Source organism: Phocoena sinus, chromosome 21 (assembly GCF_008692025.1).
Source record: "Phocoena sinus isolate mPhoSin1 chromosome 21, mPhoSin1.pri, whole genome shotgun sequence".
In the NCBI taxonomy this organism is placed as follows: domain Eukaryota; kingdom Metazoa; phylum Chordata; class Mammalia; order Artiodactyla; family Phocoenidae; genus Phocoena; species Phocoena sinus.
In genome coordinates this window covers 12429825-12563367 of record NC_045783.1, presented here as the reverse complement: position 1 = coordinate 12563367, position 133543 = coordinate 12429825, and the positions used below count along the sequence as shown (strand labels likewise).

Sequence of the window (133543 nt, the reverse complement as noted above, 5' to 3'; positions counted from 1 at the left end):
TCTGTGATCTGTGGCCTTCCCTTTGTTCAAGGCTCCCTTTCGGGTCCTGTGTATTTTCACACCCCCTCTTCCTCCCATGTGACCATCTGCTCAGAAACAGCCTCCCATTTCCATGTTGCCTTCACTGTCAACATGTTTATGCTACCTTCTCACCTTTTCAAAGAGCATTCACGGTTTATCTCCCACTGTGGCGGAAAGGTTCTGTGACTTCCTTCATGGATTTCAGGATGGACACGTAAGAGAGGAAGAGGGGGTGGCGAGGGGGATGTCTTCCCAGAGCCCAGAAGGCATATCACAGAGGCCAGGTCCACCTGTCTACACCCAGGTTGGCACAGAAGTGTCCCTGCTTAAGCCACGTGTCTCAAAGTGGGTTCTGCTTTAAACTGGCTGCTGTTCTGAGCTCTGTCCCCTCTCTGCACCACCCACTGCTCCTTTGGGAAGTAAGGCCATTGCACCAGCTGGGGACGGGGCTGACCCCCCTGGGTGTGGATTCCTGCGCCCCACGCCCTGGTGCACATGGTCTGCAAGGCCAGAAACACCGGACTGGGTGACCTCCAGCACTCCCTTGACCCGTAATACACCGTAAGTTCATGACAAAGCAGAGTGGGTCGTGTCCTCATAGAAGCATCTTTCCCTCTTCTCCCCCGACCCCGCTCCCTCATCCCCAGTTCATTATTCACAGTGTGGACGCAATCCCGAGCCTATCATCCCAAAGGGCTGTCTCTCCTGGACCCCGCCGATGTGTGAGCCTAAAGCAGGGAAGTTCAGAAGAAAAGTGGAATCAAGGCAGAGAGCCTAAAATCCAGAAGCATTTTTTTTTTCTTTTTTGGTCATCCTTGAAAATAAAACAAAATTCCTCATCTCTCTCTCTCATGACATTAAAATATAGTTTATAAGCCAAACTGCCTTAACTATGGTTTAAGAGGTATTTTCCTTTGTTCAGAACTCTCTTTTTTATGTATTTTTTGAGACAAGCTTTGTCAAAGCACATTTCAGTCTAAAAGTATGAATACTTTCCTTTAGGAAGTCACCGCTCCCTTCCCCTCACATATTTGAGGAAATACTGCAGATCTAGTCATGATTCTTTTTTTTAAAAAAAGGAAACCCAACCACAAAACAAATCCCTTTCCAGCATTTTCATGGGAGCCTATAACAGTTAAAGCCAAAATGATGGGAGATGGGTGGCGGCCTCTTTCCCCTCCAGGTCAACCCCCCCACCCCCGCCACCTTCCGTTTTCTTTGGGCTGAATGTTAAATAAATCTAAACGAGAGACAACAAAGGTCCTTTTCATTCTGGGGACAAAGGAAAACGCAGGATTTAGACCTGGCGTTTTTGTCTCTTCCATCGGCTGAATGAGCTACAGGAATCTGTGTAATAATCCTTCGCAATAATCCTTCTTCAGAGCAGATGTAAACGCTGGGCACCATCTGACCAGCTCCAGCTCTGACCCCTCTTTCTTCCCTGACTGCTCCCCTGCCCTGACTTGTCTGGATTATGCGGTTATCATGAGACCAGCCCCCTGGGGAGTCTTTGAAGGCACCCTGACGGCCTTCTCTTTGCTTCAGCACATTTCCAAGAAAGGACGCAAGCAATTTAGAAAAGCTTTCTTTCCAATTGAGTGCTGCTTGGGCCCCAGGTCCACACACCTTGCTCTGACGGAGGCGTTAAGTCAGTACAACGAGAGGTTCCAAGGGGCCAGCTCACTATTAGCAGTGGAGGCAAGCCTGCCAAAAGAAAATGCGTATCAGCTATCAGAGAGTTTTATATTCAACTGGAGGAGATAATTATCAATAAGTATGACAGTTAAAAGAATGTGAGTGCCATGAACTGCTAAAATCTGTGATATCACCCGAAAGAGTGTTCAGTTTGAGGTGAGTGTTTGGGGAAGGCTTTATGCAAAATAAACAAAGCAGAGGAGCAGTTAATGCTGTGGGCTCCTCAGGAGCTTGGGTTTGGCACTTACTAGCTGTGGGAACCAGCGAAAAATACTTAACCTATTTCTACCTTAGTTTCTTCATCTGTAAAATGGAGATAATAAAGTACTTTTCTCAGAAGATTGTAATAAATAATGCACACACATATTTATACTATCTATGTATATATATTTATGTTTAAATCTATTTTCTTACTAGAATGGAAGCTCCATGACCACAGGGAATACTGATCATTTGTTGTTTGAGTGACTGAACCGTGTCAGCTTAGCTAGGCTGGAATGGCTTTCCCAGCATCCTCTTCCCCGCATATTTCTGGGGTGGGTTTGACCACAAGAGAAATTTGCATGATATCTGGAAGTCAAAAACGAATCCTCTGCCATATTTTCAGGCTCTGAAGGTCAGGTGCAGGGCCCAGGCGTCAAGTCAGCTCACACGTGTTGTCACTGGCACGCCTGGTGCAGGGGGCAGTAGCCAGCCTCGTGCTTGTCCATTTCCCCACAGACCTCTCTGCTCACCTTCTCTGAGTCCCGGGCCAGGCACGGCTCCGTGGTGAAGACCACCGGCTTCTCCAGCAGGTTACCTGTGCTAGCAGGGCTGCACGCAGTAGAGATACAGAGATTCTGGTTTGTTCTTGTGGGTCGCAATCCGCCTGTGCTGATCCCATTTCCTGTCTAGCTTTCCTGACTCACTGTTGGTAACCTAGGTTACCTAGGTAACCTGTGAAGGCTTCAGGCTCATCACTAGATGCAGAGGCAACAGCCTTGCATGGACTCTCTCCAGCAGCTTGGGGAAGCTCTAGTTCCTAAAAAAATTCCATTATTCTGCATCACTTACAGTGATCCTTCTTCTCTAACCGAATCCAGATTATGTGGAAATTAGTACCAGAAATGGTTCCAGAGAATGTGTTCTCAGGTCCAGTTCTAGGCTACCTGAAATTAGTCCTCTGATCTGATTCAATTTAAAGGTATTAATGATCCAGAATTATTAATAATAACCAATAACGGTAGTCCATGAGATGCAGTGGCAAAAATTACTTTAATTATTACCTGCAATCAAATGTCCATAGAAAGCAAGACTTTGGGTGACTAAGTAGTTTCTTCAATAAAAAACACTTTATAGACAATGAAGAAGTTGGGGAAAGGAAATGATGAGCTCAGGGCTTTAAATCCCCAGCTGAAGGTCTGGGCAAAGGATGAGAAATATTCTATGATTGCCCTAAAAATAAATAACTTTTTTCTGTAGTTGCAGGGCCAAGATTTCTGGAAACCAAGCCCAAAGTCCAATTCAATTGAATTCCCAATCTTATCTCTTTTGCTAAAGTTAAGGCAATGATTGGAAAGGAGTGGGACCCTCAAATTTGAGGAGACATATAGGCATAGTCAGTATGGCTGGGGACCTTGAGTTCCCAGATTCTGTCAAGTCTTCTATGCCAGTAGAAGAAATTCTTTCTCCCATGTCTAAGGAAGTGATTGTCCTTATGCCAGAAGATCTGCAATGGTCTCTTCCAAGGCCTCACAAAAGACTGGTCACCCTCTGCAGGGTGAACTCATTGATTCTAGACCAGACTCAAATTCCAGCAAGTCCCAACAGATACAAAATATGACCTATGAGGTTGCAATGCACACCAGACAAACTGCAAGATTTTACCAATTTATATCAATAAAAATTGGGGGGGACATGTGTGGGAATCCAATAAGGGTGTTGGATCATAGCGGAAGGAGTACAGTATTGAACTGGATGGAATTTTTTAATAACAATACATTAAAATGTGTGTTATGTTATATAGATTAAAACAGAGACCAAGTGTTCTTGATTCAGTGTGTTAGCTCAAGTGGCTGGGAGTGGCCCTAACAGTTCCCTTCTCTGATTGACGAGTGCCTGGACCCAAAGGTAATGACACTAAAATTTTAAAGAAATAGCAAACAGAAGCTTCTGGTACAGAATGAATGGAAGATGGGAAAAAGTAATACCAGTTTCAGACACATTTAGTCTTTAAGAACGAATGAAAAGAAACGGGTATCATCTTAACCATGTCTAAGAGATTCAACCCTTGTGAAGTTAGTCTCTGCTTTTTACACTAATTCCAAGTCTGAACATCATGGATCATTTTTGCCAAGCCTAGTGAACCATTTGCAATTTGCAAATATTCTTGCCAGCTAAAGTCTGGGAGATGTGGTTAATTTTAATGAGAGATTCTAATTAAACCATTTAGCCATTAAAGCACAAAACCCTTCTTCTCTTTTCTGTTGTCCTTTCTCCCATGGAGTTGGTCCTTTTGTTGAGTCCAGTAAGCATTCTCCCAGCCCTAAGAGCTACGGATTCCACCGGTTCTGTGACTTTCAGTTATGACCCCAAATTTCCTCTCTGTGTGTTAGGGAAATGTGAACTTCTTCATGTCTTTGTTGGCTTTAATTAATATGTCTGGGCCAGAATCCAACAGACCGCATGAGCCATCTCTAAACAAGGAGGAAAATAGAGGAGCCAGTGCCAGCTCTGGGGGCTTCAGCACTCTCCCGGCTCCTGTCCCCAGAAACACTCCAGTCCTCATGAGTTTCAGCAGAAAAAGCCCTCATGGGTCTAAGGAATAAAAACAAAAACAGGGGTTTGGTCGTTCTGTAAAGATGAGCATTATGCAAGGGCAGACATAAAGAATTCTGCTCACCAGAATTTTTTTTTTTTTTTTTTTTTGCGGTACGCAGGCCTCTCACTGTTGTGGCCTCTCCCGTTGCGGAGCACAGGCTCCGGATGCGCAGGCTCAGCGGCCATGGCTCACGGGCCCAGCCGCTCCACGGCATGTGAGATCCTCCCGGACCGGGGCACAAACCTGTGTCCCCTGCATCGACAGGCGGACTCTCAACCACTGTGCCACCAGGGAAGTCCTGCTCACCAGAATTTGCAAACTGAGACATCGCCTTAAAACAAATACAAGAACTTTACTTGAAGGAGCCCTCATTTTCTTCCATAAAGCATGACAATTGTATAACAATCTTACAGTCTTTGCTTTATGGTAAATCTCATTGTGTAATAATCGTTATGTAGTAAATATTTTATAATAATTTCTCATCTACTTGAACAAGTCAAAATTTTTAAGCTCCACACTCATGAACTTCCCCCAGAATGTTTCTAATTCAAATGGCAAGATTTATAAAATGTAGAGATTAGAAGGCTCTTATAAAATATCCAATTCTTCTCTCTTCTAAACATTTTCTATAATTTGGGGAAATTTTTAATAATACCATTTAAAGTTATTTCTTCTCTTCCTGGATCTCTCTGCTTTGGCAGCTACAGTTAGATTTTTTTTTTTAAACGATTATCATTAAATCAAGAAGTTCTTGATCTTAGTTAATTGTTAAACATTTTGATGCCCGAAGTATATAGGGGTCCCCTTAAATCTCATTTAAATGGCATCTCATGAACTATTTCTTCTTACTTTTGCTGTGGATTAGTGGTTTCTGAGACATCGAATTAAAATGTAAGTAAGGTTGCCAAATAAAATACAAGACATACAGTTAAATTTTAAACAGTGAAGATATTTTTATTATACGTCCCAAATATTGTGTAGGATATACTAAATTTTTTCATTTATCGGAAATTCAAATTTAACTTGCCTTCCTATATTTTTTCAAACAGCTTTATTAAGATATTCATGTATCATAGAATTCCACTCCTTTGTGTACAATTCAATGGTTTTTAGTTTTTCACAGAGATGTACAACCACAATCATAATCTACTTTTAAAATATTTTATCACCTAAAAAGAAAAGCTGTAGCCATTTTCAGTCGCTGCCCTCCCTACCCCCTTATTCCACAGCCCTAGGCAACCAGTGATTTACTTTCTCTCTTTATAGATTTGCCCATTTTGGACATTTCACATGTAAGGATTCATATAATATGTGGTCTTTTGTGACTGGTTTCTTTCACTTAGCATGGTTTCAAGGTTTATCCATGTTGTTGTGTGTATCAGTGAATGTGTTTTTTGTTTTTTTGCGGTACGTGGGCCTCTCACTGTTGTGGCCTCTCCCATTGCGGAGCACAGGCTCCAGACGCGCAGGCTCAGCGGCCATGGCTCACGGGCCCAGCCGCTCCGTGGCATGTGGGATCTTCCCGGACCGGGCACGAACCCGCGTCCCCTGCATCGGCAGGCGGACTCTCAACCACTGCACCACCAGGGAAGCCCGAATGTGTTTTTTGTTTGCTAAATCGGGCAACCCTAATCATACGGCAACATAAAATAAAACCACTTTGCCTGGTGTAAGGCCAACAACTGTCCTTTACTACCAGACTCAGATCCGAACTGATCCCTGTAGATATTCTTTCAAATTCCTTTGTATGTACTCTCAGAATTTGTTCTTCTGCATTTGGAGACCTGGGATCAGAACTACCCTCAAGGCAACAGGATTGGGGCAGTTAGTGAAGAAGTTGCCGGGAGTCAGAGGTAAAGGATGGAGAAAGAGGTGGTGCCCCAGTTGGTAGTAAAAAGGACCTGAAATAACCTGAAATACACAAAAGACACAAATACAAGGTGGGAGTGGTCAGAGCTGGATGTCTGCACTCCATACTCCCTGGGGCTTTTCTCTTTCCCTTGAGATCTCCTCTTGATGTTGGTTGTCACCAGATTTTCCCTCTATGAAATGTTAGAAATAACACAGTGGGGTTAACCCATGACCTAAAGCTTGGACTAGCCTTGTCTGTGACAGTGGTCCTCAGGTAGAGGATGTGATTTAAAGAAACAAAAACAATTTTGCTGTACAATCAGAAGATCTTGATTTCACATCCGATTTCTCGGTTCTAGAGAAACTCTTACCAAAAGTCAGCTTTAATGCAATGCATATCAGATGCATTTCAAGGAATCCAGGGCTTGGCTAACTTGTTCCCAAACTTTAGTTCGTTTTTTAATTTTTTTTTTTTTTTAGTTTCCCAATCCACTTCAAATTCCAAATATTTATGCTTCCCTGAGAGTGAGCCACTGTACTTTGCAGCACGGCAAACCTGAGGCAGCATTTTTCCCTGCCAGGATTCTAGAGGGAGACGAAAGAATGATATAGAATTCACTGTGGGTGCGTTTGGTCTAAAGAAGTGTCGTTCCTTCCGTGTTGGGGGACCGGTATCCGGGAGCCACGGGGCATCCAGGACCAGAGACGCCTCAAAACCTCAGGAAAGTGCAGCCGCCCAGCCCTCAGCTCCACGCAGCCCCTGCACCCCTCTGCTCACCCCTCACTCTTGACCAGGTCAGTGAGGAAAGTACTAGCATTTCTCAAATCAGATTTCCTCATGCTCACTAATTAACAACAGCAAGACATAATGCGACCAAGTGCATATTGTATGTGTAAAAACTAAATAAGAATACCCTACAAATGAGAAATGCATAAGAAACGAACACTCACAAAGCCACTGAATAACCTAGGAAATTGACATCCTATCCCTGGGCCTAGTAATTTTCAAACCTACCTCCCTCAAGAGACCATTTGTAAGGTTCCAATGATAGTTATTTTATCAATCTATCCACCAAGTATTATACACTGAACATACCCCACAGTGTGTAAGGCACTATGAAATGATTACCTGAATTTAAAGTACTACATGCATTTCTTTCAAATGCACGGGAATATCTCATTATTTCAGAATAAAAATTCTGATTACAAAAAAATTCTGAATTCCAAGATTTTATAGAAACTGTGGCCTTGTAAACAATGAGTGAACCCTCACAGCAAAAATTCCTTAGGAAGATAATGGTTCACTAATCCCTCCTGGCTGGCATAATATCTTGGGTTTGGCTCATTGAACCAAAGAGATAATTTCAGCTGTGCATCATTTACTGGACAGGTCTTTTGAGGGAGTAAACCTTTGATAAGGAGTAATTGGGAGGACTCCTCCCATAGCACCCCTGTGCTACTTTATACCTATATTGTATCTGTGTGTATGTGTGAGTGTGTGTGTATTATACACACACACACACAGGCATACTTCAGAGATACTGTGGGTTCGATTCCAGACCACTGCAGTAAAGTGAACATTGCAATAAAACAGGTCACACAAATTCTTTTGGTTTCCAAGTACATATAAAAGTTACGTTTACACTACGTTCCAGTCTACTAATGGCGCAGTAGCATTATGTCTAAAAGAAACAATGCACTCCCTTAACTAAAGAATACTGTACAGCTAAAAAGGGCTAACCATCACCTGAGCCTTTAGCAAGGTATAATCTTTTTGCAGTAGCAACGTCCAAGATCACCGATCACAGATTACAATAACAAATTTTAATGATGAAACATTTGAAATATTTCGAGAATTACCAAAACGTGACACAGGGACATGACGTGAGCAAATGCTGTTGGGAAAATGGTGCCGATAGACTTGCTTAGTGAAGGGGTTGCCACAAATCTTCAATTGTAAAAAAAAGGGAAAAAAAACCAGTATCTGCAAAGCACAATAAAATGAGATACGCTTGTCTGTCCCCTATCCTGCGCTTAACTAAAATTAACCCACCTAAGTTATCTCTAGACTTCTTTCAGCTTGAAGTTTCCTGGACCCTGTGTTGTGTCAGTGTCTAGCTCAGACCTGAGGGAACAGAACCCAGGCCAGCCCTATGCGCTGAGAAATGGGGGGATATGGAGCAGGAGGTGCTGGCTAAGGGAGCGAGAGCCAGTTGGGGTCCCAGGGCAGAGAAGAGACCGGCAAATAGGTGGAGGAATCAGAGGCGAGCTGTGCTGGCAGCAAAGTAAAACTTGGCCATGATCATAGTTTTACCCAGAGCTAGACCTACACCTGCAAAACTGGATTTAACGGCAAAGTGCCTAAATATACGCTCAATGCAAACAGTCTACTGTCCCTCTTCTCAGAAGAAATGACTGCAGGACACAATGGGGTCAGTCAGCGTCTGAGCCTTCGTTTGTTTTGGTTTTTTTTAACATCTTTATTGGAGTATAATTGCTTTACAATGGTGTGTTAGTTTCTGCTTTACAACACAGTGAATCAGCTATACATAAACATACATCCCCATATCTCCTCCCTCTTGTGTCTCCCTCCCACCCTCCCTATCCCACCCCTCTAGGTGGTCCCAAAGCACCGAGCTGATCTCCCTGTGCTATGTGGCTTCTTCCCACTAGCTATCTATTTTACATTTGGTAGTGTATATATGTCCATGCCACTCTCTCACTTCGTCCCAGCTTACCCCTCCCACTCTCCGTGTCCTCAAGTCCATTCTCTACATCTGTGTCTTTATTCCTGTCCTGCCCCTAGGTTTTTCAGAACCTTTTTCTTTTTTGTTTAGATTCCATACATATGTGTTAGCACACGGTATTTGTTTTTCTCTTTCTGACTTACTTCACTCTGTATGACAGACTCTAAGTCTATCCACCTCACTACAAATAACTCAATTTTGTTTCTGTTTATGGCTGAGTCATATTCCATTGTATATATGTGCCACATCTTCTTTAGCCATTCATCTGTCGATGGACACTTAGGTGGCTTCCATGTCCTGGCTATTGTAAATAGAGCTGCAATGAACATTGTGGTACATGACTTTTTGAATTATGGTTTTCTCAGGGTATATGCCCAGTAGTGGGATTGCTGGGTCGTATGGTAGTTCTATTTTTAGTTTTTTAAGGAACCTCCGTACTGCTCTCCATAGTGACTGTATCAATTTACATTCCCACCAACAATGCAACAGGGCTCCCTTTTCACCACACCCTCTCCAGCATTTATTGTTTGTAGATTTTTTGATGATGAGCCTTTGTTTTAATGCCTAGAAGAACTGCATTTACACAGTCAATTTCCTCCTACTCCCGAGTGAAACTTTTGAATTCTCTTTTGTTGAATCCTGGCATAAAAGGGGCCGGAGGTTAATGGACTTGAGAATCCAAGGCTCAGTAATATAAGAACTGTACATTCCATTGTCACTTAAGCTTCTACACGTTATCAGACTAAATAAAAGCAGCAAAGCCTCACTCATCTACCATCCAACTGTATGGCAAGTGCATAAGTGGGAATCGGGAAAGCAGAAGAGGGCCCTCGTGATGGGATGGAGATTTCAGGCATTGGAAAGACAGTGCTTGGGTTAAAGAGAGAAGGACAGAGAGAAAGATGGACAGACAGAGCATTGCGTAGCCATTCCTGTTAACCTGCAATGCAGGCAGCCCACATTTTGTAGAGTATATTGGAGGGAAGCAAAGTCCGCTAAAGAAATCAAACTTGTATGCTTCAAGGCCTTGATTTGAACAAGCACATAGAGCTGTGATTAGTGATACAAGCCTTAAAGAAAAAGGAAGAATTTGCTGCAGAAGAGAAGAGCCAGCAGCCCAGGGACAGCGCAAAAATGTCAGGCGCTCTGGGTGGCTGGGACGTGGACCATGCCCTTAGCTAGGGCTGAATTGTTATTAGCGGATCCCTAATTACAAGGAATAGGAAATCAATATCAGTACCCAGAATTGTTTATAGCCCTATCCAAATAAGCTATGATATTGTCTCATTATGTTCAAGCTGTCTCCACAAGTTCGAAGACAGTAAACTTTTAGAATATCGGCTTACTTCTGTGTGCACTGCATACAGTATAATTTCAAGAGAAGCCCCTTGGTCTGTTATCAAGGCTGTAAGGCTAAATCCTACACTTACAGCAAACTCACAGAAGTAGAAGTGAAAGAGCGTTTACGCAAACATAAACGCTAACAGCAGCGAGAAGTGACAGATAGTAACAGTAAAGAGAAAGAAAACAGGTAAACTCTAAACTGTCAGCCCAAGTATCAGAGAATGCAGCAACACTGCAAACCCCGTCACACGTCTTTGTGACAGATGGTTAACGGCCTAAGTCTACCAAAAAAGTACAATTGGAATTAGTATATTTGATTTTTTTTTTTTTTTTTATAAACCCTTGTGTCGAGGGCTGACTTTCAATAGATCGCAGCGAGGGAGCTGCTCTGCTACGTACGAAACCCCGACCCAGAAGCAGGTCATCTACGAATGGTTTAGCACCAGGTTCCCCACGAACGTGCGGTGCGTGACGGGCGAGGGGGCGGAGTATATTTGATTGTTAAATGTCAAAAAGTAAGCAAGGAAGTTTGGAAATATTTTGTGCAAAGGGGTTATAGAAAAACAGAAACTTGGCTACCTAGAGCAAGTGGTCAAGAGATGTGGACAAGTTGAGATCTACCCTGTGTTAAATAATGTCTCCCTGAAACATGTATCACCCAGAATCTGTACACGTGACCTCATTTTGCAATAGGGTATTCACCGATGTACCCAGGTTAAGATGAGATCCTGCTGGATTAGGGTGGCTCAATGACTGCCATCCTTATAAGAAGGGCAGCATTTGGAAACAAAGGCTTGGAGGAGAGAAGACCGCATGAAGACAAAGGTTGAGATTGGAGTTATGCCATCCCAAGCCAAGGAGCCCCGAGAATTGCCAGCAACCAGCGGAAGCTCAGGCGGCAAGGCAGGATTCTCCTTTAGAGCCTTCAGAGAGAGCATGACCCTGCCAACACCTTGATCACACAGTTGCAGCTTCCAGAGCTATGGGAGAATAAATTTCTGTTGTTTAAAGCCACCCAGTTCTGGCAGCCCCAGGAAACTAAAACAGGGATCCTATTCTCCCTGGTTCATTCCATTAATTGAGACAGTTGCTTTTGAAATACATAAGTGTCATTTGTTGAGTGATTACCATTTTCCAGACACCATTCGAAGCATCTCGCACCTGATCCTTACGATAAACCTCTAAAGTGGATATTGTTATTATAATGTAAGAAAATTTTGTGTATTTTGAAGCTCTGTTGTCACAGATGAGAAAATGAGGTAGAAAAAGCATCAGAGGACTTGCTCAAGTCCACTCAGCTAGTGAATGTTGAAATAAGAAATTGCAGTCAAGTAGACTGGTTCCAAAATCATGCTCTACCGCCCATATGACACACTTTGGAGGCTAAATCATCCAAACCAATTGTTTTCATAGAGTAAATGGTCCAGATAATTCACTCAGCTTCACTGTGGTGAATTCAGGTCAAAAGTTGGCAAAATGAAATATAGTGAATTTTCTGGCTCATTTGGTGATCTCTGCCATCCATCTTCTACTCTATCAATATGGTGCTTGCCATTTATACACTGACCATGTCATGCTATGCACTGGTGCCTTTGCCATACTTAGTCCTATTTCCTGGAATGTTCTTCCTGGCTTTGGCATATTTTAAATCGCATCTTATATTTCAAGTCATAGCTCACATGCAACAATAAATGAATATGCATCTAACAACAGAGCTTCAAAATACACAAAGCAAAAACTGATAGAACTTAAAGGCTTCTTGAACAGATGTGTAATTTTCATTGGAGACTTTAACACTCATTAAAAGGGGAAGTGGGGCAAAAGAGGTGTTCCCTCCGTGCGTAATTCAGGAATGCCAGAACATTGTATTCTCTTTTCCTCATATCCTCCATACATATTACTCCTGGTTCACTGGTGCCTGAAATTCCATAACTTATTGCTTTGGCTTAAAGCCAGGAGAAGGGAAGGGACATAAATTTCTTCTTTTCTAGAGCTATGTGCCAGGTACATTCTTACTTATTCTCCACATCAATCTTACGCATTGCACTCTTTTATAAAAGAAGGAACTGAGGCTCAGAGAAGTTAAGTAATTTTTTCAGGGTCACAAAGCAAGTAAATAGAAGAGATTATAACTGAGCCCGAGGTGGGTTAACTCTAAAATCTACTACTCTAGGCTAACATTTATGTTGGCCTAGCGCTTTATTGTCTCTGTCTTATTTAATATTTATGCTCAGAGTAAATAAGCTTATCAGGGCAAGACCATTATAAATATTTTCAAATCCCCATCACAATAGGAGAGCAACATTTAAACAACCCTCCGACAATATTTTCAATAAAATTAGGTGACACGGTTTGCTCTGCTCTGGTGGTCTGGGTAGGACGAAACCTACTCACAATCTTTATGGGTTAGGAAATGTGTGAGGATCTAAGGGAAGATGAGAGGGAGTTCTGATGGTTTAGGAGCCGGTGGTGTGCTCGTAAGTTAGCTCTCAAAAACATTTAAAAACCACCAAAACAAATAAACAACAAAACTCAGAAACCAACTTGACCTGTAGTGTTTGCTGATCTTCAGGGTATAAATACTCCACCATAGTTAATGTCACTGGCTGCAGATCTGGGGAGAGCTGACACAGTCAAGTTTGGCAAGAATCTCAGCTTTAGAATGAGCCTTAGAGCCACTGCTGATAGCCTTAGAACATAGACCTTGCAACAAAAGCTCACCCTCACGAGAGAGGACCCTTCAAGGACCCCAGAAATACTCCATAAAAACTCTCTCCTAGGGACTTCCCTGGTGGTGCAGTGGTTAAGAATCTGCCTGCCAATGCAGGGGACACAGGTTCGAGCCCTGGTCCCGGAAGATCCCACATGCCACGGAGCAACTAAGCCCGTGTGCCACAACTACTGAGCCTGCGCTCTAGAGCCCACGAGCCACAACTACTGAGCCCCCGTGCCTACAGCCCGTGCTCCGCAACAAGAGAAGCCACCGCAATGAGAAGCCCATGCACCACAAAGAAGAGTAGCCGCTGCTCGCCACAACCAGAGAAAGCCTGCGTGTAACAACTAAGACCCAATGCAGCCAAATATTAGTTAATTAATTAATTTTTAAAAAAACCCAAAACAAAAAAACCCAAAAACTCTATCCTAGGAGGAAAAACTCTCTCCTACCCTGAGTAAAAATCTTCTAGTAGCAGAATGAATTGATCAGGTCCGAGCACTGGATATAAAGAAGGTACAAAGGAATAAGATCTTATAACTGTGGAGGTGAATCCATGGAATGAAGTACTTTGAAGTGACAATAGGGAGGGAGCCTTCAAGACAGAAGGCACCTTGGTCTAGCCCCTACTCCTTGCATGACAATATTGCTTTCAAATTATAAGAAAACCCATCTTATAGAAGTATAAACACTAGAAAAGAAATGTAAATCAAATATGAAGATATTTTAAGGAAAATGAGAAAAAATGAACTAAATACTGCATTGGCAGATAAAGAGGCATACCAGAGAAACATGGCCACAAAGCAGATTGAGAAATGTTTCCTAATGGAAAATGAACTAACAATAATTTTTAAAACTGTAATAAGTTACAGAAACATGACATAAATATGACATATGAAAGTTCAAAAATTAGACAGTAACACAAGAGGGATGTGTCAAATAAGAGTCAAGCGAGCTCAGGAAAAAATTAAAACATAATATTTTATGAACTAAGCCTAAGCTAGAAGTTACACAAGAAAAATTAGACGTCACAGAAAGCATAACAAGGGAGATTGAGGTTATGAAGGAGGAAATTAAACAGAAATAAAGAAAAAGATCGTTTATAAAGGTAGATGTAGAAAACAGGCAAAGAAAAATCCAACAGCGTACAACTGAAGTTTCTGAAGAAGGAAACTAAATCAATAGATCAGAGCAAACACTATCTTAAGAAATCTGTGATGAGATAAAAAGACACTTGAGTCTGTATTTTGAATGGGGTCAGTATGTACCTGGGAAACGCAACCAGAATCATCCACAGTGAGATACATTCTAATTAAGCTACTGGAATTGAAAGATAAATTCTTTTCGGTCTCCAGACACAACCCACCACCACCAAATATCAATTTTTTGATGGAAAAGAGGACAAATTTGAAATGAAACTCTGCACAAGAATGTTCATAAAGACTTCATTCACAGTAGTCAAAACCGGAAACAACTAAATGCCCTTCCCCAGCGAGTGGTTAAACAACCAGGTACATCTGTACCATGGAAATTTACTCAAGGGTAAAAAGATATGAACTATCGATACAGGCAATAGCTTGGATGAGTTTCCAGAGAATTTCCGGAGAATTATTGTGAGTGAGAAATGCCAGTCCCCAGTGGTTACAAATTCTATGGCTTCATTTATATAACACTCTTGAAATAGAAATGAAGAACAGATTAGTGGTTGCCAGAGTTTAGGAACCACATGGTGGGTAGGAGGTAGACAAGGTTATAAAAAGTCAACATGAGGAATCCTTGTGGATATGTGTCTTGAGTGTGGTGGTGAAGATACGAGAAAATTGCATAGAACTGAATACACACACACATATATATGCAAAACACAGTTAAAACTGGGGAAATCCGAATGAGATTGGTAGATTGAACCAATGTCAAAATCCTGGTGTGACATTGTACTCTAGCTTTATAAGATGTTACCTTTGGGGACACTGGTAAAGGGTACACAAGATCTTTCTGTACTATTTCTTACAAATGCATGTGAATCTATAATGATCTCAAAATAAAAAGTTTAATTTAAAAAGTGCACTGCTCTGAGCTAAACAATGTTTCAAAATCAGTCAACACAGAGGAAATTTCGATGACGAGGATGCTGGTAGTCATGGTGACAGTGGTGATTATGAGACTAATTATCATTTACTGAGCTGTCAGTGCAGGTTCCAAGAGAACTGAGGCTTCCTCTTAGTCGCCACTGCACCCCAAAGACTAGCACAGTATTTAATAAATATTCATTGAATCGCTGGTATTGAGCAAATACTGGTGGAATAAATGAACAATTCTGCAGGATACCTATTATTATTCTCATGCTTCAGATAAGAAAGCTGGGACTTAAAAAGGTTAAGTAATACCCAAGCATCACACAGCTTATAAAGAGAAATGCTAGGATCGGCTGATCACAAAGTCTGCTATTAATAACGACGTCAGTCTCCCAAAACGCTAGGGTAAGTTCCAATAAACCAACATGAATGCTCTTCATTTTGGTATCACCACTTTAACTGCCTAGCATCTCTCTGCTGAATCTCATGACTATTCTTATTTATAGTGATGCATCCTCAGCCCTCCTCCCTGTCTTCTTGTTCTCTGAGCATCCTTGTGAGAGATTATTATTAGTGCCACTGCATGTGAAGGGAAAAGGAGACTAGTTTACGTGTGTTCAGAAAATCTACCGATGACTAGAGCATTGTTTAAAGCATGTTAGATGCTTTAGGAATTTCCACTAATTTCTGAGAATACACTTAGGAATCACCTTATGAATTTATCTTATTCCAATTTAAGCTGCCCACATAAAAATCTGCGAAAGGATCCGCTGTCAGGCATGAGAAATAGTCTGAAAATAATAGGTCTGGCTGCTTCGGGGAAAGACTATTTAGGAAACAAACTCCCCTGATGTAAAGAATAAACACTGGAAGTAAATTCTCCAAGATGTGCAAAGTCTTTATCATTAGGTAACGAGATTATGAGTTCCTTTTGTTTTTCTGCATTTTTCAAGTCTTCTGCTCTGCATGTATATTACTCTTAAAAATAATATAGTAAAAATAAGAAAATGAATAGTCTAGGTAAAAATTTTACAAATTTTTTAATTAAAAAAAAAGATATTCTGGTATAAACCTATCTTAGCCCAGGTTGTCTAGAAATCAGAATGAAGGACAATGCATTTGTGCTAACATTTCATCGGGGAGAGCGATCACGGGAAGGAGAGAGAACAAATATTAGAAGAACAGTACTGAGCCGTTCAGAAGCACAGCTGATTCTCCATCTTATGGAAGGTCTTCAGAGGGGCTGAATAAACTAACAGATGTCTTGAAACAGTCCATGGGGGGAGGAAGAGAGAAGAATTTGCTCATCACTGCCATCTCTCACCTGCCAAAGTTTACCCTGCAGGATGTTAAGTCCTCATCTCCTGGGGGAGCGCGGGGGCGGTATCTCCAAGCAACCAGTGGGAAAGCAGACCTTTAAACACTTGTGGCAGACTTCTCCCACCAACCCCATCCCCCGCCACCTGCAGCCATCAGCCTCAGGGGCCTGTTCAGGGTGACAGTGAGTGTGGGCTCCATGAGGTTCCCAGGGGTCCCCTGGCTCTGCGGCAGGAGGCCAGGGCGCAACAGGAACCCCCAGAGCACCACCATGGCGCCCTGGCCCAGTGAGCAGGTAGACGCCCACTTGCCATTGCTGTCAGCGCGAGATGCTGGCGAAGCTAGACAAGCTGCCTCCAGAAAAGATGGAGCTTCCTCTCTGGGAAGGCAGGCTGATTAGGACTCAGAGAACAGGCCGGCTCCTCATGAAGGGCGCCCAGAATAGGCTGTCAATATGTGCTGTCTGGGCTTCCCTGGTGGCGCAGCGGTTGAGAGTCCGCCTGCCGATGCAGGGCACGTGGGTTCGTGCCCCGGTCCGGCAAAATCCCACATGCCGCGGAGCGGCTGGGCCCGTGAGCCATGGCCGCTGAGCCTGAGCGTCTGGAGCCTGTGCTCCGCAACGGGAGAGGCCACAGCAGTGAGAGGCCCGCGTACAGCAAAAAAAAAAGAAAAAGAAAAAAAAGTGCTGTCAACAACAGTGCCTCTTTGGGCCTTCAAGGGGGAAACATCAGAGAGTGAAAAGTTCTAGGTTCTATGTATCCGTGACTCACATCCTGATGCCTTCATTTTGATGAGAAAAAATTTTAAATCACCCTATCTTTTACTGCAGAGAAAATAACATATAGCAAATCTTGCAGGGAGCTTTCACTGGGATACGGAAATGACACGACCCAGCTGGATGTCTCAGGGTAATGCTCTGATTCACTGGTCCCAGCATCTCTCCTTCTAGGGCATTCTGGGGACCACCAGTCACAAAATTCAATGTGGATGGAGCTGGGCAGCACAGCAGTCCGACCACGCCTCTTCCCCTTCCTTGTATCCATAGGGAGGCGACCTGGACTCCAAGTTCAGGAAATACAATTTTCTTACAAATTGGGGTCCCGAAGACACAAGAAAAAGAAAAACAGGACGCAGGAGGGAGAGTGACGTCTGCAAGGGCCTCTGTCCAGCTCCTCCTAGGACTGTCCTGCTTTCAGGACGCGGGAGGGAGAGTGACGTCTGCAAGGGCCTCTGTCCAGCTCCTCCTAGGACTGTCCTGCTTTACTGAGGCCTGGGGCTGGTGACTCCGTTCTTCATTTTGTGGTGATGAAAATGCCATACAGAGTTTTGGAAGAAACATCCAAAAAAACAAAATATCATTACAATTGCATCGTATTTTACCTTTCTAGAAGAGTCCCCCCTTCCCCAAACATAGCATTTTCTACTGTCTAGAGCTTTCACTGGGGCACAGGACACAGAAGCAGAGCTTGTGGAAAGACAAGAGGACTTTGCAAAGGGAAACAGAGGCCGGTGCCTCTGGTGTCTGAATTACACAAATTACATCGGTCCCTCGGCCTGCAGTGTCTCATAAATCTTTTCTCACTTTTTGACAGAGATCGCTGGCATCCTTAGTGTGGGTTATCGATGTTCCGGTCACTCTCACACTTACCGGGAGCTGGAAATGAGAATAATGGGCACAGCTGGAATCATCTGGGTTTGGGTTTCGGCTCTTCCGTGCCTCAAGACTTTGTTGGGATGGGACTTGGAAGCTTCTAGGGATCAGGCGTGGCTGTGGTCTGTGGGTTTCGTTGTCATTCAGACGGGCCCATCTTTTTAGTGAATGCCTGGATCCGTAGTGGGCAAATGACAAATGGGCATGGGGTGGGTGAGGAAGATGTTCTCCTGTATAGATGTAAAAGTGAGGGAAAAAAAAGAAGAGGGAGAGGGAGAGAGGGCAAGAAGTAAGAAAGAGCAGGAAAGAGAAATCTCAAAAGCTGGGAGATTGCCAAAGAGTAGGTCTGTAGTTTACCAACATATGTCATAAATATTTACCAGTCCCTTCTAATGCGTCAGGAATGGTTCTAGGAGCTAGAGCCAGATCAGCGAAGGAGACATATCTTTGGGGCACTTACAATCTCGTGGTTCCCCTGGAAGGCCCACTTAGGACTCTGTGGCAAGAAGGAAGCTATTAGGTCTTGTTTAGTTAAGACTTTGAAGCTCTTCGGGTCCCTTTGACATCATCCCCTAGTCGGAGATCTAAATCAAGACCTGCTTCCTACAATCTAAAAGCTGAGACACGACAGAGAATTCCCCCAGCCATAGAGGACTGGCCACTGGAAGAGAGCCAGGTCAATGAACATGGTGCCAAGCAACAGATCAGAGTCACCAACAACCTGAGGAACCTTCTGGGAAAGAGAAAAGCATCATGGTTATAACTACAGCGGCGGCTCATCTGCTGCTTCCTTGAGTGGCCGCAAAACAGAATCTTCAGAATCTCTCCAGGAATCCACACGGGGGCTTCTGGGGGGTATATTGGTATCGTATCACCAGGTGTGCCCATCCATGGACTCTCTTCCCACTGGTGCTGTGATACTGTGGGTTTTTTTTTTTTAATAACATTTGTCATTTTTTCTTGTTAGAAAAAACCCCATTTACTGCTGAAAACACTTTAGAACAGATAAGTAAAATGAAGAAAATTAAAATCATCTATAATCCAATAATCCAAAAATAGAATTTGGTGCATATACTTCCAGTCCTTTTTCTTTGAGTATGTATTTGTGTTTTTGTAGTGTTTGTTTTGTTTTGTCTTACAAGATTGTATCACACACACTGTTTTGTACCTTGCTTTTTCTGCAACAGTATAGAGCAACCATTTTTGTTTGTTTGTTTGTTTTGTTTTTTTGCAGTACCCCGGCCTCTTACTGTTGTGGCCTCTCCTGTTGCGGGTCACAGGCTCCGGACGCGCAGGCTCAGCGGCCATGGCTCACGGGCCCAGCCGCTCCACGGCATGTGGGATCTTCCCAGACCGGGGCACGAACCCATGTCCCCTGCATCGGCAGGCAGACTCTCAACCACTGCGCCACCAGGGAAGCCCTAGAGCAACCATTTTTAAACGTGATTTCACCAGGGAGGAGGGCCCTTCTTACAAAGAAAGATTTGTCTGTTGGGGTTCAGGCCCCACTTGAGAGCTCTGCAGCTCTGCCAAACCAAACAGAAAATAAAGAATGAAGGAGGGACCTGGGTCTGGCAGCGCTGGCATCTAAAGTGCAGGCCACTCTCCCTTCCGGGCGAGGACATTCCAGAGGCACCTGAGTCCACTGCTCTCATCCCCTGGCCTCCCTTTCAGATACCAGCCACCTTCTTCTGGACACAGAGCTTCTCCACTCTTCTCATCGGCATCCGAGGTGGGTGGGGGTGAGGGGGGCTTGGGGATGCCAGGGTGTTAGGCCTCCGGGGTGGAACGACCCCCGCAGACCCCAGACACCTGCAAGTGGCCTGGAGGTTCTGAGCTAGACACATCCTCTGTCTTTCCGGACTATGATTCCTCCTGCAAAGAAGAGGTAAAACTGATACCGCTTCACCTCCTAGGTGGGCTTTGCAAAATCCTTAGAAGGCGTTTTGCATTAGCTTTAGAAACTCGCTGTGGAGGCCTCTCTGAGAGTGGCATCCCGCCCGCTTTCTGGAAGTGGCTGCACCACGTTTAAGCGAGGGGTGATCGCAGCGGGGTGAACGTCCATCTCAGAGGCGCTGGGGGCCGGTGAACTCCTTCAGGCTCAGCCCGCTGCCGCTCCAGCCGGGAGCCGGGTCCCCGCATGGATGCAGCGCGTGCCCGGGGAGATGCGGGGATGCGTGCCAGGGAGCGTGCGTGCAGAGTCCAGCGCTTGCCCGCACAGTCAATGTTTCTGCCGGTCATTCCAGCAGGTACAAGAAAACCTTTTTGCTTGCTCGTCACAGCTGGGTTCCGATTTTAAAACATAAAGGCTCCTTGTCCTGAAGTCATCCAGCCTGTCTAACCACTTTGGAAATTTCTTTCTGCTTCGCAGAACCGGAGTCAGTCATCCGACATGGTCCTGGCTGGTGAGCCGGAGTTATTCTTGCACGGAACCTCGAGCCTCGAAGGACCAGCCTTGGTTTTCGTTTTCTATGCGGGAGGGGGAAGCAACACTTGAAAGGTTCAGCTTGCCCAGCGCGCTCAGACACACTTGACTTTGAGAACAGTAAACATTCTACTACCTGATAGAGGAGGAGGAATGATTAACCTGAAAAGTAAAACATTGTGGTTAATGCTTGTAGGTGGGAATGGGCGCAGGCTCTCTCCTATGACCCAACTTTGATCAGGCTCCTCTGAGCACCTCTGCTCAGCCAGGCCCGACTTGCACTTCTCTCCCAGTCCTTGGAGAATCCTGCTAAATCAGTTTCATGGAAATCCCCACCTTGGTACCTGACCACCCTGGGCTGCCTTCAGCCAGAATTCTGTTGACTTGGTCTAGCAAGAGCCCCCTGACCCCTCAGGTTTTCCCATCCCCATTCCCATCTCAGTAATTTCCCATCCACTGACTCCCGCCTGCACCTTGCCTACAAATCCACATTTGTCCCTGTCGGTGTTGGAATCGAATCAGTCTCTCTCCCCTACAAAACCGCATTGCAATGGCCCCTCTTGAATAAGTCTGGCTAACTGTCTTTAACAGGTGTCCTGAAAAATTTTTTAACAGTATCTGTGTCTGTGTTGAAAGAGCCATCATGCAGTGATTACCGGCAGGCAGAAAGGGACTCAGACAAGCTTTAAACTGTAACAGTCCACAGGAAATCCAGGGGACAGAGAAACAAGCCAAATGACACCTTGAGGCAGCAGTCAGCCAACACCAGGATGGGGAATATTTTACAAGACGCTGACTGCATGTCTTCAACAGGTCAATGATAAGGGATAGAAAGGAGGAAGGGACTGTTCTACATTAAATGAAACTCAAAAAAAGACTTGAGACATAATTAAATATAATGATGGACCTTGTTTGATGCTGATTCAAACAAACCAACTGTAAAAAGACTCCTTAGTCAATCAGGGAAAACTGAACATAGATCGTGTATCAGGCAACCTTGAAGGAATTACTGGTAATTATGAGATGTAATAAGGTATTGTGGCTATGTTTATAAAAAGTCCTTTTATTTATGGGTGAAATTACGTAAGGGGGGAATAGGTGTGGGTGCAATATCATGTAGATGGCAAAGTATGAATGGCTACAGAGCTGAGTACAAGCATGAATGTGTGTTATTGTCTCTACTTTTGTGTATGTTTGAAAATTTTCACTATAAAAATGAAACAAAATAAAGGGTAGCGATTAGAAGTAGAGAAAATATTGCAAACGTACTCTGAGCAACTGGTAAGCACATGAACTATCACAGAGCTCCTCCCACCCTGTGCTTAAACGATTCAATATTCAAACACATCTTGAAGGTAGGGCTTCTTATTGTTTCCTGTTAAATTTGGCACTTGGGATTCAGTCCTTTGCTGAGACAGTGGTTTTTGATTATCACCCAGGGTCAAAGATTCCTCAAGCTACAATTCTTCAATACTCTAAATAGCATAAGACAACTAACGAGAAGGCGCGCTTCGTTCAAAAATCCTCGAATTCCAACAGAAAAAGCCCTGCCCTCCAGAAGCAGCGGTGCTGACAGCAGCAAGCATTCTTTCAGTTGTAAGTGAGTTTCAGGCCTCCCCTAATTCTCTTATCACTGAATAGGAACCTCTCGGGTAGGAAAAGCAGAGCCAGCTTTACTCAGCGCTGGACAGGTCTGTCTACACTATGAATGCTTGGTGAGCCTGGGGGCCGTCTGGTGTGGACGCCAGCCAGCACCCCTTCATCACCTGCAAAGCTCTTCCCTGATATGTTTACTTTACAAATTTTACGTGCCCTCCAAACCCAGCTCGCATAACAGGATCTGTTCAAGGATGATGGAAACACATTCCCATACAAGAAAAACAGAGTAATTTCATGACGATCATGAAAACAACTCCAGGGTCACTTCTGGAGGAAGCCGTGCCTCTCTGCTGCTTCATCACTCAAACCCTATAATCACCTCCACTGGGGTTCCTTTCTACCTTGTATCTTTTATTTACTTATTTTTATCATGGAAAGTTACAGACATATCCAAAAGTAGAGCCCCCAGGCACCCTTTACCCACTTTTAACAATGATTAACATTTTAAAAATCTTGTTTCATCCACTTCTCCCCAACCTGGTTTATTTTTTGTTTTTGTCTTCTGGAGCATTTTAAAGCAATTCCCACACATCCCATCAGTTCACCAGTCTTGTACCCACTTTTACTGCAGCAATCTCATGGCAGTGGAATGTGTTTTCATGCCAGTGTCTCCTGCTGGACCACTGATCTTCAGGAGAGGATTCCTTTATGTTTTAGCAAAACCAGCACAGAAACTGGCCCATGGCAGGCGCTCGATAAACACTTGGAATTCAATGTGTAATTGAATTGTCAACAGCTTTATTGCCATAGACTTAAGAACAGGTCTTTTTTCCCTCTTTTTTTTTTCTGCCGCGCCGTGCAGCTTGTGGGATCTTAGTTCCCTGACCAGGGATCGAACCCACGTCCCCTGCATTGGAAGCATGAAGTCTTAACCACTGGACCACCAGGGAAGTCCCAAGAACAGGTCTTAATTCACAGAATGCATAACGCCTCAATCATCAAATCCATATTCAGCCCAAACTCATTTATTTAGGAGCATACACTGGCAGCATTAGAGTGGTGGCTGTGTAGCATAGTGGTTAAGCACGTGGGCTCTGCAGTCAGTGCGTTGATTTGAATCCCAGCTCTTCCACCAGTTGCCGTGTCATTGGGTAGGACAGATTGTATTTTCCAAAGATGACTGCAATGATCTCTCCTGTCCCCCCTGTTCTTCTAGGATGTGGCCATTTCCCCATCAGGAAGTAGGGTTTATATTCCCTCCTCTTAAATGTAAATGCGCCTGTGACCATAGTTGAAGTGATGTTATGTGATATACAAGGCCAGGTCACAGAAGGCAATGCATCTTCCTCCTTGCTGGCTAGACCACCCACACTGGAGCTCTGTGCTGCCATGTAAGCATCCAACTACCCTGAGACCGCCATACTGTGAGGAAGCCCAAAGACCACATGGGAAGGTCCTGAGACTAAATGGAGGGATGCCTGGCTAGCCCCATGCCGCTTCAGCTCCCTCGTTCTCACAATCCCCACTATCCTAACTCCAGCTACTGTCAGATGAGCAACTGCCTGAGTGACCACAAACCAGAACTACCTGGCCAAGCCCTTCCTGAATTCCTGACCCACTGAAACCATAAAAAATAACTGCTGCATTAAGCTATCAAGTACTGGGATGATTTGTTTTGCAGTGATAACCAGAACATTGGGCAAGTTACTTAACCTCTCTGTGCCTCAGTCTCCACATCTTTAAAATGGGGATAATAACAGTATCCACACCACGGTGGACTTTTATGAGTATTAAATGAGGTAAGAACAAAGTTGCCTGGCACACTGTAGCCCTCAATAATATCAGTAATTATCATTTGGGAAATATACATGGTTTAGAAATCCTGACCAACCTAATAAACATATTGCCAGTTCTCATATTGCCAGGCAGGCTGATACATTCTGGGTAAGGGCGTATTCTATAAATGAAAAACTACTTCAAGGTGGCTGTGAGTTTTGCATCCTCTCAACGACTGGGGAGAAAACAATTTAAAACATGGCTCGACCTGTCACTTGCATGGTATATGTCACCTGAAATGCAGGGGTGCCTGGCAGGGTTGACTTTGGTTACATGTTCCCCTCTGGTAAAACACGCTTCAGAAAGCAGACACAAAAGGCCCGGTGATCACTTTTTCTTTTGTTCTCAGGCACAAGTAAATTGAGTGGAAGGGAAAGTTTCTCATAAATATGACCTTCGAAGAGAACCTGAATATACTTAAACTACAAATTTCTTTTCTCATGCATGAAAACATGGGATTTCATACTCATTCGGTGAATCGTATGCAGTTCTTTAGTAGCTGTGTCTGAGAATGGCGTCGTTGGCTGAAAGAAAAGGAAGATGGTGATGGGGCTCACCACAGGATGGCTTGAGGAGCCCTTGGTAGAAATGTTTCAGAACAAATCCACAGGCAAGAGAAAGTGCACATTTCTATTTGGTATCGTGTCCATTCAGCAATCTCTAATCACTAATGCTGCACCTAACTGCTTCTTGACAATTATAGTCATTACTATTTATTCACTCAACCGTTAAATAACACAACCCATCTCAAGTATTTTTTTACACTAGGAGTTGGGACACTTTTAGTGCCTTTTCTGGGGTTTTAGGTCAAGAGGTAAGGTGTGTGCTGGGACTACACAGACCCTCCCCATTACAAGAGTAACCTTAACTTTTCCACTTGTTTTGTCCTTGAAAGCACCCCCTCTTTCACTGCAATGCCAATGTGGAAATCACAGCTCAGAATTTTTTTTTTTTTTTTTTGGCTGCGTTGGGTCTTTGTTGCTACGCATGGGCTTTCTCTAGTTGTGGTGAACGGGGGCTACTCTTCGTTGTGGTGTGCGGGCTTCTCATTGCAGTGGCTTCTCTTGTTGCGGAGCATGGGCTCTAGGCACACGGGCTTCAGTAGTTGTGACAGGTGGGCTTCAGTAGTTGTGGCTCGCGGACTCTAGAGTGCAGGGTCAGTAGTTGTGGCGCACGGGTAAGTTCCTCTACAGCATGTGGGATCTTCCCGGACCAGGGCTCGAACCCGTGTCCCTTGCATTGGCGGGCGGATTCTTTTTTTCTTTCTTTTTTTAGTGATGGATGTTAACTAGATTTATTGTGGTGGCCATTTTGCAATACATACAAATATTGTATCATTAAGTTGTACACCTGAAAACTAATATAATGTTATATGTCAATTATACCTCCTCAATAAAAAAAATAAAACAGTGGCAATTATAGTACCTTACATATTTTAATATTTAAACCTCGTAATTACAAAATACCCAATCATTTGTAAAATCCAGTTTAAGAAGTGAAGATGACAGCCAACATTTGTGTAGTGCAGAGAAAGCTGCCTGTGAATTCACTGCTTTTCAAACTCCAAACCTTGCATATTTCCCACTCGCCATGCAATCTCCAACTAAGAAAATGAAATTAAATGAGAGTGGTTATTGGAATTATATCATTTATTAACTATTGCAGTTGTTTGTTTAAATTGAATTCCGTCATCCCAGATTCCCTAAAGACTGTTCAAAGACTTTCCAAGAGCAAGTACAAGTTAGAGGCATCTTCTTCTGATGGTGGTAACACCAGCAGCTCCACCACAACCAACTCACTGTGCTTCCTGAGAAAGGGTCCTCTTCTAAGAGCCTGATGTGTATCAACTCACTGCCTCCTCACAAGAACCCTATGAGGCACTGTGGTGGACACACTCTAAAGGTGACCCCAGGATCCCCATCTTCTGTGTTCATACCTTTGTGTCATGACCCCACCCATACCTTGGAGTGAGTGGTGGGTGGGACCTGGGCCTTGCGTTTACTCACTAGAATACAGCAGGGGGGACATGATAACGTGTGCGATTACAGTGCCTGGCTTGCTGGAGCCTCTCCCCCCCGGCTGGCTTTGAGAAAGCAAGTGGCCTTTGGTCACCAGCCAAGAAGAAAATGAGTCCCTTGGTCCTATGACCACAAGGTCACACATTTTGCTAACACCTTCGGTGAGCTTGAGAGTGGATCCTCCCCCAGTCAAGTCTCAGATGAGACCTCAGCCCTGCCAGACCCTTTGACTTCAGTCTTGCTGACGACCTGGCTGAGCTGTGCCTGGATACCGGACCCACGGAAACTGCAGACAATATATATGTGTTGTTTCAAGCCACTGTGTGTGTAGTAGCATCGCTCTTCAGCAACAGATAACTGATACAGTGGTGTGGATATCTGCATCCTTGCTTTACAGGGGGAAGGTTAAACAAACAGTCCGCGTTCACGGAGCGAGTAGGAGGCAAGATGAAAAACCAGGAAGTCTGGGGCCTGGAAGATCGGCGTTAACCACCGCGCGTTCCTGCCTCTGCTGACATCTTATAGCCCACCTGTCTCACTCCCTCTTCTGAGGGTGGGGACCCCTGTCCTGAAGCCATGGGCTCCGTTAGGGCACCAAACCCAATCCCTTGCAGCCCCGGTGCCAAGGCCGTGGCATGGCATTTGTGCCGGCACAAAGGAGAGAACAGGGGTAACGGGCCATGACGTCCCTCCCACGGCCATGGCAACTGGAAGGGAGCAAAGCTTGGTCGCACACCAAAGGCTCCAACTGCCAGGTGGATTCTTAACCACTGCGCCACCAGGGAAGCCCTACAGCTCAGATTCCTTAACACGTATTGTTAAGAACAGTATCAAGAAAGAGGCTTTTAATATTCTGGGTGGAGTTATTAATGGGCCATGAAAGAAATGACTGAATGAAAATGAACGTAAAGAATCTTTTTTTTTTTCAAGTAATGTGAAGACATTTTTAAAAATTCAATGTAAGAGCTGTGCTCTGGAAAGCCTCTTAATAAAAAGAAGAAGTCAAGCATAAAGAATCTAAGACTTTCTGAGGAAAACTGAGTTGAAGTTGCACTTTTAGGATCACAGATATATAAAATTAAGCAAATTGGAAAATTAATTTTATGCCAAAGTCAATACCATCCTCATCCTCTTGGTAACACGCAACATTGATTATCCACCGGCTCTTACCTTCAAGAATCAGGGGCCAAACTTTAATACATAGCTCCCCCAAATTCCAAATTTTAAATGCTTTATTTAAAAATTTATACCCCTGAGTGGTGCATAATACTGGTAAGGAGTAATACTGAGAATCAAATGGCAACACGGTACTAAGACAGAAGACAGGGTCCTCTCATGAGGGACAGATGACTGTGGCTGGTGCAGAGGCGGGAAGGGAAAGACTCTGAGTTCCTGCTGGACACTTGTAACCTCAGTGAGTCAACAGCTCCTGCAATACTGTGACAGTTTTGTTCTGGGGACCCAGGAAGATCATGATTTCATGTATTTCTGAATTAAGACTTGCAATTTAAAGACAAGTGAATAGAATACATTCACAGTAAAATGAACGACATGGGAGAATTCCTGGTTGAGAAAGGATTACGCTATTGAGGGAAAGCGCAGACCTGTCTATGTGGTGTATTTACACTCACACAAATCACACTGACATCAAGGCAAACAATTTTAAAGTGGACGCCAATGATCCATCCGTTCTAACACGCACTGAGTACTCTGTGTTTGACGATGGCCGTGTTAACACATGAGACCTTTATTACATAAGCACGGCATGAGATGGACCTTTGAATTTTTCAAACATCAGGTTACATCCCCTTAGTGAGTCATGCAATCAATTCAGCAGGTTAAACCAGGAATATTTTTAACAAAACAGAGTGGGATATAAAATGTAAGAGCATACAGAAAGTATTAGTTCATGAAATTTTCGTTTACGGTTCCTCTTGTGTATTTCATTTTTATCATTCTCATACCAAGTCTATGAGACAGTATTACCATCAACCACATCTTACAGGTAAGAGCAGAGACAAACAAAGGGCAACATGAACAAAGTCACCGGGGCTGGGATTTGGCCCTAGACAATCCGACAAACTCCTGTGGTCTCCACCTGTAAAGCTGTGATAACAGGGAATTCACGTCCTCCCAGCCCGTCACCGCCCCAGTCTTCCCGCAGACGCGCAGCGCCGGCTCTAGAAGGCGGATCTATTTCCAGTCCTACATACCCCACCATACCTCCGCAACCGTGTTCTTAGTAAAAGCTGCTCCACGAAGCTGAAATCAAACAAGCGCAAAATAAATAAAAGATACATAAAAGCATATCTGAAAGAGAACATATTTATTCCCATGATCCTTTTCCTTTTTGAAACTCCTAGACTTTTAAACAATAAAAATCTCTGGGAAATGGGGTAGTTTTAAATTAAGATATTTTAACAAAGAGGATTTTCACAATATGATTTTTATTTACATGAATTTTCAGAAGTTTTAAATAGTTCTTTTCAAATCGCACAACATAACTAAAATCTCTTATTTAGACATTGCACCTTTCTCAAAAACTTTTAGTTTAGGGAATTATGCTTAGAATCAGAATCTTGCAGTTCAGATACTGATGGGTAAGGATCTTGTTAACATACTTATAAATACAAACCTGCTTCATAAATGATCCGTGTTTTGGCTGCAAGCTGAACCTATTTGACATGTTTTGATGGTAAGCAAAGATATTTTTTAGACATCTTAAATTGCTCTGATTAAAACTTTCTGGAAGTTTTCTGCATCAGTCACGTGACTACTTTCCGGTTCCTGTGTATGTATTCTGAGCACACACTAGATTTATGAGGATGGATTTACCTCCGGTTTAGCCAACTCTGAAAGAGACACCTGGGGATTCAGAACTTTCCTGGGGCAGACACTGGCACGTGTTCCCCTTGTCCAGTCATATTTCAGATGCTTATCTTTCCTCGGCCACTGCAAGTGCAAATCCCTTACTTCGAAAAGACGTTACTATCCATAAAATGACTTTCAACAGTAACAAAGGACTGACATCCTTTCACGTCACACTGACAGATTTCAAATATTTATTAGTGAAAACTATAAAAGAGGATGGATTTTCCTAATATTTTAAGCATGAGTTCCTCTGAAGAGTTGCTATAACATCCATTAATAATCAGCAAAGATTAACTTGCACCACGATCAAGCTACGGTTCACCACGGAAAACGCAGACACTTCCGTCTGGCGTCTCCGTAGGAACAGCCAAGGCCCGTCCTGAACATCACGCGGCAGCAGTGGAGGCGTCGTCCATGAGTCTGCCCTGGGGCTGCCGAGTGGAAAACAAAGCGGGTTTACAAAATGGTAATGGCAACAGTAGCGCTATTAATTGAAGAGATTTTGACGTTCTTGGAACTGTTTCACGAGAACAGAATAGACGTGTGCAAGCACCCAAACAAACTGTGTTGCTTTCCTCCTTTCCCCCCACCCTCTTTCTTCACGTGAGCCGGGCATGGTGACGGCACAGCCTCCGTGCTGCCACACTCCCTCTGTGCCCAGTGGCAGACATCACCAGCCGATCACACCCACCCGCGGAATCTACCTCGTCACTACTTTTCTCTTAACCCGGTGTTCTGGCAGCTACCACCAATCTATCAATGCACCGCGCGTGAAAGGGAACATGGCCACCATTCCTGCTCAAGCGGTAACGCTCTATCCTCTCTCTCCCTTGCTCGGCCTGTGTCCCAAGCTTTAAGCAGGCCACAAACCTCAGCTGACAGCAAGCTCTTTGGGATTCAAGGCTCCCCAATCTCCTGTTTGAGAAAAAGTGATTCACAATGAACTCTACGGTATTAACAACGAAGATTGCAAGGATTGAAGCAGCAGATAAAAACAAAATTTCCCTTTCTCGAAGTTCAGTGATTGAAAAAATTTAAAACATCACATCAGAAGAAGAAAAACTAAGAGGGATTAAAAGGTATCATGACTGGTTTTAGGTGTAAAATTTCTGACAGGTCAGCAACACCCCAGAGCGTCATCGAGTAGCTAAAAGAATGAAATTCTTGCAAATGACTACTTTACTGCTGTACGTTAGCAGACCTCTGTGGGAAAAGCATGAGAGACGGTGTCTGGGACATGAACTAGATTAGCATTGCAACCTCAGCACCACAGCCCACTGCTGTGTTTCAAGCAGCTGATTCCTGTGGGTTCCCTGGAGCAGCGAAGGGGGCGCTCCCGCTCTGATCTGTTGCTGGGCAGCTTTATGTACGTATGTATGCATGTGTGCATGTGTGTGTGAGTCAACAGCCATCTGAATGGGATGAACGAAAGAAAAGGTTGCTGGTCTTTCATACGTCATGTAATTTGTAGGACTCATGGAGGACGTTTAGTTTTAGAAACAGAATAAATGGCTCCACCAGGTCAAATCCTTAACAAACACAGCTTTACAAACAGGGACAGAGAACAATAAATCTGTTTTCTTATCATGCAATAAGAAAACAAATCTATTTTGCGAAGGAAGAAAAATATGGATCCAAGCGTGCTCTAGGCGGCACTGTCCAACAAGACTCTCCGTGAAGAGGAAACGCTCCACATCAGTGCTGCTAGCTGCACGCCTACTGAGCGCCTGAGATACGGCTAGTGCAACTGGTAACTAAGCTTTAAATTAAGTTTTTTTTTTTTTTTTTTTTTTTTTTATGCGTTACGCGGGCCTCTCACTGTTGTGGCCTCTCCCGTTGCGGAGGACAGGCTCCGGACGCGCAGGCTCAGCGGCCATGGCTCACGGGCCCAGCCGCTCCGCGGCACGTGGGATCCTCCCAGACCGGGGCACGAACCCGTGTCCCCTGCATCGGCAGGCGGACTCTCAACCACTGCGCCACCAGGGAAGCCCTAAATTAAGTTTTAATTAATTTGAATCTCAATAGGCACATGTGCTCGTGGCTACCACACTGGAATAGCACAGGTCTAAAGTTTAATAAAGGCATGACGGGATGTAAAATTTTAGTCGGTGATTGTTCATGAAGTGGAAAAAGGGTAATCCTCATTCACTGCCCTTAGTGTGACAGGTAAAACAATTTTAATTATTGAGTTTTCCCAGTTGATAAAGGAGCTGGCTCTGAATAGTGCAGTCAATGATTTTAGCAGCAGTCAAGTTACTAGAAGATGGTTCTTAAATTTAGAGAAAAGATCGTGGCAGTTAGAAAAGGGTGTGCTGATTAGGTTAAAACTTATGAATGTTTACTTTTCTGGAACCTTTCCTTATGGACTTAAAACACCACCACCCAGAAGAGGTTTACTGTGAAAGAAAATCAGAAGACGGAACTAGATTTATCTGGATTAGTTTGGGTGTTCTGAGCACTTCAGGGAAAAGAACGAAAGAGATTAATTGATGGGAACAAAACGCTGGTTCCTCAACATGACCAACTCTCACATCTCAAACAAGCTCTGTTTGTTCGGCTAGAATACGATCAGGTCTGTACATCGATAAATACTTTCAGGCTGATGAAAGCCATACTTCTGAGTTTAGGAAGAGCAAACTTCGGAGGGTCAAACAGCTAAAAGGACATCAGAGAGCACCCATCCCACCGCCGCTCCCCAACCCAGTCATGACTTCTCCCCTGCAGGGTAACCTCAGACATGACAGTGAGGAACAGTAAGGGAAATGGCTTTAGAATGTGATGAGGTGGAAATGTTAAAAAAAGCCACTGCTGTGTGCAGGCGGGCGGTATATGGGAAATCTCTGTACCTTCCTCTCAATTTTGCTGTGAACCTGAAACTGCTCTAAAAAAAATAAAGTCTTAAAAAAACAAAAAGGCCACTGTTTAAACACAGGAGATCCAAAATTATGAGATTTAAAAAATAATAATTTAAAAGTATGGTATAAAAGGGAACCCTTTTGCACTCTTGGTGGGAATGTAAATTGATACAGCCACTATGGAGAACAGTATGGAGGTTCCTTAAAAAACTAAAAATAGAGCTACCATACGACCCAGCAATCCCACTACTGGGCATACACCCTGAGAAAACCATCATTCAAAAAGAGTCATGTGCCACATGTTCATTGCAGCTCTGTTTACAATAGCCAGGACATGGAAGCAACCTAAGTGTCCATCAACAGACGAATGGATAAAGAAGATGTGGCACATATATACAATGGAATATTACTCAGCCATAAAAAGAAACGAAATTGAGTTATTTGTAGTGAGGTGGATGGACCTAGAGACTGTCATACAGAGTGAAGTAAGTCAGAAAGAGAAAAACAAATACCGTATGCTAACACATATATATGGAATCTAAAAAAAAAAAAGGTTCTGAAAAACCTAGGGGCAGGACAGGAATAAAGACGCAGACGTAGAGAATGGACTTGAGGACATGGGGAGGGGGAAGGGTAAGCTGGGACGAAGTGAGAGAGTGGCACGGACTTATATACACTACCAAATGTAAAACAGATAGCTAGTGGGAAGCAGCCGCATAGCACAGGGAGATCAGCTCGGTGCTTTGTGACCACCTAGAGAGGTGGGATAGGGAGGGTGGGAGGGAGACGCAAGAGGGAGGGGATATGTGGATATATGTATAGCTGATTCACTTTGTTGTAAAGCAGAAACTAACACACCATTGTAAAATAATTATACTCCAATAAAGATGTTAAAAAAATAAAAATAAAAAAATAAAAGTTTGGTATACAATAGAAGCTTAGAGGGTTAATAAAAATGATTTTTTTTGCAGATGCAAAAGCAAAACACAACAAAACTGTGTAAGTCTAGAAAGGTAACAGGTGGGATGATTATGACACATACATGAACACAGGCTAACTTACAATTTACCAAATCCCAGATTATATAAACAAGGCTTCCCCAAAGCCTGACAGATACAAAAACGGAAATTGTAACTTGTCATCCAAAAAGGGGGTAAAACTTAAAATAAAAAGAGAACACACAAGGGACTTCCCTGGTGGCACAGTGGTTAAGAACCCACCTGCCAATGCAGGGGACACGGGTTTGAGCCCTGGTCTGGGAAGATCCCACGTGCGCGGAGCAACTAAGCCCACGCGCCACAGTTACTGAGCCTGCGCTCTAGAGCCAGCGAGCCACAACTACTGAGCCCGCATGCCACACTACTGAAGCCCACACGCCTAGAGCCCATGCTCCACAACAAGAGAAGCCACTGCAATGAGAAGCCCGCGCACTGCAACAAAGAGTAGCCCCCGCTGGCCACAACTAGAGAAAGCCCACACACAGCGGCGAAGACCCAGTGCAGCCAAAAATAAAAAAACAAAACAAAACAAAACAAAAAAAACCCAGCGTGATCCTCTATCAATTACTTAAAAAAAAACACAACAACAACAACAACAATAAAAAAAGAGAACACACAGGATTCATATATGTTCATGTATCTCTGGTTACCAAGGGAAACCAGAACTATCTGGAGAAACAGCCTTAATTTAGGCATCAAGAGTGGCTTAAACCGAGGCAAAGCGATGACAATCCTACAGGGTCCTTTACTGAAGGAACCTGGAAATCGTATCACTGTTAAAAAATCAAAACATTAAACCAGAGTATAGTTTCTGACCGGTGATCGTTTACAGAAAAGACCCAAATCCAGTAGTATTACATAGTTAGAATCAGAAAAGTTCAGGGACTGTATTCAGAAAGTTAATCCATTTTGATTAAAAAATAGTTACAAATTAACTACAATTTTAAAACATATTTTTAAAAAGTAAACAAAATATTAAAATAAAGAAATAAAAAAAAGAAAAACAAAAATAGAAATATACTTTACTAAACGCCAAAGAAAAACCATGTTTAAGGATGCCAGAAAGATAAACCTTTACCCAAGGGAATAAAAATCTTTGAAGTTACATCTAAAAATATCTATAAAATAGAAATCTAAAAAAAAAATCTATAAAATAATAACTTTACAGAAATGAATAGCAATATTGCCAAATTTATACAGTAACAGCCAAAGCCCTATCCTGTTAGTCTCCAAATACTTAGTGAAGTTTACATGAAAAAACATCTTCTTTTGTTAGTTTTCAAGACAGTGAATTTAAAAAGCAGAAAATGTCTAAGCCTCACCTTTACAAAAATACTGGTGGGTATAAAACGCCTGAGCAGTTGATTTGTGAAGTTGGGGAACCTGAGCAAGTTGACGTTGAGAGATGGCAGCTGCTGATACCCGGCCATCAGAGGGTAGAAATTATACAACATTTCCTGTTCGGTGCCAGGGAGGATACGTAATCGAATCTAAATCACAAAAGTTACAGAGGAAGATGATCAAATATAGATATCAAATATATCTATACGACGTTACCCATAGATTACTAGCAAATGACAGGACACCTAAATCTTTCTGGTGAAATATTCACACCCTCTCCTATCCCTTCTTCCAGACAGATACCAAAATATACAGCTGAATTAATGAGGTCAGGATCATGCAGTTAACAAACATAACAAAAACATGTGCATGATTTCTCAGTTTCTACCAACATCTAAAAGGCAACCTGTACCTGCTTAACAATGGGACCACAGGGTGGATCACAGGGTGGACCACAGGGTGGATCAGTATTTCCTGTGGCTTAGACCAGGCAGGCTTTATAGGCACAGGGCGCTATGGGACAACGTGCAGAAAAGCATCTTTGTAAACATTATGTAACATTATGTAAACATTATGTAAACATTATGTCAACACGAGACAGATTGTTTCCTGTGTTTTGTGTTAGGGACTCTACCTTTGAGGTAAGGTAAGTAACTTCAGGGGAAGAAAAGATGTTTGTACTTTAGGAAAGAACACCAACAGGTAAGATTTTTGGTATCTTACATTATCTAATTATTTTTAAGTCAGTATGTGAAAGAGATCAAAACAATCAAGAAAAGCTTACTCATTTGCAAATGAGTACATATAGGTGCGTGTTGCGTCAGAGATAATACATGTGTGTGTGTAACCACCATATTACAGCTAATATTATATTTGGTATACACTATAAATTTAAATTACTGTACAGATTTACAGTATACTTCATGTGTAATTCTACTTTCATTTAACTGCAAACACAGCACTCAGGACATGCCCAGCCATGGCATGGCTGGTGAGTCAGGGTGGATGCTACTAGGTGTTGTGACAAGTTTGTGCTCTAATTACATCCTTATCTTACTGACCACTGAGGTGTGTCCCTGTTGCCACTCTTTTTTATTTTGTTTTTGTTTTTGTTTTGGCCGCACCGCACAGCTTGCGGGACCTCAGTTCCCTGACCAGGGATTGAGCCCAGGCCCTGGCAGAAAGCCCAGAGTCCTAACCACTAGGCCACAAGAGAGATCCCCTCTGTGGCCACTTTGAAGAGGAGGACAGTATTCTCACTGCAACATGGTTTTGCCTGAGAGTGTCCCACCCAAAAATCTGATGAACTTTTCTACCCCTGATGTGAATAGATGAATCAAAACATCTGAATCACTTATTTTTATGTATAGATACAAAATTGTGCCTACGCAAAACAAAGATAAGTAAATTCTATACAAGATCAAAATCTCTTAAAAACTGTATTTATAGTTCAGAAGGGAATTAAGCTTTGATCTGTGTAGTCATGCCTCAAGGCCTCAAATTAAAAGACACACACACTCACAAACTCATTAGTAATAAAAGGGACATTTAAAAATTTTCAGGAATTCTATTGTAGTCCAAGAATTTGTGAACTCCTGTTTTATACGGAGAAAGAACCTATATGTGTGATCTCAAAGCAAAATGGGTTGCCCGTTTAACCCAGTTCTATAGCAAGTTGTAATCAACCTTCAAAAGTGACTGAAGATTCACCACTATCAAAACAACAGGGACCACAGTCAGCCTTATCAATTCATTTGTACACGAAATGTACAGCTTTCCACTTCCTGGCCATACTTTTGTGTCTTCATAAACAACCCAAAGAAATATGACCTGTACCTGTTTAAGACCTGAGAACATGAAGGCATCACTGGGCTCCACAGAAATCTCCACATCTTGAACTAAGTCAGTCTTATTCTGGAGGTGATACTTGACTGGTAACGACTCTCTAACACGCCCGAATGATGGCAGATCTGCAGAGAAAGGTGACACATTACTCTTGGTTTAAAAAAAAAAAGCTCACCATTTATGGGTTGTTTTTTTTTTTGCAGTATGCGGGCCTCTTATTGTGGCCTCTCCCGTTGCAGAGCACAGGCTCCGGATGCGCAGGCTCAGCGGCCATGGCTCACGGGCCCAGCTGCTCCGCGGCATGTGGGATCTTCCCGGACCGGGGCACGAACCCATGTCCCCTGCATCGGCAGGCGGACTCTCAACCACTGCGCCACCAGGGAAGCCCCTACGGGTTATTTTTGTAAATAAATCTCACTATAGACATGGGATTATTTAAATTAAAGATAGTACTGCACCCTTGCTAAATAAGAAAATTCTCTGATTGGACAATAGCCACAGGGTGCCGATAAAACAGACTAAGAAGAATCAGTCTCCTTCTACAATTGATTTGACTTAGATAGGGGTCTTGGCTACCAAGAGCGGAATTATATTTTAGGAATAATTTTTTAAATCTACAAAAGATTTCCCTAAATATCAATAATGGCTGAAGATGGAATGACAGACATTATGCGCCCCTTGATGGGAACTGTGATGTATTCTTGCCAAAAACTTTAACCTGAATCTGATCAAGCCAACAGATCTAACTACCAATTTATAGGGACAGAGAAACACTTAAAAAAATGATACAACGCAATCAGTAAATCCAGGCTGTAGGCACTGAGTTTCGTTAACAAATGAACACCAAGGAAGCGAGAGAGGAGGTGGAGGTGGCACAGGAGGTGATGAAGCGGTGGCGTGGAGCTGGGGGAGAGGGAGTCTGCCTGCCCATGGGTTTCAAAAGTCTAGACATCCATGAATGGCAATGCAGGGACCTTAAAACACACTAAAGAACATTCAGAGTTGACTAGGGAAATTTCAGTACTGGAATTCGATCATATTACAAAAGTATTGCTATGTTTTAAAGTTATGATAATGGTATTGTGATCACGTTTAGAAAAATAGCCAGTAATGTTAAAGATGCATACTGAAATCTTTATAGATGACATAATATCTGGGATTTGCTTCAAAATAATGAGGGTAGGAGTGTGTAGAGGTATAGATAAAACAAGACTGGTCACAATCTACTTTTATAAATGGTGGGCATTTTTCATAATAGAAAGTTAAAAAAAATCTTAGGAGCTAAAATAAATATTCTTACTGGATTTTTTTGATCAAATAAAATGTGAGTGCCGTCACCTGCGTTCACATGGAGAGGGATATTTTCTACAATCACGTGTGGCAGAGTGATGACCGTGCTGATGACAGGGATGTCGTCCATGGCTGAAGTCCTACAGCAGAAAAAGGTACCTTTTAAATCCACATTTCATGTGAGAAGTTAATAAATCAAAACCAGGGAACACGTATATTCACCAACTAATTACGAAGGAAATATAAATTATCCCTTTTCTAAAAGTTTATTAATGGAAGGAGTTTTGTGAAGAGCTTTTACAATCCCATTTTTGTTTTGAGGATTTCCGATTAACAAATGTTATAACTCAAGGCTGCTCTTTGGTCCCAGTGATGAAGTAAGGAGTTGCGTCAGAATGTAAGTCAACCGCACCACGAGCACACCACGTAACATAGTGTTTTGGTAGCAAAATGTTCTCAATGTCGGCAGCAGTGCGGTGCTTTACATTATGACACAAACACCTTCTCACACCAAGGACCATCTCCAGACGAGCACCAGACCACTGGACATGCCCTGCTGAAACTGCACTGTGGACGCACAGGAGAAACTGAAGACTAAAAACATTTTACTATCAGTAGACACAGTGGCATTCCAACATTACTGAGATAAAGTGAGTTACATTATGAGACTGTCAGATATTTTTCCCTGTAGTACAGTCAGGGTGGGAACTCCAGGGGCAGCTGGCATCTATCTGACTGCTGAGGACAATCCATGCAAACAGCATGTACGTAGAGGTGGAACAGCTGTGACACTATTACAATAGTGCAAACCACTGATGGGCAAAAGCACCCAACCTCTCACCATTAAGAAATACATGTCTTTTTTTTTTTTTTTTTTTTTGCGGTACGCGGGCCTCTCACTGCTGTGGTCTCTCCTGTTGCGGAGCACAGGCTCTGGACGCGCAGACCCAGCGGCCGTGGCTCACGGGCCCAGCCGCTCTGCGGCACGTGGGATCCTCCCGGACTGGGGCACGAACCCGTGTCCCTTGCAGCAGCAGGCAGACCCTCAACAACCACTGCGCCACCAGGGAAGCCCCAAGAAATACATGTCTTTATAGTAACACAGCAGAGTAATTAAGCAGCACCTTCAAAATGCTGTTTTAATTCCTATAAACATGTGAATTAAACTAAACATCAATATGGTAAATTCAAGGGGGGAGAAAGACAAGTTAATTTTTTAAAAATAAAATTACCTATTTTTCCTTTCTCATTTTTAGTATCTTAATTACTGTTTCAAGACTTATAAAATAATTGAGCCATGCCAAGAAAATAACACATGAAATACCATGCCTCTACCTCCTGGCCTAAGAGAACATAAGAACATAGCTGAAGCTTCCCGTGTACCCCTTCCCACTTGCATCCCCCAACCTCCACTCTAGAAGTAACTACTAGCCTGAATTTGGCTTCTATCATTCCTACGTGTTTCTTTATGCTTTTCCAAATTATACGTACAGCCCTAAGAAACATATGTTTTACGTGTTTTCTAATACTATATATATGCAATTTGTTCATATTCTGCAGTTGCTTTGTTTCATTTAGTTTCAATAGGCTGATGGGTGTAGCTCTGGTTCCCTCATTTTCACTGGTATATAATATTCCATTGAACGAATGTGCCACAATTTATCCAATTTCCTGTTGGTGGACATTTATTTTCTAACTTTTAACTATCATAAGTAGTGCCGCTATGAACATTCCAGACATGTCCCCTTTGTGTATGTTTTTGAATCTTTTCTAGGACTGCAGGGTATAGCCATCAGCTTTACCTGGTACTGCCAAATATATTTCCAGAGCAATTGTTCTAATTTATACTCCTCCTCTTGACAAACTTTGCACTGTTTAACCTTTTTATTTTTTCAAAGTAGTGGGAGTACAGCTGAATCTCAGATAAACTTATAAGGCTGACCTTCTCTCCCCCTATGTTTACTGGCCATCCAGCTTCTTCTGATCACTGTACTACCTACTCAAGTATTTTTCTCAACTCTTAGTTAAGAGACTTGTGTTTTTCTTATGATCTGAAGAAGTTCTTGATCTGAATTCGAATCCTTTGTCAGTTTTAGATGTTGCAAATAGCTTCCCCCAGTTTGTATTTTCACTTTCTTCATGGTGTTTTCTAATGAACTGAGAAACAATTTTGAGAAATCAAATTTATCCATTTTAGTGGCTTGTACTTTTAGGGTCTTATTTAAAGAAATTCTTTCCTATGCCAAAGTCATAAAATGATTCTCTTATTTTTCTACTAAAAGTAACAAAGTTTTGCTTTTTACAATTAAACTTTAATAAACCTGGAATTTTCATACACATTATACAGTGGTACAGCAGATATCCCATTTTTTTCCCAAGTCAATACCCAACTCTTTACCACCAATTATAAAGCAGTTCCTCCTTCCCCTACTGATCTATAATGCTGCCTTTGTGAAATATAATTTCCATGTGTGGATCTGTGGAACTATGTCTAGACTCTCTCTTCTGTTCCATTGGTTTATTTACATCTCCCCGAGCCAATACCATAGTGATGACTACTGACAATAAGTCTTAGAATTTGGAAGAGCAAGTACCCTTGCCTAGTTGTACTTCTTCTGGAATATTCTGACTATTACTGCCTCTTTGCCTTTCCATACAAATTTTAGAACCAAGAGTGTCAAGTTCCACAAAAACAAAAACAAAACAAGCTGTTGAGATCCTGAAGGACACTGTATTGAATCTACAGAACGATTTACAATATTAAATCTTATCCAAATGCTATCAGAGATTATTTTGTATCTCTCCCATTTATTTAGGTCTTCCTTTAATGCTTAAAATTTTTATAATTTTCTCCATAAAGGTAATACACATCTTCTACTAGATGTATTCCTATGTATCTTACCATTTTGTTGTTATGTAAATGACACCTATTTTAAAAATATTTTCCCTAGAGGTTTATTACTGATATACGGAAATCCAGCTGATTTTTGTATGTTGATGTTATATCCAGCAACCTTGCTGAGACTCTTTATAATTCCAATAACTTGTTGATCCCCTTGGGTTTTCTATGCGAACAATCCTATTCACTGTAAATGACGGCAGTTTCTCCTAACGTTTTTAGTGGTTGGTTCTATCATCAGAATTCATTTGGCTAAAACTGCATCTGCAATAGTTCACAAATTGTAACAAACAGAAACAAAAGTTTATCCTTTTAAATCTTTGTGTTTTTGACAAAAGGTCAATGACAGCATGTGACTTCTAGCTTGTTCTCCAGGCTGACAGAAGCTCTCAACTATTAAATGACAATGAGAAGGACTTCCCTGGTGACGCAGTGGTTAAGAATCCACCTGCCAATGCAGGGGACACGGGTTCGAGCCCTGATCCGGGAAGGTCCCACATGCCTCGGAGCAACTAAGCCTGTGTGCCACAACTACTGAGCCTGTGCTCTAGAGCCCGTGAGCCACAACTACTGAGCCCGCGTGCCGCAACTACTGAAGCCAGCGTGCCTAGAGCCCACGCTCCGCAACAAGAGAAGCCACCGCGATGAGAAACCCGTGCATCACAACGAAGAGTAGCCCCTGCTTGCCGCAACTAGAGAAAGCTCATGTGCAGCAGCGAAGACCCAACGCAGCCAAAACTAAATATAAATAAATAAATTTATTAAAAATAAATAAATAAATGAATAAATAAATAAATAAATGACAACGACACATAATAAAGGCATTAGAATAACACAAATAATGAAGAAAAGGTAGGGCTGATACAATTTTACCTCTTCCAGGAGATAATATAATGCCCAGTTGCTACTCCACCTTCAACATTTCCAACAGATGGGCAACGAAGACAAAAGCATTCACTGGCACTCTCTGAAGTCCGTAAGACAACTACAAGAAAGAGACTTCATGATCCTCATAGCGATTTCATCTCTAAAAAGAGAGCTTTACATCCAAGTAATACAACAAAAAAGAATACTTTATCGATTACACATTATTTGTAGAGACTTGGAAACTAAGGCTCAGAGATGTTAAATGACTTCTTTCAAGGAGACAGGTAAACAGAGCAAATAAAATGACTCACTTAAACAGAGCAAATAAAATGACTCACTTATATTTGGTCTTAAGAATACATCATGATTTTTTCCCCTCACAATATCTGCCCTTATAATCTAGTTGAGCACAAGTTTGCTTGGGTTAACATTCAAACTAATTTTTATTCCCTCTAACAGCTCGGGAAATATACAAAAGCCCAAGGTATCCTGAAACAGAAAGGTAATATTGCCTCTATAAACTGTTTTTAGTTGGATAATTTAGAAAACTTATCGTCTGCTTTTCTGTATTTTCCAAAGTTTCTTTGGTAAACATCTTTTCCCATTTCAAATTATGACCAACAGTAAACATCAATTAAAAATTATAAAAAACAATCTATAAAAAATCCAAACATGACAAAACACTTTATCTTCAATTACATTTTTCAGTCACTTTCTTACAGTATCAAGAATCTGATTTTTTAAAAAATAAGGTATACGCAAGCAAACTGTAAATGATGCTAATTCTAACTTAATGCTAAATGTACCTGCTCTCTGTGAGTGTAAGTCTCAAATTCCCTTCCTTAGCAAAAAGCTAACTCTTACACCACCAGCCTACACACGCACACACACTACTGTTTTCTGCTAGTTAAGGGGGATGATCCACATTCTCACCGTTGTCCACCTGGGACTCCAGCTGGTCCACGGGCGTCATGGAAGGAGCAAGCTGCAGCTCACTGGAGACGATGGTGAGGGCCCAGGGCGAGGCACTCAACAGGTCCGTCATCAGCAGGAAGGGGATGTCGGCATAAACCCTTTCTAGGTGCTCAAACTGTCACGGATGGAGACAAAGGTCTGTCAGGAAGTAAGTTAATCCATTTTCTCTTTTCTGTTAATTTCTACAACCTCAACCATTTCCAGTATGCTTCACAGGAACGTACCTTTGTAGAAACAAATTTAACTGCAACGTCAAATGGAAAGACGGTTTCTATTGTTACAGTTTCATCCTGCAAGGAAATGTAAAGGGCACGATCAACAGCTTTTCTAAATCTTAACAACAAATGAAGTTTTAAAAACAGAAGGCATACAAAACACAATCGATTACTGATCAATAAATAATTCCAATTTAAAAATTAAGAAGCTAGGATCTTTCACTTAGGTATAGTATTTGTAAGAATCTATGTAGAGAGCAGACTAATAGTTCTAATTATCTATGGTTTTGTAACAGTTCACACTGCAAAGTGCTTTCTCATACGTTATCTATCTCAGGATCTAGCAACAGTGGGCAGGGCAGGCACTGTCACCGTTTTACAGAAGAAGAACCAGAAGTAAGGAAGGTTAAGTGATTGGCCTTAAGCCACAAAAGTAGTGGTGCAAAGCCTAGAATCCGGGTCTTCTTTTTGTCTAAGTCCTTCACCTCACCTTGACTCAAGACAACTAAAACAATGATAATGATAATAGTAATAATAATAACGTAATATGACGTAGCATTATAATCACTGCACACATATTAGGAAATGCTCCTAGTAACTCAAGGAAACAGACACCAGTATCACCGCCATTTTAAGATGAAGTGGTCACACAGCTAGTAGGTGACAAAGGCAGAAACTGAATCTGAACCAAATCTGACCCTGGAGCCTGGACTCTTAACCATCCTGCTGCATCTCCTCTGCACAGGGCTGTTCAAAAACCAGTGGGCTTATAAAGCAGAAACTAACACACCATTGTAAGCAACTACACTCCAATAAAGATGTTAAAAAAAAACAACAGAGAACAAACAGTGGGCTTACTACATCTTTTAAAAGAACAACCCACACTGTTGGTGAGAAATCTTTAAAAAAGACCACGTTGGGCTAAGACTCAGGCTGTAAGGCCAAAGAGATCTGGATTTTATTCCTGGCTGGATACGTACTTACTAGCCATGTAGACCTTGGACACAGTGATGTGACCTTGGGAAGGGTATATGGTCTCTTTAAGTCTCAGTCCTCCCAAGGTTGTTGTGATAATTAAATGAGATAATGCACACAAAACACTCAGTGAAATGCCAACATCATTTTAATTATTATTATATGCTTCAAATTACTTCCTCTCTCAATTATTATCAAGCTATCCCACCCCTCTAGGTGGTCACAAAGCACCGAGCTGATCTCCCTGTGCTATGTGGCTGCTTCCCACTAGCCATCTATTTTACATTTGGTAGTATATGTAAGTCCATGCCACTCTCTCACTTTGTCCCAGCTTACCCTTCCCCCTCCCGGGTAAAATAATTTTGAAAAATAATCATTACAGCCTTTTGCGAAGCTTCACAATACACACTAGCAAATTTAAATGCTGTGCTAAGTCCTGAAGTAAAAATATCGGTTTAACACCCTTTAACCCAGTATTTTCCAAACATATTTGACCAATTAATTCTTTTCTTGTGTAATATCTATTTCTATTCCTCAGAATTAGCGTCCCTTACAAGCACATCTTGGTAATGGACTGGCTGATAGAAGAATAAATACATTCTTCTCTAAAAAAGTGGCATGTACCTCGATGATCTCATGTCTTGAGAACATTGCTTAAAGATGTAGCAGCACACTGGTTTCGCTCGAGTTCAGGATAGTTACGAGGTAGCAAACGGTTATTTCAAAGTACATTCCAAGTCTACCATCAGCTTCATTATCAGAAGTAGAAACAACATCCAAGGCTTAGGACTTTAAATGTGCACAGAACTTTAATGTTCTTATTTTGTAGATGAGGAGATGGAGGTCGAAAGGAGTTACCTGGCTGACCTGAGTTCAGAATTTAGGAGGCAGTGCTGAGACTGGCACCCTTATCTCCTAGTTCACCAGCAAGGTCTTTTAATTACATCAGGCTGGTGAAATTTTTGACAGCGTATTATATGCCTTCCTCCCTGCCACTTGGGGAATCCTCCTGAACTCTCTTAGGATGGTTTTCTTTCCCAGTGACTTATAAAACAGCCTGCAGCCCAGTCCTGTGCAGTGACCAAACTACAAACCCCCAAATTCCTAGGGCTTCTCCTCTGCTGGACTGAGGACCCCGTTCCTAAGAAAAGGCTGCCAGGTCTCAGAAGATACCAAATATCATCATTTTCCATTAATAAAAGGGGATACAAGCATTATATACAATGTGGTTAAGTCTATATAAAAACACGTCCCCCCGCAATCTCTTGAAACAAAAAAGACCGATAAGAAATACATCAAGGAGTTAATAGCAGCTGCCTCGGAGTTGTTGGACCTGATAGCCTTCTTACTTCTTCCTCACCAATGTGCACTCATCAAAAAATGATGTTCAAAAGAATCTTTTTTACTAACATAAATATTCCACAAAGGGAGACCTCCCTCCCACAAGACCTTCTTCATATTAGCCAACTTACAGATTTTATCTAATGTGTGATTTTATAAAGAAGCAGATTAGGTTTAGAGTCTCAAGACTGTTTTGCATGAGATCTCAAACCTTTTGGTTCTCTGTACAAAAATACCATATAGGCCAATTTTCTAATGTTTGAGCGATGAATACCATATCACATCACTTATAATAAACACAAATGATAAAAAAATCAACAGATGTTTCATTAAAACTTGTAATGGACTATAATCACCTACGCTGTTTATTTTACAGGTTAACTAAGATAATACAAAATAGGAAACACTCCAAATATGGTATTTCTCGAAGTAGCTATGAAATCAGTACCTTGTGACACTTGCAAACAATTTCTTTTTCTTCAATAGTTGTATTGATCAGGTAAGAAACATACACAAGAAACATTCTTGAGCCCACTGTTCCACAGCGAACATATAACATTTTTTCCAGCTGCAACAAAATAAAAGTATTTTAGTTTAATTACTATTACAGAGATTGCCTCCTGATATATATTCTAGGATAATGCTCCCACCTTTTAGAGTTTCCTGTACCAACTGGCTAAGTTCTTGAACACTTTTTTTAGCTGTTCCTGTCGCAGCATGAGTGGGATCATTACTACTCCATCTTTTTTTTTTATTACATTCTCAATTTCCCAAGAATTCTTTGTATTTGTCTTGGAAATAAAAGTTGACCGAAAGGTTATTTAACTAAGCTACAAATTTCGTGTTATTTAGTTATTTTATCAGGCAATGAATTCTCCATATTCGCATTGTTTGTTCTAAAATTCCTTGTATAAAAACTGAAGACATTTTACACATTAAATATGTGAAATGTGAATAAAATGTGCATTAGTTGAATCACTTTTTTAGTCTCGGGATATGCTGTTAAAATGCTCTAAAACTAAAACTCACTACATATTTAACACTACAGCCTAACCGATTTCCTCTCCAATCACAGTTGGCCAAGTTCACCTGCTCCCCGGGATGTAGGTCTCCGACAGGAATGTCCGTGAGTAGAGCCGGGTAGGACTCATCACACGGTTCTGTTCCATGAAGAGTCACATGAGTTTTCTGAGTTAAGTTGGCATCCTGTCCTAAAGTATGAATGTTGGCATTTTAAAAATACAGGAAATTCAAACGTTATCTTGACAATTAATACTGCAGAGAGAGCACTAGATCATAACCATTTTTTAAACAAACTTCCTGCAGTTGATATCACTGATGTTTATTTTATGTTGGATCAACACGGCTCAAATTTTAAAAAGGCAAGTTTACCGGGTTTTAAACCAGCAGTGAGCTTCACGTCTCTGATGCAGGTCTTCTCATGGGATTGCACAGTCACAACCAAACAGTACATTTCGTTAGTCAGGGCAGGAGGGTCATGTCGCAGATGGACAGAAATGTTTGGAACTCTGGAAATGATCCTTTGGGAAAAAATGTTAGCTAAGTCACTGATTTTTTTAAAAGAAACAAAGTATTCCAAAGAAGTGAGGTGACCTTCTCCCATCTGCCCACCAGGCCGACTCACATGGTGCTCGCCTGGATCACTATGCTGTCCCAGTGAAGCTCGCTGTCGGGGAGCCTGGGCCTTCTTTTGAAAGAACGGGCAGCCTGTAAGGCTTCCTGGGTGGAAGCGGCATCTCCTCCTCCCCCCTGCCAATTCAAGATCACGCATCTTCCTGCCTCGCTGCCCAGAACCAGATCCAAGGATGTGATCTAGAAGGAGGAGGTCCGTCAGAAACGCCATCTCATACCAGTTCGTCACCATCCCCTCCCAACAAATTACAGGCTGGGCTGCTGGGCTGTGGCGTTCCTCGGACCCACGACGTGACACAGGTCAGAACACCTGCTGTGGGAGTCCGATCCCAGATCCTTCTCAGCTGTGACACTGGCTAGCCGTGTGTGGGGTTTCAACCTCTTCACCTTTAAACAAGGATAATGAGCTGACTCCCCAGCTCGGACACGACGGAGCGGTACTGCTATCCCAGTGCTCGGCGTGGTGCCTGAAGGAGCAGACCCTGCAGTAGTGGCTGCTGAGTGAAATCAATGAATGTTCTGCTAACCGTTAACATACTCACAAGCTAACTCCTAGTGGCCACACATATTCTTCCCGACGACATCAACAGTATTAGCAATGAAATTCTTTATTAACTGAATAAATGTCCTTTCCACTAAATCCATTAACAAATATACTCAAAATAGTATTATTAATTATGATTTACATCTGGTAGGCTTCCTTAGGTACCTTGTAAAAAATTAAAACATGTCACGAGGGATTTAGCCAAAATCATGCAGAATTTTTTTTTTAATGAATAAGTAAAAACTCTGGATATTGGTAAATAATAAAATCAACAGATTCACAGAAATTGTTATGAGAACATAGGGGTTACAGCCTTAAGTTTCTGTCTTGGAAATGGTCTCTAGTTCACGTTAGCCAACCATTCCCGTTCCAGCCACGGGAGAGCAGCACTTCATGAGTGCTCACCTCGTCCTAGTCACTATTCCAGGAGATTTACGTTAACTAACTGATTTAATTCTCATGCAACGGTGAGAAGTAGGTAATGTTACTATCCCCACTTTATAGACGAAGAAACGGAGACACAAAGAGGTCAAGTAACTGCCCAGGGCCACAAGCAGGTGAGCCAGAGAGCTGGCGTTGAAACCCACGTAGCTTGGCTCAGAGTTTATGCTCAATAAAAATATGACGTCCATCACGTATTTCTGAAAGGCATTTTAATTATCTACATTAAATGAATCCTCTGAAGCATACATCTTCATTTTTTCTTTAAAAATATGCAATCAGCAATGTTTAAAGGTCAAAATGATATAGCTCTTTAGTGTGAATTATGTCATATTTTACAAAATATAATTACTACATTATAGAATATATATATATATATATATATATATATATACACAGTCTAAAATTCCTTAGCTGATTATGCAGGCATTAAAAATGAGGTTGGTCTCATGTACTAACAGGAAATGATGTCTAATATATCACTATCAAGCAAAAAAAGCCAACTACTGAATATTACGTATAACATATTCTCACTGGGCTTCCCTGGTGGTGCAGTGGTTGAGAGTCTGCCTGCCGATGCAGGGGACACGGGTTTGTGCCCCGGTCCGGGAAGATCCCACATGCCGCAGAGCGGCTGGGCCCGTGAGCCATGGCCGCTGAGCCTGCGCGTCCGGAGCCTGTGCTCCGCAACGGGAGAGGCCACGACATTGAGAGGCCCGCGTACCACAAGAAAAAAACCCAAAAAACATATTCTCACTGAGGGGAAACCTACCTAAAAACCATAATGAATGGGTTCCCTTGGGAAGTCCAAGTGGAAGATTTTCATTTTTTACTTAATAAACTTCTGTATTAGTTTTATTATAATTTTTTCTGACATACACATTATTTCATCACTTAAAATATTCTTTAAACACATTTCATAACTAACCTCAATTTTCTTTCCCACATCTTCAGTTTTTGCCACAAATTTAAATAAAAACTTTCTTGTTTTACCAGGAACTAAGCACATCTTTCCCTGAGTCAAATTTTCTAAAACGTCACTCGTCTTGGATGCTTCTTCGATTACACAGAACTGGTTGTATTCCTGAAAAAGAGGTGAGCGAGGGTCACGGTTTATGAACTCAGATGTCATATGTTTTGCTAACACTAAACACCGAATTACTTGGAGCTTGTTAAGGTTAACTGCACTGATACTGAAGCATTATGAATTTTCCATTAATAAAAGAATAAGTATTTTTATGCCAGACGGTAGCAGTTAACCACTCACTGCCGCCACAAGATAAAGACGCTTCGCACAGAAGCTGGCCTCTGAAAACGTTTGTTTAGCCATCCCTTTCCTGGAGACAGAAACAAAGACTTACTCTTTGTTTTGCGTCGGATTGCTACTATCATCTTTTCTTAAAGAGCTTCCTTTTTACCTGGCTTCTGTGACACTATAATAGCTCCCGTTTCTCACTCTCCTGCTTTTCCCTCAAAGGTCTTTTTTCCCTCTTGTTCCCCTCATTCAGAGGTTCCAAAAGTTTCAGTCCTTGGCTTTTGGTTCTGCTTTTCTCTTTATGTTTACTTCACTGCAAAGTCTATCCATGTCTACGTATTCGGCACCTCTGTGCTAATATCTCCCACATAAAAACTTCTAATTCTGACCTATTCCTTAACTAAAAGCTTATATCCACAATTGTCTCAGGGATAATTCCACTATCACTTCAAGCTACCTTCCCAGAAAAGCACACTCCTTACAGATGAATAAACAGAGACATCTTTCATATACATATCTAAGGGATCGCCATTCTCATCCTTTCAATAAATACTGAGAACTTTCCAAGAGCCATCTTCTATCCCAGCAGGTGAATTATCTTCACAGAAGATTCTAATACTGTTAAGTTTTATACCTTCCTTCTAATTTTCATTTCTATTCCAGGCTTATGAAGCCTCGTACCCGCTACTTTTTCCCTTGTGATTTGCATCCTGCATTTCAAATAACATATATTCAGAATACAACTTTAAAAACAAATTGCTTTATATTTTATTTTAATATTTTTATTAGTTTAATTATAGATGTGGTCTGTGTTGCTAAAAGGGAAAAAGAAGGAAGGAAAAGAAATGCAATAGTAGGCTATGATGTGAAAGGTAAAATGAGAGTGCCTTCCTTGACCCTCTAAATTCCAGATTTAGAATATTTCACAGTGAGTGAAAAAAAAAATGTCTGTCCTCTTGGAGCTTACATTCTAGTAAGAAAAACAAGCAATTTACCAAATAATCACATGACAAGAGTGAAACCACAGCTGTGACAAGTACTATGAAGGGTTATGTGAGCCTGGCTAGGTCAATCAGTCATGTAGGTCAGGCGAGGTGTCCCTGAGGAAGTGAGGCTTTTAAGGGGATAAAACATGAGGAGGAACTAAGCAAATAAAAGAGGAGGGAAGACCAATCCAAGCATAAGAAACAGCACATACAAAGCTGCTGTCCTAATACTGTATGATCTTACTTATATGTGGAATCTACAACTTACAGAAACGGAACTCATAGAAACAGAGAGTAGAATGAGGATTGCCGTATGCTGGGCGTTGGCAGAAATGGGAAGATGTCGGTCAAAGGGTATAAACTTCCAGTTATCAGACAAATAAGTTTTGGGGATCTAATGTATGGCATGGGGACTATAATTACTGTATTATTTATTTACTTGCACGTTGCTAAAAGAGTAGATCCTAAATGTTCTCACAAAGACAACAACAAAAAGGTGATTATGTCAGGTGATGCATGTGTTAACTAACCTTACTATGGTAGTCATTTTGCAAAGTATGTGTATCAAATCATCATGTACACTTTAAACTTACACAATTTTATCTGCCATATCTCAATAGAGCTGGAAAAATAAAGTGTTTTGGGCCTGCAAAAACCAAATAGCCCATCCTTTATCCATCCTATCCCCATTCTGTATCCTCTATATATACTCAGCAATCCAAACGTACCTATTTTTAAATGCCTCTTATCCCTTTATCTCCATTCCCATCACTAGCATCCTAATCCAAATCCTCATACTTTCGTACCTGGGTTCATACAAAGAGCCTCTGGTTTCTAAAATATCATTTCTTTCCCTCTATTTGGCTACTGGAATAAAGTTTCTTAAACATAAATTTCATGCTCTTGCTTTAAAATTCTCAAAATAATTGGAATCCTTGGGTAATGGTTTCAAGTTGAATAAAACATACTAATCTTCAAGTGACCCAGGTTCATTTAACCAATTCTATTACAGGGACATTGCTCAGTTCTTATGAGTCAAGAAAAACCTATTTAAACAGACAACATTCTTTCTTTACCACCATTCAATAAATAAACAGATAGATAGCGAATAAATGAATGAATAAATCAATCTTAAAAGGCTTCTGTTGATACTTCCCAGACTGACTCTGCTTAACTCTCCAGGTTCCTCTAAGCCACCCAGCCTGACTCCCACTCACCCCACCTATGATCCCTCTGCTCTCGTGAGGCTGCTGTCTTCACTTGCCCCAAAACACAGAACATTCACTCCTGTTTCCATTCAGCGTTTCCTCATTGCCAAACACATCCTTTCCCTCTCATCTTTTTAAACCTATCTTAATTGCATCTTCAATTTTGAAACTTCCTCTTTTCTCCAGCATGCCTGCCATAACAGTATTTCTAGCCTACACACACATTTAGGCCATCTGTGAGCCAGTCCTGGCCTTGCTCCCAAAACGCTTATATTTTAGTGGGGTTGATATATGCTAAACTTTTTCAGGTTCACCATGATGCTAAGAATATCGTAACTCTCAATAAGTGCTTGCTGGTTACAGCTCAGTACACTTTCTGTGTGACCAGAAAATTAGAAGTGAGCTTATAACTGAAACAGAATGTAATCAAGCACTTGACTGTATCACACTATAAAAATGTTCAAATGGAGGAAATATAGTACAATCCCAATTCTGGAGAAAAAAGTTGCTTATATATGCATGCACGTAAGATGTCTAGACTATTCACGAAGTTAATTGTGACGCCCCCTAAGGAATGGAATTGGAGGAACACACATTTACTTTCTACTTTATATCCATCTATTCCACTTTCATTGCTTTAACATCAAACGTATAACAGTTTTATAATATAAAGCTAATACCAATGTTAGAATAAAACAAATGGTTTTGAAAATTATATTCATTCTGAATATATCTTATTTGAAATTCAAGATACATGTTACAAAACTTTTTGTCTATGTGTAGACAAAGTTCTTAGGTTTCCTAAGCAGGGAGTGAAAACAAAAATTAGAATAGGAAAGTGTAAAACTTGAACTGTGGATACAGAAGTTGAGAACTATAAATACAATTATTCTTAAATAGACTCTATCAAAATACATTTGTTAATATGAAACCATTAAGACCTAAAATTCACTAAACACATTTTACCTCATTTAATGCAAGCTACAATAAGATACACACATGGTAAAAACACCTTAAAAGGTGCCATTACCTGATTATTAAAGCTGACACAGAGCTTAGAAAACCTAATGGGATGTGGGCAGTCAGCCTTCAGATAAATATCGAACTGCACGGGAACGTCGACATGAAAACTTGGGGCGTGGAACTTGGCTTTGCATTGCACTAGAAATAAAACAAAAAGGGCCGCGTCAGACACCACCGGACACTCTAGACACGCACACATTATTCTCTGATCCACATATGCTCTCCAGAAAGGAAACAGCTACACTGGATATTCTTACTGACTTCTGCACCTGAGGCATTTCAAAAGACATAAATCAAGCCAAATTTAAACAAACTCTAGCTCCAAAACCTCTCTAATTTTAAAAACATGGTTCCTCCTAAAATGTAACTGACATAGGATCTTAAAGAAAAAAGAACCATTTTGTTATTTTTTAACGTATTTCAAAATACCTGCCTAGACAATAAACTTTTTAAATAACTGTCTTTCCAAATGCATTTCAAATAACATCTGAACTACAAACGAACAGAGTAAATGTTATGACCTCAACGAAGTATTTAAAATTTTGACCATCTTTAAAGTCGATGGGCAGAAAATTCAAAAAAAAAAAAAAATCACACAGTTCATCTACAAAATGACCGTACTTGGAAAATTCTTTGACTTTATTATTCTGTGTCTATTTATTTTGTAGAAATAAGGACGATTTCTCTAAAATAATACTGTAGACGTTGGTTACCCACCAAATGGCACAAAGTCCTGTACGCCTATTGTGAAAAGATTGCTGCCGGCCAGAGAAATTCGGTCCGCCCACAGCTTCTGAGCAGTTTTCACAGCTAATATGTCACAGTCAGGTTCAGGAGCAGGACTTTCATTCTGTGCCAACATGGAGTTAAACATCTGTTCAGCTAGTTTTATAAAATACACACATCCAGATACAGATGTTATATAAAGAATTCCAGCCTACCATTAAAACGTTTATGAGGTTCTTTTCTATCCGAGATTTCTGGTCATCTTTCAGAGTTGAAGCTAATAGGAAGGAAGAAGGAAGAAAATTAGAACTATAAGACAGGCAAGTAAGCCCACTACCCTCATTTCAGGTATTAAAATCCTGCAGATAAATCTCTCTTCTTTTTTTTTTTTCTTTTTTTTTGCGGTACGCGGGCCTCTCACTGTTGTGGCCTCTCCCGTTGCGGAGCACAGGCTCCGGACGCGCAGGCTCAGCGGCCATGGCTCACGGGCCCAGCCGCTCCACGGCATGTGGGATCTTCCCGGACCGGGGCACGAACCCGCGTCCCCTGCATCGGCAGGCAGACGCTCAACCACTGCGCCACCAGGGAAGCCCGATAAATCTCTCTTCTAAGATGGCTAAGCACAACACTGGAAAACTGACAGCACAGCTTGCTAAAAGTCAGCCCCAATGCTTTATGTGTGTGCGTTTGAACTCTATGTGAAAAATTATTTTATGCCATATTTTTAAAAGTAAGGCAGATTTTTCTCAACTACCATAGACCTTCAACTCTAATAAGTTCCAATAAAGTATAAAACCTCTTCACTCCGCAAAGTGACTTGCATGTGATAACAGTACTACCAGATATTTGATACTGAATTATTCTTCCAATTTAAAGAAGTTTAAAGATGCTATGTAATTGTAAAGATTCAGAATTTTACTGAAAGAACATCGAGTTACCTCTTCCAAGAAGTTCTAGGGAATAAGTGATGTAATCTTTCAGTTGGGCCATGAGGTAGGAACACTTCAGAGCTGTGGTCAGTATAGACGTGAGCAGGGTCCACCATCCTTCACTCCGATAATCACACATCACATAATCCAGCAACCTGACAGTGGACAAAATGTCAGACAGGCCGAGACAGCTTCACGAGGAAGGGTTTGAAAAGTTCATGGAGAAACTAAAATAAAAGTGCTTTACTCATTTTATATAAACTTCAGAAAATCTTACTGAAATAGTTTAACAGGTATTTTCACATTAGGTAAATGTGAGGTTTCCTCACAGATAATGACTGTACCTGCAGACAATACTTGAAAAAATATCACGGAAATGGTGTTTAATAGAAGTAGGAATAAATATGGAAATAATAAATCCTTCAATACAGATTTCCATGCTAATTCTGCTGCGAGAGAATCAGAATACTTGTAAAAATAGTGAACAGAACTCACCTCAAAGCTTTGGTATAATCCTTTGCATAATAATATTCCTCTCCCATTTGAACCACTATAAAGGAAAACAGACTGTATGAACATAATTTAAAATTACGCAAAGTTGCACAAAGTTGTGGCAGGGCACGGATACCTACTCAGATGACTTTTCATTCTTGGACACTTATACTTCTTAAACTGTGCAACAGCATTGCTCAGAAGAGTTATTATTATTTCCTGTTAGAGAAGATAAAATGGGAAACATTCCAATAAAAATAATCTCATGTTTTCCTGGAATACTGTAAAAAAGAGTTTGTACTGGAAAAAAGACTTACAGAGTGAACAACACTTCTCTCCTTCAGCTGAATGGCAAGAATCCCCACCTTCTCCTTTTCAGGATCAGAAAGATCAAAACCTGTGTAAGATAGGACACAACCCATTTTAGATAGCTCATTTAACACAAATCCTTCACACGAACACTGGACGTGTACACTCCCTGAATCCTTTGCATACAATGTACTTAAGATTCTTAAACATTCTAGAATTCTAAAGATTCTAACAGACAGCTTTATTAGCATGGAATCTTCTCTGTGGTCTCTGTTCTGAAGGGTACGTTACTGAGCTCTGTACTCTTTTGCCCAGTGGAATCAACCACCTCAAAAGTAATACCAATATCATTTTCTAGACAAAATACATTTCCTGTAGATTAAAGTAAATAATTTCTTAACAAAAAGTTTAGTGGCCATAGAAATTGCTCAGATTAAGTGTGTATAAAACAAAAAAGATAGAGAAATCATTTTTAAGGTGGTTCAGGTAATGATGTTCTAAAATGTCAAACATAAAAAAATCGTTAAACTTAACTGGAATTAAAATATTTAAATAGACCAGAGTGGCTTACTAACTGTGTCATTTAAGACAACAGATGTCCAAATATTTTAGTCACATCTACATCTTTAATTATAAGTCATTCTAAGACGTAGTGATAAAAACAACACATTTTTAAAGTAAGTCTTAAAAAGTGTTTAAAAAGCACATATTTTTACCTCAACATAATTTTTTGTGTGTGTGTGGTACGCGGGCCTCTCACTGTTGTGGCCTCTCCCATTGCGGAGCACAGGCTCCGGACGTGCAGGCTCAGCGGCCATGGCTCACGGGCCCAGCCGCTCCACGGCATGTGGGATCTTCCCGGACCGGGGCACGAACCTGTGTCCCCTGCACCGGCAGGCGGACTCTCAACCACTGCGCCACCAGGGAAGCCCTACCTCAACATAATTTGTTATTATGTTGTGCAGCCATGGAAAAATTATGATAGCAACCTTGTGCTTTTGAAGTTGAGAGGAAGGGAAAGAGGAAAAAATTATTTACTTAGGATTCCTTGTCGCCACGGTCGCTGTCCGTAGAAGTCAAGAACTCCTGTCTGTGTTTCTAGGGGATCAGGACTGGGGTGCGCTACAGAAGCCTTTAAATCAAAACACAGCCCATCAAGACCAACTCTCCCTCGATCTTTGTTAGAATAAAAAAGCTTTCATAAATATGAATAACACATTCAAATATCAAAGTTGTGAATATTTTAACATAAATTAAATTTCCATAAAATTAAACAAGAATGTTTCATTTAATATTAGGTAGTCTTATAAAAATTAAATTGAATAAATCAACCTGATTCTGACAAATGATTTCACAGTAACTAACTGCTCTACATTTTCTTTTAATTTATAAACCAGTAAAACTACATTACAAATTAAATTTGATGGTTATTCCATATGTAGAAGTGTTTTTTGTGCAAATAAAAATAATGTTATAGGAGTTTTGAAAAGAAGACACTATTTTCCTTTTTTATCGCATGTGTATTAAGTCTTGGTATTGATGGGGGGAGGATACTTTTGGCACCAGAATTTACAAATTTATACCACTTTTCTTTTTTACAACTTTTCCCTCTAAAACCAAAATGTAATACAAGTAATTGTTTAAAAAATGCAGAAAACGTCCAAAAGGAAAATGATAAAAATTTAAATTACCTATAGACCTACTACCACGGTTAACAATGTATATACATTATTCTTCCAGATTTTGTATGCAAACGTTTATTCGTCAACAGCTGAAATAATTTTTCAACCTGCTTTTTTCTTTTAAATACATTCTGTATATCTCACCATATCATTAAAGATTCTTCCAAAATGTTATTTTTCTTGGCTGCCTGCTGTTCCAAATTGTAACAGATTCCCTATAGCTGTTCACATTGTTATTTTTATTTTACATTACTATTAATAAATCTGTCAGAACAACTCTATAAATAAATTTTAATACTTATCTCTTAGGATCTCTTATCTGTCTTAGGCTTCCTGAATATGAAATTCTGGGTCAAAAGAAAGGCATGATTTTGAGGCTTCTTTATTTATTACTTGACAGAATATTATTTTACATTCTAGCCAATATTTGCTAATGCCCATTTTCTCATATACATACAAGACCCAGTTTTAATCACCTTTTAAAATATTGTGCTCAAATATAATATGCCAAACTTTTAAAATATAATACATGTAATGAAATTATACATCATATACAAATAACATGGTAGAAAATAGTCTAGGTATATCATGATTTAAGGGGAAAAAATCCAAGCATTTAAAGTACTAATATGCAAACTGTTTTTTTTTTTGAACAGTTTTTGAAATAGCACTGTTGTTAAAATTCACCTATCTTCAGAGAAGAAATCTGAGGTTTTAAGTGAAAATAAACTGATATAACTATGTGAATGTAAATATCTCTATCTATATACACATACCATGTTCTTATTTTAAAGGTGCTTACGGGGAAACTGGTATTTAAATATAATCATCCAAGAGAAAGGCAAAATGAAATGTCAAGTTTAAGAAAATATGCAGTTAACATCCTCAAATAGATTCTTTAGAGTTTTCCATGAAGGAGAACCCCAGGAAGAGAAAGAAGGCCAATGTTATGCTCTCCAGTGGGTCAACATAAAGCACATTTCTCAGTGTCCTTCAAACTCTAGCAGTGATCACAGAAACAAAACAATGGATTTACAGTATGGCATGGACTAAACTGTGGCTTTTATTTTAAAGTAACTTTCTCTCCTCTAAATCACTGACTTATCGCTAATCATAAATCAGTTCTTCAAAGAAAAACTTCTGCTTAATTCACAGGTGAAAATAGAGTACTCAGGCTAAAACTGAAAATAATCCTAATTCCTGAAAATATAAAAGATAAAAACTTGTTACATGCAAAGGCTTGGAAAAAATTATCAACACCCATCAGCATTTCTTCTTTCAAGAGAAGGTTAATAGATGTCCTAAATGCCAGCTAATACAGGAGTCAGTGACTTACTTCATGGTTACAGAGGGTTTTCGTAAGCTGTTTCCGCTCCTGGGCATAGTATGCTGCCTGCTGGTAATAGAAACCAGGATTCTGAGTTTGAATAGCTGTCAACCCCAACTTGATAGCTTCATCAAATAAATCTCCAAAGGCCTGGAATCTTAAAGAAAAAAAAAAAATCAAGAAATAAAAAAATGGAATGAAAAAGAAAAAGGAAAGAAAAAGCAGCTTACTTCTAGTAGTTATTCATCCTGTAACCATAACCTCAGCAGACTGTATCAAAATAATGCTACTGCTGAACTATTAATTGTGGGGATTTCATTGTAAATACTAACACACACTAATCGTAGGTTACAGAAAAATTCTTTAAGTCAACTCTTCTGTGTTAGCAGGTCTTTATAAATATACCATCAAGCCAGATGTCAACATAGTTCCCACCACTCAAATACATCCATGTTTCTGGGAAATTTCTCATTCTAGCAATTTTTAGTCATCAGTCTCAGAGGGCAAGTTCCACGTCAGTAGGGATACTGTCTATTCACTGCTATATTCTCAGTATCTAGACACATGGTGGAAACTTGATATATATATACTGAATGAAAGAGATGGTCCCAGGAACTAGCTAATTTCCATTAAGAAACTGTATGAATCAGTATCTACCATTACTGGGAACATCCTTATGGTGGATCATTAAAAACCTACTTACTGACAAAAATCTTAGTTCGATTTAGAACAAAAGTCCATGCTAACTCCACTCCTCCAAACCCCAAGTAAATTTGTTTAAAAAACATTCTGAAAATATAATTTAAAACATACTGTTTAGACATCCATGCAGCGTGCTCAAAAGACAACTCTGCACTTCCGATTTTTTTCTTACACAAGTCGATGTGCTTTCGGAACTGAGCAATTGCGTCCAGTGGGGTGTTGTGCTGAAAACACAGCCTACAGATCTGGAAGATGTAAAATCAACCCCAAAGTAAAGAAGAAAACCAAAGTCAAAAGGTGTATTCATTTAAAAATATATAAAAATTGAGACTAACTTTAAAAAGAGTATGGAATTTCCTTCTCTGAAGTTCAGTAGAACTTAAGTGCAACAGAACTGATTTTCTCTATTACAAAGGATATGCTAAAAACAGAGGTTATGTCCCTTTGATTAATGAAATAAAATTATTCACTATTTGTGATGAATCTATTCTACACCTTACAAAGTTTTTTAAAGCATAGAATAAAGACATATTAAACCCAATGAAGAGCATAAAGATGGGCAAAAATGAAGTACTTCCAACAGGTAACTGAGAAAGGACAGATTAACTCTCAGTTTTAGAACTGTCAGAAAGCAAAAGATTTTTTGTAGAACAATTAGAGCACAGTAGCCTCCATATCAAACAAGGATTACAGAAATTCTTGAAAAATTATCTGGGATGTTATTTCAAAGTAATAATCTATATGTATGTAGGGTAAATGAAAAAAAAAGAAGAAACAAAGCCTAAATTTATTTCCACATGCTTATTACCACTTTTAATTTTATTTTTTTAGGTATAAGGGAATACATGAAAAGTTAAATCTCTCATCCATCCCTGTCCCTCAGCCATCCAATTTCCCTCTCTAGAGGCAACAAGCTCCCAGCATACATTTGGTGATATATTCTGTCCACAGACAAGTATGTGCATTTACAAATAAACTAGTATTTTTATACAGATAGCATCACACTGAATATGCTGCTTTGTGCCTTCCTTTTTTCACCTAACAATATATCTTGGATATCATTCCATTTCAATGCATGGAGCTGCTTCATTCTTGATAGTTGTATAATATTTTGTTGTTTGGAGTTATAATTTATATTGACCAGTCAGTTATTGTGGGGTTGTTTCCAACCTTTTCCTATTACAAGAGGCAATAAATATCCTTACATATGTGATTTGCAAGTCTTAGCACATATGTGGGATAAATTTCCCAAAATGGAATTGCTAGGTCAAAAGGAATATCCACTTTAAATCTGCACTATCATTGCAAAAATAGCCTCTATAGAAGCTGTACCAATTTACACTTACACACGCAGTGAACAAAGTGTCCCTCTACCCTTACATCACTAACCCAGTGCCAGCCTCTTTAAAAGATGAGTGTGGAAAGATTAAAAGCAAAAGACAAAGCTTCATCTGCCTTCTGGGGGTGTCTATTTCTACCATATACAACCTTAAAATGCTCACATAACAGATATAAAAGTTTTCTCTAAGGGGAATAGGTACACCTTTTCTATGGCTGGCCATTAAACCAAGGAAGGCTTACCCAGTTCTAATAAGTTGCAGCTTCTAAAATTCAATACTGTAGGCAGCTTTCTTCTCACTCCCTCCTGCCCCCACTTAAAAACAAACAAAAGACCCTCCTCAAGGAGTTTTACCAAGATAAAACTCCTCTAAATGAGAACTCTGGGACCATAGCTCAAAACCAAGCATTACAATTAGGCTGCTAAGAACCAGGGTGCTCCTTGAGATAAAGGACATAAAATAGCATAGCATAATTCATCAAATACTCACTTTTCAGAGCAAGTGAGTCATCTGGATTTCCAAACTTTAAAAAGATACTCCAATATTTAAAGCCAAATTTTGTTTATTTGGAAGTAGAACTATTACCTTGTAGTTTATAAATCCTGCCATGGTCTTAATTTCCAGAATATTAGTTTCATGGGCTCTCAATTCATGTACAAGATTATAGGCGGTCCTGTAATTCCTAATATAGACATGGGGAAGGTAGTTAATTATGATATAAATTAATTTTAAGAAAAGATTCCTAAGAGCAAAATTATTAGAAATAACAGAAACAATATTTACTCAACATTTCTTAGCACTCAACAGCTCAATAATAACATATACATAACAATCTCTGATGTCCTGAAAAATGATATATTGATTCATTATGTGTGGGAGGAATCAATGACTTTTCTCTAAGAACAGAACCACTGTACACTGCTGTCATTAACATCTGCCTATAACTGATAGGAATTCAGCTGCAAAATGAAAGTGGCAAAGTGTCCAGAGTTACATGACAAAATTAACATTGTTAAAAACAATTAGTATTTTTTAAAAGTACCATGTTGAGCTTCTCAAATAGAAATTGTATTAGCGAAGAAGGTGCTATCAAGACAGAGATGGGTCAACAGCTTTAAACCCAAGTATCTCCACAACTGAAACGGGTATCACTGGTCTCGGGTATGGGCTGCAGTGGGGATGCCCTCAGGGCAGCTAGCGCTGAAGGAGAGAATAGTGTGAGAAAGGCAAGTCTGATAGAAGATGGAAGGTAATGAGAAAATCTCAGTCTTCTCCAAAGAAAAGTGTTTGCTCCTAACTTCTCCACGTAACATTTTTCTTTCCAGAACTGTGTTTGAACAGAATTGGAATTGAGGGTGTTTCACTAATACCACAGATAAAAAATGAACTACATTAAAACCAACTAAAACTATATGAAGTTTGAGATTTATAGAACACAATTTGGTGCTTAGCACTTCATTAGCAACAAAAGAGAGGAGGTTTCTGCAATATTCCTCTGAATGACAGACTTATTTATTTCTCTGTTCCACCCTCCCATGTATATTTAGCCTCTCCCCAGTTTTAGGATATATAGCTGGTTTTTATCCTTTTGCTCCTCTGGCACTGTTAATCTTAAAAAACTGAGTTAAAGCTAGAAAGAGGCGTTTTATTAAATTGTGTTTAGTAAAATAAAAGCAAAGGGATAAAATGCCTAACCACTGCCAACACATCTGCAACTACTCTTCAAAGCTCTAAGCAGAGCCTTACAATGAAAAATGGGACTTCCCTGGTGGCACAGTGGTTAAGAATCTGCTGCCAATGCAGGGGACACAGGTTCGAGCCCTGGTCAGGGAAGATCCAACATGCTGTGGAGCAACTAAGCCTGTGTGCCACAACTACTGAGCCTGTGTGCCGCAACTACTGAAGCCTGCATGCCTAGAGCCCGTGCTCTGCAACAAGAGGAGCCACTGCAATGAGAAGCCCGCGCACCGTAACACAGAGTAGCCCCTGCTCGCCGCAACTAGAGAAAAGTCTGTGTGCAGCAACGAAGACCCAATGCAGCCAAAACTAAATAAATTTTAAAAAGAATGAAAAATGATGCTACTGGCAGGTATTATAAACTAAAAAAAAATTAAGAAATTCAGTCTGATTCAGATAATGTTTAATACACATGAAACTTTGAAAATCAGTCTTAACAAGGATTTTACTGAGCATACAAAGAAGAAGTAGGTAACAGAATGGGAAAAATTTTAATATGTTTCTTTAGATCATGAAATTTAATTAAATTATACCAGAAAGCTTTCGGACACTATAAAATTTACTTCTGATAATAAAATGGATATATTTTTTTAAAAACTCAAATATATTCCATTTAACTAGAAAAATTAAAGTGAATATTACAAACCTGACTCTAACCAACATAAACATTTTAAACTTAAAGTTTGGTTGAGATTCAGAAATTGCCACTACTATGTTATTGTTAACATAAAGAAAAAGTTTGACAACGGTTAGAAACTTACTTCAGAGCATTTTGTGTATCTTGTTTCAACTCACTGAAGAAAGCTATTTTGAACTGATGTCTAACAAATAAAAGCTGAAAAGAAGAATGGAAAAAAAATATCATTATTACATATATTCTCTTAAAAATGTAAAAATTACAATAACGTTTGAGAGGAGACCTAAAAGTATGAAGGCAAATATCCAAAATTAAAGTTCAAGAATTATTCCAGTAAACAAGTGTAGTTAAGAAGGCTACCAAAATCTATCTTCAAGAGCTTTAAAGGCAAAGAGGACAAAAGACAAAATAGTTTTTAAATGCTTTAAAAAAAAACTTCAGAAGCACAGAAGCCATTTAAAAATATCAAAGTATTAAAGACATTAAATCATCTCCTCAAAAATAATCAATGATGAATAACCTACTCTAGAATGCTGCTATTATTTCCTTCTTTAGGAAGAGACACGTACCTGGTGTGTTGTTTTATTCAAAAATTCTTTATGAGATTTCACTCTTCTAATCTCAGTGTAGTAATAAGTCTGTGCATGTTCATAAAAGGCGTTTTCTAATCTGTTAAAAGAGACCAACATTCAGTGGGCTTCCCTGGTGGCGCAGTGGTTGAGAGTCCACCTGCAGATGCAGGGGACACGGGTTCATGCCCCGGTCCGGGAAGATCCCACGTGCCGCGGAGCGGCTGGGCCCATGAGCCATGGCCGCTGAGCCTGCGCGTCCAGAGCCTGTGCTCCGCAACGGGAGAGGCCACAGCAGTGAGAGGCCCGCGTACCGCAAAAAAAAAAGACCAACATTCAAACACTGAAGTTATTTTAAACCAAAGTGTTTTCAAGAATCATATTTATAAGACCTGAAAGTAAAATCCTGACAGAGATAATGTCTGCTTTACTTCATGATTAAGATAAAAAGTAAAGCAAAATATAAGCTAAATTTTTAGATAAAAAAATCTAAAAAGAAGACCCACCAAAAGCCATTTAAAATTTTACAATCTAAGAAATAACTGATAAAAATAACTTTCTTATAATTTGTAAAAATTAGGTAATCACTAATAATCTATTATTTTATAATTTTATAAGTATGAAAGAAACAAATATCTAATACTCAACTAGATTCAATTATCTTTTGTGACTCTGACATTTAGGGTTTAAAGATTAAGGAAAATAATGGGAAAAGGACCAAAAATGAGAACTGGCAAATGAGGTGAAAATAACATTTGTATAAATGAAGATAACTATGAGACTACAGAGGAACCAAGAAAATTTGCCCAGAGATGGATAAACAACTCAAAGTTCTGTTTGTGAAAATAAGTACATATCTGAAGTATCTTCCTAGGGCATGAAAGAAAGCTGAATTCAAAGTCAGATAAGGATTGAACTTCAAGGTTCTTCCTCCTCAGAATAAAACAGAGTTCTGAAGCTGCATTCAAAGGGTTTAAATACATCTAAGAAAAATATGTAAAAAAAATGAAATAAAATGGAATAGTCAAAACTTAAAAGATTCAGTATATATTCTAGGTTATTTACCTTATAATATAGCCCACAAGGTGGTCTGTATGGGGCAGTACAAACAAAGACTTCCCCGAGAGTTCACACGCATTGCACAAGGCTGCAGCTCTTTCTGAAGCAATGACATCTTCTCCTGTTGACAACAAGTGCCATAAAGAGAGAAAATAATTAATGCATTTTTTCTAAATGGACATTTCCCCAAATCAGGACAATATAATTAAGAAAAAAAACCCAAACCACTTTTCACCACGTCTATAAGACCCCTGGAATCCTTGAGAGCTCTGTGGGGTGCTTAGAAGTTACACAGTACATATATGTTAGGAGAACACTGTGGAATTTTCTACTAGGCCAAGACAGGCCAAGTAATGCCAACAGATATACTGCATAACTGTTTCAAAACAGTAACTAAAAGTGGAAGCAATAGTTCATGAAAGTTGTTTCCAAAACTATTTAAGATGCTTCAAGTTTCAAGATAGAAACAAAAATAGTATTTTGGCTTCTGAAGTCTGAGATGGTAGAAGAAATACGCATTTGAAACCAGGACATTTTCTTATAGGAAACTAGAAATCCTACAGCATTTTTCTTTGCTCTACTGCAAATTAAGAAAAAAATATTACGTAAGGAATATAATTTCAAATAGATCTCAGATAAGCAAAAAACCTTCTTTTTTAAAAATCAAGTGAATAACTCTTTTGTCAATTGACATGTGCCTCCCTGGAGGGAAGGGGAACTAGGCAGCAGGACTTGAGAAGATCTGCACTCTTTAATGTTTTTAATTTTTACAATAAGCATTTACTCATGCATTATTGGTACTTTTTAAAGTTAACACACCATATTTCCCATAACTGAATGCGTGAAAGATTTCAACATTAAAAACTAAGCCTCCTGGTAATAAGAATTGGGGGGATAAACCAATCAATTAGTTATTAATTAACCTTTTGCTACCTGGGGGCAAAGGGGTTTTCTTCTGAATCAGAACCACTGCAACTTTTGTGTTTCTCCCTTGTAAACTCTGCCTGCAGTGGAAAAATAACAATAAAATTAATTAAGTAATTAAACTGTTTTAACTTAAAAAATGTATTCAAGACTACATAAAATACAAGCTTGACAATTCAAAGAAAGACAAATTGCAACTTAAAAACCCCAAGATTGGGGGAACTCTTTTCCTACATACAAAGAAACACACATGCCACAAGGATTTAAATTTTAAAAGTATAATCTCAGATCAAGCTTCTGTTCCTCACAAAAACCTGCTTTAAAGGCAAAAGTTTAAAATATACTTCAATTTAAAAGTTACACTGCAACTTATTTCTTTATAGTGATAGAGTAGTCATCCAAAAGAATTACTTTGAAATAAATGGTGATAAAGCAAAAAGTGTTTTATGAGACTAAACAGCAAATCACTATATCTCCCCCCGCCAAAAAAAAATTATAAATGCAAGAAAAAGCATTTGGAACTTCAGGTCAATTTGTCTTAGAAATTTCTTCACATTGCTTACCATTCCTTAAGTTAATATTAATGCTACCTGTTGGAAGTGAACAGGTTTCATTGGAGGCCAGTGATCCCCAAATGACTACTGCAGACTTAACGGCACTCAGCTGCCTTCAATAAATGTCAGTAAACTCCAGATGTGAGTTTGACCCAACACAGTCAACCTGACAAACGGGACATACCTAACTATTTCCACTCTGGTCGCGCACTCAGACTGCTTTTCTTTCCACTGGGGCTCATCCCAGTCTAGTTCGTAGAACACAACCACCAGGGCTGGCACCAGATTCAGATGTTTATTCATCCAGCCTGTCTTCAAGATCCCTTTGGGAATGTACCATTCATACGAAGTTCTCTGCAAACATTAGCCAAAGTTTAAAAGAGGTATTTTGACAACAAGAACAGCAGAAATCACCTGTTATGGAGTGCAGGCACTTTCTCTGTATTTATCTCATTCAGTATACACATGCCGCATTTCTAAGATGAGGACATTCAGGCTTACAGAGATCAGGTAAGAGCTAGCAAGTACTGGAGGTAGCATCTCAACCCTAGAGCCAGTACCATTTCCATTTAAAGACTGACCAAAGCCAAAGCATTTCTAATGATGTCAAGGCTTTCAAATACCCTGGAAGTAAACAGCCTTCTTCCCAATAAATTCTACTTATATTCCTCACCATCCCAGATTCCGTTCTTGTAAAAGCTGCTCAAATATTCTCTAAAACCCAATATGGCTTCATCTGCTTCAAAGTCGTGTCACCAGGATGGCATTACACCTCACTTGTGGGTGAAAGAAAAAAATGAAGGACAATTCTTAAATACAGAAGCGTAAGGGCAGTCACTGGGGGTCAGTGCTAAGTGCCAGGTCGTGGGGAGGGGATGCCCTGAAGAAGCCGGGTGAAATCTCAAACTACCCCCAAAGCACCCGCACTGGCCAGACTACTCCAGTTCACGCTGGTCCAACAGTTATTCCACGTGAGGAAAGAGAGGACAGGAAGGAAATCTGACACAAAACACCTTGGGAACTCAGGAAAGAACCAGGAGGAAAATGAGGATTCTGAAGAATGAATCCAGGAGGAAAGGGGTGAGTCCTGCTGGGTCGCTGGGCTTCCTTGACACAAACACCACATTAAAAGAAGTGTGTAAGAGCCGGGGGTGCTACTGCTCCCACAGTTTCAGAGAAAGCTCATAGTTCCTGGCGCTGGATATATGAAACTGTGTCTGTGGTGTGTGAGTCTCAAACACATGCAAAAGAATCAGCAGGTGACCAAATCTACAGGGCCTGCGCTCCCCCGAGGTGAACTGAGGACAGCCAGTATTGACATACTTAATAAACACCCCAGGTGATGACATACTTGGTCCAAAGACCAGTCTGTCAGAAACATTGCTCTAGGGGGGGAAGAAAAAGTAGGCAGTTTATTTTAATCAATGTGTCTTATTAACTGACTTTCAGATCAACCTGAAAAGCTTACAATAAATGACAAATCAGTCAATGTACACAACTTTCTTAAAAACCAAATTGACATAATAAGCAATACACGTGTATGAGTTGCTATTATTAATTCATACTATCATCATTCTAAGTATTTTTTTCTAAGTAAATCAGAGTCTCTACCATGATGTTCATTCTAAAAGTCAGTTTTGAACTTAATACCCCTCCTATTCCACACTGAATAAACTGCTTTAGTTTATGTAGAACTCATCAAGGACAGAGAGTATGTATTATTTAGATTTTTATCACCAGCCTGTTGCATAGTTCCAGGTACTCTAAACCAAAGCAAGTGCTCAAAATGTGTCTGTGAAATCAAACCAAACTGCAGAGACTATGGATTTTATAATGATACTGGCAATGGTGAGACCTTCCTTTTAGAGAGGGCTTTGTTAAAATTATGGAGCCTTGGGGTCTCTTTTTAACAACAAATAAAAAATGGAAAACCTAGGCTCATAGGATAGAAAGCTTAATAATTATAAAGTAATTATTCTTCTGGAGTAAAAGAAAAGGGGGGGATTATTAGATACATCCGTAGTATATTACATACAGGAAAACGTCTGGAGTTTTCTTCATGCACCTCTGTAACCATACCCTTGATAAACTCAGGGGTTTTCCTGCACAGATATAGGAACAGAAAAGATACACACATGCAAAGAAAGAGACAGACAGAGAAGGAGAGTCCCCTTGCAATCATAATGTCATTACCTTGGGTCTACATTTGGGATACTCATGGTCACCTGGGAGCACCTTGAAAGAAATCGGTACCCGATCAGCCCTCCGATTGGCACAGAAAGCATCCCAGACAGCTCGATGGACAGCATTATAAACCACATCCAGGCCTGTGAGAGTAACAAAAGCCATAGGCCGACAACATAATTCCACAGGGAAGTCCCATTGTGTGGGGCTCATGGTCAAGGTGTCAGGAAAATTCTGAAATACAAATGTTAATACGTTAATAATTAATTTCTTAAAAGCCCACATCCACATCTAACATATGAACCTCCACCATTTGAAAAACATTACAAAAAGGCGAAAGTCTTTGAGTGTCTACAAACTGTCGAGCAAATCCAAAAGAAGAGAGCAAACGGGCAAACTTTAATTCTTGAATTGGACCTATTAAAATTTATTAACTATTGGTATAATATTTTAAAAAATCTTTCATATACAAGGGTTGCAGTCAACTTTAAGACAAATCACTATTTCCAGTAACATCTCAAAACCACACAAAACTTTGGGATAAACAGACCAGGAAAGCAGGAGGGTGATCAAACTTCTGATTTCAGTTATAAAGAAAAACAACGATTGATTTACATATACAATAAAGTGCAACTATCTCTAATTTCTCTGTAATTGCTAACATCTAATTTCTGATTTCCTGAGATAGCATTAAAATAATATGCTAATTATCTAAGTAGCTATGTTTTCTCATTTCTCCACAATTAATACAAATGTACTACTTAAAGGAAAATCTACAAGGGAAAAGCTAATAATGAATGGAAACCTCTAAGAGGACATGTTTCTACTGCGCCCTTTAGCTGAGAAGCGGTCTATATCAATCCAAGATGCACTACGTTTTGAAAAGCAATTATATAAAAGTGTTTATTGCGAACAAAATTATATTTTAAGAATAATTTCTCATTTTCAAAAACATGTATCACATGGTTGGTTTAAAAGGTGATCTCCACCAGTATATCATACAGGACTCAAATACAACTTCTGTGAGAAGTTAGGAGCACTTAGGCCACCACTTGATCAGCAAAACAGTATTTTTAACTGAAAAGTTAATTTAGTAAAGACTATTAGGCTTCTCACACTTAAGTACTGACGGAACGATGGGTACTAGATAATTGGTTTGGAAAGTCTATCAGAAATGACAAATGTCCACAATAGACCTAAGTTTTAGAAATGCTTAAACAGATATTCTGAGGACAGGATTAAGGTACGAGAGCAGAGGACTGCATGTTCAGAAACAGATTCTAGTTCTAGTGAATTTGGGGTGAAAATAAAAAAGAGATGGTCAAAACACAATTTAGGTACCACTGCTTGATCCCAAAGAGTCTAGATTAGAGCCCTAAATACTCACTTCCTTTAATAACCCCAGAGGCTCAAGAGAATTCGCTGTGTCCTTTGAATATGGAGTGGAAATAAGGGGAAACAGAAATTACGTTTAAATCACTTAAAATCACAATCCTGTCCAAGAGAAATATAATACAAACTACATAAATAATTTAAAATTTTCTAGTAGTCACATTAAAAAAGTAAAGAAAGGGATGAAATTCATTTTAATAATATTCTACTTAACCAATATGTCCAAAATATTACCAATTCAACATTACTATAAAAGTTATTAGTGAGATGTTTTACGTTTTTTAATACTATGTCTCCAAAGTCTGGTGTGTATTGTACACTCGGAGCGCATCTAGCCTATTTCAAACGCTCAATAGCTACCTATGGTGACTGGCTACTATACCAGACAGTGCAGCTCTAAATTACGGTAACTCTGTCCCAAAATAACTGTACGAAAACTGTATCAGAAATTCTTGCCACACTGTACCTTAAAAGCGTTGGCATTTGAAATGGTTGTGCCTATTCGGTGGCAAAAAATGGGAAGAATATCAGCAAAGGACAAGTGCAGAGGTTGTATGGATCTCGATGACAGCCTATAGGAGAAATTTCCAGATCTCCTGGAAAAAAACCAATGAAGCAACTAACCAAACCATGACCTGGAAGGAGGTGCAGAAGTAGGAAGCGAACACTCTGGATGGGAGATCGTGTAGTGCAATGGAAGTCATCTGGAAGCTGGCGTGGTCATAAAATTATAAGGAAGACTCTTAGAAAGAATGACGGACTGCAAAGAAAGGTGACCTAATGAAAGTGGCAGGTTAAAAAAAATAATGCAGTCACTATTTTTTAATTAACGGAGGTTCGGGATGCAGGACACAAGGCCAGTAAGGATGGGATTCAAAGATGTCCAACTACAAAACAATCAAAAGAGGAAGGACAGTTTGGGGCCGGGATGGCGAAACAAAAGCTGATGCTGAGGATGCGAAGCAACTGCCCAACTTAGGAAAGGATACCGCCCCAGGGTCGCAGAATCCTGCTCCGGTAGCTCCAATGAAGAAACGCTGCAGCTCTAAAGGCAGACGCTATCTTCCTCCTCTCCTCCCCTACCCCCCCTTAAACCTGGAGGCCCTAGAAATAGGTGTGTCTTTTCTTTAGAAGCTAAAAGAGAAATGCACTCGCTGATGCTGTACGAAATCACAGGCCCCCCCAAACCAGCATCGTTAAGCGCTAGCAATCTCCCTCGGCGGTCTCGCCCGGCCCCACTGGTCTCCCGACCCGGACTCACCCAGGCCGCACGCCCCGAGCCCGCTGCAGCTGTGGCCGGTCGCCGCCAGCCGGGGGAGAACCAGGGGAAGCAGGCGGGGGGGGGTGTGGGTGTCACAAAACGCCGGGGGCCGTCCCTACCACCACCGCCCCTGTTCCGGTGCCCACAAGCGAGACTTCCCAGGGCCCATCCGCGCAGGCACAGGAAGCACTTTCTGGGCTTGACCGACAGCGCCCTAGGCCAATCGCCGTCCCGGAACTCTACGCTGCTCCACGAAGCGTAAGGAAGACGCTCCGTTTCCTAGAGGAGCAGGAGCTGGGGGCGGGGAGAGAAGGAGCCAATAGGAGAAGCGAGAAGGAGGGGGCGGGGTCTCTGCCGTTACCGTCTTTCTCCCTCTCCTGCTACTCGCTGGCTCCACTGTTTCGGAGGCCGCTGGCTCCTCGCTTGCAATCCTCCGCTGACGGCTTCGCGCTGCCCGGGGACCGGGAACCCGCGAGACTCTCGTCTGCGGTGCTAAGGGTGTGCCTCAGCAGCCCAAGGCGCAGAAGAGGGACGCCCCGGCCTTGGGGCCACTGCCCTCGCATTATTTTCGTTGTCGCGAACGCCGTCCGCCCGGGAGGCGCCCCGTGACCGGCGCGATGAGTGCCAACGAGGACCAGGAGGTGAGTCCGGGTGGACGCTCCTTTCCCGCGCAGGCGGGGTGCCCCTCCCCGGCCCCGCGCGTGCCCTCGCCTCTACGGCGGCAGCCTCAATGAGGTGCCCTATGTTTGCGGGTGTCCTGCGCGGAGAGGCCCAGCGCGCCTACCTGGGTAGGGGACCACCTCTGCCCTTCCTCCCCCGCACTGCAGTTTTGAGTTTTGCAAACCCTAGGGTTCCCCCCAGGTCTCCTGATAACGAGGACGAGTGTCCTTGGCCCGCGACCCGGTGCACTTGGCTCTCCTTAAATCCCGTGTGTTGTTCAGCGCCTGTGTTCTGAGTTAGGCTCTTTGGGAATCTAATCACCTTTACATTTTAAAATCTGTTGGCTGGTAGAGAAAGTTAATTGAGTTAGTTAAATTTTTGGTGCAGGGAAATAATGACACTAGTGTCTTCTGGCCATATTGCGTGGTGGAAGGAATCATTTAATATATCCATCTGATAGTTGTCCAGTGGATACGAAGTCTGTTTTGACCATCCATGTACTACCGGAATTGTATGGTTTACACTCAGATATTTTCTCGTGAAATGCCACTTTGACATTGAATCATATGATATTAGAGTTGTAAGTAGGTGTTCACTTTTCATTTAGAGTATACTGCTTGAAAGTTAGTACTTTTACATGACACATGTCATGGAATCGCGGTATTGGAAGTTACCTTTAAAGAAGACCCAAAGTTCAACAAGCTGTGATGTCTGAATCCTTCTAAAATATTCTTGTCAGTTGAGTTTCTAAGCTAAGGCGTGAACAGTTCTTACTGTGTAGCATGGAGCGTATAGTGTAAGGTTTCTCAAAGTTTGGCCCATGGACCACCGCCTAGAACCGTTTGGGTGGTTGTTAGAAAAACAGTTACCTGCACTCTAGCTCAGATTTACTCAATTGAAATTCCTGCGGTGAGAACCAGCCATCTCCATTTAACAGTAAAATAGCATCTTCTTCCACAGGACAGTTTTTCAGATGTTTGAAGACCATTTTCCTGCCCAGTTTTTCAGACCTCCTCCTCTCATGCCAACTGGTTCCTTTTAGCTCTTCTCCATTTGTTCATTCTTTTTAGTTCCTTCACTCTTCTGGAATTGTGTATCTGTGGACACATTATAAGTTTTTTTATGTTCTTTTTTTAAAATTGGGGCATTCCAGTTTTCTACAGTTAGATTTACTGTCAAAAACCCTTAAAGTGCTTTATGCAGAGCAGTTTGTCTTTCGTCTTCTGCTCTGTATGTTTAGGTACCTAAGGACAAGTTCTTCTTACCCTGTAAAGTTTCATCTTGTTAGCTTGTTTTTAAAGGGCTTTTAAAATTCTGCTGCTGCTGCCAGCATGATTCACTATCCCATCAAATTGTCATCCACAAATTTGATAAGCCTGCCTCCAATTTTTGTTCCTGTCCAAGTCATTTAATTGAGATATAGGGAAGGATTAAGGACAGAAGGAGTAACACTACATTTTGAGTAATGTTGTTTTTCTAATCCCATCTCAGTTATTCCTTGATCCAGTTTGAATTCTTATATTTTTTTTTCTGTGAAGGTAGCAAGAGAAACCCATGGGGCCTTGCTGAAATCCAGGTAGACTGTTTTGTCTCTTTCCCTAATGTACCAATCCAGTCACCCTCCCTAAGAAGGGTTGTGAACCTTGTTTTTCATATTCTTGCCAAGTCGTAGGGGCTACTCCTTAACTCTGCTGGGTCCTCACAAACTCTTTCTTTAGTGATCTGTCTTAAAATGTTGTCCATGTAGGTCAAACTCACCATCCTGTAGTTTGTAGAATTCTCAACATGCATCTTTTTGAAAACTAAAATATCTGCGGAAGTGCAGTCTTTCTTTTCTTTACCTCTTCTGAGGTCTTTGTCAGTAATCACGACAGTGATTGGGTCTTCTCAGTTGTAAGCCCACAGCATTCTAAGAAGTATTTCCAGCCAAGGATTGCTAGTTACATTTTCTCTTGCAGTCCTTTTTCCCATCTTGGATAGATACTTGTCAACCTCTTTCTAACTACCATTTTTTAAAAGTTCTTTTTATTGTCCGTAAGTGTTTTTTCAAGTTTTGTGTCCTTTTGTGGTAGGGATTACAAATATAAATAGTATGTGTAAATCATGGGGAATGACTGTGTTTCATCTGCAAGTTTAATGTTCTTTCTACCCCAGGCTAGCCTTTAGCAGAGTGAGAAAGTACAGGCTCTGGAGTTGCTTTAAACTGAATCTTATTTTCCTCCCTAGTAGGAAGGAGAAAACAGTAAGATCTTTGATGTGAGATTGATGTGAGAATTAAGTGAGATAATCCACTGCAAAATGCTTAGTGGTGCCTGGCGCATAGTGTTAAAGAAAGGATCAGGGTTGTGATGTGTTAGCATAGCACCTGGGTCATAAACGTCGAACGCCATGTAAGTCAGCCAAGTTTTACGCTGTTGAGTGGACTTGAACCAGAAACAAAAGATCCTCTATTTCTAATCCGTTTATATGACTAAACAACGCTCCTGTGATTCATTTCTTTCAGATGGAACTGGAGGCATTGCGTTCTATTTATGAAGGAGATGAAAGTTTCCGGGAATTAAGTCCGGTTTCATTTCAATATAGGGTAAGACCTGGCATGAATAGAAGCACTTACTACTTTGTGGGAAAAGACAAAAGTTGCTTTTTAAAATGCTGGGGGGTTTTTTTGTTTGTTTGTTTTTAATTTAGTGGTTTATACTTATTATGTCTTTGGATTTGCTGAAGCATTTATATGAAAACTCATCACTATGACATGAGTTATTTTCAACTTTTGAAAACTTAATTCAGAAACTTTTAAAAACTAAGATAAACGTTTTTATCGTAAGAGAATTTTAAAATGTTAGAAACAGAAGAAACATTAGAAATTATGTGGTTTTACCTTCTAATCTTAAAGATAACTTCTCAGTCCTAACTTCCCAAGCTCCCACAGCCGATATTGATAAATGTTAGGGTTAAGATCCAGGTCTCTAGTCCAAGTCTAGCATTCTTTTTACTACCCTATAATTTAGTCAAGAAAAGTTGATATTTCCTTAATTCTGTATTACCAATGTGCGTGAATATTTTATGAGTATGTGAAATGTCAATTTTTCTTTAAAATAAAGGTTGCTTATAACTCTTTTTCAACGTGGAACAGTACCAGTATTTTATTTTATAAATAAATAACATAAACCGTTTATCTGAATGATTTTAAGTAGTAGTGGGTGGTATGGAAAACTTTTTTTATAAAAGACTTATGCAAGATTTATGGTTGTTAACATTGTCACCATTTAAAACAAATTGTTTGATGGGCTTCCCTGGTGGCGCAGTGGTTGAGAGTCCGCCTGCCAATGCAGGGGACGCGGGTTCGTGCCTCAGTCCGGGAGGATCCCACATGCCGCGGAGTGGCTGGGCCCGTGAGCCACGGCCGCTGAGCCTGCACGTCCGGAGCCTGTGCTCCACAACGGGAGAGGCCACAACAGTGAGAGGCCCGCGAACCCAAGAAAGAAAAAGGTTTCTCCATTCCTATAGAATGAGGACTAAACTCCTCAGCTTGACACCCAGTGCCTTCTGTTTGCTCTGGACTGTGTCTCCAGACTTTCCTGGCACTGGCATCTGTTAGACGTGATACCTTGTTAAATGTTTCCCTGCACTGTCGTTACTACTCTGTCTTGGGACACGTTGTTTGCTCCTGCCCTCGCCTCTCCTCCATCATGCATCCTACTCTTCCGTTAATGCTTACCCCAAGCCTCCTCTGTGGCGTACGTGGGCCATGTCTCCTCTCTGTCCCCTGACTTCAAAGTAGGATCGACTAGTCCCCGTTTCCTCATGCTATGTTCTGTCGCTTTGGAACTTTTCCTAGTGCTGCAGTTTAGTGAGTTGTCTGAAGGTCTGTCTCCCTTGAAGACAGTAGTGCTCTTGTCTCTTGGGTGACGCACAGTGTGAGGCGTGTGACAGTTTGTTTCTACTTATACTTTGAGTAAGGGTTTAGTGACTGCATAAAGCAAGTAACTTTTATTACTTTTTTTTCCTACTGTACAGCAAAGTGGAGTTCCCTGTGCTATACAACAGCTTCTTATTAATTATCTATTTTTTTTTTTTTTTTTTTGCGGTACGCGGGCCTCTCACCGTTGCGGCCTCTCCCGCTGCAGAGCACAGCCTCCGGACGCACAGGTCCAGCGGCCATGGCTCATGAGACCAGCCGCTCCGCGGCATGCGGGATCCTCCCGGGCCAGGGCACGAACCCGCGTCCCCTGCATCGGCAGGCCGACTCTCAACCACTGCGCCACCAGGGAAGCCCCAATTATCTATTTTATACATGTTAGTGTGTATATGTCAATCCCATCTCCCAATTCATCCCACCCACCACTTTTATTACTTTTTAGTTATCTCTACTTAAAACACAAGCATAAACCGATGACGTCCATTATGCAGGTAATCAACTTATGTAAGTATAGCAACAGATCCCGAAGTTTATTTGACATAATTTCTAAGCCTCACCTTATATTGATGTGGGGTATGATTGAGGGTAAGGAGATGTGAATAAAAACATTAGTGGTCAGAAAATAAAAGTGAGTCAAGTAACAATTTAGGGTGAAAATTTTTTAAGTCTTGACTGAAGTTTAATATTAAGTATTTAAAAACCCACAAAGCAGCACATATACCAAAAATACTACAGAAGAGATTAGCATTGCCCTGTGCAAGAATGAGATGCCGATTCATGAATCATTCCATAGTTTTATTCGAAAATCATCATTCTGCAACAACCAATGTGATGATTGTATCAGGCAAGGATCCTTAATGGATACTGAAACCTTTGGGTGAAAAGTTGTTGAGAAACAAGCTATGCACATGGTTTTGTAGTACCACCCACAGATTTCTTCGTAATTACAAAATGAGAAAGATACCTTTCCACTGAAGAGGTCTGGAGAATATCACCCTAACCAAGTGATCAAACTTGGTATCACCACTAATGATTCTGGAAGATCTTACGTGCCTCATTATTTGGTGCTGGGGGAGTGCACCACATCGCCTCCCCAGTATCTTTATCAAAGCCATTTACCAAAGCCGTTTAGTCTGAATCTGAACAGAGGAAACAGTCAGTCCCGATCTGGGGACTTATACAAGAAAACTGGCCTAGGTTCTTTTTGTCATGAAAGACATTTAGGAGGTGGGGTGGGTACTGGGGACTGTTCTAAATTAAAACAGAATAAAGAGATCTGACAACCAGATGTAATCCACGATCCTCAACGGATTATGGATTTGGGGGTTGAGGGAGTGCTTTGTTAAAGGACACTTTAGATACGATTGGTGACTTTTAATATAAGTTATGAATTAGATAATATTTTTGTATCAATGTTGAATTTCTTGGGTGTGTTAATGGTTTTGTGGTTATAAAGGAGAAGGTCCTTATTCTTAGGATACTTTAGTTTAAGGACATTTCATGATGTCTGCAGTTTACTTTCAAATGGTTCAACAAATGCCAAAGGAAAAAAATCACATACATTGGGGAAAGGGAGTTGGTCCTATAGTGGAAGAAAGAGAAGGCAGGTGGAATAATAGGTATGTGGTGAATAAGATACGTGCCAGTGAATGTTCATTGTTCTAGGTTTTCTGTAAAAGCTTTCAAAATAAAAAGCTGGGGAGAGCAAAAGAAATAGAAAAGATACCTAATTCAGGTCAAATAGGTGATCAAAACATACAAACTTCCAACTATAAAGTAAATAAGTTGTGGGGATGTAATGTACAACATGGCGACTGCAGTTGATAATACCCTATTGTGTACTTTGAAAGTTGCTAAGAGAGTAGATCTTAAAAGTTCTCATCACAAGAAAAAGAAAATTGTAACCATGTGTGGTGATGGATGTTAACTAGATTCATTGTGGTGATCATTTTGCAATATATACAAATATTGAATCATATTGTATACCTGAATAATATAATGTATGTCAATTATACCTCAATTTAAAAAAAATTTTTAAGTAAATTTACTTATTTATTTTTGAATGCATTGGGTCTTTGTTGCTGCACGCTGACTTTCTCTAGTTGCGGCGAGCGGGGGCTACTCTTTGTTGCAGTGCGTGGGCTTCTCACTGCGGTGGCTTCTCGTTGCGGAGCATGGGCTCTAGGTGTGTGGGCTCCAGTAGTTGTGGCTCACGGGCTCTAGAGCGCAGGCTCAGTAGTTGTGGCACATGGTCTTAGTTGCTCCGCGGAATGTGGGATCTTCCTGGACCAGGGCTGGAACCCGTGTCCCCTGCATTGGCAGGTGGATTCTTAACCACTGCACCACTGGGGAAGTCCCTAAAATTTTTAAAAACTTTTTCAGGAGTTTCTGTCCAGCCTAAGGCACTCCTTTTCCTTATCTCTCTACCCTTTCCTTTTTTCTATAAATTTTACATTTCATTTTCTACTTTCTTGGGATCGTGCTAATGCATATCAGTTTACCTGTTCTTAAAGCCTCTTATGATTTAGCAATTGGAAAACTTAAGACAAAAATGAGGTGTTTCAAGTTTGTGGATTTTCATTTTTGTCCATTCTCTTCTTGTTCCCATAGTTGATGTCTTATCTTTGTCCTCAGAAAGCTTTGATGAAACAAAAAAATACATGTGTCAGACATAATCTTGGGGCTCGAAAAGATTGGAGGGCTGATGAGAGAGACAGGCCATGGACATCAGCTAAAGTTGTTTAAAACAGCCTAGGAGTGAGTTAAAAGACAGATTAATCAAAGACTGAGCCCTCACCCTCTGCTGGGTCTTAGCCCAAACCCTGAACTTTTCAAGATATGACGACTGATCTGATCACGAGCATTGGAAAGAAGTCAGCATTTTAAAGTTCATCATTTAATATTCTGCCTTGGTAGCACTTTTTACAAGCCTAAGATTTCCCTTTTCTTCAGATAGGTGAAAACGGTGATCCCAAAGCCTTCCTAATAGAGATTTCCTGGACAGAAACCTATCCCCAGACACCTCCAATCATATCTATGAACGCCTTTTTTAACAACACCATGTGAGTAGTGTTCCGTTTTCATGAGGTGTTTTCTGTCGGGGGGCGGGGGCAGGGTAACTGTCTCTCTTACTTTTCTCTTAGCGATGTATATCTTGTGCATTGCAGATCATCAGCTGTAAAGCAGAGCATATTAGCCAAGTTACAGGAAGCAGTGGAAGTCAATCTCGGGACGGCCATGACCTACACATTGTTTGAATATGCCAAGGACAGCAAAGAGCAGCTCATGGAGAATCACCATCCTGTCCATTCGGCTGTGAGCAGGGCATTCAGTTTCACTATACTTTGTTTGTTTTGGTTTCACTCTGCTAGTAATTCATTTTTGCTAGTTATTATTTTTTAAAAATTGGAGGGAGACTTTGTGTTAGATTTAAAATGATAGTCACATCTGAGTTAAATAAGAACAGTGAATTTTAGATTTCTTAGTGTCTGCTTATCTTTAAAAATGAAATTATATTCTCTAGATTTTACCCTTCACATAAGCCTAGAATACTTCATGGGTGTGCCAGAACTGAGCTGTGTAGAACCAAATACTTTTTCAAGTGTACTTAACATCTTCATAAAGCTCAGATAGAAGATTTCTTACCTAGTGCTGAAATACATATGAAATTACGTACTTTCTCCACGAGGCTTATTTAGCTGGAAGTAGTCCTGCCACAGTTCAATTGGAAAGTGTTGCAGCTTAAGGAGACTTCATTAAATAGGAAAAAATTATTTTATTTGTAGAATTATTTTAGGAAATAATCATCTTTTATGACCTTAAGCAGGTATGTGTTAGACCCCTTTGCACCAAGTCACGCACTCCAAGACTTTCAGTGGTCAGTATCAGTTGAGTTTTGTCTTGTAAACCAAAGGCCACGAGCAGTTCTGGCTTCCATGTTCCCCATGAACACAAATGGACGCTGACAGGCAGCTGGAGAAGCAGTGGAGGGCGAGAGCTCCTGGACCATGAGAGCTCCTGGACCGGGGGCCAGACCGCATGGCCCTGAGCATGCACTCCTTTGCTGTGTGATTTCGGGCAGTTTCTTAGTCTCTCTGTGCTCTGTTTTTTCATTTGTAAAATGGGGATTATAATAGTATCTACCTCGTGAGATTGTACTAAGGATCAAATGAGTGATAGCTGTACAACATTTACGGCAGTGCTTGGCACGTAGTGAGCATTTTAAGTTTTGTCTATCTGACTACATGACCCCAGATATTTAAAATATTTCCTTCATTTCCTCTGGGAGCCAGGTGGTTCTAAGTAGGCATATGTGATGTTTCTAAAGACATTTAACTTTCAAATACTAGCGCATTAACTGAATTGTAAAATTACCTTGGCACTTCAGAGCTTCAGCATAATCCTGGGATCAGATCTTGTTTCTCAGGGACCTGGTTATAACAGTATAACTAATATTATGGCCTTCAATGTGAACTTTTAGGAGAGTGAAACCAATAATGTGCTAAGGTTCCTGATCTAATAAATGAATACAATAATAAAGGATTCTTTTACTTCACAAACCTAAAAATTGTCAACTCATTTCAGGATATAGCCATATTTAGTGTAATTCAGTAAGTTTTAAGGCTTGAGTCTAAGAATTTGTTCTTTTTTTCTAGGCGTCCATAAGCAATATCATCTCAGTTGAAACTCCTAACACAGCCCCATCAAGTAAGAAAAAAGACAAAAAAGAACAACTCTCAAAAGCCCAGAAACGTAAACTGGCAGATAAAACAGGTTTGTGTTATTTTTTTTCTTTGATAGCACACGTAACTGGGTTGCTTTTTGGTATCATATGGATGCTTAATAAGTATATTTAGATTTAGAAGATTAGTTCTCTATACTCTTCATTCTTGGAACATTTGGATCAGAGACTGTTTTAGGTCACAGATGTATATTGAAAATATTTACTACTACTTTACCACAAGAGATAAACATTTGAGAAGAAGGTCAAGTGGCAAAGTAACTATAAATGAATCTGAAGATTGTAGACCATTAGAATAGTGTACAGATGTGTGTCCTACTGGTACCCTCTCTGACATGTTTGGAATTTTCCTGTTTGTTTACCTTTATGACAGATAAGTGTATTTTTGAAATTTTTTTGAAATATAGCTTTTATCTGAAATGAAGTCTGGTATACCATCAAATCTTAACACAAGAAATAATTTAATGTTTTCGTCTGTAGTTGACTTACTTATACAACAAGATTTAAGAATATATATTTTGTCCTTTTTCTTTATTTAACCTAAAACTTTGCAAATTGACATCAATCTGTAAACTTTTTTCCAGTTAAGGAAAATGAGGACGTTATCATGTGTGCGTATAGCTATTTCTATCCACATACACAAGTGTGTACGTATACTGACGTCTGTATGTGTGTGTTATTGCTGTATGGTTACAAGCTGCCCTTTATTAAAAGAAGTGACCCTTTTACTTTGGTGAAGAGGTTTAAAATAACACCCTTTCTTTTATAAAGTTATGGTAGTTTTTGGTTGTTTATGTTTTGTTCAATGTCATTTGTGGCAAAATAAAAAGAAAGCAGCCGTGTTGGCCCTCAAAATACATTTTTTGAGATCGTATTGGTTTATGAAATAGGAAATCTGGGACTCCATTATACCTACTGTCAAAGCAGCATTAAAGTATAAACAACTGAAGCAGTAAATTGTTAGCCATTATAATCTGTTTTTTAGAATTTTTGTTCATCTCTTTCCAGAATGTTTTAGCATATATGTCAGTTAGTTTGTTACTGTTGCTTTCATACATAATGACGTACACTTGTTCCCTTCCATTACTACCTCCCTACCTCCCTCTCCTTGGTGACGCCCCCCTAAAGTCCGTATCTTCCTATCAGTGTGGTGCAGGAGCTTGTGACTTGAAACTTGCATTCTAAATAAAAATTTAATGGGACAGTCGTGGCATTGTGGGTGAGTTTTGGTTACCAGAATTGGTGATCTGTCCCCGTTCCCCCTTATAACCTTATAACCAGTGAGATAAGCTTCTTATCTGTCCCCGTTCCCCCTTATAACCAGTGAGATAAGATTCTTATTGGCATGAAGGAGAAAAGAGCCATTAGCATCTAAAATTGAGCTCCAGTGATACAGCTTTTCTCCTGTAAGAATCACAGGGTTAGTTTCTGTTTCTCTTACTATACAATTAATGTCCTTGATTTGAATGCAGATTTTGAAGGTTTCATAAAATGAGACATATATAGATACATGAAGCAAAGAGGAAATCAAGATATTTTAGATTGAAAATTTTTAGACTACATTTATTAAACTATTTTTCAAATTTGAATAAAAGAGTGAAATTACTTCATAAACTATAAATTCTTATAAAAGGGTTGAGCTCGCTTTTAAGCGCTCCCAACAGATTAAAGCCCTGATTAAAGAATGTCAGGTTAAATAATGGTTATTTTATCAGAGCACAGCAGTTAATAAATAAGTTGGCCCGGCGTCCTCTTAGGTTTGCAGGCAGACGTGTTGAGAAGGCTTCTTGTCTTGAGCCTGCTTCCTGGTATGAACACTAACTCACAAAAGAGCAAACTGACCCAACTTCTCACTTCAGTAAGCAAGGAGCGTTTATTATTTAAATTTTTAATAACATTTGTTATGTAGAGTAGTATATAAAATCGTATTTAAATTTAAATATTACCGATTGGTCTTAGATATAAAGTTACTGTTTTCATCCTTTAGATCACAAAGGAGAACTTCCTCGAGGTTGGAACTGGGTTGATGTGGTGAAGGTATGTAATATTTATATTTCAGTCTTCAAAAAATTGTTACAGTTATTACCATCAGTAGTGAAATTTATATCTTCCATTTTCTCCCCTTCAACCTTTGGATTTTACTGGGATGTCTGTTTCCTTTTTCACGTTCAGCATGTAAGTATTTTTGAAATATCTTTCACATTTTTCTCTTCCCTACACCCTCAGTTTTAGGTTTTCTTTTTTTAATAATGGAAAAGTAGAAATGAGTTATAACTGCAGTAAAGTGTGCCTGTTTATGTAAGTACATCTTAAGAATAGATGTACTAAAATATGACTCTAAATTATAGATAATATGGAATTTGAAACAAGTCATGAAAAGGAGTGCTTTGATTTCTTAGTAGAAGTTAAGTATTTTTTTTACGGCAGACCCTAAATGAAATTTCCCACCATCGTCAAGAAAGATTTTCTGTTTTTGTTGTTGAAAATTGTTTACTTTCCACTTGGAACTTTTTTTTTTTTTTTTTTTTTTTGTCGCGGGCCTCTCACTGTTGTGGCCTCTCCCGCTGTGGGGCACAGGCTCTGGACACGCAGGCTCAGCGGCCATGGCTTACGGGTCCAGTCGCTCCACGGCATGTGGGATCTTCCTGGACCAGGGCACGAACCCGTGTCCCCTGCATCAGCAGGCGGACTCTCAACCACTGCACCACCAGGGAAGCCCCAAAGCAATGTATTCTTAAAGTTTATTTTGAAGCCAGCTGTTTGGGCCATAGGATGCCTTTTCTATAGAACCTATTTGAAGTAATTTTTGTGCTTCTAAAATCTAGTACAAAAATATTACCTGAGAGTAGGGAGCCATGAGCCACAACTGGAATAAAGAAACACAGTACACGCAGACCTTGTTTTATTTCAGTTCACTTTATCTTTGCTTCGTAGATACTGTTGTGTACAAATTGAAGGTTTGTGGCAATCCTACATTGTCAGACGATGGTTTGCATTTTTTAGCAATACAGTATTTTTTGATTAAGGTATGTGCATCTTTTTTTAGACATCATGCTATTGCACACTTAATAAACTACAGTATAGTGTAAACATTTATATGCACTGGGAAACCAAAAAATTCGTGTGTCTCGCTTTATTATGATGTTTGCTTTATTGCGGTCATCTGGAACCCAACCCGCAAAATTTTGAGGTCGGCCTTTACTACTTCTTGCCTTCCTGGGAAGAGGCTGACCCTATACAAGCGCTCTGTGTGGGTGGAGCTTCTCTGGCGTTCTCTCATTTGACTTGAGCCCCCGCCACTGATCCTTCATAGATACTTACCATTGTCCCAGGTGCACCTGTATTTATCTCACCAGCTAAGTCTGCTCTCCCCTTAAAATGCTGCCTGCTCCAGAAGGAGCTGTCTCCCAAATCAGAGTAAGGATCCATCTTTTGGGTGTGGCCCATCGCAGCCAAGCATGAAAAGGAGAAGAGTATGCATCATCTCAAGTGACCATGCGCCTCTTTCCCGAGAGCCAGAAGTGTCGTTTTCAGTGTTTTTGGTTTTGTTTTTGATGTGGACTATTTTTTTAAATCTTACTGAATTTGTTACAATATTGCTTTTGTGTTTTGGTTTTTTTGGCCGTGAGGCCTGTGGGATTTTAGTTCCCCAAGCAGGGATCGAGCCCACACCCCCTGCATTGTAAGGCAAAGTCTTAACCACTGCACTGCCAGGGAAGCCCCCAGTTTGTTTTTTTTTTTTTTTTTTTTTTTGGCAGTACGCGGGCCTCTCACCGCTGTGGCCTCTCCCGTTGCGGAGCGCAGGCTCAGCGGCCATGGCTCACGGGCCCAGCCGCTCTGCGGCACGTGGGATCTTCCCGGACTGGGGCACGAACCCGTGTCCCCTGCATCGGCAGGCAGACTCTCAACCACTGCGCCACCAGGGAAGCCCCCCAGTTTGTTTTTAAGAGAGACTTTCTTAATATAAATTAGAATTTTAAGCCAAAAAAGAAAGTAAAATTCAAACAATCCAGTAATCTTGGGAGATGGGAGAGAGATTTTTAAGAAGGAGCTTACCACCTAGACACGGTTTGGACTCAGAATCCATTACTCTAAGCTAGTGGTTTCCACATGTGGTCTTTGGAGGCCCTCTTGGAGGGACTGTCAGGTTCAGACTATTTGCATCAAAATAGTAAGGTGTTTTTGCCTTTTTTACACTTCCTCTCGCACATGTACAGTGGCATTTATGAGAGGCTGCATGAAGTGTGATGATGCCATCACTACGTTCTCTATTAGAGCACTAACGGAATGTGTGCTTTTATATTCTTGCGTTTTCCAGAATTTTCTAAGATAGTAAGTGGGTTTAGGATCTAAGTACGTTCATTTCTCTGTTCACTCCGTTTGTTCCTAGTACTTGGACTGTGTTTTTGTTGGCCATTTTCCATTATATCTGCCTTACTATAGAAGCAGATTTGTGAGCACCCAGCTATCTTCTGTTGAGCTTGATAATAAAGAGATTTGCAAAAATGTAAAACAACACTACTCGTCACTTTAAGTTTTGGTTTTTTGTTTTAGAAAATGCAGTTTTTCATTTTTAAAATGTGACTGGGTTATCATTATTGTTATTTTTATTTATTTATTTTTAAATTTATTTTATTTATTTACTTTTTTTTTTTGGCTGCGTTGGGTCTTCGTTGCTGCACGTGGGCTTTCTCTAGTTGTGGCGAGTGGGGGCTATTCTTTGTTGTGGTGCGTGGGCTTCTCATTGCGGTGGCTTCTCTTGTTGAAGAGCATGGGCTCTAGGCATGCGAGTTTCAGTAGTTGTGGCACATGGGCTCAGTAGTTGTGGCACATGGGCTTAGTTGCTCTGCGGCATGTGGGATCTTCCAGGACCAGGGCTCGAACCCATGTCCCCTGCATTGGCAGGTGGGTTCTTAACCACTGCACCACCAGAGAAGCCCCTGTTATTTTTATATGAATTAAACTTCTCATTTTTCAAATGCAGGTAGGTATAATGTACATTTTAAAAAACAAAAAATCTCTTTAGGATCCTCAATTTTTAAGAGTGGGAAGAGGTCCCGGAGCCAAAATGTTTGAGAAGCGCAGTTTGAGACTTGTGTCACGTTTCCAAAACTGTAAGAATTATGTAGTTAAGATGATAAGTCTTAAGTGTTTTACACATTGTTAAAATTTTAGAATTTATTGTTTGTAAAAAAACAAAAATAGAAGAATATCATTCATTTTATAAATGGTACCTTTTGTATACTCTTGGTTCCAATTTATTTCTTGGAAAGCTTCAAGGGATTTTTTTACTCCTCTTGTTCTGTTGAGGTTATGTTTTCAAAGAATCCTGTTTAAAGTAGCTGAGGCTAAAGTTGAAAAGTATTTCCATACGGTGGAAGCTGTAGATGGTGCAAGTTACTTGAACCTTGTTGCCTGTTGTTCTATTAACTGTAAATGTTGACTTGATATGATGTGGAAATAGTGAACTCAGATAATATGAAAGCTTAAGTTTGTTGAATATTTCTTTCATCTTTTTTTATAGTTAAGCAAAACTGGCTCTAAAGATGATGAATAGCACTTGGAATTTGAGACGAGGGAGGAACAGCATCCTTTAAAAAGTAAACTGGGTTCAAAATCTTTCATTACTCTTTTCTGGTATTGAGGTGGCTTTCTATAAAACAATTTTTTTTGTATGTTTCTTATGTAAAAACATGTTTTAAGCTGAAAGTTCATGAAGAGATCTGGTTGTATTAAATTACTTTCACAAACTTGCCTTAATAAAAGGTGAAAATGTTACTGTTTAGTATACTTTATAAAGCCAATTGGCCTTTATAAATGGACAAATATGGAGAATTATAAATCATCAGTGTTAATTTATGTGATCTTATTCTGGTGGATGTGATTTTTTTTTTTAAGGAGTATGAAGCGCTTTTCAAATTCTCATCCCAGTGGAGCAGAAGACTGAGTGAACAGTGAGTTCACAGCGTGATCCATATTAATAGGCTTCTCATCTTTATGTCTTCATCCCTTCTTTCTCTTAATTACTGAAGCATAAATTGCTTCAGAGAAATTTAAATACTAGTATTTGAACTTTATACATAATATTCTTTGTAGTTCCTTTTTATTTTTCAAGGGTGAACTGCTTTTTAATAAATGAATATCTGTTTATACTTTCCTCCTGGTTTGGGTTATGTTTGATCATGAGAGCTTTCAATGGTATGTGGAATAGGAGAAAGAAAAAAAAAAAAACCAAATCTGCCAAATACATTAGAAAGCATTTGACTGGAAGTGCTGGTTCCTATTTAAAACCGTTCCCTTTGCTGCATATACCAAAATGGGAGTAAAAGATGCCTTAATATTTAATTTTTATATTGTTAGAGACAATGGTTTTCATAAATTCCTATTTATCCGTTGTTGTGTATTTTTAGTTGTTTGATAACTGAGTCCTTCTAAGTGGTTTCACATAAAACCACATTTCAAGCATTGTTTCTTTTCAAGTATCCAAATGTATGTCTGAGCCCACTCATCTTTGTAAAAATAGACATAGAAGTCTTTCAGATGCTGTTTTAGCAGGAAGTTACTGATGTGTATGTGCGATTTACAGTGACTATGTATGTACTCCCCAGCTTGAAAAGCACTTAGAACTACTGCTGTGGTTTCTGGAAGAGTTAGTTGTTCGTTCCTCAATTACACCTGTGCAGCTCGGGTCTGGGTTTTTAAAGAATAGTTAACTTTTAAAGAAATTTCTTTATCAAAAGAGCAGTTTGAGTTATATCCATGGTTTTTGCTGGGTTAACATTGGCTTCAGTTAAATCGTTTCAATTATAAAGTAAGTATAACTATGGTGAAGAAGCTTGTCTCATTTTTAAATGCTGAGTCACATTTTATTTCTTGAATTAATACGATAGAAACATCGAAATTCAGGGCCACTGGAATATGCCAACGTTCTTGTTTTGGGGTTGTGTGTATAGTTTTTGTTGTGCTGATTTGTTTGCTTGTTTTTTAAAGAAACGGAAACTGCTATGTCTGCTAGTGGAAGAAGATGCTTTGTTTTGCTCTGAAGATTCTGAAATTATTCCGGCATATTGTGGTTCATAGATGACAAAGAATAATGCTAGTTAAATGCCAATGAACTATTTTTACTCTTTTTATACGAAATGTACAAATTTCGGGGCAGGGGGTGGGGTGATGGTGGCAGCGGTGCCTCTTACTACCTTATGTAAAACACTTGAACGTTCTCATCAATATTGCCATCATCTGTTTAATACTCCCAGTATATTTTCTCAACGTCTGTTTACCTAAAGTTGTATGGAATGACATAATAAGCAATAAATCTGAATTACACTCAGTGATGTTTCTGCATGTTTTATTTCACATCACTTGGAGAGAGAATTGTTGCTTCTGTAACTGCACAGACTTATGGTACAAGATGTACCATCCAGCTAGAAACTGTTCCAAATGTTGGACTAAAAAAGGTTTTTTAAATGAACTGATGAGGGTAAGATATACCCAGAGTCTACAAAATTAAATGAAAGTTGGAGGTTAAGGACAGCTTCAGTTTTCACAGCCTCAGGGGGCCCAGAGACAGGAGATGAAGTCCAGGGTCACCCCAGGGTAGGGAGACATAACACACGCACACATGTACAGCATGTGTGAGGCTGAGACCTGTCCACCGTGGGGGCCCTAAGGAAGAGTTCTGGTCTTGAACTTTGGTTCTGGGTATAGCAGAAAATGTCAGTATACATACATGTACTCTCCTGCACCCATAACAATTCATCTCATACTTGGGTTTCAGCCCAAATTCCTCCCCCATGTGGGCAATCTCAAAAAAACCCTCAAGCCAGGATGGTACCAGGCGGGTAGAACCTCTGGACAAGTGGTAGAAATGACCACAAATCCACTCTGAAATGTTGAGCCCACCTTCAGTCCAGACCTCCAAAGAAGCCCCATGGAGTGAAAACAGAACAGGAGGTGTTATCTGGTAGGAATTACCTGGTAATCTATGATTCTGAATTTCAGTGTTTTTGATTATTTGACAAAATCAGGAAGTGATGTATGGTCTAAAGTGTTTTTCAAACTGCGGTTTGTGATCCATTAGTGAAGAAATTAATTGAGTGTCTTTACCAGCAGTTTTTCTAATGGAATGGACTAGAATAGGATTAAACAGAAAATACCAGTATATACTACATGTTGTAAGGGTATTTTGGGGTGTGTATGTGTAAGTATTATATAAAATTTATTTCTTAAAGTGAGTAATGGTGAAAAAAAGTTTGAAAGCCGCTGATGAAAGTATACAAAAGATGGAACAAATTTTATATGAAAACTGTTAATTTTTAAAAAGACAAAATATGCCTTTCAGAGTGCTAATAACATTTGTCATTAATTTTGCATTATTACCGAAGACAAGTTAAAGCCACATTGCATAGTATAATGGGAAAGGAGCAAAACGTTGGATTTGGAGTAGGACTTTTTTAATGACTTTGTCCTGCAAGAATTTTCACTATTACAGATTTACAGTTTTTGCTTATATGAAGAACTGAAGAGAACACCTAAGAGCTAATACCCGAGTAAATAAATAAATAATTTTAATAGCTTTAATTTCATACTGAAAAGAACCCAAAATAAGAAAATTAGTTCAATTTTCCCACCATTTCTAGAGGTGTGAGCATTTTCTTCCTGGGTTTGCTGTATCAATCCAGTTTCCAAAATAAATTATAACCTGCTGATGGTGGTGATAAGATAGACAGGAAACACTCCCACCCCTGTCCATTTTCCCCTATTTGTTACTGCTGGCAGCTGGGAAGTTTGAAGTGACCTTGCTCGTTTTCTCTGCAGCCTTCTGGTGCTATAAGAGGTCTTTTTAGATTTGGCCTGTTGGGACACTCTTCTTGATGCTTTAAACAACAAACCGTCTCTATGATCAGTTCTTTCTTATTTCATTCATAAAAGAGAATGCAAATTATAAAAGGAGGAAACTGTCCCCAGGGTTGGGGGGAGGATGCAGATGAAATCATTTTGCTTCATAATTAAGTGGTTAGAAATTAGCCTTGAAAGTTTTAATCTATGACCGTGTTTAGAATGCAGAAGGAGATGAGAAAGGTTTTCATGTATGGAATTACAGAGGACAAGCTTCAGCAGCCTCACTGTGTGTAGACTGAAGAAGCCTTTGCCCTTATATGCTCCAGAGTTTCATTCTGCGGCTACCGCAGGGTGACACTGCATGTGTTTTTACGGAGGGCAGTAGGTGCTCTGGATCACTGCCCACCTCATTTGCGAAGGAACATACTAAGACTTGGACCCTTGTATCCTCGGAAAATCTGAATCCCTCTGAGGTTTCAGTGCATGCAAACACTTTATTAATTCCTACATTCTTTTCACTGTCTGTTTTGAATTCTTAAAATCACACCTTTTTCAAATTCTACCCAATAGTGTGATTCTTTTTTAACACAAATGTGAAAAATTAAAAGTGAAAACTTTTCCTCCTTTTTCTGTCCTATTTCTCTGAAGATGACTAACTCTAGGATTTGTCAGTTGGCCGTTTCATTTGATAAATGCGGAACACACTAAATATTGCTCGCCTTCCAGGGGCTGCTCAAAGATAAAATTTTAATTGGTGGATGCTATTTATTTAAAATTCTCATGATAACGGAGAAATCATGGAGTGGTTACAAGAATGGCCATCCATCTGCTAAGAGAAAAACTTCACTCCCACTACATGCTGACAAATGCCATCTGTTAAGTTTTTCCCTTAGTATCTTTTTCTCCAAGTCTTTTTTTTTTTACTCTGAGTAAGGTGGACAGCCTCTAGAGGGTTTTTTCCCACAGCTTTATGAGCTGTAATTGACATATAACATTGTGTAAGTACCATGTGATGATTTGATACACTTATCACACTATGATTATTTAACGCCTCCATCTCTTCATATAATTATTTTTGCGTGTGGTGAGAACAGTTAGGATATCTATTTGCCTTGCTAAGCATAAAATACAGTATTGTTAACTATAGTCACCATGCTGGACATTAGATCCCCAGAACTTAATTCATCTTATAGCTGGAAGTATGTACCCTTTGACCAGCATCTCCCAACCCTCCAGCCCCTGGCAGCCACCGTCCACATTGTTTCTACGCGTTGAGCTTTTTTCAGATTCCACATGCACATCATACAGTGTTTGTCTTCCTCTGTCTGGCTTATTTCACTTAGCACAAGGCCCTCAAGTTCCATCCATGTTGTCACAAATGGCGGGATTTCCTCTTTCTCATGATTGAATAATATTCCATCCTATAGAGGGCTTTGAGCAGAGGAGTGAGGCGATCTGACTTTTGTTTCAACAGTTTATTGTGGCTTCTGTGTTGGGGATGGACTGAAGCAGAAGGGGAGGCAGGGAGAGACCAGTGGGGAAGCTGTTGCAGAAATGCAGGTGAAAATAATGATGGCTTGAACTAGGATGGGAGGTGGAGGTGGGTGAGCAGTGATCAGCTTCTGGATGTGTGTTGAGAGAACTGCTCACGGGATTTGCTGACAGATCACATGAAGGATGTGGGAGAAATAAATAGATGTGTATCAACAATGATTCCTAGGGAATTCCCTGCGGTCCAGCGGTTAGGAGTCTGCGCTTTCACTGCTGAGGGCCCGGTCGGGGAGCTACGATCCCACAAGCCGTGTGGCGCCAGCCAGAAATCATATAATAATGACTCCTAAGCTTTTGACCTGAGCAATTGCAAAAAGTCGGTTTTGTCCGAGACATTAATTCTCCCTAAATTATCCTAAAAATTTAAGGTAATCGCAGTGAACTCACAACTTGATTTTTTATTTTTTTGCAACTTGATTTTTAAAAGAAAAAAAAAAGCTTATTCTGAAGTTCTTAAGGAAAACCAAGCACACTAAAACAGCCAGAAAAAAATATTGAAAAGAGTAATAAAGCAAGATTAGTTCTACCCATTAGTAAAACATACTTCAAGCAACAGGAATTAAAGTGATAAGGTACTGGCACCTTCTGTGTTCAATGAAATAAAATAGAATCCAGAAATGGACCTAATATATACAGTAATTTATGATATCTCTGTAGAAAATACAGTTTCTTCAATAACTGGTATTAGAACGACTGGATAGCCACCTGGGGGGAGGAAAGGAAAGGCATTCCTGTCTCACTATTTACATCATAGTAATTTCCATAGGTCAAGAAAAAAAAATGAAAAAAAAAATGATTCTTAAGTATATAATTTCAGAATGAGACGACCTTCCTTATGTTGGACACAAAACCCTGAAGCCATAAAGAAAATGCTAAGTTGGATGACGTAAAAATGAAAAAGCTCTGCATAGAAATAATTTCCATAAATAAGACAACAAACTTTATTTTTCTTTTTGAAAAAAAAATTATTTTTTGAAAGAAAAATTACTTTCAATATATATACATAGAAAAAACTCTTAGAAATTATCAAGAGAAGAAATTATCAATAGAAAAATGAGCAAAGAATGTGACAGTTTTAGAAAAGGAAATGTAAATGACTTAAAGAAAAAGATGTTCACTCATAATAAGAGAAATGAAATCTGCAGTGAGATTCCATTTTTCTCCTATGAGGTTGGCAAAGACTGAAAAGTTTGTTAATACCATTTTGGAAGGTGTGAGGAAACAGGCTTTCTCCTACAAAGTTTTTTGAGTGTAAATTATACAACCTTTATGAAAGACAATTCAGCAGTGCCTGTCAAAATCACAAATACCAGAAATTCCACTTCTAGGAATTGTTCCCACTTCTATGCTTGTCTATGTGTGAAATGATCTGTGTGCATGGATAATGTCCTTTACTATTACTCGTCCGTAATCAGTGTCAGTATCTTTAGGTATATCCTGGATGAAAGGCACCAGATTGGATTTGGGATCAAATCCAACGTGGTAGAGTGACTCTTAAGCTTTTGACCTTAGCAACTGCAAAAAATCAATTGTTAGAGATATTAATTCTCCTTAAATTATCCTATAAATTTAAGGTCAACTCAGTGGCAGAGAGAAAAGGGCATTTGCATCAGAATCAAGCAGATGTATTAAAGGTATGCCCTTCTGCATTATTCGTGTGAATTTAAGTAAATGATGTCTCTCAGCCTCAAGTACTTCAACTGTAAGATGGGGACTTACTGGGAGAAGCAGACCACCATGAGGCCCGAGGACCCCACGTGTCTTTGCTGAGATGCCAACCTACAAGGCCTTCCCATCCTCCATCCTGAGCCCTTTGTGTAGCTGAGTCACACAGGGAACCACAGCATGACTGCAGTGCACCCTGCTCGCCCTGCTGGTCGTGGGACTGGCTTGTCCACTCTTGCTGTAAAGGGTGCTGGGCCCTTGGCCCTGGACCTCAGCTACAGCACAACCCACAGCTGCCGTTGGGCCCATCCCATGGGATGTAGGGTCAGGGACACTGGTTCCATCACGCTGAGCTGCTGTCACTTGCTGTGCTGAGCGTAACAAACTACCTCACTCCGGTCCACGGAGTCTTGTTTACTTCCCCAAACTACGGCGTTATGGCCAGTCGATCGCCTGGCTTGCTTTGTCACCTCCTTTGGAGCCTCGTTACTTCTTGCCGTCCTCTATGAGGCTGGGGTTCTTCCCTTGACAGGAGTAATAAATAGTACCTTGAACTGAAAAGTTGTTATGAAGATGAGAGGAAACATTTGTGAAGAGCTTAAAATCGTAATGGGTACAGAGTAAGCGATAAGTGGCAGTTATTATTTTAAAAACAAATACTTCGTCAACTTGGTTCTTCAAATCAGATGTCCTTGAAGATCAATATCAAATGCTTTCTAGTTTATAATCTTGGCTGTCTATCACTCCCCTATATAGATAAATGAAGTAGAGAAAAATGCATTTTTTTAATTTATTTTTTATCGAGGTGACATTGGTTTATGTTTCATGCGTCCAACATTAAAGTTCTACTTCTGTATACCCTACAGCCTGCTCACCCCCAAAAATGTGGTTTTCATCCGTCACCATACAGTAGACCCCCCTTACCCATTTTGCCTTCCCCACCCTGGCCCCTGCCCCTCTGGTAACCACTACTCTGATCTCAATATCTGTGTGTTTGGTTTGGTTTACTTTGACAAATACATTTTCCAAACCTGTGTTTTCCTAACTGGTTCACAACCCAACGCATGAGTGGGTATAAATTCAATTGTGGGCTTCCAACAGCAAGTTTTTTTAAATGGACAGAATAGAGTAGAATAGAATAGATCAGAATACAATATACATTGTAAGAGTAGATAAAGTTCTGTGAAACGTTTCCAGCTTTTAGAACCAGTGTGTGTTTATATTCTGGGCTGTGGTGGAAGATGTTCTGTGAGTTCTGTTTTCTAGAAATTGAAAACCACTTTTCTAAATCCTAAATTGCTGCTTGCCTTAAACGCCTGTGAGGATTTGCATGGAATTCGATCACATAATCCTGTGTTTAACCAGAACACTGCTTAGTTGGGACCAAAGATGGCAGAAAGTCTGCAGGAGTGAATTCTAACAAACCAGCTGACCAGAGCATGTCTGGGGTGCTTTATTCCGATACCAGTCCATCTAACAGAGTCCTGAGAGTTCAGTTTAAGAGATCGCAAGAAACATTCTACCACTTTCATTGTCAGCAAATGGATCCTTGCTTTGAATTTTTAGTTTCCTTCAAATTTGTAGCAGAATCGTGCATTTTATTTAAGCTTCCTGTGTCCTTCATGAGCTGCAGAATTAGCTAGTGTCCCGCGGTTTCCCACCTGAGCTGTCCCTCTGAGTCATTCTAACCACATCATGCTTTATGGCAGAACCGTTACTTTACTACTGGGTTGAGTCAGCGATTAAAAAACAAAAATATACTCCGTTCTGCCACCCACATTGTGATTCCGCAAGCAAAAGGAGAATGTCGTTCCGAAGCAATCTGATAATCAGTTTAACATTTCTTTCTCCGTCTTTCTAAATCTCAGCCTTCAACAGTGTGCTTTTTCCATACTCACTGGCTTTATTGATTAGTGAAAGGAATGCTGAGTGACAGTGTTTTAGTAGGAAAGGACTGTCGGGCATCTCCACTCAGACAGCTGTCCCAGGCCTGTCTGCAAAGGAAGCGCTTGAATCTGTGTCAATACCTGGTGACATGGACTCTGGTCCCTCCTCCTTGGGCCATCGGGCTGAGGCATGTTCCCCAGCTCTTGTCTTATCTTCTCTCCCCTGAGAGGACTATACTTTCTTGACCTTGTTGATTAACTCAGTAGAATTTGGTTTCTGCAAGGATTTAGGTCAGGAAAAAGCAGTCTGTGGGCACTTAGTTCAAAGATTCTGGCGAATATTCATTAGCTCAGCCCTAGCATCGGCAGCCCAAGTAAAACCACAGAGAGAGAACTGTACTTCCCCCTGGGGTCCCCCCTTCCCTGTCTCCCTCCTCTGTTCCATAGACAGCGCCCACATGCTACTGGGGAACCCCAAAGTTCCCACTTCCCGTCCCCCTCCTCATACCTGCCCATATCCTAAGTTCCGTGTCAACATTCCCCATGAAAACTCACATTAACGCCTCTGATTAAATGCCACTCCTCAGTTTGGGGGAAAACCACTTGCTTAAAGTAACTCATCTTCCCACCATCACACTACCCCCTGGGCTGCGAGTATACTCAGGTTCACCTATGTTCACTGAGTAAAAGACCTCCATTCTAGCCAAGGCTCACCTCCCCACTTGGGTTCTAAATCCTGTTGCCTCTCACAGTCTCCAGGACTTTGCTGTCACCCCTTGCTCGCTGCGTCATCAGTTGCTATCTACCAGATCCTTCCCTTGGGCCATTTCACTGGGTGCCCACTGCACCATGCTGACCAGCAAACATCTTCTTTGATTCAAAAAGAGACACATTTGCATACACAGTGGCTCCTGGAAGGCTTGTGCTCTACTGAGAGCGCTGGAATACTGGGGAGCCTGACCTCACTGGCTTCTGGATATCCCCTGAAGGCCAGGGAGTGTTAAAGCCCATAGAGGGTCAAAGTCAGGTCTTCCTTCTCTAGAATAAATTCATTTTCTTGTTTCATATTCCACGGGAGATCCCTACAACTTGGCATTCAGCCATCGGGACAGATGGCCTTTATTTCGGCAAATATTTCTGGCTGAGGCTTACAGAAGATGTGCGTCACAAATAGCTTCAGTCTCTGTAGAGGGAGGGAGAAAGACATAGCCAGGAAAGTCTTCAGGAGTGCCGGGCGCTTGTTCTCCTTCCCCACCCTGCGCACAGATTGTGCTTCCTCGTCCCAGCCCCTCAGTCTGAAATAATCATCCAGCTCCTAGGTTCCTTCACCTTCGCCTAAATATAGCTCAAGAACAATGCCCTCCTAGAAACTTTACTCTCCCTGAAATCTAAACACAGTGTAAATCCATTATCCTTCCTTTAAGCCACCATACATTAAAGATATGAAAAATGTGAGATTGCAAACAAATGGAAGTACAGAAATGCAACATTCAAGACCTTCACATGCTGTTGTAAGGTTTGGTCTGGCCCTACTAAGAGCCAATAGCATGCAACGAGATACGGCAGGACTCAGAGATGCTCTTGCTTTTTAGCTTAAAACCAAGAGCCTGTAAGGTTCGAACTTGCTGCTGTGTGTCACCTTGTGATCAGAGAGACAGATTGTAACACGGACCGGATGCTTAAAAGCCTGCGGGGGCTAGGCAGTCACAGTATGAATGAAGCTGATTGGGTTTAGGGAAAACAATACAAGGCATTAAGGAAGGACGCTTTCTACTTGGCCTTTGAGTCTTCTACAACTGGGCTGATGGGGAGCACGGAGGTCTGCAGAGCAACACATTAGCACGGCTTGACTCCAGCCTGTTTCTGCCAGGGGAGAAGGAAGGTGCAGTATTACTAGATCTTTGAAGAAAAGCAGAAGTCTGTATTTTTAACGTAGGGTCTCCTGAATTTCAAACATTAGTAAGTAAAATATATTTAAAACAGACCAAATAAACCTAGCCATGGGTTAGGGCCTGGGCCATGAGTTTGTGATCCCAGCAAAGCAGAGCCATCATGTGTGTTTGTGCTTTTCACAGGGCCTCAAGTGGGGTTAAAATCCATGTCACACACTAATCGCCAAGCTGCATGCCCAGGCTTGAGACTGCCTTCCGCCAGCGCGGGAGAAGGAAAACGCTTTTCTGGTCGGTCTGCCAAAAGGAGGAATCCTCCTTTCCTAATTTGCACAAAGGTGCCTGTATGTATCAGCAGTGATCCTGCAGCAAAGATAAACAACAGAATAGTAAAGCTACTTTGGGACACAGGACCTTCAGTGATACAACTGGAAAATTCACAAACTGGTTACCCTACGTACAGCTGTGGCCAGCCTCTGTTCCTGGTGTTAATTTCTTTGGTGCTGAGCATAGCTTAGTTTATATCTGCACAAGCTTTTATGTTGGAAATGAATAGAAGTGCTTTTGCTTATAATTATAACTTACAGTAAATTTTAGAGGAAGAATCTGGGTTTTATGAGCTAGATTGACCGGAAGGTCCCGCTCTTGTTAGGCGATGGCCAGGTGGCAGGGTAACTGCACTCCAGGAAGAGAGAAATAGGTGCTTTGCCCAGCCCTTGGATTACACATCTTTACACCGGGAAGGCAGCCTTTTCTGTGGGTCCCTGGGACTCCAGATGTGCCAGCCTGGGTGCTGGGGGAGACATCCGGAGCTGATGAACTAGTAAATGCATCGGCTGTTTCGATTGTCAGTTGTAGGTTCCAACGGTTGACCCCAAAACCACATTTCTCTACTCAGTCTCTTGGCTTTAAGTTTGCAGTTTGTATCAGTCTGTTTTCCCCAAAGGACAATGAGGGGGGGAAAAAAATCACCACTCATTCTACCACTTTGACATCTTTACAGCATTTGTGACTCCCTACAAATTTTTTCTAGCCTGACCCAGTTCTTCTCCAATATGATACATGAGTGCATCATCCGTGAATGTAATTGGCTTGAACTATTTATATAAAAATTTCAGGGAAAATACTCTTTATTTTGCTAAAGTTCCCTCTCTCTTATGATGTATTTCCACATGCTAATTTTATATTTATTTCCCAGACGGTTTAACCCTTGCCTGAGAACAAACCCTGTGCGGAGAGGACCTTTGTGCATAAATGAAATGACTTCCCTCCCTCTGATTCTCACCTTTCAAGAAGCAATACAGTTCCACTTTGTTAACAGTTGCAGCTGAGGGGACCAACTGCCTAGGTTCAACCCGTGGTCCCCCCGCTTCCTAAACTCGTGAGCCTGTGTTCTCCTTAATACCTCCGGGCTTCAGTCTCCCCGTCTGCAAAATGGGGAGAGAAGTATTAGCAGCCACCTGGTGGAGTTGTGTGTACATTAAATAAGACAGAGGGTGGGCAGTACGGAGAGCAGGGCCTAGAATCTAGTGATGCTGAAATTGGAGTTGTTATGTACCTGCTGCTTCGGTCCACAGAGGATTCGTGGCAGATGAATAAACACACAGACAACCAAAAAGACATCAAGATGAGGGAAATATAAAAAGCACAGCACCAACGGGGATAAATAGAACACAGAGAATTTCCTATAGGGTCTTATATCGTGGCTACAGTTAGCCAGAAATTTAGCTCTGAGCTTTCTGCAGCTCAAAGTGAAAAGAGAAACAGGTACACTTTTAATAGGCAAAAAGAGAAACGAAAAAGTCTTTGGGGGGACGCAAAGCTTTTCTAGCTTTTAACTCTAGAAGAATTTTCTCATATTAAGTTTCACAGCAGAGATGCAGAGAAGCTTAAACCTCCCACAACAAAAATAGTAATGGATTTTCATGAGATCGTTTTTTTGTTTATTTCCATTTTGACATAATTTCAGACCTAGAGAAAAATGGCAAAAACAGTACAAAGTCCTTTACACTTTCACCCAGACTCTCCGAATGTTGCATGTGTTATACTTTACTATATATACTTTATCATTCTCTCTCTCTCTCTCTCTCCCCACTCCTCCCTCCCTCCTCACCCCAATTTCTCTATTTCTCTCTATATATGCATACATATATACATATTTCTAAACCATTGGAGACATTATGCCCCTTTACTCCTAAATACTTCAGTGTGTATTTTCAAGGACAAGGATGTTCTCTTTTTTTTTTGCGGTACGCGGGCCTGTCACTGTTGTGGCCTCTCCCGTTGCGGAGCCGCAGGCTCAGCGGCCAGGGCTCACGGGCCCAGCCGCTCCGCGGCATGTGGGATCCTCCCGGACCAGGGCACGAACCCGTGTCCCCTGCATCGGCAGGCAGACGCTCAACCACTGCGCCACCAGGGAAGCCCGACCTTGACATTTTTGAATAGTACGGGCCAGATATTTGTAAAATGGCCCTCGGTTTTGGTTTGTCCAGTGTTTCTTCATGATTATATTCAGGTCATGTTTTGGCACGAGTATCTTGGTAGTATCGCGTTCTCAGTGTGACCCGTCAGGAGACACAGCGTACCTACTCTTCTCACCCTGATGATGTCAACTCTGAACACTTGCTTAAGGTAGTGTCTGCCAGGTTTTCCCCACTGTGAAGTCAGTATTTCTTTTCTTTCCTTTTTTTTTTTTTTTTGGCTGCACCGTGTGGCCTGTGGTTCTGAGTTCCCTGACCAGGGATCGAACCCGTGCCCCCCTCCAGTGGAAGCGCAGAGTCTTAAACACTGGACCGCCGGGGAAGTCCCTGAAGTCACTGTTTCTTATAATTGAGAAATATTTTGTAAATAGATATCTTGAAATTAAGCAAATATTTTGTTCCAACTTTCCCCCTCTAGTTTTTACTGCTGATTCTTGCTTGAAACAGCTATGACCATGGAGGGTGTCAAGTGGTGATGTTCTAATTCCATCATTCCTTCTGCATTTATTTGTTGGCATTTTATGGTCCAGCATTTTCCTCCACACATCAGTGTGGACTCATTTCCATGCTGGATTTATTCTTTAATCCATTTTATCCTGTTTAATTTACTGCTCAGTTTCTCCCAGATTTGGCTGGTGAATGCCCTCAAACTGGCACTCATCATACCTGAGTGATTCTTCACTTGCTGGCACAGCAATACACGTGTTTATAGCTTAATGAGTTCTTGGACAAAATCCCAAAACGTGGCTCAATGCAAGCAGCTCTGTAGAGAGCCAGGACGACGGCATCCAAAAATGCTGTTGATGGTCTTGCTTGATTCGAGTCTAAAGCTCAAAGAAACCATACGAATGGGGCTTCCCTGGTGGCGCAGCGGTTGAGAGTCCGCCTGCTGATGCAGGGGACGCGGGCCCCAGTCCGCGAAGATCCCACATGCCGCGGAGCGGCTGGGCCCGTGAGCCATGGCCACTGAGCCTGCGCGTCCGGGGCCTGTGCTCCGCAACGGGAGAGGCCACAACAGTGAGAGGTCCGCGTACCGCAAAAAAAAAGAAAGAAACCATAGGAATGGATCCTCTTCCACCAACCTTCTGTAAATATTGCTTCTCTAAACAGGCTTTTGATAAGATCTGGACATTGGACAATTCAAGGTTTTGAATTGTCCAACTTTCTGATGATGGAAATGTTCTATAGCCACGTTATCCAGTGAGGTAGCCACTAGAGACAGGTGACTATTGAGCTCTTGAAATGTGGCTCGCGTGACTGAGAAACTAAGTTCTTAATTTAAATTAGTTCATTGTAACTTTAGTGTATAGAACCGTATGTGGCTAGTGGCTACCATATTGGACACGCAGGTCTAGAGGGAAGGTTTCCTACGGCATTGATAGAGGATGGATTTAAATATGTTCCAGACAAAATGATGAAACGCGGCCCTAAATGATTAAATAGTTAATTTTGCAAAGTTATTCAACTCAAACCACTTGAGTAGTTCTATTTATGCATCCTATAAGTAGTGGATAGTAAAATCACCGTGCCCCACTGAGGCTACTCCTAATTTGGGACCATATCATCACAGCATAGGCTCAGGGGGTCCATTTTTTTTTTTTTTTTTTAGAATTTCTAACAATGATAAATGTCTGGTTTAATTCCTCCTTTTGCATTTAGGTAAGACTGTTTCCCATGCCAGTTTTACACCTTCTAGTATAGCTTCAAAAACTATAAACACACTAAAATTAAAACACGAACTATTAGGAATCAAAAACACCACAAGGGCCAAAGACCATGGTATGAGGCAGTCAGTAGTGTAGCCTATATGCACATCACCCCACCCGCTGTGGCCTCTCTTCAAGTGACCGTGAGTGCAGATCATCTAAAAGTTCTTTCAAATCTGTAACCTCTGCGAGCAGTAATGGAAGGGAGAGAGGCAACAAAAAAGTCCTATTTAATGTTCCCTCAACAATCTCAACTTTACTTAAGATAGGCTTTCTTTACGAATCGTCTATATACTTTGGGGAAAGACAAACAGGATTGTCTGACCCTGAAGACTCAGGTTGCCTGGCAACAGTCTGAATGGGTCCAGAGCCTCCCCGTCCCCCAGCAGGAGGGGCTGTGCCCAAAGGCAACTTCCCACAGGTCAACAGGTGCTGGCAGCAGGCGCTACAGACAACTAACTTCCTGAACAGCTGCCATCTAACTTCAGACTGCCCGATGCCCAGGCAGACACTGCATCCCAGTTGGCAAGGCCACTCTCATGCCTGCTCTATAAAAAGGGAACGCAACTGAGTGGGGGTGGGAGACTTGAGTCCTTCTTCTGGGGTCCCAGCCCAAGCATCCCTCCACAGAGCGCTGAGATCACAGACCGCGCATCTGCCCCCATTTACCCATACATTCCCACGTGTTCCGAAAAACTCTCACCTTGTTTGCTCAAGGACAATGTGAAGGACACATTTTTAATAAAAATAATCTGTATTTTCTCCCAAGCAGCTGACATCAAGGAAAATCATCAATGAAAATTCAATATATGAATCATAGAGAAAAGAATGCACTTGAATGAGATCCGTGGAGTAGATGGTATGAAGATTTCACCGTTAATTTCCTGGTTTTGATGGTGGTCATTTCGCTTAGGTAGGAGAATGTCCTTGTTTGTAGGAATTACAAACTAAAGAATTCAGGGGTGATGGGGTATCGTAACAGCATCTTACTCTCAAGTGGTTCAGGAAAGTTTCTTCTATTCTTGAAACTTTTCTGTATGTTTGACATTATTTTAAAATCAGCAGCAAAAGAAGTGTGTCAAATAAAAGGGAAATCTATACCCCTCCCCAGGGAAAGCCCTCTGCCTGGTCACACGCTTCCACTTCCTTTCTGCAGGAAGCATGTTTGTGTACCCCCATATTTGTTCCCTTCTCTTCCTTTCCAAAAGAACCTTGGTTGGGTTTAGAGTGGAGACCTGCGTGCAGCCTGGGTTCCTTTGCGGCAGGGACTGGGCGTGGGCCTCAATTCTGGGCAATGAGATGTAACCTGAGGCTTTGTGGAAAAGCTTTTGTTTTCTTGATACAGGTGACACCTCGAACGTCACCCTTACCTTTCTTCCTTCATAAAAGGTGGAAATGAGGTTGGCGGTGTAGCCCTTATCTCTGCATTTCCCCCTAGTCTCTTGAGTCATGGTCAAGAGCACAGTTTGAAGTCGTGTAGTACAGTAATGGAGTGTTACCCCCAGAAGGAAAGTAGTTCAAATACCAAGAAGAGCTAATTTGTGGATTTTTCAGAAAAGAGGGAAGATAAAAGTCATTTCATCCTAAAGGCTACTATATGCTCAAGTGGTTAATAATAGACTAATACATTATTAAATAAATGTCTTCTCCGGTTGTTTTTAATTAAATGTGAACATCCCTGGGATACTAATAGTGGGTCTGATGTTAAAATTTCCAAATGATGGTCAACTTGACATCAAGATTAGAATATCAAAAATTAAAACTAAGGCACATGACTGAAAGTCTGTACAAGAGTTCAGGAAATAACTTGAGGAGAACGAAAATTCATACTATGAAGTCTTTATATCTGTGCCTTAGAAAGAGAATTTATTTGAACATAAAAATGTACTGATTTTTTCCAAAAGGTGGTCTTTATGATAACTCTGAAGGTGATTAGAAACAACGGCTTCCCTTAGAAATGTGTTCCAAAGCCTGGGGAGAGGACATAAGACCGATGCTAACGGCCCTGAAAGACGAAGCGCAGGTCAGCACTGCTGGATGGTGTTTAGGACAAGGGGCATTGTCCAGGTAGCAGAAGATATGGGAGCAGGGGACAGAGAGACGTGAGAGAGTGACAGCACACATGAGAATGACCTGTTTATGCACAGGACCAGCCCTCAATGAGGTGGAGAAGATACAGCAGACCCCATACTCCGGTGGTGGCCGGGGAAACAAAGGTACCCATGAAAGGAGGGTGGGGGACATGTAGGTGTCACATGGCAGCCAGAGGAGTGCATGCACGTATGTGCTGTAGGAAACGGGGCCACCCAACCCCTCCCATATTAGTCGGTTTCTCCAGAGAAATAGAACCAACCAGGTATATAGAGGGACAAATTTATTTCAGGGAATTGGTTCACACCATTGTGAAGCCTGGCAAGTCCAAAATCCGCAGGGCAGGCCAGCAGACCGAAGGCCCAGGGAAGAGTTAATGTTGCAGCTCAAGTCCAAAGGCAGTCTGCTGGCAGAATTCCTTCTTCTTCAGGGGACCTCATTCTGTTGACTCTTAAAGCCTTCAACTGATTGGACGAGGCCCACCCACATTATGGAGGTTAATGTTCTCTACTCAAAATCTACTGAGTTAAATGTTAATCTCATATAAAAAATACCTTCACAGCAACATTTAGACTCACGTTTGAACAAATATCTGGATACCGTGGTCTGACCAAGTTGACACATAAAATTAACCATCACCAGATTTACGAGGCCCTAAATCCAGGGACTGGTGTCCGAATAAGAAGAGGTTAGGCACAGAGAAGAAGGTAATGTAACGATGGAAGCAAAGATCGGGAAGCTGCATTTGCATGCCAAGGAACGCCAAGGATTGCTGGCGAAGCTGGGAGAGACACAAGGAAGGGTTTCTTGCTCAGAAGCTCCGGAAAGAACCAATCCTGCCAACACCCTGATTTCAGGCTTCTGGCCTCCAGAACTGTGTGACAATAAATTTCTATTGTTTTAAGCTGCTCAGCTGGTAGGAAACTAATGCAGAGTGTTTTGCAGAATTCAAAGAAAAGTTGAACAGAATGGGCGTCAGGAAAGGTGGGAACCAGGGTCACCTCAGCCGGGCCCCTGCAGCAGGCACATGGACCTTCGGGATCGCGCTCCTCTGTGTCTTCTGCTCCAGCTCTTTCAGTCTCCGTGTCTCAATTTAAATAAAATGAGAGAAGAAAATCTGGCCCAAGTTATGCCACAGTCCTTCCCTTGGTCAAATCACCATGGCCTAGAAAAAAGTCCAGTACTGAAACTATACTAGTCAAGACCCACCCCTTCTGGATAAGGGAAGAGTCCTCAGTAAAGGGGGTCTCAGGAAGGCTGGATATTCCTAGACCTCACCTACTACACTTCTGTCAGGTAACAGATCATGGAGAAAGACCAGTGACTTCTAATTCTGCCTGATCATAATCCCCTAAGAAACTCTAAAAGTTATGAATGACTGTGCTCCACCCCAATATCTCCTTATGGGAGTCTCAACAAGTATGCCCTGGGATTTTTTTTCCTCCCAAACTCATTTGGTGATTATGATGATGAGCCTGTAGGAACAGTGGGCTAGGGCTAAATTAGGTTGTTGAAGAAGACTTTTTTAAAAAATAAATTTATTTATTTTTGGCTGTGTTGGGTCTAGTTGCGGCGAGCGGGGGCTACTCTTCGTTGCGGTGCATGGGCTTCTCGTTGCGGTGGCTTCTCTTGCTGCGGAGCACGGGCTCTAGGTGCACGGGCTTCAGTAGTTGTGGCATGCGGGCTCAGTAGTTGTGGCTCTCGGGCTCTAGAGCGCAGGCTTAGTAGTTGTGGCGCACGGGCTTAGTTGCTCCGAGGCACGTGGGATCTTCCCGGACCAGGGCTCGAACCCGTGTCCCCTGCATTGGCAGGCGGATTCTTAACCACTGCGCCCAGGGAAGTCCCAGAAGATTCTTGATAAGTGTGACTTGAACTTCCTTAGAGGAAGCGTAGGATGCCTGAAGGATGGAATTCCACGAACATCCTTAAAAAGATGCTCTGAGTCCTCATAAATTAAACTGCTGTGTGGACCCAAAAATAGCTTCACAGGAAAGACACATGGGCGTGCAAGACATATCCGTGTCTACAACCTGACTTTCCTGCATGGGTTCGTCTTTGAATTGACTGCGTGCTGTCATACTGAAATGGAGCAGGACCCTGTGGTCCTTGCCTCTCCGTGTCCTCAGCCCGCCTTTTGTCTGTGGAAAAACTTTAGCCAAAGTTTAATCAGAGAAGTGAGAAAATGCGGAAACAGAGGAACACAGTCAAAGGAAACCAAATAATAATGGTTTAGTCATTAAGCATAGTCAAGGACCTCTGGTTTCTCCTCAAGGGCTATAGATAATATTCTGGACCGTATCCTGTGAGCTGTCTTGTAGATACTGAAACCCACACCAGGTGGAAGAAGTTAACTACATGATGACCAGGCTGTAGCCATGACCTAAGCTGCCACAATTCCAAGAATCGGCCTCAAAGAAATGGAAACAAACCAACCCTGGAACTAAAGACTAACTGTACCTAAAACAATGGAGATGATGCTGGTCGGAGCACCAATGACCAGTTTCAAGATGACTGTCAGAGCTGACTGGGCTGTTTCTGCACTTAGCCCCTCCCTCCGTCTATAAAAGCTCCTGTCCCCTGATTGTCAGGGGGATGGGGGAGGGAGTTGGCCTTTGGACAGGCTTCTGCCCTCCGTCACCCCCCCAAATATAATTTTTTTTTTGCATCCAAAATAAAGCAAACTTTCCTTTGCACCAAACTGGCCTCGTTATTGGCTTTTGAGCAGCGAGCAGCCAGACCCCACTTTCGGTTACAGTATCATCATGAGTGTAATGAATCAGCCGATTCTATCCCTGCTTCAGTGAGAGTTGTGTCACACCCTGGGAGAAGTCAAGGTGCATGTACCCTTGAATTCAAAGGCATTAATGGGACGCAGTGATCTCTACTCTATGTCATCTGGATTTGATAACATCTTCTAATGGAAATACTGACACTCTGCCAGCAACCAGGAACATCATTCACTTAAATATCTTGGCCAAAAATCATTCATCAATTTCTGATTTGGAAAGATATTTTTTCTTCATGCTTATGGAAAGCAAGGGTTTAGAACTTATCTGTACATATTACTGTACTGATAGTAATAACTGAAAGCCTAGATATACTCTATCTAAATATTTGCATAATGGAGGGTGGGGTTTTCTAAATGTCACACACACACCTGCACACACACACACACACACCCTACGCTATGCAATTTCCCCATTTAGAAGAAAGGACACGCTAACCAAACTCACCTCTATCTAACACTTATTAAACTACTTGCTGTGAATAATATGAAATTGAGGCTTTTACAAAAGCCCTTTGGAATTTAATCTGTGGGCAACAGAGGGGTTAGAATTTTATCTTACCATGGGGTGAACCAGGGAGTGTGAATAGCAATTCAGCGCTTCCAGATTGCTTCCTGTGCGGCTCGCGCTGTTCTAAGTGCTTTTGTTCACCCATTTAAACCTCACAACAAACCTGTTAGGTTGGTTCTATTATTATTATGACCATTTAACAGATGAGGAAACCGGGGTACATGGAAATGACTTAATGCTCCGGAGTCACTCAGTTCATAAATCGTGGTGCCTGGATTCAAACTCAGGCAGTCTGGCTTGGAGACTGTGGTATAATAAGAAATAGGTTTGGTCTCTGTCCCTGGTCCTTGGAATTTCCTGAATGATAAGGATGTCTTTTGTTATTTGTAATGAACCTTCTGCCACCTTATCTAAGTTTATGTTGCTGAGGTGATATAGGGTGGAGCCCCCACATAGCCTCAGGATGGGGCTGGTCACCAGAAAGACCAAGTTATTAGAAGGTTGGAACTTTCATCCCACCCACCAACCTCTGGGAAGGGGAATGGTGGCTGGAGGTCAAGCTCAATACAAACTCTGGAATAACAAGATTTGGTGAGTTTTCCAGTTGGTAAACATACTGAGGCATCGGAAGGGTGACACACCAGGGAGGGCAAGGGCGCTCTGGATCCCCCATCTCGACACCTTGCCCTGTGTATTTTTTCCATCAGGCGGTTTCTGAGTTGTAGCCTTTATAATAAACCAGTAAACCTAAGGAAAGTGTTCCCCTGGGTTCTGCTGTTCTACCAAATGCTTAAACCTGAAGAGAGGGTCATAGGGAGCCCTGACTTATAGCTGGTCAGTCAGAAGTACAGGTGGGTAGGACTTCCAACTAGCGTCTGAAGTGAGAGTAGTCTTGGACTGAGTCCTTAAATCTGCGGAATCTGATGCTAACTCCAGGTAACTCTGGACGCTCAGGCCCAGCGGCCATGGCTCACGGGCCCAGCCGCTCCGCGGCATGCGGGATCCTCCCGGACCGGGGCACGAACCCGTGTCCCCTGCATCGACAGGCAGACTCTCAACCACTGCTCCACCAGGGAAGCCCCTATTTTTTTTTTTTTTTTGAAGATATTGGGGGTAGGAGTTTATTAATTAACTTATTTATTTTTATTGTGTTGGGTCTTTGTTTCTGTGCGAGGGGAAGCGGGGGCCACTCTTCATCACGGTGCGCAGGCCTCTCACTATCGCGGCCTCTCTTTTGGCGGAGCACAGGCTCCAGACGCGCAGGCTCAGTAGTTGTGGCTCACGGGCCCAGTTGCTCCGCGGCATGTGGGATCCTCCCAGACCAGGGCTCGAACACGTGTCCCCTGCATTAGCAGGCAGATTCTCAACCACTGTGCCACCAGGGAAGCCCAGAAGGTCTTATTTTAAAAAATAAATCCACAGTAAATTGCATTAATCTTCATTCATGATTTAATCTATTACCCAGGAAAGGGGTATGATCAAGAGAAGCGTTAGGGAGAAAGCCTTGCAGATTTATAAGGTAAAAGAGCATTATTTTAAAAAAACTCTCTTCGGCACCGCTGTATCCTCAGCACCCAGCACCATGTGCAAAGTGAGCATTCCAGAGATACTTGCTGAAGAATAAATGAGTAACCCCAAGCCATAAATTATTATAATCTGCTTGGTAATGTTTATTGATGCTGACATACTTTTTTGTCGTGATGAAAAGGAAGAAGTCGTGAAAGAGAAAAGTAGCCTTTTTTTTTTTAATTTTTTTGCAGTACGTGGGGCTCTCACTGCTGTGGCCTCTCCGGTTGTGGAGCACAGTCTCCGGACGCGCAGGCTCAGCGGCCATGGCTCACGGGCCCAGCCGCTCCGCGGCATGTGGGATCCTCCCAGACCGGGGCACGAACCCGCGTCCCCTGCATCGGCAGGCAGGCTCTCAACCACTGCGCCACCAGGGAAGCCCAGAGTAGCCATTTTTCAAAAGTACCTTCCATAACTTCTTGTTTCGTTTTTCATACGAAGATTACGTCTTTAAAACATCTAAATCTAAGGGATATGCCCCACTGTCCCACTCTTAGTCCGTTCGGGCTGCTGCAACAGACACCATAGACTGACTGGCTTGTAAACAACAGGAATTTATTCCTCGCAGCTCTGGAGGCTGCAAGTGCAAGCTCGTGGTGCCGGCAGATTTGGTGTCTGGTGAGAACCCGCTTCCTCATCCGTGGCACCTTCTCACTGTGTATTAACGTGGAAGACGTGAGGGGTCTTGCTTAAGCCTCTTTTCTAACCACTGATCCCATTCATGAGGGCTCTGCCCTCTGAATTAATCACGCCCAGAGGCCCCACCTCCAATACCATCACCTTTGTTAGGATTTAAACACATGAATTTGGGGGGACATGTTCAGACCATGGCAATCTCCAATTAGTTTCTGGTTTTTTCCTCCCCTTAAGTGTTACTTGCTGTGTGTGTCTGTGTGTGCATGGTGTGTTTTTTTTGGTTTTGGGGTTTTGTTTTTGTTTTTGTTTTTTCCCTAAATGATCTATGTTGCTGAAACAGCAGAGGGAGCTAAAATTAATGAATTGAGGTTGCTGCTATCAGCCAATGCTTCCAAGCACAAAATATTTCAAAACCAGTCCATTCCACTAGAAATGAGGTTTGAACAGGGAGTAGGGGAAGTGTGGTAGCCAAAATAAGGTGCTAGAGTTGAAGTATTGCTTTCCTGGGTTGAGAAAGCCTAACTCATCCAACAATACCTTCCAGAGGGGACCTGAGGGAGCAGTACTCTGACTCCTAGACCTGCGAATCCACACACTAAACTTCACGCATGTGGGAGAGAAGTTAGGCCCGGAGGCCTCTGTTAGTAGGCTAGCTCACCTCCAAAGGATATAGTGGTCAAGTTGGGCAAAGAGTTCTGGGCCACAGAAGTCCTTTAACTATAACATATAGCCCACTTAAGTGTAATGTAATGACGACATATTTGGGTTTAAATCTACCTTTCCATTTGTCCCACCAATTCGTATATTTTTGTGATGGTTAATTTTATGTGCCAGTTTGACTGGGCTGCAGGGTGCCCAGGTATCTGGTCAAATATTTTTCTGGGAAGGTTTCTGGGAGGGTGCTTTTGGGTGAGATTAACATCTTAATCCACAGAGTAAAGCAGGTCATCCTCCGTAATGTAGGATGGGCTCACCCAACCAGTTGAAGGGCTGGATAGATCAAAAGACCAACCCTCTCCCAGTGAGAGAGAATTAGCAGGTAGACTGTCTTTGGATTTCATCTACACTGTCGCTCACCTGGGTCTCCAGGCCGCTGATCCACACTGCAGATGTGGACCCGCCCGTCTTCATAATCTTGTGAGCCAGTTCCTCATAATAAATCTCTTATCTCTTTCTCTATATATCCACATCTTCTTGGTTCTGTTTCTCTGGAAAACCTGAATAAGAATATATATACATACATCTGAATCACTTTGCTGCTGTGTACCTGAAACTAACAAGCATTATAAATCAAATACACCTCAGAATAAATAAATGAAAGCAGTTACCTATGTGATGTTTTAGAGGAATTTCCTTCAAACGGATAAAATTAACATGTCAGAGCTTACAGAGATAAGCTTCAGGTATCCGGGAGATCATAGCCTGTTTGTGAAGCTGACCGCATGAGCTGTTAGTACCTGCTAATTAGCCTATTTATTGGCCCATAGCCCTGTCTCACTCCAGGAGGAACATAGCTGAGAATTATGAGGTCACATCGTAAGTCTCTGGTGGAGTAGGGGGTATTGCTTCAATTTTTTGATTTCCCATTTACTGATCCAGACACTAAACTAACTGAAGACCGTGAATGAGCCTATTTTTTCTTGCTCTATCTGAGAGAGTTCTCAGCATTTTTTATCAGTGCCATCCCTGCTATTACAGAAAGGGCCAGTGCATTGCTCTTATTAATACGCTGAAAATATTTGCTTCTGACATCTGTCATTTTGCAAAACTATGAATACAAACCGTAGACACCATCTGGGATGTCAGAACAAGGGGGAATGTGACTGCTTGAAATTCCCTTCCAATTTAATTTCACAGTTTTTGAGACTCTTGTTTTTCTTCTGTGATAATCATAGGGGAAGATAATTAATAGTTATTCTCTGAGTGATAAAATTACAACAAATTAAGAAACTGTTATGAATATAATTTACAAATAATTATGTGACAGGGGCATGAAAAATGCAGAACTAATGAAACAAAATTAATTAAAGCTACTAAGAGATCATTTTGTTTTTTATTTATTTGTTTTGGTCCCTTGAGGACAGACTGTCCCAAGATGCTTTACAACAGTGAGAACTACAGTGCAAAAAGAAATCTGAGGAACTTCCCTGGCAGTCCGGTGGTTAGGACTCCGAGCTTCCACTGCAGGGGGCACAGGTTCGATCCCTGGTAGGGGAACTAAGATCCTGCATGCTGCGCGGCATGGCTAAATAAATAAATAAGAAATCCGAACAGCTTGCTCAGAAATGTATGTGGCAAATGTGTTGGGTTGTATTGCCCGTGGTGCATGGTATAGGTCTCATCAGAACCTTCAGGAAAACGGAGGTATCATAATGCAAAATGTTTAATTTATTGACATGAACATGAGATGGGGGTGAATGTGTTGATATCTAAACCAGTGCTTTCTTATTGGGGGTTGACATCAGGAAAATAAAGTAAGACCTCTGAAAATTATTTCCTCTATAAAAGCAATGAGAAAACGGTTAAAAATTTGTCAGAATATAGTCTTTTCAACAAACGGTGCTGGAACAATTGGATATCCACATGCAAAACAATGAATCTAGACACAGACTTCATACCCTTCACAAAAACTGAAAATCGTTCATAGACCGAAATGTAAAACTATAAACTTCTAGATGATAGCATAAGAGAAAACCTAGATGACCTTGGGTTGGCTGTGACTTTTTAGATACAACATCAAAGGCACCATCCATGAAAGAAATGATAAGCTGGTTTTCATTAAAATAAAATAAAATAAAAATTAAAACTTCTGCTATGTGTAAGATAGTATCAAGAGAATGAGAAGACAAGCCACATTCTGGGAGAAAATATTTGCAAAAGACACATTTTATAAATGACTGTTTCTGAAATATACAAAATATTCTTAAGTATTCTTAAAACTCAACAATAAGAATACAATAACAGACACCTCACCAAAGAAGATATACAGATGGCAAACAAGCATATAAAAAAATTGCTTCACATCATGTGTCATCAGGGAAATGCAAATTAAAACAATAACAAAATAGTTTGGGTTTTTTTTCCTCCAGCCACCTTCAAGATTTTATATTTCTCCTGGTTTTTTAGCAATTTGATCATGAAGTGCCTGGGTGATCTTTTTTTCTTTCTCCAGCTTGGAGTTCTCTGAGTTTCTTGAATCTGAGATTTGTTGTCTTGCATTAATTTTGAAAATTTCTCAACAATTATTCTTCAAGTATGTTTTTTGTTGTTATTCTCTTTCTTTTCCTTCTGGGACTCCAACTTCACATGTATTAAGTTGTTTGGTATTGTCCAACAGCTCTTGTTACTCTAGGCTTAAAAAAAAAAGTTTTCCCTTTATGTTTCAGTTTGGATAATTTTTGTGAAATTCCCTTCATATTTCTTGATCCTTTCCTCAGCTCTCCCCAATCTGCTGATAAGCCCATTATAGGAATTCTTCATCTCTAATATCATGGTTTTTTTATTTCTCGGATTTCCATTTTACTCTTTTTTATTTATTTATTTATTTTATTTTATTATTTTTGGCTGCGTTGGGTCTTCGTTGCTGCACACAGGCTTTCTCTAGTTGAGGCGAGCGGGAGCTATTCTTCATTGTGGTGCACAGGCTTCTCATTGCGGTGGCTTCTCTTGTTGTGGAGCACAGGCTCTAGCCACGCAGGCTTCAGTAGTTGTGGGCACGAGGGCTCAGTAGTTGTGGCTCGCAGGCTCTAGAGTGCAGGCTCAGTAGTTGTGGTGCACAGGCTTAGTTGCTCTGTGGCATGTGGGATCTTCCTGGACCAGGGCTCAAACCTGAGTCTGCTACATTGGCAGCCGGATTCTTAACCACTGCACCACAAGGTAAGTCCCCCATTTCACTCTTTTTTTATAGTTTCTATCTCTCTGCAAAAATTTCCCACTTGTTTATGCATTCTGTCCACATTTTCCTCTAGTTCCTTTCCTTTAACATATTAATCATAATTATTTTAAAGACCTGTTTGATAGTTCCAACCTCAGGGCTATATCTGGATCTGGTTTTTCTCATAACTTTACCTCTTAACAGATTGCTTTTTCTTGCTTTTTTGTGTATCTCATAGTCTGTCATTGTTAACCAGCTTTTTAAAAATAGACTATTTAAAAAAATTTTTTTTAATTTTACTTATTTGGTTGCACCGCATCTTAGTTGCAGCTCACCAGCTCCTTAGTTGAGGCACACGGGCTCCTTAGTTGTGGCATGAGAACTCTTAGTTGCGGCATGCACATGGGATCTAGTTCCCTGACCAGGGATTGAACCCGGGCCCCGTGCACTGGGAGTGCGGAGTCTTATCCACTGCACCACCAGGGAAGTCCCCAAAATAGGCTAATTTTTTTTAAGAGAAGTTTTAGATTTACAGAAGTAAAGAGCGTTCCCACATACCCCCAGCCGCCCCAACACATACACAGCTTTCCCCACTATCAGCATGCCCCAGCGGAGTGGTGCATTTGTTATAACTGAGGAACCTACACTGACACACCAGTATCACCCCAAAACCATGGTTTGCATTAGGGTTCACTCTTGGTGTTGTACATTCTGTGGGTTTTGCCAGATGTATAATGATATGTATCCACCATTATAGCGTCCTACTCTGAAGATCCTCTAATAATCTCTCCCTCCCTACAACCCCTGGCAACCGCTGATCCCTTTATTGTTTTATGTTAAAATTCTATGGTTTTGCTTCTTCCAGAATGTCGTATAGTTAGAATCATACTGTATGTAGCCTTTCGGATTAGCTTCTTTCACTTAGTAATATACGTTTAAGATTCCTTTACGTCTTTTCATGGCTTGATAGCTCATTTCTTTTTTGCACTAAATAATATCCCATTGTCTCGATGTACCACAATTTATTTATCCACTCACTTACTGAAGAACATCTTGGTTGCTTCCAAGTTTGGGCAATTATGAATAAAACTGCATAAACATCCATGTGCAGATCTGTGCGTGAACATAAATTTTCAAATCCTTTGAGTTAATACCAAGGAACATGATCGTGTGTTGAGTATCATATGTTAAGCGTATGTTTAGCTTTGTAAGAAACTGCTGAACTGTCTTCCAAAGTTTCTGGACCGTTTTGCGTTCCCACCAGCAATGAATGAGAGATCCTGTTACTCCACACCTTCATTAATAGCTGGTGTCATCAGTGTTTCGGATTTTTACCATTCTAATAGATGTGCGGTGGTCTCTAATGCCGTTTTAATTTGCAATTCCCTAATGCCATCTGATGCTGAGTATCTTTTCATATGCTTATTTGCCATCTGTACGTCGTCTTCTTTGATGAGGAGTTCAGATCTTTTCCCCACTTTTCCCCCTTTTAAATAGACTTTAATTTTTAGAGCAGTTTTAGATTCACAGTATGTATGTAGCCCTTTCAGATTGGCTTTGTTCACTTGGTAAAAATACATTTAAGTTTCCTCCATGTCTTCTCACGGCTTAAGAGCTCATTTCTTTTTAGCCCTGAGTAATATTCTGTCATCATAATTTTACATAGTATGGTAAATAATGATACTTTAAAACTGTGATACGTTGACTTAAGATTTTTCTGGCTTGCTTTTCTGTAAATTCATTGATTAGATCATCAAAAACTATCCTTTTAGCAATTTCACTTTCAATCGATATAATTGAAAGCAACATCAGTCACTACTACCAGATGCAAGATCACTAATAATTTTTGATGGTTTTTTATTTTGAGAAAGAAGAAATTATTTCTGGAGCTGTTAAGAGAATTTGCAGTCTGTAACAACATGATAAATTTCTGATACATTATTTTGAAATTTAAAGTTTAGCACATCTAGAGATTATTTTCACAGGATAAATTTTCTAAAAAAGATTTTACTCAATACAAAATCAATTTTGTGTAAGTCTGAATTCTATTGAGTTTTAAATTTCCCACTGGCATTTTAAGGTTTTCCCTGGTATTTCCTCTAAATTGTGGAGGTTTTTGAAATTGCCTTCATGATTCTTATATAACTTAAAGCACTTATTTATGCATTCTATACTTATATCTTCAATTACAATAAAATTTAATTTTAAGAATTTCTCCCTTATTGATAATTGGTTTACTTGAAGCTTCTTATGAAAGCAGTGTTCTTTTCCGCTGAACGCAATGACCTTTAAATTTAATTTTCAAGCCTGTGGATGTTTACTTTGCTTTGAAATGTTCCAGCAGTTTTAAAAACTGGAGATCCTAAACTCTGAGAATTCTAATAACTTCCTGATATGCTTTGCTGCAGTTCCCATGTCTATGATTTCCTTTTGTAATAATTTGCTGACAAACTTTACTGCTTCCCACCCCAGGTGCTGGCACTGCCTGCATACCGAGCCACTATTTTTTCCCCACGGCTGCAGCTGGCACCACTGCCACCACTGCTTCTGTCACAACTGTTCATCACCACCGATCAGGGCCAGGTCTTGGCCTGGCCAAATTAGGACCCCATGGAGCCCAACTATCCACAAGGCATACGAATGTGTGCTTGGCCGTGAGGCTCAGAGCCTGGCCCCCGGCATATCTCTGCTGCTGACACGCGTATTCCATTGTCCCACAGGACTTCCTCGCAAAACACAAGCTCAAAGATGCAATTATCAAAAATTTCAAGGTGGCAACAGCAGAGCGTAAAGCCCACACCCTAAGTGAAAGACCACGTATCGTATGAAACCAAGTCGCGAACTCAGGAAGGCAGCAGTGGCTTTTGCTTGACTGTTTCCCAATGTGGTGCCACCTCCCATCAATAGCACCGGAGGGCCACGGGGTTGGTGGCAGGCATCCTTTACCCTGTGTAAACTTCTTCTGTCCCCCAGGGCAGTCACACTGTCTCCTCCATAGGCTCCACGTGTCAGGCAGTCCTCCAGAGTTCTCGTGCCCAATCTTCCCCACGGGCTTTCAAGACTATGACTCCATGGCGCCAAAGGGCCCCTCCAGTACGACGACCCTTCCCATCAATGTTCTCTCGTGCATGCAATCCACACCCTGCCGGTTTTGCCAGATAAAGAACTGACATTCCTGGCATGAACTGGTCCACTCTTCTCTTCCTGCCCACGGCCCCTCCCTGCTGGTGGCAGTGTCTGGAAGGTAGGGATGCAGACGACATTCAAAGAGATCACATTCTAACAACGCAGGGATTACAGTGTAAGGAGTGCAAGAGAAGACCTGTTCAGATGATGCGTTGTTCCATGTTTAAGCTGTAACATTCCAAATAGAAAAGCCAACCTGGTCAGAGAACACATCACTGTTCATATTTTCCTGCAAATTCTGGATCAGACTTGCATTTGTGGTCATCATCAATGAAGCACAGTGACAACCTTTAAGGTGGTCATTGGAAGCCCAGTGGATTAGGCAGCCTCGTGAGTAATGACGTAGCCAGCGTTCACTGTGGGGACGAGCAGAGACTGAAGATCTATGCGGTTTCAGTGCATCCGGTTCTGAAGAGCCGTGCATCGTGAATAAGAACAGTGTTGTTACCTTTTTCTCACGATGAGAGATGTGAACGTAGTCAGGAAGGGGGCATCTGGCAATAAAGAACACAAAAGATGATTCCCGGACATGAACAGAAAGAGATGGTGCTTGGACACTAAGAATTTTTATGTGCACTGATTGGGCAATAAGCAAATACTTTAATATCTCTCCTCCAACTATTATTCTGAATCTTCATTAATAAATCACTGTAGCTCATATGGGTCCATAAATTTTCTAATACATGTTTTTTTTTTTTTTTTTTTTTTTTTGCAGTACGCGGACCTCTCACCGCTGCGGCCTCTCCCGCCGCGGAGCATAGGCTCCGGACGCGCAGGCTCAGCGGCCATGGCTCACGGGCCCAGCCGCTCCGCGGCATGTGGGATTTTCCTGGACCGGGGCACGAACCCGTATCCCCTGCATCGGCAGGCGGACTCCCAACCACTGCGCCACCAGGGAAGCCCATCTAATACATTTTTAAAATCAAATTGTTTATATAGACAAGGAGCTTGGAAAAATGTATTTGCCCAGAATGTGCACATAGTAGGAATAACCTTGACTTTCTATGAGACTATAAGCTTCTTGAGAATAGAATTTTTGTCTGCTTTGTTTACTATGTATCCTTGGTTCCATACTGGATTGAACTGATTGTTTATCCTAATCAACTTCTAGTGAAATTCACGGGTGTCTCTAAATGATGTGATATGTTGTGTAGAAATTGTTTTGCTGGAAACTGTTGCAATAATCAGGATTTAGAAATTATTTTGTAAAACAGAGATTGCCATATTGGTCTTTGCATAAGCCAAATTGGAATCATGTAGCTCTTCTCCGATTCAGTTAATGGTTTACAGAACGCTGGCCAGATTTCAGGCACTTTTATATATATAATTTCAGTTCACCACTCTGACGATCAGTACACCATCCAAGTGTACAGCGGAGTAAACAGACATGACAGCTTGGTGTCACCATGTCATTAACAGAACAGGCATGAAAGCATAGCGCTCGAGTTTCTAGGGCATTCATTGCCTGAGAGCTGCTGGGCAGCCCCCTGTGCTTGCCTCTATAGCCTAGGCTACAATATTTGATTCATAAGTCTTTCAAATTAATCCAAGAAGCCTCTAACTGCTTTGAGGGTGTCATTTCATTCATACAGCAGGTGATGCCATTCACTTGGGGATTGTTTTCATTGACTTTCTTTTTTTGTTTTTCTGCGGTACGCGGGCCTCTCACTGCTGTGGCCTCTCCCGTTGCGGAGCACAGGCTCCGGACGCGCAGGCTCAGCGGCCATGGCTCACGGGCCCAGCCGCTCCGCGGCATGTGGGATCTTCCCGGACTGGGGCACGAACCCTCGTCCCCTGCATCGGCAGGCGGACTCTCAACCACTGCGCCACCAGGGAAGCCCTCACTTGGGGATTGTAATGATGGCTATTCACCTGCTCCGCCTGCCGCTACAGCCAGTGCCATAAGTACGAATCTTCAGTCAATGAAGTAGCATCATTTGTGAAAATGATTATTGGCAGGTAGGCTACACCTCTCTGCAAAAAATTGTTTGAGGTTATGTTTGCAAATGAGCCCCAAAGTGCCCTTGATAGACAGTGAGTCATCACTTCTGGAAGGGCCCCATTCAGACCCTGCATCTCTCTGCAGCCTAAGATTCCACGCAAATCTTCCCTCACCAGGGTCAGAGCAGGGTAGGCATTTGAAAGGCTTGAATCTAGAGACTGGGTTTAGTTTTGGAGAGTCTGGAAGTTCCTGGCTACTTAGAACAACCTTGATGAAGCATCACCAGGTAAAACTTGCATGGACTTAGCTGAAGCATTACTGACAGGCTTGTCAAACCCACATCAGTACTCTTTAGAACACGATCACCCCGTTTTGTAAACTAGAACCAGAGACTCGTTGCAAGTGAGGTGTGCAAATGTCAGAGGAAGGACTCTACTAACTCAGAAATGCCTGGATAAAACGCCACGCATTCTACAACTCATTTTCTGTATCCTAATTCATAACCAGCCTTCCAGGTAAGTTACACTTCAACTAGGATTTAGAAGTTCTTGCAGAACATGTGCAACAGACGACCAGGATAAATTTCATGATTACATATGCGCCACTATTTTTCTTATATGAATTTTTTTATTGACTGTCCACTAGCTGACGAATGTAGAAATAAAATGTGTGTACCCACAAAACAGAACAGTTATTATTTTGGCGATAAAAATGAATGAAATACTGACACATGCTACAACATGGATGAACCTTGAAAACATTACGCTCAGTGAAAGAAGCCAGTCACAAAAGACCACATATTGTATGATTCCATTTCTGTGAAATGTCCAGAATGGGCAAATCTGTACAGACAGAAAGTAGATTCGTGGTTGCTGGGGGCTTGAGTATGCGGGCGGCGGATGGGGGACTGGAGGGAGTGGAGAATGACATCGAATCGGTACAGGGTTCCTTTTAGAAGGGGCGAAAATATTCGAAAATCTGATAGTGGTGATGGTTGCCCAATCTGGTGAAGGTACAAAAGAAAACATTGCATTGTAGACTTTAACTGGATGGATTGGATGATATGTGAATCATATCACAATAAAGCTATACAACTTTTTGTATTTGGGTTTTAAAGTATTCATGGTTTATTACAAATTACAGGCAGCCCTCATTTGATTGCACTTTGGAGACGTTGCAATGTTTACAGGTTGGAGTTTCATGGCACAAGCCTATGGGCACCACTCCTCCAACAGCATTTGCTCACTCTGTATCTCTGTCTCACATTTTGGTAATTCTCACAATATTTCAAACTTTTTCATTATTGTTATAGGTGTGATGGTGATCTGTGATCAGTCCTCTGATGGTACTATATAATTGTTTTGGGGTCCCATGAACCGAACCCGTATAAGACAGCAAACGTAATTGATAAATATTGTGTGTGTTCTCACTGCTCCTTAACTGGCTGTTCCCCCATTTTTCTCCCTCTCTTTGGGCCTCCCTATTCCCTGAGACACAGCCCTATTGAAATTCAGCCAACTAATAACCCTACTGTGGCCTCTAAGTGTTCAAGTGAAAGGAAGAGTCAATCAATGGGACAAACTTCATTGTTGTCTTATTTTAGGAAATTGTCACAGTTACCCCAGCGTTCAGCAACCACCACCCTGACCAGCCAGCAGCCACCAACGTCAAGGCAAGACCCTCCACCAGCAAAAAATTATGACTTGCTGAAGGCTCAGATGATGGTGAGCGTTTATAAGCAATAAAGTATTTTTAAATGAAAGCATGCACATTTTTAAAAAATCAGTTTATTTATTTTGGCTGTGCTGGGTCTTAGTTGTGGCATGCATGTAGGATCTAGTTCCCCCACCAGGGATAGAACCCAGGCCCCCTGCACTGGGAGCGTGGAGTCTTACCCACTGGACCACCAGGGAAGTCCCCTGTACATTGTTTTTTTAGACATAATGCTATTGCACACCTGATAGACTACAGTATAGTGTGAACATAACTTTTATATGCACTGGAAAGCCAAAAAATTTGTGGGCCTCACTTTATTGCCATATTGGCTTTATTGTGATGGTCTGGAAGTAAACCTGCCATATCTCCGAGGTCTGCTTGTATAACTCTAAATATTAGAAGACTCTCACTTCAGAACTGGGTTCTTTAGACCAATAACTTAGGTTAAGGCCATGTTCATAGTACAGAACATGACCCAAAAAAAAGGGCAAAGTTATAAATAGGCTGGTTCTCAGGCTCCTCCCTCTCTGGAACTTTACTACTGTTCTTCCCTGACGTCTTGTCAAATTCCAGCGTGAGGATCTCGTGAAAGCTGTGGGGACACTGGGGAAGGCGGACTGGTGTAGTGTGGCGTGTGCCTGGCAACTGAAGCTTGTAAATCAAGCTGAGAGCTGGTGAATCCACGAGATTTATAGCTCATGTGAAAATATGCTAACTCAACTGCAAATTGATACCACACCAAACTGAGCTCCATCTTCTTACATAACACCGCTTAAACTGTCAGGCGGTCTTTGGGAGAATTTACTGCAGCATGTTCAATGGAAATGGAGTGTCTGGAGACTTGACTGAGCCTTTCAGATGCAGCTCAAAATGATCTCCAACCAGCTTGCAGAAGAGATGGACAGAGCCTCCAACACATGCCTTCAGCCAAAACAGCAGAAGGGATTTGAAAAAATTAATGCATGGAGTCCATAAAAAAGCGATGAGAAATTTTGGCCTTAAATTTAACTTCATTTAACCCTTTAGGACAAGTGTAAAGGCACCCTATGCCTTTACTTATGAAAGCACAACTTGGCTTGAAAATCTTTTGAACACGATGAGAAAGGATCACAAATGAGGACGGTTGAACAAATTAGGAATCGTGAATGTCTTTCTCTATCACTCTTTTTTTCCCCTTCTGTTTCTCTAATGGAAATTACAGCGTTTGAGATTCCTTCTTGAAATAGCTGGAGTTCCAACCATCTTTCAGGAATCCCCATTTTCTGAGCAGATCTTTTCTCCTAATCCTAGGTCAAGAGGGCGTGAACTCTCTCTGTGATGAGCCATTCAGAACTGGCTAAGAGCCCACACCCTCTGGTCTTTGCTTCTGGCCCACTTCTGGGGGGACTTCCGTCCCATCCATAGAGTGCCTTTGCTTCTGGCCCACTTCTGGGGGGACTTCCGTCCCATCCATAGAGTGCCTTTGCTTCTGGCCCACTTCTGGGGGGACTTCCGTCCCATCCATAGAGTGCCTTTGCGTCTCTTGGTGACGCCCGGCCTCCCCTCATGATAGGCAAGAGTCACATGAGCAGCAGCTCCGCTTAAATCAGAAAGGGCCTCCATGGAACCTTCCGCCCTCTGCCTCTGAATCTTCTGGTATTTTGAATAATGACCTCAGATCTAATTTTGTTCATGCAGTCCTTCTGCATCCTGAATTCATGGCATAGGTCTTAGGATTTGATAGCCTGCATTTCAAATTTTCACTTTCTGTAGTTTAAACTAGTTTATGGTCTTATGCTATCAATCACGAGGTTGAGTTATTTAGTAGGACAGTCTGCTTTCTTTATATACTATCTCTGACAAGAAATTTGAGAGCTGTTTTTCACAGATTCATGTTCCTTCCGCCCTGACTTGGTTATATTTTAAGCGGTGTTTTCAGGTCTGATGAACACTGGGATTCCAAGATTCCGACAATCCTCTTCTTCCCTCTGTCTCCCTGTCTCCTATGCGTACAGCCCTCATTCTCTTCCTCTGCCTCTTTTTTTAAAACTGGTCATAAAATTTAAAATATAGCTCACTATTTTATATATGCCCTAGGAGATTTTGTGTTCCTATTCTTTATTTTTTTAATTTATTTATGTTATTTATTTATTTATGGCTGTGTTGTGTCTTCGTTGCTGCACATGGGCTTTCTCTAGTTGCGGCGAGCAGGGGCTACTATTTGTTGCGGTGCACAGGCTTCTCATTGCTGTGGCTTTTCTTGTCACGGAGCACGGCCTCTAGGCGTGTTGGCTTCAGTAGTTGTGGCATGCAGGCTCAGCAGTCGTGGCGCACGGGCTTAGTTGCTCCGCGGCATGTGGGATCTTCCCGGACCAGGGCTTGAACCCGTGTCCCCTGCATCGGCAGGCGGACTCTCAACCACTGCGCCACCAGGGAAGCCCATGTTCCCTATTAATTCAGCAAATGGGTTGATTAAACACTGTTTACTCCAAACCTTTATTTATTAAACAAACTTCTAATCTAATTTGATCTTCTGAGTGGGTTTATTCACGCCATCACATTAGACTTATCTTTCATTGTTAGTTAGTACATGGGGAGTCTTGTTAATTAAACTTTAGAAAGTGGAGAAAGAAGATGTGAAGGACAATAAAGAGATAAAAAGACCAGTTGACTAAAAAATCCGGTCTAACCTTGACATTCTCTAATCCCTAAGAGTGGACGAGTGGAACGTTTCGTGTCTTTAAAGCAATGCTTATTCAAAAGGCTGGTTGTTATTTGTTTCTTACAATAGCGTTATCAAGATGCATTTCACATACCACATAATTCACCCACTTAAAGTGTATAATGTAGTGGGTTTTAATATAGGCACAGAGTTGTACAACCATCACTAAGTACGTTAAGAACTTTTCCTCACCGCAAAAGAATCCCCATGTATATTAGCAGTCAGTTCCCATCTCCTGGCCTCATCTCCCAGAACCGTCCCACTGGCCCCCCGCCCAGCTCTAGACAACTACCAACTTACTTTGTACTGCTATGGATTTGCCTATTCTGGGCATTTCATATAAATGAAGCCATACTGTATGTGACCCTTTGTGACTGGCTTCTTTCACTGAGCATAATGTTTTTAAGGTTCATCCATGTTGTAGTATGTGTCAGTACTTCATTACTTTTTACTATTGAATAATGTGCCATTGTATGGCTGTATCTCCTCTTATTAATTCATTCATCAGTTGACGGACACTGGGTTGTTCAATCTTTTGGGCTATTATTATAATGTTTCTGTGAACATTTGTGTACAAGTTTCTGTGTTCACATATGTTTTCAGTTTTCTTAGGTATATACTTCGGAATGGAATACTGGGTGATACGGCAACTCTATGTTTATAACCTTTAAGGAACTGCAAGGCTATTTTCCAAAGTCTGCACCATTTTACATTCCTACCACCAGTGGTTGAGTGTTCCCATTTCTCCACATCATTGCCACCACTTGTTATTATTTCTTTTTCATTGTAGCCATCCTAGTGGGTATGACATTGTGACTATTTTTAATGGGTTGATAAAAATAAGCAGACCAAAGCAAGTACAAAGAAAAGAGACTTTGCCGATTATGATCACCTTTGTCATCTGGTAGAGTTTATGTTCTCTGTGCTGATTCCATCGTCTTTTAGACTAGCGTTTCTCAATCTTTTTTTTTTTTTTCCTGACCTATGACCCCTTGGAAAAATATAAAAGCTCATGACACCCCAAGGTTCTCATATACCTCCTAGGCTGAGGATCATCTTAATCTGATATCTGAGACTTTCTGATTTCAAAGATCAGGAAAACAAATTTGCCAACTTTGTATTTGGCCAATTATCAAATACAGTAAACATAATTTCATCAATTAAAGGACAATTTAACCCTCAAAACAGTAGAAGAAATACTTCAGGCTAAAAGATAGTCTTTCCAATTTTACCTGCACACACACACACACCACCCTACTGTCCTTCATTTCCAGCGCTAAAATGCTAGCTTCCCATATGGATTCCTATGAAACCCCTGGTGAGGACTTACATTAGAATAATGCTGTTGCTACTCTAGCAGGCCGGTGCCTTTTTTGACAAGTACACCCATCTGGAGGCAGGCAAAGGGGTGAGGGGACAGAGAGGCTGCGGAGAAAGAAATTTTTCCTACACCCAAGCAAAGACTACTCCTACAGCCGTGTCCACACTACCTGACACAGCTCTGCGCTGAAAACACTGGCCCTGCTTATCCTCGTAATCTGAGTACAAAATGGTCCTTTGTTGACAGAGGCCAAAATCATTAGATAAAATGTTGGTAGGAAACTTCATAATGGAGGGATCAGTCTGACAATCTGCCCATAATGATCAGTCTTGGCCTTTCTAAAAGTGGAACAATAAGCCATTATGTACCACATAATGTGATGCCAAAAGAAGTACACAGCACCTCGAATAAAGGATTCTTGACCGTAAAATTGAACCTAAGTTCATGTACAGGAAATACACGAGTTTGCAGAGCAAATCAAATGACGTCATGAGGAAACAGTCAGCCAGTACAGATTGCAGGAGAGTCTATAGTCAAATGACTCATTGTCTTTTACGTACCATACATAGCATGTAGAAAAGAGTCGGCTATAGAATAAAAGAGAGACAGCAACCAAATGTAATGTGTGATACTCGTTTGGATCCTGATTCAAAAAATAACCTGTAAAAAGAGGCATTTTTAAGATAAAGTGGGGCATTTCCAGTATGCTCTGAATTTAGATTATCTTAAGGAATGGTTATTTTCTTTAATTGAGGTACAGCTGCCATACATCAGTATATTAGTTTCAGGTATACAACATAGTGGTTTGACATTTGCATAGATTGTGAAATGGTCACCACAATAGATCTAGTTAACATCTGTCACCGTACATAATTACAGAATTTTTTTCCTAAGGAATGGTTATTAATAAATGTGGTAAATGTCAGAGTGGTTATGTTTTTTTAAAAGTCCTTTTAAATTATCGCTTAGACATGCACATTGAAGTATTTATAAAAGGACACATTGTTTGAGATCTGTTTCAAAATGCTCAAGAAAAAAGAAAAAGAGAAATATATGGGGAAATAGATGACGTAAGATTGGGAATGTTTTGACAATAGTTGGAACTGCATCATGACAGATATATGGGGACTCATTATACTATTCTCTTTTCTGTTGTGTATGTTTGAAAGATTTCATAATAAAAAGTTAAATAATAAAATAAAATAAGCTTTCCTCCTAGGAAATAGATGTAGATTCAAATTTTAAAGTACATGGTTTATTAGGGAAACAAGTGAACACGGAGTGGGGAATAAATTTCTCTATGCATTATTCTTTTTTTTTTTTTTTTTTTGGTGGTACGCGGGTCTCTCGTTGTTGTGGCCTCTCCCGTTGCGGAGCACAGGCCCCGGACGCGCAGGCCCAGTGGCCATGGCCCACGGGCCCAGCTGCTCCGCGGCATGTGGGATCCTCCCGGACCAGGGCACGAACCCGTGTCCCCTGCATCGGTAGGTAGACTCTCAACCACTGCGCCACCAGGGAAGCCCACTCTATGCATTATTCTTTTGCACTGTTACAGGGAGGTAATTTGGTGTTAACTCACTGATTTAAATATTATAAGAACTCATAACTCTACAAGTCACTGCAAGATTAAAGTAAAACAAAAGTCCCTCCGACTAAATGGAAGGTAAAGTATAGAAAAACTCCCAATGATCAAGCCATGAAAAGGAGGTGTAGGGCTTCCCTGGTGGCACAGTGGTTGAGAGTCTGCCTGCCGATGCAGGGGACACGGGTTCATGCCCCAGTCCGGGAAGATCCCACATGCTGCAGAGTGGCTGGGCCCATGAGCCATGGCCGCTGAGCCTGCGCGTCTGGAGCCTGTGCTCGGCAACGGGAGAGGCCGCAACAGTGAGAGGCCCACGTACCGCAAAAAAAAAAAAAAAAAAGGAGGTGTTGTGACTGAAAGTCCAAGAAATCCAACTGTGTAGCCAAACGGAGACAGGGGAAATAGCGTTTTTACCCTGGAATTATAAAATTAAATGGTTTTTAGTTGATGTTTTTCACACTGATCCCCTAATCCTGTTACTTCTGACAATGAAGCTTTCTGCTCTAGGCTAGAGTTATACTTTCAGGTGAGTAGAATGAATGCCTTGGACTCCAGCATGCACAAGCCCTGGAATTTAATTTTGTTCCCCTGGTGGTTGTATAACTTACAGCATGTCCAGTAACCTCTTATGCAACTGGCATCTCATGCCAGGTAGGCTGGAACCAGAAGCTAGTCATGGGCTCTAATCTCTACTAACACCCAGTTGCTTGCTTGGACAATGTTTGACAGAGGTGATTAAGCCAACATGAAAGAACTCACACCAGTGTGGACGAGATCAAGTGTTCTGACTGAGGTAACCGGGCAAGGAATTGATGCCAAGACACCCAAAGCCAGCTTCTAGATCAGTGTTGTCTACTAGAAATATGGGAGCCACAAAAGTAATTCTAAATTTTCCAGTAGGCATACTTGAAAAAGTAAAAAGGAATAGGTAAGATTAATTATAATAATATATTTTATTTAATCCAATATATCCAAGATGTTACCTCTTGTACAAGTAATGAATATAAAAACCATTACGAGATCTTTTACGCTCTTTTTTATACTGAATCTTCACAATCTGGTGTGTACCTTATGCTTTAAGCACATCTCAGTTTGGACCAGCCGCGTTACACGTGCTCAGCGGCCACATGAAGATATTGGCTACCATATTGGACACATTTTAAATGATTGATGGTGGAATTGTATAGATAAAACCCAGAAAACTTTCAGCAATCCATCAGTACAAATCAAATATTTTTATTAGCAAGGAAAAACATTCAATATTAAATACACATTCACTTCTGTCTTGTGGATAGTGAGATGAGGAAGGAAACTCTAGTCAATGTTAGACGCGAGCTAAGCCTTCTCCTCTTAGGTCAGAGGACTGTGCACTGGATATAAATAACCTCAGGAATGACAAAACTTGTTCATACAGGCTTATAAGCGTGGGTCCTGCTGAATATATAATTTGTAAGTCCTAGGAGGAAAAAGAATAGCTTTTTGGTAATAGCTAGGGAATTATTAAGAGAGAATCAGAAGGAAACTCTTCCCAAGCTTTATGGTTTAATAACATTTACAGAGCCTGACCTCTGGCTAAGAACCAAGTTCTACCTGGAAAGTTACAATACCCAGATATACTCTCACAAGGGTCAGCTCATCCTTGTTATTTTAGTTTTATTAAATTCATAACCGTGCCCTCCTCCCACTGGCCCACTGAGCACATCTGCGACACTGTGTGTACACTACTAGTTTCGAACGAGAGTGTTTTACAAGATGTACTCTCATGCCTGGCATCCTATTTATTGAGATTCAGGAGAAGACATCTACCTCTCCTGCAGGAGTAGTGGGGTACCATGTCAGCCCATTGCCGGACAGTCTGAGAAGACCAGGCAATTCCAAGTTGTGGTCAAGAAAGTATCTGCACCAATTAAATTAAACCTAATGAAGTTGCCAACAGTGCCCCTCTGAGGGCCACAGCCTACCAAGCTACGAAAACTCTAAGTAGTGACACTTTTTTTTTTTTTTGGCTGAAGAAAATTAGCATGTATCAGAATACAATGCTTAGGTAAAATTCACGAGGACCGGACGTGTCATCTTTGGACTCAATGAACTATGGCAAATTGGGAGCTAATTTAGTTTGAAAACCATTTTTATCAAGATCCAACAGAACTAGAACAATCTTACCCAGTGTTATGTTAAAATTTAATACAAACATCTGCTTTACATTTGTGAATAGTGGCTTGCTGGGCGCTATTGTCATTAGTGGATTGAGTGTCATTATTTTACTAGTCCTGTGATGTTGCTGAGACAAAAAGGCACAAGCCTCCTTCTTTCATTTCCTCGTGGGAAATGCCAAGTACAAGAACTGGCCATATCTTAAGAGAAGTGCGCCCAACTAGTCCCATTGCATGGGAAATAGTGAAGGTAGTATATGGCCAGGGAACCCAAGGAAAAGCCCTTTTAGGGGCTCCTAAGCCTTTTGCCCTCTGTGACTCTCTCCTTCATCGGGGAAAACCTTGGCTTGATAAAGTGTTGCTAAAGTTCTGAGAACAAGATGTTGCCAGGCATGGGCTGTACCACTTCCCAAAGATGATTAACAGAATTTTTAACGAAGGAAGGTGTACAAAGTATTCGAGGTTCTGCAAAACTTTTTTTTAATTCTAAAGAACTTAGATTTATTTCCTGAAGTATAGTTGATTTATAATGTTGTGTTAATTTCTGCTGTACAGCAAAGTGATTCAGTTATTTATATATATGTATATATATACATACACACATTCATTTTTTATGCATATATTCTTTTCCATTACGGTTTATCTCTATAAAACTTTTTCACCTAGCCATGCCCAAGTACTACTTTGTAAGCACAAGTAAGCATGTCTTACTTACTACCTCTATTAGAAAATAAAGTGGGCCCTCCTCCCAGTGTTCCAAACGAGAGGAAAAGTTCTAAGTGGATGTTATCACTGTCATTGACCCCAGCTATTTATTTTTAAGGGTCAGGGACTCACCCAGAAAGGCAGGGACCAATTCATAGCCTCTAAGCTTGACCGTGGATGACTTCTTTTTGCTGGTTCTACTCCTGAGACAGAAGGAGCCTTCAGTATTTAGACTTTTAAGACAGAAAGAACCTAGCAGAGGGCTGAGAAATTGGTGTGTGTGGCAGAATATCGCATAGAAAATGAAAGGGATCTGTGAAGAAAAATGAAATTGGGTTCTAACCTTAGACCATATACTAAGGTAGACTCCATATTGAAAGAAGTCCTAGGTGTAAATGATAAAAGCTATACAGCTATCTACAATATCTTTGTGACTTCGAGATGAGAAAGAATTTCTTAAGCAAATCCCCAAGAGCTTAAGCCATAAGGCAAAAAATTGATGGAATTGGGGACATCAGAATTAAAGGTTTCGGTTCAACAAAGAACACCAAAAATAAAACTCACAGACAGATCACGAATTAGAAGAAAATGTGTACAATATTAATACTGATATCTTAACTATTTTAGAAAGTCCTGCAAATCAACAAGGAGGCTGGGGACCTCTTTCACACCATCTGTCGCTGGTGTGAAGCACCATCTCAAACCAGGAGAATTTTCTCCTTTCTGATCTTGCTAAACACAAGCCCTTTGCTTAAAAACCCGTCCCGGTCTTCAGCAAGCTCACTGGTGAGTTCATAACTGCAACGGGCTCGGAGCGACGTCACATAAAGAGTAAAATAAACCCTGCTGTGTTGCGGAAGCACAGGCTGGTCCCACATTCTGATGAGGTGGGAGGTGGAGCAGGACAGCCTGGGGAATTCCCTGGGAATGGCAGTCACTGGGGAAGACCGTGTGGGGAGAAAGGATTTCAGTCGAAAGTCTGTGCAATGTCCCGGAAGGGAAAAAATGTAGGACGTGGAGAGAAGGCAAGGGATGGGATTCTAAATTATGAGAGGGTAAAGAGCAGAGCCAGACCGGCTTTCAAACCCGTGTCAAGGAATTTGGACTTTATCCTGACAGCAGTGTGGTGCGGCTGAAGGATTTTAAGCAGGGAGAGATTTATTTGTACCTCAGAATGTTGACTCTGGCGAACGCGAACCGCAATGATCTTTAAAGCGCCAGCAGAAGCAGCCTACGAGGTGTGCAGAGCAGTCTTCTGAAGAGTGGGAAGAAAATATGAGATCTCCTTTTTCTAAAGAAGGAAACCGTTAAGCTTCCCTAAAGTTTAATACGTACAGGTTTCAGCATATAATGTATGCATAATTTAGAAATAAATACAGTTAATCCTTGAACAACTCAGGGTTAGAAGTGCCCACCCTCTGCTCAGTCAGAAATCTCTGGGTAACTTCACAGTCGCTATTCTGCATCCAGGGGTTCCACCATAGATCAGGTAGGTAGTGCGTATTTGTTGAAAAGATTCCGCATATAAGTGGACCCTTACAGTTCAAACCTATTTGTTCAAGGGTCAACTGTATACATCGGGGGTACATGCTCAAAACATTTTCGCTGATAGGGATGTAGCATCAAATACATTTAGAGACCACGGATACAGAAGATGACCTGGAAGGATCCACGGGATGTTGTTCCTTTTCAGTCCCTAGTAGACTTGATCCTACCTTTGGGAAGAAGGGCCGTAACCAGGGCCTTGTTCACAGCTGAGGCCCGCACCAGGAGCCATCAGGCCCCAGGATGGAGGGACGAAGTGAAAGGGTTTCACGGCTGCCATCCCAGCAGTGGCCCCAACAGAGAACTTTGCAGGGAATGGAGGAACCCCGCTGATGCAAGATAGAAAGGACAGACACAAGCAGTCCTGGTGGGACCCACGGAAGGAAGCTAAGCAGGGCATTTGGCTGACACCCCCAAGGTTGAGGGAGGCTCAAACTTTGGCCGCTGTTCAATGACAACTTCGTGAGAGGACCAGGATAAGGCTTCTTCACAAACGTAGAGTTTGACCTTGAAGTATATTTTTTTCTAAGAGGCGCACTGCTAACCTTTACAGAGGCTGTTGTCATGGTTACTCATGGCTGGTCGTGCAGTGCAATAGTGAAGAGCTTTTGGTGGCCAGGCTGTACGGCAGGGAGAGAGAGGGTTTTTTCATGTTAAAAACACTCCCTCACATTTGATAACCTACCTCCAAGAGAGCACTTTGAGATATGAAAAGACTGATTTAATTGTCTGTGCTACTGTAGACTGTGATAGCATTGCTTGATGACGCCCCTTTGAAAACACATATTTTTCTCATTTGAGCCTGCTTTGTATCAGGTTTTCACTTACTATTTACTTTAAAATTGAAGATTTGGAAAATAGGATATTGCACTCAAGTGCTGTTTATTGGTGGCTTCCCTTTTTAAAAAACCTGCTCTGTGTACGATTTTCAGCCTATTTAAGCTTTATAATCCTTATCACGTGCCACCTGATAATTAATTGCTGTCAATCAAACACTAGTTTTTTCAAATGTCAGCCTTATTCAGAATATAATTTAAGTAAAATGTAACCAATGAATAATGCAAGGATTTAGTTATTGCAGGTTTATAATTTTTCAATTTGTTCATAATATAAAGTCATTATGCAATGACTTTATTGTTATCCCAGGGTTCATTATTAGATCCTATGGAAACCCATGACCATTAGTACTAGCTAAATGTGAGGGTAGAAGGATAGTTTTGAGAGAGCGGGACCTCAAAAAAACCTGTATGCTACCTGGTTTCATTGAAGTTCCTTAGAAGTTGTTTAGACTAGCATGTGACAGTCATGCTAGAGGAAAAACAGAGGAAAAATCCACTATTTAGGAGGTTAAATCAGCAGAATTCTGTTGTATTACATTTGGAAGATAAAGATAAGTGACAGGTTGGGCATGACACCTAGGTTCTCGCTTGTATACCTGCCTGGTGGTTCCAATCACAAAGCTAAGAAACTGTGGAAAAGAACGAGCTTTCAGCAGGAAGATAAACTCAGTCTGGAACATGTTGAGCTTGAGAAACTTTCGAGATATTCAAGTGGAGAAGTAAAGTAGGCAAGATCTCGAGTTGAGAAGAGAAGCTTGAAGACGGTCAATTTGGGAGTCATTAGCATAGATAGTGAATGAAGATATTGGCAGAGCTGAGATTTACCCAGAAGAGTAGAGAAGGGGAACAGCGCTTAGGACAAAGCCTTAGGGAGTCCTGAAATTTAATGACCAAAAGATGACAGTGTCAAAAGAAATAGCTATTGTGTTAAATGCCGTTCAAAATGAGGTAATGAGCATGGAATGATATCAAGGGCACCGCAAACCCTGACGTAAGCTACATGGATGTGATGGCAGCGGGTCTATACACATCTGTCTAGAAATCTAGCTATAAAGGCAAGAAGAGAAATGCGGTGGTTGTTGGAAAGGGTGCAAATCAATTGGAAAGTGAGCAAATCAAAGCAGAGATTTTTGGTTTGGTTTTGCTTTGTTTTAAGATGGCAGAGCATGTCATGGAAAGGCTGCAGTTGAAAGCAAGAGGCTGAGCCAACAGAAGGGCAAAGGGATCCTTGCAAAAGGGATAGGGATGGAGGTCTCCAGGTCAGGAAGAAAGAATACCTCCTAACGGAGAGCAGGAGAGGCTAGATATGGGGGCAGGTGATTAATTCACAGCGTGTCAAGAGAGTTCTTGGCTGATGACTTCAATTGACTCTAAGAAGTCTGAAGAAGGAAGGTGAAAAGATTAGAGGCTGGAGGAAAGTGGGAAAGTTTCAAAAGAGTCACTGAATAGACAGGGAAGATGAGTAAAGCAGAGAAACGTATTAGGACGTCCAGGCAGCACTGAGAGTCCATTTGAATTCGGTGATGATTAATTTATAAACGCCCCTTTTCACAGCCCTTGTGAAAAGACTGCCAGAAACTCATTAAATAAGTTAATATCAGGAATTCCCTGGCAGTCCAGTGGTTAGGACTCTGCGCTTCCATTGCAGGGAGCACGGGTTCAATCCCTGGTTGGGGAACTGAGATCCTGCATGCCACTTGGTCTGGCCAAAAAAAAAAAAAAAAAGAAGTTAGTATCTTTCTTGATGATTACTCTTAATAAGGGCACCATACTGTTTTCTTCCACACATATTCTATTGTCTATATTTGTCTTTTGTCATTCTTGAACATCAACTTCAAATCCATGAGAAAGAGTTAAGGTACCTGAATCTCATTCTTTTTTTCTTTCCAATTAAAAAAAAAATTACATACCAGAGTGGCTGAAAAGCTAATCCTTGAAACCTCCAAAAATATCAATCTTAGAATTCATTTTTAGAAGGTGGATGAGGCTTCACAGATAAAACCATAGCAGAAAAACAGCAAGACGGGCTGCCAGAGGAATTAGCTAAAAGTGTGCAGAATTCAATAATTCATGAGGAATAACAAAAGTTATTAAGATGCAATTAAGGATATAGTATGGAAAACCAAACCCAGAAAATTAAATAAACCTAAGAATTTGAGTGTGTGAAAGCAAAGAAGCTATGTGGCCTTGAAAAGGACCTTACAAGGCATGCAGTAAGGGGCAGCATGAGAGCGACCGAAGGCTGATAGGGTGAGAAAAGCAATGAAATCCACAAGGAGGGGAGATGGTGAACAATGAAGGCAAACATTCTGGGAGGGGTATGCATACAAAAAGAAACAAAGGCAGGAAGTACAGAGAATATTTTAAATGTACCAACACTTATTGTACCGCTTGGTCTCTCACTATTAGGAAGTTCCTGGGGTCCTGGGCAGAGAAACAGTGAGGGATCTTCTATCCAGGGTTTCCATTCTAACCTTCACTGTTGACGTCTAGGCAACATCCAGCACGAGCTGGCCATTTTCATGTTGAGCTCTGCTCCGTCCTCTGTATCCTCTGCTGGGAGATGACCCTTCCCTTCACATGTGCACATCTTCCTCCTTTTGGGTATGTTCAAGAAAAGTCTAAATAAGAGATCAGCGTCTAGGTCAGGAGGTTCCCTGGCCACCCACTCGGCTGCCCCTGACAGCAGCCTGCTGTTCTCAACTCTACTATCTCCCCACCACTTGCCCAGGTTTCATCCATCTACAGGCCCTCTCTCATCTCAGCCACAAGTTCTACCTCTGAAATGTCTTTCCGATCCCTACGCCTCTCCCTCAATCCCACTGTTTCTACCTTGGACCGCCATCGCTACTCACACAAATTACAACCATTACCTCCAGATAGGCTTCCCTGCCCAGGTTTCGTCCATTTTCACCCTCTCTCTTTTCTAGTTCGGTTTCTTTGTGGCCAGAGAATTTCCCAAAATGCAAATCCAATCATGCTAATTTACTGCTAAGTCATGCAGTGTCTCCCTATTGCCCGAAGGATAAAGCCCCACATCCCAAAGCCTTGATCTCTCGGCCCTCTGCAAGCATCCGTTGAGCCTCCCGCAAGCATCTAAAATTCCAGCCTAGGTAAGTTCATTTGAATCATATTTTAGATTCCACATATAACTGCTATCCTATGGTATTTGTTTTTCTCTTTCTGACTTACTTCGCTTACTATGATGATCTCTAGGTCCATTCATGGAGCTGCAAATGGCATTATTTCACTCGCTTTGCTGTGTACCAGAAATTAACACATTTTTAATCAACTATACTTCAATAAAGAAAGTTAAAATTAAAAAATTAAAAACATCAAAAAACTAAAAGGCCATCCTAACTGAACTCTCTGTTGACTTCACCGTGCTTCTCCTTCCCCTGATTTCCTCTGCTGTCTTCTACCTCTTCCTGCCCCATTCACTGCACTAACTCCTAATTCTAGTCTCTATTGAGGTACTGTTTACCCCAGAAAGACTTCCTGAACCTAATCATTTCTTCTAGACTCAAAATTTTTCTTTTTTTAAAACATTGATGCCAAGAAACCCTTGTCATATGTTATTATAACTATGGTCTTGAAAGCTCTCTGTCAGGATCACATCTATTTTGCTCAATGCTATATTCCTAAGCAAAGTAGTTGGGCTTTAAGACGCTTCCAAAATATTCAACTGAATGAAGAAACGATCAAATGAATTCCCAAGGCAGTCCACAACTTTTTGGAACTTAGAAACTAGATTGAGTCAATGTTCCGGGTTTGATCAGATTTGGGGAAAAGCCTGACGAGTCATTGAATGATATTAATCAAAATTCCAAGGTATTCATTTCTATAAGAAATATTACTGACAAGTAGGCCCAGAGTTTATGTAGTTATTTTCTCTGTGGATTTGAGAAACCAAATCACAGAATAGTTTTTGATTAACATGGATTCAGAGAAAGGGAAGTTATGATCCAAATGTTTATAACATAAGGCTCTAATTGCCTGAGTCCCTCACTTTCATAACTGAAGGGAACACCTGCCAGGTAAAGACTCTGGATCTTTGGGGGTTTTTTTTGAATTTTATTTTATTTATTTTTTATACAGCAGGTTCTTATTAGTTATCTATTTTATACATATTAGTGCATATATGTCAATCCCAATCTCCCAATTCATCCCACCACCACCACCCCACCACTTTTCCCCCTTGGTGTCCATATGTTTGTTCTCTATATCTGTGTCTCTATTTCTGCCCTGCAAACCGATTCATCTGTACCATTTTTCTAGGTTCCACATACATGCATTAATATACGATATTTGTTTATGTCTTTCTGACTTAATTCACTCTGTATGACAGTCTCTAGATCCATCCACGTCTCTACAAATTTTGTTCCTTTTTATGGCTAAGTAATATTCCATTGTATATATGTGCCACATCTTCTTTATCCATTCGTCTGTCGATGGGCATTTAGGTTGCTTCCATGACCTGGCTATTGTAAATAGTGCTGCAATGAACATTGGGGTGCATGTGTCTTTTTGAATTATGGTTTTCTCTGGGTATATGCCCAGGAGTGGGATTGCTGGGTCATACAGTAATTCTATTTTTAGTTTTTTTAAGGAATCTCCATACTGTTCTCCGTAGAGGCTGTATCAATTTACATTCCCACCAACAGTTCAAGAGGATTCCCTTTTCTCCACACTCTCTCCAGCATTTGTTGTTTGAAGGTTTTCTGATGATGCCCATTCTAACTGGTGTGAGGTGATACCTCATTGTAGTTTTGATTTGCATTTCTCTAATAATTAATGTTGTTGAGCACTTTTTTTTTCTTTTTCTTTTTTTGTGCTACACGGGCCTCTCACTGTTGTGGCCTCTTCCGTTGTGCAGCACAGGCTCCGGACGCGCAGGCTCAGCGGCCATGGCTCATGGGCCTAGCTGCTCCGCGGCATGTGGGATCTTCCCAGACTGGGGCACGAACCCGTGTCCCCTGCATCAGCAGGCGGACTCTCAACCACTGTGCCACCAGGGAAGCCCACATCTCATAGGTTTTGGATCATCGTGTTTTTGTTGTAATTTGTCTCTACATATTTTTCAATTTCCTCTTTGATTTCTTCAGTGATCTCTTGGTCACTTAGTAATGTATGGTTTAGCCTCCATGTGTTTGTGTTTTTTACATTTTTTCCCTGTAATTGATTTCTAATCTCATAGCGTTGTGGTTGGAAAAGATGCTTGATATGATTTCAATTTTCTTAAATTTACCAAGGCTTGATTTGTGACCTAAGATGTGATGTATCCTGAAGAATGTTCCATGTGCACTTGAGAAGAAAGTGTAATCTGCTGTTTTTGGATGGAATGTCCTATAAATATCAATTAAATCTATCTGTTCTATTGTGTCATTTAAAGCTTGTGTTTCCTTATTAATTTTCTGTTTGGATGATCTGTCCATTGGTGTAAGTGAGGTGTTAAAGTCCCCCACCATTACTGTGTTACTGTCGATTTCCTCTTTTATAGTTGTTAGCAGTTGCCTTATGTATTGAAGTGCTCCTGTGTTGGGTGCATATATATTTA

General features: G+C 41.1%; 2 protein-coding genes across 14 annotated transcripts; one reads left to right on the top strand and one right to left on the bottom strand.

Annotated features, from left to right (window-relative positions):
• Positions 1-25508: 25508 nt before the first annotated feature.
• Positions 25509-69680, bottom strand: TRAPPC11 (trafficking protein particle complex 11). Of its 7 annotated transcripts, XM_032618310.1 has the most exons (31): positions 69496-69676; positions 68701-68830; positions 66852-67076; positions 64843-65012; positions 64114-64184; positions 63187-63301; positions 62122-62221; positions 61677-61750; positions 59764-59860; positions 57950-58083; positions 57146-57293; positions 55166-55259; positions 54136-54215; positions 53959-54037; positions 53822-53876; positions 53336-53481; positions 52613-52674; positions 52389-52521; positions 51679-51809; positions 48128-48283; positions 46207-46394; positions 45954-46102; positions 45651-45772; positions 45010-45129; positions 42255-42320; positions 41989-42145; positions 41062-41173; positions 37338-37429; positions 35991-36124; positions 34136-34303; positions 28399-29391 (listed from the first exon to the last, which is right to left on the bottom strand). In XM_032618310.1, the coding sequence occupies exons 3-31, from the start codon at positions 67053-67055 to the stop codon at positions 29347-29349; spliced, it is 3402 nt and encodes a 1133-aa protein (XP_032474201.1). In that variant the 5' UTR covers positions 67056-67076; positions 68701-68830; positions 69496-69676; the 3' UTR covers positions 28399-29346. The 7 variants fall into 7 exon arrangements, with proteins under 7 accessions (XP_032474199.1, XP_032474201.1, XP_032474200.1 ...); XM_032618308.1 differs by lacking the exons at positions 28399-29391; positions 68701-68830 and adding an exon at positions 25509-28351 and having other exon boundaries at positions 69496-69649; XM_032618309.1 differs by lacking the exon at positions 68701-68830 and having other exon boundaries at positions 69496-69680.
• A 150-nt stretch (positions 69681-69830) lies between these two features.
• On the top strand, positions 69831-86145 carry RWDD4 (RWD domain containing 4). 7 transcript variants are annotated; one of them, XM_032618315.1, is made up of 9 exons: positions 69853-70136; positions 72659-72739; positions 77027-77136; positions 77218-77389; positions 78730-78847; positions 80803-80852; positions 80988-80990; positions 84340-84415; positions 84714-86145. In XM_032618315.1, the coding sequence occupies exons 1-8, from the start codon at positions 70113-70115 to the stop codon at positions 84370-84372; spliced, it is 591 nt and encodes a 196-aa protein (XP_032474206.1). In that variant the 5' UTR covers positions 69853-70112; the 3' UTR covers positions 84373-84415; positions 84714-86145. The 7 variants fall into 7 exon arrangements, 5 of the variants coding, with proteins under 5 accessions (XP_032474206.1, XP_032474209.1, XP_032474207.1 ...); XR_004347851.1 differs by lacking the exon at positions 80988-80990 and having other exon boundaries at positions 69831-70136; positions 77242-77389; positions 80803-80856; XR_004347850.1 differs by lacking the exon at positions 80988-80990 and having other exon boundaries at positions 77242-77389; positions 78730-80856; positions 84714-84769; positions 85806-86145.
• Positions 86146-133543: the final 47398 nt, after the last annotated feature.

Coding starts and splice junctions, on each gene's coding strand:
- RWDD4 (XM_032618315.1), top strand. CDS start 70,113: ATGAGTGCCAACGAGGACCAGGAG. Junction 70,137..72,658: donor GTGCCAACGAGGACCAGGAG/GTGAGTCCGGGT, acceptor CATTTCTTTCAG/ATGGAACTGGAGGCATTGCG. Junction 78,848..80,802: donor TAAACTGGCAGATAAAACAG/GTTTGTGTTATT, acceptor TTCATCCTTTAG/ATCACAAAGGAGAACTTCCT.
- TRAPPC11 (XM_032618311.1), bottom strand. CDS start 67,133: ATGTGGATGTGGGCTTTTAAGAAATTAATTATTAACGTATTAACATTT. Junction 53,482..53,821: donor GATTATACCAAAGCTTTGAG/GTGAGTTCTGTT, acceptor GTCCACTGTCAG/GTTGCTGGATTATGTGATGT. Junction 52,675..53,335: donor CCTAGAACTTCTTGGAAGAG/GTAACTCGATGT, acceptor CCTTCCTATTAG/CTTCAACTCTGAAAGATGAC.